General features: G+C 42.9%; 3 protein-coding genes across 11 annotated transcripts; 1 reads left to right on the forward strand and 2 right to left on the reverse strand.

The window, feature by feature from the left end:
* Window positions 1-27,987: 27,987 nt before the first annotated feature.
* Window positions 27,988-31,013, reverse strand: ANAPC13 (anaphase promoting complex subunit 13). Its single transcript, XM_081007357.1, has 2 exons — window positions 30,715-31,013; window positions 27,988-28,161 (listed from the first exon to the last, which is right to left on the reverse strand). Exons 1-2 carry the CDS (start codon window positions 30,811-30,813, stop codon window positions 28,036-28,038), a joined length of 225 nt encoding a protein of 74 aa, XP_080863483.1. The 5' UTR covers window positions 30,814-31,013; the 3' UTR covers window positions 27,988-28,035.
* A 50-nt stretch (window positions 31,014-31,063) lies between these two features.
* On the forward strand, window positions 31,064-57,636 carry CEP63 (centrosomal protein 63). Of its 8 annotated transcripts, none has more exons than XM_081007284.1 (15): window positions 31,064-31,162; window positions 33,859-33,915; window positions 35,900-36,077; window positions 37,749-37,844; window positions 41,081-41,206; window positions 44,406-44,519; window positions 46,689-46,922; window positions 47,179-47,324; window positions 49,206-49,325; window positions 49,791-49,905; window positions 50,758-50,955; window positions 52,539-52,604; window positions 54,570-54,775; window positions 55,036-55,318; window positions 57,145-57,636. In XM_081007284.1, the coding sequence occupies exons 2-15, from the start codon at window positions 33,884-33,886 to the stop codon at window positions 57,301-57,303; spliced, it is 2,073 nt and encodes a 690-aa protein (XP_080863410.1). In that variant the 5' UTR covers window positions 31,064-31,162; window positions 33,859-33,883; the 3' UTR covers window positions 57,304-57,636. The 8 variants fall into 8 exon arrangements, with proteins under 8 accessions (XP_080863410.1, XP_080863413.1, XP_080863416.1 ...); XM_081007287.1 differs by having other exon boundaries at window positions 35,903-36,077; XM_081007290.1 differs by lacking the exon at window positions 31,064-31,162 and adding an exon at window positions 31,175-31,417.
* A 123-nt stretch (window positions 57,637-57,759) lies between these two features.
* On the reverse strand, window positions 57,760-97,805 carry KY (kyphoscoliosis peptidase). 2 transcript variants are annotated; one of them, XM_081007298.1, is made up of 11 exons: window positions 97,393-97,805; window positions 92,497-92,547; window positions 90,643-90,690; window positions 88,515-88,589; window positions 87,203-87,250; window positions 77,886-77,968; window positions 75,634-75,742; window positions 74,181-74,298; window positions 67,986-68,174; window positions 65,342-65,532; window positions 57,760-64,486 (listed from the first exon to the last, which is right to left on the reverse strand). In XM_081007298.1, exons 1-11 carry the CDS (start codon window positions 97,532-97,534, stop codon window positions 63,582-63,584), a joined length of 1,959 nt encoding a protein of 652 aa, XP_080863424.1. In that variant the 5' UTR covers window positions 97,535-97,805; the 3' UTR covers window positions 57,760-63,581. The 2 variants fall into 2 exon arrangements, with proteins under 2 accessions (XP_080863424.1, XP_080863423.1); XM_081007297.1 differs by having other exon boundaries at window positions 87,203-87,259.
* Window positions 97,806-121,826: the final 24,021 nt, after the last annotated feature.

Here is a 121,826-nt window from a genome sequence, read left to right on the forward strand (position 1 = left end):
CTAATAGCAAAAATTCTTTCTGACCATTCCTCCAAGGAGGTCAAGGAAGGATACCTGAGTTAATATCATTTTATCCTCATGACAACCCTGTGAGGCATGCTAGGCTAAAAGCTTCAAAGCTCAGTCAAGCCAGGATTTTGAATCCTGGACTTTCTCGTCCAAACTGAACCTTCTATCCAGAACAACAAACTTCCGGCTTTGTTTTCTTTCTAACATCTATGCTGCACCATTTTTTCAAGTACAACTGAACTGCATCTGCATTATATGTGACTATCAGTGAAGACTCTGGTAACTACTATTAATCATATCTTGCAGGAGCTTTAGATTAGGGTCAGTTTTGGATTAGGGGAAACATCACATGGATGCAAGCAGACATAGTTCTTTTTTTTTAAAAAAAAAAATTATTTTATTTGATTAGACATTCATACAAACATTACTACACATACACATACACTTACAACCATAATAACATAATGACAACAAAAAATAACAAGGAAAAAGAAAAGAAAAAAGGATAAAAAGAAGAACGAAAGAGAAAAGTTAAGGTAAGAAAGAAGTACATAAAATAGGTGGGTGATAATACAACTTTGTGACTTCCCTCCACCAGTGCTCGTCATATTTTCATTCAAGTTCTTATTTACATTGCAAATCATGGGTCACTACATTATTTCTTTTATTTTTTTTTTTTTAAAGCAATTTATTAGGTTTTACAATAAAAATAAACATAATAAGCAATATAACATTGATCTTAACATGTTTTCACATTTTCTTTGGACTTCCTCACATCTCCCGCTCCCACTTTCATCGTTGTAACATTTTGTCAGCAATTTATCATCTTATTTAAATTCTTATATCCCTTCTATATTTCATAATCTTATAATTCTCAGAAGGAGCTAAATTTCACAGTCTTACTTATTTTCTTAAAAACTTCTAAATTTAGTGGTGCTCAGTTATTTTGATCTAGCATCTTATTTAGCATTCAGTCAAATTACAATACTTTTGTAAATAGTTCTTAAATTTCTTCCAGTCCTCCTCAATCCTCTCTTCTCCCAGGTCACGGATTCTGCCGGTCATTTCAGCCAGTTCCATGTAGTCTATCAGTTGTATCTGCCATTCTTCCAGTGTGGGTAGATCTTGAGTTTTCCAATGTTTTGCGAGAAGTATCCTTGCTGCTATTGTTGCATACATAAAAAATGTCTGGTCCTTCTTTGCCACCCCTTGGCCGACAATACCCAAAAGGAAAGCCTCTGGTTTCTTAGTGAAGGTATATTTAAATACCTTTTTCAGTTCATTATAAATCATTTCCCAGAACGCCTTCACTTTAGGGCAAGTCCACCAGAGGTGGAAGAACGTTCCCTCACACTCTTTGCATTTCCAACACTTATTATCAGACAGGTGGTAAATTTTGGCAAGTTTGACTGGGGTCATATACCATCTATAAATCATTTTCATTACATTTTCTTTCAGAGCGTTACATGCAGTAAATTTCAATCCATTACTCCACAACCTCTCCCAGTCCTCAAACATGATATTGTGCCCAATGTCCTGTGCCCACCTTATCATAGCCGATTTAACCATTTCGTCTTGTGTATTCCATTTCAACAGCAAGTTATACATCCTTGAAAGTACCTTAATCTTTGGTTCTAGCAATTCTGTTTCTAATTTCGATTTCTCCACCTGGAACCCTAGTTTCTTATCATTTTTAAAAACTTCTTTAATCTGAGCGTAATGTAACCAATCTCGCACTTTGTCTTTCATTTTCTCCAAACTCTGCAATTTCCAATTGTCTCCATCCTTTTCTAATATTTCCCAATATTTTGGCCATTTAGCCTCCATATTGGGTCTTTTTCGGGCCTTGGCTTCCAAAGGTGAAAGCCACCTTGGTGTTTTATTTTCCAGCAAGTCTTTATATTTTGTCCAGACATTAAACAATGATTTTCTGACAATATGGTTCTTAAAGGCCTTATTTGCTTTAACCTTATCATACCATAAATATGCATGCCATCCAAAGGCATTGTTAAACCCTTCCAAATCTAACACATCAGTGTCTTCAAGAAGTAGCCAATCTTTTAGCCAGCAGAACGCTGCGGCTTCATAATACAACTTTAAGTCTGGCAGGGCAAAGCCCCCTCTTTGTTTTGCATCGGTTAAAATCTTAAACTTAATTCTGGGCTTTTTGCCCTGCCAGACAAACTTAGAAATGTCTCTCTGCCACTTCTGGAAGCACTCCGTTTTGTCCAAAACCTGAAGTGTTTGAAATAAAAACAACATCCTTGGCAATACATTCATCTTGATAGCAGCAATTCGGCCTAACAAAGAAAGTTTCAATTTTGACCAACTATCTAAGTCTCTCTTAATTTCTGTCCAGCATTTTTCATAATTGTCCTTGAATAGACTTAGATTTTTTACTGTTATGTTTACCCCTAGGTATTTTACTTTTTTAACCACATTAAGTTCCGTCTCATTCTGAAACCGTTCTGACTCTGTATCAGTCAAATTTTTCCCCAAAACCTTAGTTTTCTGTTTATTTAGTTTAAATCCAGCCACCCGACCAAAGTCATTAATCAGTTGTAATACTCTTTTCGTACTGGGCTCTGGCTTCTGCAAGGTCAAAACCAGGTCATCTGCGAAAGCTTTTAATTTATATTGCACTACATTATTTCTTTTAGTATACTATTATATTATATTATATTATATTATATTATATTATATTATATTATCAAGACAACTTTATGAGCTTAGTCTAAACATATCAGCATGTTATCTTTAGATCAGTGTTTCTCATGTACTCTTCGAACCATAACCATTGTGACCTTAATTTCTGATGTGTTTGATATCTTATTGCTGCAGTTAATTTTGCCAATTCTATTAATTTATATAGCCAATCTTCTTTTGTGGGCATATATTTTTCTTTCCAGTTCTTTGCAAGGAGTAACCTGGCTGCTGCAGTTGCATAAAAGAACAATTTTTTCCTGTCTTGTGGTATCTCATCTCCTACTATACCCAGTAAGAATGACTCAGGTTTCCCCCCCCAAAGATATCCTGAGCATCTTTTTTAGTTCATCATGGATGCAGCCCCAGAATTTACAGGTATCAATCAAATTATTTTTGAAGCTCTGTCGTTTCCATATCAGAGACTATCAAACAATATTTAACTCAGTGAATCTTTCCACGGAAGCCAACTGCAAATTTCCATTTTAACACGAGCAATCTAGGCAATGTTCTCTAGTCTCGGAGAATGCCACTTTTGCAAAACCAAACCACTTACATAGCTGTAAGATGAGGCACAGGCCAACAGAGACAAGATCTTAATTGTTCCGTGTGTAAAATTACTCTGTCTCTAAGCTCCCCCCCCCTTTCACAAAAAATGCAGCCACAGTGGAATGAAGGCTTTGTGGGATACCTTAAGGTTCTCTCATACAATGAAGTGGTGTTATTCATGTCTCAGGGGATGGGCCCATAATCACAGAGGTCAGAAATGAAACTGTGGCTGGGATCTGGAAACTGAAAACCTAACCCTAACCCTTTCCAGTTCGATAGTTCTATGATTCTGTGGCCCTGCCCAGTCTCACTTTGTGGGACAGGAAGTCATCTGAATATGCATTACTTTCCCAATTTGACTGGACGAAGAATTAAAGGTTTAAAGTCATGGGCCAGGTGGAATCAGGATACAAAAATCAGCACGTAATTTATTCACAACATAAAATATTATATTTCATGTCATATAACTTTAGTTACTTAGGTCAAATATGTGATTCCTGTTAGGGGTGACCAAAGATATTTGTTTGCTTGAAGTGCAGCTGCAAGTATCTCCACTCCCAAGCAAAGAGACAGAGTACTGAAGGCCACACAAATTATTTTGTCTCCTGAGGCAGAAAATCTTGCAAGCATCTCTTCCACTCTTTGGCTGAAATAAATACAATAATAAGAAATGAAATAACACACCTAGATGCCTTGATCATTTTGTCTGGAGATTTCTTTTAGCAGAAACACACCCAGTAGCTCCATTAACCCAAAGGTCAGCTGAATCACAAGCCTATCTTTAGGTTTCCTCTCTACCATGTTTTTTTTTTTAAATTCCAGTAGTAGAAAGTTGCATGCGAATGGGAAATATACGAAGATTGGTTTTATAACAGGAGGAAGAACATAGTGGGAGGCAATGAAGGCACACAGAAAGTTTAATAAATAAGGACACATCTATAAAGTATCAACGGGAGGAAGGGATAGCCAGTTGGTTAAAATGGAACAAAGCATGTCAGGATTTGGGTGGGCACTGGAACAATCTGATGTCTGCCTGAGAACCTGGAAAACTGTTATCAGTAGATAATATTGGGCTAGATTATCATTCCACCTTTTTTCCAAGGAGTTCGTGGACTCGCAAGAACCCAGAACTGTGTGGTAGGTGATATTGAGAGACAGCCACAGGTCACAGTTTATAACTTAACAGGGATGTGAATCCAGGTATCTCTTCTTAAAGTCCAGGACTTTACATTGTTCTGCTTCTGAAACAGTCTGATTGAGTACAAAGCAGCTTTATATGCTCAACTCAATAATTTCCTAGAGGGAACAAGCTTCATATCTTTGACACGGGTGGCGCTGTGGGTTAAACCACAGAGCCTAGGGCTTGCTGATCAGAAGGTCAGCGGTTCAAATCCCCGTGCCAGGGTGAGCTCCTGTTGCTTAGTCCCTGCTCCTGCCAATCTAGCAGTTCGAAAGCACATAAAAGTGCAAGTAGATAAATAGGTACCACTCCGGCGGGAAGCTAAATGGTGTTTCCGTGTGCTGCTCTGGTTCGCCAGAAGCGGCTTAGTCATGCTGGCCCCATGTACGCCAGCTCTCTCGGCCAATAAAACGAGATGAGCGCCGCAACCCCAGAGTCGTCCGCAACTGGACCTAATGGTCAGGGGTCCCTTTACCTTTACCTAACAAGCTTCATATTTGAGACACAGGCAGCTCACAATTTTAAGTTAACTGCTCAGCTCACCAGCTTAATAACCACTTTAGGTGTGAGACGATCTTTGAAATTAGCTTTAGGTTTGCTCCCAGGAAAGACTCTTCAAAAGGTTAATCTGTAGATCCTTTATCTCACTTTTGGATTACATTTCATCCTCTTTGGTAGATTTATTTTCTTCCTACTTTTCCACTAAAATGGTATGGGGCAAATGGTGACCTGTGGGGCACATCTCCCAGACCTGAAACACAAAGGAGGAAGTTTCCTCCCCAGGAATCCAGCCAGTATATAGCTAAAGTACTGGGCCTTATCACATCCTGCAGCTGAGCACCAGTCATCTGATAAGAGCAAAGGCACCTGCAGGCAAGGAACTGGGCTGTGTGAAAAATCTCTGCTTTCACAGTTCATGCTTCTGAGATAAAGGGATTTTGCTAATTAAACTAGAGGGAAATAGTGTCCTTGATTATTTCTCAAGGGGGTATTGAAGATGTAGCCTTCAGCATTGTCTGTTCCTCTTTCCCTTCATCCCACAATGGGTCTCTATTTCTCTGAAATTGTAACACAAGGACATTCAACATACAGGAAATGCCCTTATTCAGGAATCTGTACAGTGATGGGTGATATGAGGCAGTAGCTCTACAGTCCTATCCCCCCCACATGCATCCAATGAGAATGTTCTGTCTTGGAATCTGGGCATGGTGCTTTTTCCAATGTACCTCAGAGGAAGTGGATGGCTTCCCCAAATCTGTTTGTGAAGTCCTTTCTCAAGGCACCACTTCTCACGGAATGCTTTTGCTCCACTGAAAGACAAATTGTTCCTGTGCCAAATCCATAGGGTTGCAAAAATAACTCTGGCCTTCAAGGGGCAGATCCCATGGAAACTCAGCTTGTTGTCGTTGCTGGTGCACAGAACAAGCAAGCAAGCAAACAAACAAAAACCCTGTTCTGTTTGTGGAGGGTACATCCCTCTAATCATGCTTTGCATGGAAAGTCCCGCTCCTTACTTTGTATTATTACAGGTATCAATCAAATTATTTATCAGAGACAAATGACAACCAGTCATTTATCAGAGACTATCAAGGAGAGATTCTTAATACAGGGGTGTAGCCTGAGCAGCTAGGTGGCTCAGATTTAAAGTTTTGCAAGAAAAGGCTGCATTTTCACATGTGGAAGATGTTCCAACCTTCTGATGATTTTGCTGCCTTTTTTATATAGCAGGAAGTGGAGGTCTTTGTAGGCAAGAGACAGAGAGGAAAGTAAGGAGCCCACACCACATGCAATTGTCCTATTTCTGCAGTAACAAGGAAAGTAGGAATTGTGTATCTCACCCGCAGCAAAGACCTTGCGCCCCAGGAAAGTCAGAAAGAAATAGGAGAATGAGAAAACCAAGTTACACACACTTCTGCTTCCCCTGATTCACCCTGAGTGTAATGAATCCTAATTTGCAAATCAAAGCTAATTAGCTGTAGCTACAGAGTTGTATTAGCCCCTCGCTCAAACTGACATTTCTCTTGGCTGCTCCCCCACTTCCCCACCTTAGCTGACCTTAGGGCGTTTTCTTGCCCTGTGCTTGGCTCAGTTTTAACTTTTAATCCACACCCCATTACACATTAGGATGAGAAATGGGATAAAGAGCAGGCCCTAAATATAGCCGATAACGCACAGGCCTCTGCCCTTCTTAGAGTGTCTGCCCATTTGTTCGTGGTAGTAAAGACGGAGTTTGAGAAACAGGCATGTGTCGTGATATTTGGCTGCTGTTCTCACCACCTCACTCCCTCTCAAACTCTGTCCTCTTAAAAGTGAGGCAGGAACAATGAACTGGACCAGAGGGGGCCTCACAGTCCAGGAAGACATGCCCTCTCAAGAAATATGCTACCTTGGAGGTATTTCCTGCTCCCTTCCACGACCTGCCATTCCAATCTATTTGTTTCATATCCTGCTTTTTACAAGGCAGACTCTGCATGCCACACAACAGAAGGAAACAAATACCCTTGTATAACTTACAGAATGGTAAGTGCACAACTCTTTGTAAGACTTCAGCCCAAGAGCTGCATCATATACAGTATTATACTTGGCCCCTGATCAGCACATTTAACAGGACAATGCATGGGGTACTTAAAAGGCAAGGCCACATTCTCCCAGAGGGCTTCTTATTGGCCCTGATTGATCTCCTTGCTTGTTTTGGCTGTTATCATTAATGTTTGTATTTATAGCATGTTGCTGGTTTAATTTCCCCCCAACGGCTTGTTTTATATGACACAATTTCACATGGGTTTCAAATATTTTTGCAACTAAAGTAATAATGGAGCACTATACCAGCTCACAAAAGCCAATCTTTTGTGTCGCATCAATTCCCTCCTTCCGTACCACAAGATTAGAAATAAATATTGTAATATGAATAGAAATATAATAAACCATTCTACAGTGGGGCAAACTGTGGCCAAGTGACCTGTGTGCTTGCCTGCTCAGGTGCTAACTATTGATGGGCAACATCAAGGCTCCTACTCTCCCAAGTACAACCTTCAGAGAGAGGATACATTTAAACAAAGTACTGTCCCTTGTAAAGTAGGACACATGACCAGCCTAATTCATATGAGTGATATCTAAAGCATAATGAAGCCAGAACCTCACTGACTTTAATGAGCTTTCTCTATAGGTTGGTTGAGTGGTACAGTGGTACCTCGGGTTACATACGCTTCAGGTTACATACACTTCAAGTTACAGACTCCGCTAACCCAGAAATAGTACCTCAGGTTAAGAACTTTGCTTCAGGATGAGAACGGAAATCGTGCGGCGGTGGTGTGGCAGCAGCAGGAGGCCCCATTAGCTAAAGTGGTGCTTCAGGTTAAGAACAGTTTCAGGTTAAGAATGGACCTCCGGAATGAATTAAGTACATAACCAGAGGTACCACTGTATAGTTATAAGCCCTTTTTGTCCCAGGGCAGCCCTCACACTTCACTTCATCTAGCTCTCTGCTGCAGATAGGATTTTTGCTTCATCATATTCTGTGACCATTAAACTTGTGTTTATACTGGTTTGGAAAGCCCATCCTACATTTGGAGTGATCTCAGCTTAGCGTGCTATGCAGCTTGAGGTTCACACACAAAAAAGCACGGAGCGAAAGCAGTAACACAAGGGCTTCTTCTCTCTGGTTGTGGGTAAGAATAAGATCTGCTTTGTATGCATAACATTCCGGAGCAGTAACCTGAATGCTAAAGATGCAGGGAATGTACCCAAAGAGGCTGTTTACTCCCTCTGGACATGGCCAGTCCATGTTTAGAAAATATTGACACACAAGAAATGAGCTGTGAAGACACCAGAATACTACACTGAACAAAACAGAACAGCCACTCCTCTCTGTGTGTCATTTTAATCAGATACTCATCTTTTTATTGTGGGAAAGGGCAACTTTGTGTGGCAAGCATCCAGCATTTTTGTATGCCTGCTAGGAGCAACTAGTTAAATAATTTTGCTTGCTTAATCATTTGCCTTTCAGACGAGTGCCTATACTGCATACTACCAGTGTTATGCCTTTTTGAGAAATTGGTGGAACTTGCTTTCTCTGACGATCACAGGTTGCCTTTCCAAAGATAACAAGTTTCAATGCAATTTTTTGAAGAGCATGGGAAACCTGTAGCACCTTTGTAATTTACAGGTATACAGACTGAGTGGGTGGCATTAGGGCTGAGCCCTTTTCAGTAGATAGTCTCCTTTCACCTCTGTTTCAGTAATGCTTTGGAGAGGGATATTCAAACAGGGGTAAAAATATTCACTACACTGGCAGAGTGATTCCCACCCACATATTCTGGGCAATGAGTTGGCAGGTTTGGGCTCCACATGATGTATTGCAGCAGTGGGTGATGTATCCTTGGGGGCTGGATCTGCTTACCTTGTGGATCCTGCCACCTGAGGCCGTTGCCTCACCTTGCTGCATGAGCGGACCAGCTCTGGCTAGGCAGGGGCAAAACTTGGCTTTATTTCACCTGGGTCAAAGACCCAGTTTGGCACCCTCCCATGCACATTTGTGCACATACACACACACACACACACACACACACACACACACACAGGCTGAGAGCCTCAGTGGTGCCCCTCATGAGGTTTCACCCGGGGCAAAAGCCCCAGCTAGCCCCCCGCATAGCTACCACACTGGGCTAGAGGTGGTATCTCACTAAGTCATTCTTAGAGAAACTCCACTGAAATCAATCCACTGACTTTGGATATCACCCAAAGCATGAAGTGTGCCATCACTATGCTTAGTTCACTCACGTTTGTCAATATCCAGTTACTCTTCTCCCATGTTTTCCCAGTGTGTCTTCTAGTTTCCCCCCCTTACCACAGGACTTCCAGCTTTTAAGAAGAATGGAGAAGTACAAAATCTCTCCAGGTTTAGATGCCTTACTGCTATTTTGCTATCTTTTAAAAAGAGGTGTGTTTTTGATACAGGTAGCAGCAAACAGCACACATTCTCTATAACTGTCCCAGTGAGCACCATTTAATATCCCTGTTGATTTCCCAAATGGTCACTCAGTGAGCTAGACTTTCCTTCCACTTAAAACAGCTACGTCACACCCACTGGCATGGACATAACTTAGTAGGATGTACATACAGAAAAGACAGATTATCCCCAACAGTGTGGAAAGTCAATCGCAATTCAGCTTGTAGCTCACAGTGGAAGAGAAATGATTTATTACCTCTACAAACTACTGCCTGGAAGCAGCTGTATTGTTCATAAACTACCAGACTATACAACAACCTATAAAGATGGGTCCCTCTTCCCCCACTTGGCGTGACGGAACAGCATTGTTGGAATCATTCATAATCCCTAGTTAAAAATCACACTTTTATGTTTTTCTAGATGATGAGAGAATTTCTCAAAACTCCCATTAAGTTTATGGCCCGTACTAATCCATCCTGTCTTTACATTCTTCCTTTTGTGATGGTCAGAGGCAGATATGAGCACTTCTTGGAAGAACATGGAATGTGCCAACACAAAGCCATTGAGGGAGGTTCAAGCTGGGGCAGAGAATTTAAGGCACCAGAGCAGAGCTGTAATTTTCTTAAAGTGTTTTTCTCAAAATAAGGCTGAAGAATAGAAGAAGGTGGGCAGTGAGTACATTTGGGACTTGTGTAGTGGCCAGTAGCTGCCTCTCTGTCACAATTTACTAAGAAACCCAATAGAACAAAAATTGCTCGTTGTACTTTCTTAGGTCAAATCAGAAGTGGAAGGTAGCAAGGATATGGCATGTATGTGTACCACTGCTGCTTTCAGTCTTGGGGGACCTGGACTCCTGATCCAGATTCACAATTATGTCTATTAGAAATAATTCAAACCTTCACGTTCCTACCTCCCAGATTCTAGATCCACAGACAGCATAACTGTGCTACCCAGTTCTGAAGAGCAAAACCATCACTGATAAGGCAGAAATGGAAGGAGAGAGACGTATCTGAAGCAGGCAATCTTTCCTAGTTCAGCCCATGGGGATGTTGCATTGAGACTGTGCTTGGATGAGGGAGAAGCTACCACCTCAAAAACTTGGATCACCTGATTAGATCAGGGGTGTCATTTCGGCCGTGAGATTTTCCTGTGCCCATCCCTTTTTATCATGGGCAGTTTTGCATCTGCTCAGCTTTTTTCACATTGCCTATCAGAAAGAACAATAGACGGGCAATAGGAAAGAAGGAGGGACGCGGGTGGCGCTGTGGGTTAAACCACAGAGCCTATGACTTGCTGATCAGAAGGTCAGTGGTTCGAATCCCCGTGACAGGGTGAGCTCCCGTTGCTCAGTCCCTGCTCCTGCCAACCTAGCAGTTCGAAAGCACATCAAAGTAGATAAATAGGTACCGCTCCGGCGGGAAGGTAAACGGCGTTTCCGTGCGCTGCTCTGGTTCACCAGAAGCGGCTTAGTCATGCTGGCCACATGACCCGGAAGCTGTACGCTGGCTCCCTTGGCCAGTAAAGTGAGATGAGCGCCACAACCCCAGAGTCGGTCACGACTGGACCTAATGATCAGGGTTCCCTTTACCTTAGGAAAGAAGGATCATGAGCAAGGCTCATAATTTTCAAGGGAGACATACTGGCTCTCTTCCTACAGCAATGGTTTTCAAACTGTGGTGCAGAATGCCCCTAAAAGCACCTGGAAGTAGGGGACAAAGGATCCTGAACCTGGTGAAGCCTTCCTGCCCTTACAACCAAGATCAGTTTTACACCCTCTAGGAGAGGATGGTCATTGATTCATATCCTTCTTTGGTGGGTTTTAAGCAGAGAGGTTGGATGGCCATCTCTCATGGATGCATTGCAGAGAGTTGGACCAGATGACCCTCAAAATCCCTTCTATGATTCTATGCGGAAGGCCAGCAACTCTCCCACCTACTTCAACATCCCAGCTGGATTTGGGAAGAACTACTGTTATATTCTAATTATATTTTCCCTGTTGGTATTTTCAGGAGTAGTAAGCGACACCTTGTTCTGCTCCTCTTTCTAACACAAGTGTTTGATGACTGCCCTAAGCAAAAATCTCACTGCACACAATAGCAGGTCGCACATGCATGGCCACGTGCAAAGATCTGTGCATGCTCTGCTATGAAGTAGATGGCTGGAGGTGGGCTTGAGGGTCCCAGAAGGCAGAAGAAGTTCAGAACACGGGCCCCAAGCTCAAGAATATTTTTTTTTGAAAGACTGCTCTACAGCAACACTGTACAGACCAGTTCCACCCCCTCCACATTTCAGTTCCTATCTCATTTCCCCTTTCTCACTCTGTTCTTCCTTTGATCTCTTAACACCCTCTCAAATTGTAGCCTTCCAGCTAGTTAAAGAGCCTCCCTCCGATATTCCCTTTCCTGCTTCCTGCTTCCTGCTCCCAGCATCCCTACCTTTATTTCACAACGATCAATCACTTACACTTCACTGCTTCTTTCAAACAGCCCTCAAACAGCCAACAAATCCTGTGGGGGGTGGGGAATACACCCCCTATTTCCACTTAGTCTCCAGCTATGTGGGATGGCAGCAGACCCATTTGTTTAAGTCCATGGCCATCTGCCCCAATAATCTCTAAAGCAGCAGGCGAGGATTGTGTATGATTTTTTTCAGGAGGAAAAGGGTGAAATAAATGGTACCCAGTCCATACTTCCATGTGGTTCCCCAAAGTCTCTCTTCCTGAACACTCACCCCTGGCTCATCTTTGGTTTCAGTGCTGTGCAGGGATGGTCTTTGAGCCAAGGCTGGGGGAAAAAATGACTGAACTTGTCAGGATCCATGAAATACCAGGCTCCATGCAGTCAGTTTTTCAAGGGCCCAGGAAGAACCAGCTGTTAGCACAGTTGCCCCAGGGAAAATGGTCACTCTCTGAAAACAGAAGCTGAAGATCAGAAGAGCCAGAAGCAACTTAAGGCTGGCAGGCAAGTTCTGAAGGGGGCAGCTGCTTAGCTTAACAAAATCCATTTCCCCCAGAAAAACAAGTTACTCTAAACTTTAGGGCTGGCATAGCAGAGCTTCTGCCAAACCCTGTAAGCTGTAGATAGAGGATCTCGAGTATACAACTGCACCCTACATCACATCAGGGGATTTGCAAGTGGAGAAAAGTTACAGGGAATGGTGAAAATCCCAAATATAATTTGGGGACGGTTTCAATGGCATTGATCGTTTCAAAAGCAGAGGTTGGATGACAATCTGTCATGGATGCTTTAGTTGAGATTCCTGCACCACAGGGCGTTGGACTAGATGACCCTCAAGGTCGCTTCCAACTCTGCAATTCTATGATTCTTTGATTAGAGAAGTGTAGGTCATAATCTAAGAAAAGGAAACAACACAGATGAATTTGGAGCCACACTGACAAACATAAGCAAATCAGCTATGATAAAATTAGGATAGTGGTTTTCTGAAGTAGCAAGTACCAGCCTAGCAAACAGAAATTAAGCAGATGAAGCTTTTCCAATCACTCTTCCTGGCATGAGTAGAAAGTATCACTTGCTTAGTCTTGGTTGCTGGGCTATTGGCATTGTCTCAGACTGTTCCCATGTTTTCCCTTTTCTATTCTGGTCCACTCCTCAAGATGTTGTAGGTACTGTATAATCCTCAGGTTGGTTCCATTCCAACAACAACATATTTAGGGTGGTGCAGGCTCAAAATAACAACCACAACCTACTGAGAAGATACATAGAAAAGCAACTACAGTGGTACCTCGGGTTAAGTACTTAATTTGTTCCGGAGGTCCGTTCTTAACCTGAAACTGTTCTTAACCTGAAGCACCACTTTAGCTAATGGGGCCTCCTGCTGCTGCTGCACCACCGAAGCACGATTTCTGTTTTCATCCTGAAGCAAAGTTCTTAACCCGAGGTACTATTTCTGGGTTAGCGGAGTCTGTAACCTGGAGCGTATGTAACCCGAGGTACCACTGTATACCAAAAGCAATTATTGTGAAAATGAGATTATTGTGAAAATGAGATTGGGGGGTGGGGTGGCAATTTTGTCCTCACTCAGGGTGCCATATTCCCTGATTCTGATGTTAGTTTTAGAGCCTGGCTAGGTATGACGATGATGGGCACGGGTTCCTTTTAATGTGCCTGTCCTGTTCTTGTATAAAATGGCTGATGGGTAGGTCTTGCCTTAAAATGAAAAGAATCACATGAGAGTTTAGGTGCTGCATCCTGTTTTGTGCATTATTTCCCTTCAATCTGCTACTCTAGACACTTTTCTTCTTTCCTGACTTAGCTGTGGTACTGGAGCCAGGAAGAATGAAAAGGAGAAGGGGACAATTTAGTACCCTTTCCCAAGCACTCTGTTTACTGTTAAAGTAATATATATATGCAAACCAACTTTGTATATTAATGGACTTGACATGTGAATGACAGTTTTGCCACATCTTCCCTTAGTACCTTACTACTGATTATGAAAGGGGGCATGGCCCATTAATATTTTTTTTTTACTAGGTGAGTAGGAAGCTCTTGTTTTTACAGGCTTTTGTAAAACACACACACACAGTAGGAAATGCAAACATTCCAAACATACCAAAGGATCTGTGGGATTATCATTCTCCAAACAGCCCAGAGTAAAATATTTCCAGCATATGGAAGCACTATGGGGTGAGGGAAAGAATCAAGAATTTAACTGTCTTATTCATGAACCGCATGTGAAAAGTTACCTGAGGGGGGATGGAAATGACCTGATCTCTTTGATGTCCAAGGAACTGCTGATAGTGTCATATTAAGTCTCTGCATTTTTCTGGCTAATTTGATGGGAATTTGTATTGCCTCAGTTCCTTAATGACTCAATGGGTGGTCACTGTTGTGTAAGCCTACGGCTCTTGTAAAGCCTATTGATGTCAGTGAAAACATAAATGTTTTTTGCATTAGGAGGTCATTCCAACTTTGCACAGATGGCTGAGCACTTGCGACTTACTGCATTCGCTGTCACCCTCTGGAGGTGAAATCCTAGCTGGGGTGAGGCACTAGCACAAATAATTCTTCACAAGACCTGTGCAAATGTAGACCAACAATATGGGTTATCATTTGCATTTAATACCTTCTTATTAGTCATTAGGATCATCAGCTATTTTTCTTGCACAACTCCTGTGCCTTTAACAGCTACCTAAAATATAAACATTTAGCAGGTGAAACTCTCCACCCAACTATATTTCCATGTCCACCAAATGATTGATGCCATCAACTCTATCAGAACTCTATCAGAAGCATTTTTAATAAAGATTTTCTTGGGTTACAAAAGTACGTGCATTGTCTCTATTTTCAGGTAATAGAGTCTTTTCTACAGATCAGTTACATTCGATGTAAGACAATATCGGCAGCATTTGTGATATAAGCAGAATGCTCCTAGAGTAGCTCTTTTCTTGGAGAAGAGCAATGTACCCTGCTTGCAGTTGAGAACCACCTGAGTGTTCAGCTAGGATTGGAGAATAAAATGAGGGGACACAACTTGTACACTGTCCAGAGCTCTCTTGAGGAAAAGTGGAACTAAATTATAATAGAGAAAATGGATGAAAATAAAGTAAATTTAATTATTATTGCTGATATTATTATTATTATTCCCTTACAAAAACACATTCCCCCCCCAAGTGATATATACATTCCTGAAATAGTAGGTAATTGGGGAAGTGGATAATGTTGTTCTCTTTTAGAAGACTATCTGTGTGCCCAAGCAGATAAGTGGCTATGTACAATATACTAGCTTTTATATGTCTACTCAATGGAGTTCAATGGCAACTCCCAGATAAGTAGGTATAGCAGGGGTGGCTAATATGTGGCTCTCCAGATGTTCCTGGAATATACCGTAACTCCCATCGTTCCTGACCATTGGCCATGCTGTCTGGGTCTGGTGGGAGCTGGAATGCACCAACATCAGGAGGGAGACAGGTTATACAGTCTTAACAAGGAGGGGAATAGACAGAGTGACTCACCACCTAAGACTGTTTTAGGCAATAGGTGTCTCTGAAAGTCATGCACACATCTATTGCAACAGTTAGATTTGACCTCCCCCCTCCCCCTGCTGATCATGCATAAAGTTCTACCAAAACATGCAAAACTAGTTTAAACTGAGGTGGAATGTGGCAGCGGAGGGGATGTGGACTGTGGGCAATGATGGCTCTTCAGCATCTTCTTCTGTTACAATAGCCTCCCAACCTCGCATGGATTCATGTGTAGTCTTTCTCTTTTCTCTGGGATTCCTGGTGGCTTGAATATGTGTGTACCACACTTTTACCACTGCAGTTTTTGTATGAGTGATGGCACAACAAAGGGTTATTTAACCACCCATGATTGCTTAGCACAGGTAGAGAGCAGTCTTTGCGGCTGGGTGGATAGCAACATTATTATAGTTTAATCATGAAGTGGTATTGGACTTGAATTGTCTCTGGAGGTGGAATTGGGAATTTGACGTTACTATTCTGTGCTTGTTTAGAAGAGACAATAAAGTTCTTGTCTAGCTTCCTGTATGACAACTGCAGCCCCCATCCCAACATTTGTTTCCTTCTGCATACAAGATGTATGATGTCTGTACCAACCAACTTTTTGTCCCTCCTCTCCATGTCACTTAGGCACTTCTACACAACTTGGGCTAACATCACAACTATATTTCCATATGTAAACACCTCACACCATCAGTGTAAGTCCTAATTTTCTATGAACTATTTTCCTTTTGTCTCAGCTTATGCCACAGGCTTGCTTGTTTTTAAAGCACATTTTCAAGTTAAAATGAGATAAAAGATTTCCTTGGAGCATGAGGAGAGGCAAGATTTTGATTCTAAACAGGATTCTCACTTTAATCCACCCTTTAGGCTGGTTCTGAGATCACAAGAAGAAGAAAAATCCTCACAGGGTACAGCAGTATCTGAGCTGGGGGTTTGTGGAACAGCAAGAGTGAGAACCATCCATCCTTTTTCTGTGGCTTTAGGGCCCGCAGCATTAACTGATTTTCTTAATAGTGTGCCTGCCCCCTATGTGTCTGTTGCTTTTATTTGCCTTCATTTTAAAAAGAGAACTTTTCTAGTTCCAGTGAGGCCTGGCTGGCAATACTGAAATTCCTTTGCCTCTGTTTGTTGCTCTCCTCGTGGCCAGTTTCCATGGTGACCCAGATTCCATGCAAGCTGGCGGAGAGCCTAGCAAAACCCCATACCTCAAGGTCTCCTTGGAAAAGAACCGCCCCCCCTGCTTTCCAAAGAAAGCACAGGGAAGAGAGAAGAGAATAAACACATATCCTCGCCTTCCCTTCTAGCATGCATACACACTGTGTCATCTTTTTCAGTTTGTGTGCTGGGAGTGAGAGAGTATGTTGATTGTTATTATGTTTTAGGGCAACCAGTACCAACAGCTCACTCCTCCATTCCCTGGCATACGCTCCAAAATTACCACATCGTGCTAATATTTCAACATTAGCAAATACTCCAGATGGTCCACATTAAAATTCCAGTACTGTCTCATTTGCCGACAACAGCTTGCTCCTTAAATTATTTCCCAAAATGAAAACCATATCTAAGCATTTAGCAATGTTTGGTGTGTGTGAGAGAGTGAGCATGTGCACACGCATGCATGGGGTTGATAGAAATCAGCGACAGACGAGGAAAGGGAGGAAAAAAAGAGGCCGAACCTTTCCCTCTTTGTTGCTTGAAATGGGAGTTTTCCCTGTCTGTATAATGGGCAGGAATTAAAATGCCCAAGTGCCATCGATTTTTGTGGAAATTATACTAAACGACTAAACTTTTTGCAACCATTGTATTTGCAGGAGGTGAACAAGAGGAATATTAGCACAACTGGAATTCACAATTGCCCTGGAATCAATTTTGATGAAGGGTATATAAATATTATAAATAAATGTTCCCCTTTGACCTGAACAAAGAAATTAGGGTCACAATATGACCTCTAGTTGTTGCCACCTTGAAGATTTATCCTTCCCCTTCTCCAGATTTTTGACAAACTACTGTAAGAGCAAAGTGAAAGAGAACATGGAAACACAGTTAATATAGTGCCAAATCATTGTTTGGCGTTATGTCTGAATGCATCCAGTGTTTTTATATAGACACATTTAGCATTTTGTGCGAAAAAGGCCATCGGAACTCCAAAAGTATTTACAGTGTTATTAAGGCCTCATGTGCACAATCACAAAAGTGACAAGTATTATTACGTTTCTGGGGCTATTAACACCAAGACACAACCAGAGTTGCCCTTCTGTTTGCAGAAGGGGATGCAATTCACAGGAGGTTCCTGTTGGAGGAAGATTCTTTTTGCCAATTCCCTCCAACTGCTTCCTGCAACATCTTCTACACTATTCCAGGGAGGTACCCAGACCTCTGTAGATTTGCAAGAGAGTATAGAGATATGCAGGAGAAACAGGCCACAGAGGGAATGAGAAACTGGTGAAAATAGGCTCCCAACTCCCACCAGGAGTGTCCTGTGTGAAGTTCTGTTCTCCAGCGCACCATTTTTGCATGCCTTTGTTGAAGAATATCACTATAACAAGTTTTATAAACAGGTTAAAGGAGCTCTCTGTGGATACACCAAAGTTTGATAGCCTCAGTGAGCTGGAGTCGCTTCCTTTCAACTTCTCTTTCTCTCTCTCTCACTCATGGGATGTCATAATCTATGGACCCAGAGCCAGAAAATGAAGGACAGAATCTATCTTAGGGCTACTGCACAAACAAAATAGCAGCAACTGTGTATGTCATCAAAAGTGCATGTACCAGGCAACTCCTGCTCTTTGGTACATGTACAGGTATGACTCACGCATGCGACATCTGTTTGCCCCTCACACATTTTATACATTCTTTTGTTTACTGCTTGTAAAACATTTTGTGTATCTATTAACATGTAAAATGGTTCTGTTTCAGCTGTTGGGAGATGATCAACAAGAAGATGAAGAGAATTCACAAAGAAATACTTCCCTTCTCAACCTTGGCCCCAAGCCCAGTTGCAGCTGTAAGTTATTGCCTGACCCTACTGTACTTGAAAAAGATGGAGAGAGAAGGCAGGAATATTCTCTCCAGTCATTATATACAAATACATTAGGTTTGAGGGGAACCAAAGCTAGTCGCATTAAACCAGGATAGCATGGTATCAAAAGGTGAGTTGAGAAATATATTATGTCAGAAGCAGACCTTCATTTATTAATTTATTGCACCAGGCCCCATATTATATAGAGACCTTTGCTAGTTATGCACAAAATTCTCACGTTTATATAATCAGATGGCTTTAGCCATAAATGGGCTCTTGCTTCCCAGTTCATAATTTGTTATACAGTGGTGCCTCGCAAGACGAAAAGAATCCGTTCCGCGAGTCTCTTCGTCTTGCGGATTTTTTCGTCTTGCGAAGCAAGCCCATTAGAGGTTTAGCGCTTAGCGCTACAGTATTAGCTGATAAGCGGCTTAGTATCAGCTGTTAAGCGGCTTAAAGATCAGCTGATAAGCGGCTTAGCATCAGCTGTTAAGCAGCTTAAAGATCAGCTGATAAGCGGCTTAGCCATCAGCTGATAAGCGGTTTAGCAGCTTGGGAAAAAGGGGGGGGGGAGGAAAAAAACCCTGCAGGAACTCGCAAGACATTTTCGTCTTGCGAAGCAAGCACATAGGAAATTCGTTTTGCGAAGCACCTCCAAAACGGAAAACCCTTTCGTCTAGCGGGTTTCCCGTCTTGCGAGGCATTCGTCTTGCGGGGCACCACTGTATTTCTACCTTTATTCTTTAAAGTATGACTTCTTGCGTAAGAAAAATAAATCTTTATTAACATTACTGTAGTGTGCAATTCTGAGGTGCAACATGCCAAAAAGTTGGTAAGTTTTATAATGCGGTGGCTTTTAATTTCAGTGTCAAATCACTGAGATTGCAATCCTTGTATACGAACAATGTTGTATATCCAGAATGTTAATTACATGACATAACTAATTGGGTCCTTTAGTTTAATAGATGCCAATTTACAAGCAATGTCTTGCATTCCAACAAACTCCCAACATTTTCATTCTCTGGTGTAGAAAGAGCTTGTTTGCCATTAGCAATGTTCTTAATTGTAATTAAACACCTGATTAATTAGTGCAGCTGAATTTTATTTTGCAATTCTTGCAACATATAGGTGTTAGGTAGATGGTGGTTTGGATTGCTGGGTTGTCATCACTGAAGAAATATAGTTTCACAGTAAATGTCAGGAATTCAGTGAAAGTTGATAGCTACCCATAAAACCTAAGTTTTCAGAGACCAATGGGAAATGCCAGATAATTTTTTACAATTGAGAACACACCTCAGTGACATTCAGGTCCCATTGGTCTGATCTCTCAAGGAAGACCCTCCCTCCCAAATCCCCTCAACTCACTTCAGTAAAGTCTGTGGAAAACCTACATCTGGCCTATTTTTCTTAAAGGCTTCAAACTGTTGTCCTTAACAGAAAAGGCTTCAAGAGAAACCTGCTTCCTTGCTCCACCTCCTGCATTGACACATTTAGTCCAACTTTAATCCAACCAATGCACATTAAAAATTTCCAGTATTATGTAAAGGGCAAAGTATGCTGCATACTTGGAAACCCAGAAGCCACAAATCCCGTGAGCTCCTTTAGGCATGTGGAAAGCTTGTATGTGCCCAGCAGGACTTTCAACTATTTTCCTTAACAGCTCCTCCCCAGTGGCAACATTGCAAACTATTTTTAAAGTTCTTCAGCCCTAGAAAAAACAGCCTGTAAACTAAGCTGAGAGGCTGTTGTTGGGAAGAAAATATAAACGTTTTGCAGATGGTACTGAATTAGATTGCAGTTTTATGGATTGTGGTCTTATGTGCCAGGGCTTTGCACATTGCTCTCTGTGAAACCAGGGTCCACATATTCCACACTTTTCAGTGAAACACATTTTTGTGGCTGATTAGAAAAGCTCAGTATTGCTGGAGCACATTGTGTGCTGCTGGATCTTTTCACATCACCTGACTCTACAGGAGCTCATCGCATAACTACTAATGTCTCCATAGGGTAGGTGGAAACTAGTTATCCAAGCGCAGAACTACACATCACATACAAAGATACACAATAAAACTCTGATGACAGCTTCTAATAAACAAGTGGACTTTCACTAAAAAGCAGAAAGATTTCTTGATCCTCCCATTTCCCCCTTGCAACTCCCCACCCCTTGTGTGTTCTCGCCAAAGGGGGTCCAGATGAAGATTTACCTTATAAACATGTACCTGGAGTTTCTGAGGAAACATTTGGGGTGACATGCAGTACAAAATCTGTTAAGTGCCTATTCTCCTTGCTTTTTTAGTTGCAAAACCTCTTCCTCTCAAAGCAGCAACCATCAGAATGTTATTATTATGCATGTTGATTATGTAGCACCCCCAATCTGTCTTCTAAAAGAGCATTATGGAAGATGAACTTAAAGAGTATTGATCTAGGAAGCCCCAATTCTTCATGAAACCCAGTTCAGAATGAATAGTAATTCACTGTAAGAGAAAACTACCACTTCAAGCACATAAAGAGTTTGTGCAATGTGATCAAATAAGCTGACCAAAGGCTCTTTCGCGACCTCTGCTGGATAGTAGAAGGAAAAGTTTAGCACTTGAACACCATAAGCAGCATTGCATTTTACAGGTGTATAGCACCTCCCTACTCAATTTTAAAATACTGCTCGGGTTGATCAGCACTTTAAAAAAAGGACTTATTTTTGGAGTCTGCTTTGTCAACCTGAAAAATATATATATTTGGAATCTGTGATCTGAATCAGATAATAGGTTCACCTGCAGTGGCATACCTTGGAGCCTCAAATTTCAGTGAGGCCTGTACGATGGCAAAATTCGGCACCCCACCTTCCATTCTATATTACAGTTGCGGCACCCGAGGCTCCACATCCACTTCCCTAAATCTGTCGCTGCCACATAAACCCAAAGTTGCTTAACAATTAATAACTTTAGCTGCAGAGGGCATGGCCCTGCCCTTGTAGGATTCACCAGTTCTTTTCCTGTTCAGCTTGAAGTACCGTACCTCAGCCATAAATCTAGCTTCTAAGATTAGTACGTATTGTGTTTTTGATTTACTCTGTCTCAAATTCTCATGCCGCTTAAAATATTTATGTAGCAACTAGTAAAATAGATGCAATTTTGTTGCTGTGATACTGTTTCACTCATTTGCTTTCAATGTAAGTTTCTCTATGTCTTCAGGAAAACTTGCTTGTTGAATTATCCCTGAAAGCTAGCCTATTACAATAAATATTAGGCTGCAGATTGGAGGAGTTGAAACCATGAGTAAATATTAGAGACAACATGCTGCTTACCAGAACGGGATTCCTAGGACTATGGCCTTAAACTACCTTGTATTTACCACCCCACATACCCTTACATACAGCCATGGGGAAATATGGCAAAAACCATTGGTCCATATTACCTGAAAAATTAGGTCTTAATCATGGCAATTAAAAGAACTCATGGTATGTGTGCCACTCAAAGGAAAGAAGAAAGCTAAAACAAACCTATAGTTTTATAGTCTTAACTGGACTTTCTCTCTGTATCAGTTTCTCTCTGTAGTCGTTTTATCCATCCCTCTCTCCCTCTGCCTTGTTCTTGTTGCAACTGACTCATACTGACTCTGCTGAAGTGAAATCTACACACCTTTCCTTAAAAAGCTAAAAGAGTGAAATTTACAAGACAGTTTTACCCTCTGACCAGCTGCTGCAGAACTCAGGAGACCCACTGCATATCTCACAAAGTTCATTCAAAGAACAACCACACAGTTACTAACACATTTCTTTAATATAAATACATGGAATAAATGTTAACAGGATTTCTATGGCATTGGGAAGGAGATCTGTAATAAAAATATACGGCACAGAAACGCCGTTTACCTTCCAAGATGGCGACGTGAGCGGCAGCCTTGTCTTATGCTCGGTAAAGCTATATTTTTATTATCTGCTTTGACGGGTTCTAAGGGCTCTAAGATGCCTTAAGGCGTTTATTTTAGAAGTTTTATGGTTTAGATTATTTCTACTTCTCCCATAAATCTGCAAGAAAACGCGGCAGATAAAGACTGTTAAAGGGAGTAGGGCTCATTAACAGCACAACCTGCCCTGACCCTGCTATTTTGAGAAATTTTCTCCCTATTTTCTTGCCGACATGAGAGGGAAGAAACGCCGCAGGCAGCATTCCAATGAAGCTACGAGCACTGCCAAAAAACAGACAAATATCAGGGATTTCTTGCCTGACAATGACCTAAATGAGATCTGTAGAAACTTCCCCACAGCAAACAGCTATGAGGTCCTTGCTCCCAGTACTACTCATGAGGAGCCTGCCGGCATTGTGGATGGCCCACAACTAGCCTCGAGCCTGTGTATGAAGGAACAGATGGAACAGACTCTTGAGTCCCTGCAAAAAACTTCACCTGAATTATCCCAGTCACCAGCCCAGTTAAACAAGGACCGAGAGGCACTGGAACTGCTAATCTGCCAGACTGAGTTGATAACACATACCATCACCAACTTATATAAAAGGCTGGATGGGATCGAAAAGAAGCTTGAAAAAGTCTTTGGCTTGTTCAGTTGCCCCCCCTCACTTCCTCAGCTTAACAATATTGCAAACTCCGCTCACCCCTAGCCCAAGTGTGCAGGCCAACCTTGCACAAAAACAAGTGAGATGCCTGCCCAACCAAGTACAAAACTCAAGTCTGCAACTCCAGAACAGCAAACTTGCAGTACTGGTGGGAAACCACCCCTTGAATTATAACAAATGGGCGGATAAACATTCGGTCACAAATTCCCTGACCCAACTGCTGGGGCAGACATTACGCCCCGTAGATATCGTGGACATCTCATGGCTGCCTTCTGGACCTTATATGAGACGTATGGTTATTAACTTTAGATCTGCCCATTTCGTTGCAAAGATTCTAAAATTAAGAAACCGCACAAGAAAATGGTACATCTATTTTACAAGGGTATTCACCAATCTGACCCGTACACCGCTATGCACCAGGATAGGTGCTGTCGGTGTTGATGCTGGGCCTGTGCGCCATAAAGAACAAATAGACGGGGGAATGGAGCCGGGATCTATTACCCCACAGGGAGTGGCAAGCCTGCCCGCAAATGACTTAATTGATTTCCTACACCCCCCGCTTGGTACCCTGGTCTCTACGTGCAACGAGCCTGGCATTGGACTACCCAAGCAAGACCAGTCTGAAATGCTCTCGTCCTCATATGCCTCGATGCCGGAATTGGAGGCTTCCATTATTCTAAGCCCAATACGCAATCAAGATCCACAGCTTTTGTCAAATTTTGACCCGCTAGCAGTACCGACGCAAGATGCAGCTGTCGACCTGCTACCTGTACAGCCTATATGGGTCGGCAAAACCCTTGCTCAGCGAAAACCAGCTGAACATCATGATACATCAGCTGAACAACATGATATTTGTAACGGTGTCATCGAAGATCCTCTGGGCCAAATCAACCTATTGGCCCCCCAGTTAAAGCTATCACACCTATCTAGGGACCAGCGACCTCAAACCTGGAACCACCAAGCAGGGCAGATAGAGGAGGAGCCCAGCTCAGGAGCCTCAAACCACCGGAAAAGAGATTGACTGCCACTATTTCCACCATCACCCTATTTCCACATTCTATCCTGGAATGTGGCGGGATGGCTATCTAAGCAGGGTGACGTCGACCTTCTGGATTTCCTTACAAAATTTCAGATTTTATGTCTACAGGAGACATGGTGTCTAGATCTCCATGTCCCCTCTTTACAGGGATACGAAGCCTTTGCTACCCCTGCGATAAAACCAAATTCCCGAGGCCGACCTAGTGGTGGTTTAGTCACTTTTGTTTCTACCAAGCTAAAGTGCAAGGCCCGGCAACAGCAGTGGGTGAAGAGTAACAATTTACAAATCTTACTTATTTCTAGCAGTGAAGGAGGAGATTTCCTTTGCTTTAATATATATATCCCTCCCATAGGCACCCCTCCCCAGTCGTCACAAATCTGGGAAGATTTAGAGCTATGTTTGGAGAAGGCTGAACTAGAACTCCCTGGCATGGATATCCTGCTGGCAGGTGATTTCAACGCCAGGATAGGAAATGACATTAATACGTACTGCTCTAAATCTCAGTTCCTGCCAGAGGCAGATTGGTTTATTCCCTGGTCCTCTGACGATAAGGTCTTGAATAAGGCAGGCATTACATTAATGGAGACTGCCTTCAAACATAATTTGTATAATTTGCATGGTACCCATATGGACAGGTCAGGGGGTTTCTTTTCTTTCCTTGGACCTAGAGGTGCGAGCGTTATTGATTATATCCTGGTCTCCCCAAAACTCTTGGAGAGGTCACAGGGCTTCAGGACTTTCAATAGAACTGAGAGTGATCATCTTCCTATATCAATTTCACTAATTCCCCGTGGTTTGGAGGATCCGCAATACCACAATCACTGTGCAGACCCACCTCCAACTCTGGCCCTTCGTAGGCGTAAATGGAACAGCGACCTGGAATCTAAAATCAAACTACACCTGCATTCATCAGACTTACTGGCCTTGAGAGACCAGTGTATCTCATCTATTTCTGACCCCTTTTCAACATTTCAGCAGGTCTCAGAGTCGCTCTTCCCACTACTCACGAATTCCAACCCTCCCAAAAAACAAAACAACTCGAGGGCCTGGTTCGACAAAGACTGTAGGAATCTAAGATCTTTGCTTAGGAAATTACAAAATAAGGTAAAACAGGAAGGGACCCTGTCCTCATTGGAAAACCTGCACAGGTGGCGTTCTCATTATAAAAATACTCTAAAATTTAAGAAATCCCTCTACAGAAAGGAACAATGGGAGGCACTTGACAAAGCGATCAAATTGCGGGACGACAAAAAGTTCTGGGAAATAATTGCTCAGGGAGTTTCACCCAAAGGGAAAATTGTAACCAACAGTATTTCATCTAACTTATGGTACCAACATTTTTCCCGGCTATATACAGCTCCAAACATTGCTAAACCGAGCCAGTTCCCTCCTCTTAAAAACGATCTATTAATGGGCTGGGATCCTGTTACCGAATCAGAATGTTTACAGCTAATTAAAACACTCAAGAATGGCAAAGCTCCCGGTGAGGATATGATTCCTCCTGAGGTGTTTAAACTAAATGCCCAGTGGTGGGCTGCTATTTTGGCCCAACTTTTTACGGTAATAAATGATATATGCAAAATCCCAGAAAACTGGAAACTGAGCCTGGTAGCCCCCATCTATAAGAAGGGAGACCCCCAAGACCCCTCAAACTATCGCCCCATAAGTCTCCTGGACATTGTGTATAAACTTTATACTCGCTACCTGCTAAATAAACTGGTTGACTGGGCTGACCACTCTAACCTGCTTAATCCGGAACAGGCAGGGTTTAGAAAGGGCCATAGTACAACAGGCCATTGTTTGGTACTACAGACAATGATAGATAAGTATACAAAGGTACATAAGAGCAAACTTTTTGTGGCTTTTGTAGATCTTACATCCGCTTTTGATTCAATCTGTAGGGACAAATTATGGCAAAAACTATATGAAACAGATATTGATAGACGACTTCTCAAAATACTTAGAGAGTTACATTCAGACACCACAGTTAAAATCAGAACTGGGATGTCAGGCAACTATACTGACCCACTGCCACTGGGGAAAGGGGTTAAACAGGGCTGTTTGTTAGCGCCGTTCCTCTTTAATTTCTATATAAATGACATTGTTCAACATATGGCAAAGTATAAGTCATCAGCTCCTGCCCTGGAAGGCAAACACCTGAATATATTACTATATGCTGATGACATGGCTGTCATGGCACTTACTCGAAGGGGCCTACATAGCATGCTGGAGGGGCTCGCAGCTTATTGTTCCCAAAACTCTCTAAAGATAAATTATGACAAAACAAAAATTGTGGTATTTACTAGAGCTCGCCACACATTTAGATGGTCTCTAGATGAACACAAAATTGAACAGTGTCTTTTTTTTAAATATTTTGGTATCACTTTCCAAGCTACATCTAGCTGGCTTGCCCACTTCAAGACTGTAGCCCTTCTAACACGTAGGACAATCGGTGCTCTGCTCAGCTTTTTTTATTCGAGGGGAGGGCAACTGGTGATCCCGGCACTAAAAGCTTTTGTTGGAAAAGTGATTCCCCAGATGCTATATGGAGTAGAACTCTGGGGATGGAATCAGAAGCTGTTAGAACGGCTCGAAATCTTCCAAAATTTTTACCTCAGAAGAATTCTAGGCCTCCCTCAGAGTACTCCGGCAGCTCTCCTAAGAGTGGAAGTAGGATTACCTTCTGTGTCTGCCAGGGCCCACTTAAGATTCCTGCGTTTTTTCACCAACCTCACAGATGCCCCGAACACCTTATTGGCTAAACAAGCCTTTGTATCATTACAAAATAATACTACTTGGCATAAAAACCTACTAGATATCCTATCCAGATACAATCTACCTGAGTTTAATACCCTTAAATTGTGGAGCCCTGATAAAGTTCGGGAATGGATCTTTGAAAAAGACGCCTTTTTGGACTCCACAAAGATAAAAAACTCTGGGTTTTCCTACTGGTTTCCCCGAGTAAAAGCAGTCAAAATCTGTGCCAACTACTTGGTGGAGATCACTGATCCCACCCTTCGGAGAGCTTTCACTATGGCACGGTTTCAAACACTGCCAACTGCATATCTGACCGGTAGATTCACAAAAACCCCAGTAGAACATCGTTTATGCCCTTGCCTTATGAAAATTAAAGAGGATCTTACACATTACCTCCTCTATTGCCCCATCTACTCGGGCTTTAGAGACGCATTGCTGCAAATTATACCCAACTCTATAACCAATCCTGAAGATAGAGTAAAATTTTTGTTAGTTGATGCAAACCCACGTATTACCCATGTGGTAGCGGTTTTTGTGATGAAGGCCATGAAAGCCAGGGAAAGATTTATGGATGACAATGTAAAGACCCCTTCATCGTCTGTTTAACTCGTTGCTTGTTTTCCCTCTCTTTCTATTTTGTGGGATGAAGGTTTTGTTGGCGTAGTATGTAATGAATTTTAATATTTTTTAACTATTGTTGTGTTAATGCTTGTGTACAGGCATGGTCCTCACAATAAACGGATTTGATTTGATAAAAATATACAAACTGCAAACCTTCTTTTACCCTCTTCAGAAATGCTTGTGTAAAATTCTTTTAATGCCTATTACTCAGAAGCAGTGTTTAGGACAGACTCATAGAGATCATAAAAGAAAGTTCAGATTGTTTGTCTCTTCTGCTTGATCTAAACATCCAATATGATATAGCGTGACTGGTCTGGTGAGGTCATACAATCAGCTTGCAACCAAGTACCAAACAGAGACTAACATTAACCATACACAGTTTGGCTAATGTTTATTGCCACTGGGAAGAGTTCCTTGGCTCATATCACGGACCCCAACAATGAAACATGATGTAAAAACAACAACCCTGACATGTTTTAAGGAATTATTAATTTACACACACTTATTGTGTGCAGCTTCTAAGGCTCTGATATATCTACAAAGACCTAATAATCAGTAACTCAGGATTGGAAGTTTTACAAATGTTTTCTTTCCAAATTAAAGCAGGTAGATGTGGATGAAGTGCTGGAAACATTTTAATTACTGCAAGAAGTATCACAGGCACACTAGTTTCCTGTTGGAGGAATATTTTCATGAAGGTACTGCAAAGCCAAGTCAGTCCATTTCATTTCTTGTTCTTTTACAGATTCTGTTGTGCCACCATTGTCTTGTTCTGGTTCAGGAAGCTCATTCTGAGAACAGAAACATATTAAATTATTTAAAATGTTTTAAAAAGCAATAGCATCTAGAAATATTTGACACTGATGGATTAGGGACCAATAAATGTGACTGAAAGAAAAATGTTATCTCACATATCTGTTTATGAAGTATGCCAGAAAAAAATGCAATTCCAGCTATGTCTATATTTTGGGAGAACATTTTGTATGTGTGTTTTCTGCCTGATGTGTGTGTGTGTATCCCCATTCGTGTTGACTCTCCTTGATCTCTCGGAAGCTTTCGCTACAATAAACCATTACATCCTCCCAGAGTAGTTTTGTTGGACAGGTTATTTGAGGCACCATTATGGTGAGTCTTCCCCTACTTGCACGTCCACTACCAGAGAGTGGCATTGGGGGACTTCTATGGCTTTTGTTCCATACTATCTTTTATACTGTTTAGCATCTATATGAAGCTACTTGCAGAGGCCATTCATGGATTTGGGGAATAGTGTCACCAGAAAGCTGATGACAACCAACCCTATCTCTCCTTACCATCTGAATCAAGTGAAGCTGTGAAAGCATTGAATCATTGTCCACAGGGAGTTATAGACTGGATAAGGGTCAATAAAGTGATCTGCAAAGGACTGTGCTCTTCCTGAAGGAGCAGGTATGTAGCTTGTGGGTACATTTGGAATAATATCTGTTGATAGAATCCCAAATGGCTTCAGTAGCTATTTCCGGCTCCAGTTGATATGCCAGCTTTGATTCTTACTGCTCCAAAAGAGGCTGGCCAAGTTATTCATGGATTGTTAAACTCCTGGTTTAACTATTGCATCATGCTCTGTGTAAGGCTAATCTTGAAGGTGGTCTGGAAGCTGCATCAAGTCCAGAATACAGCTGCAAGAGTGGTGAGGGGTGTGATGAAGAGATCTCGCATTATATCAATTCTGCAGCAACTGCATTGGCTGACTATCTGCTTCCAGACTAAAAATATAGCTATTGACATTAAAATACCTTAACTGCTTAGAACTCAATAAGTATACTCAATAGATATACTTGTGCAGTGTCCTGAGATAGTTTTCTATGTGATGGCTCCCAGCACATCATGAAACTCCCTTCTCTGTCTTAGTCCCTCATGCTTTTGTGTTGGCAAGTGACGATTCAACTCTTTACAACAGACATTTGAGAGCGTCAAGAGTTGAAATTTACTAGATGGGTGAAATATATATACACTGTAGTATCATTTTCCACTTCAGCTAAACATGCTCACTAGAGCCAGTTTCTTGTACTGTGTGGTATCCTAATCCAACAAATGTGCACAGATACAGATGGCACAAAATGTGGCTCTGGAAAGTACAGTTTTAAACTGTTTTTAATACATTGCATTTTAATGCTGAAGCCCACTATGGGACTTTAAAATAAATAAACAACCAAGTACTTTTAATGAGGCAATTCTGACCTGTTTCATTATTGCTACAAAAGATGTGAAGGAAGCCAGGATCCTCCACGAAGCGTGCCAACCCAGCTACAAAGTACATTTAAATATGCTTGCAGTGGGAAGTTACCCACATTAGCAATATGAGTCAAATATGAGTCAAATGGCCACAGTGATCCATGCGACGGTCATCTCCAGGCTTGACTACTGTAATTCGCTCTACGCGGGGCTGCCCTTGAAGCTGTCCCAGAAACTCCAGCGGGTGCAGAATGCTGTAGCGAGACTCCTCACGGGGTCTCTGCCATGGCAGCATATTCACCCAGTGCTTTTCAAGCTGCACTGGCTCCCGGTGGAGTACAGGATCAGATTTAAGTTGCTGCTTTTGACCTTTAAAGCCCTTCACGGCCTAGGACCCTCGTACCTACGGGACTGCCTCTCCCGGTATGCCCCATGGGAGAGCCTCAAGGTCCATAAATAGCAACACCCTTGTGGTCCCGGGCCCTAAGGAAGTTAGATTGGCTTCAACCAGAGACAGGGCCTTTTCAACTCTGGCTCCAGTCTGGTGGAACGCTCTGCCTCACAAGACCAGGGCCCTGCAGGATCTGATTTCTTTCCGCAGGGCCTGTAAGACAGAGTTGTTCCGCCTGGCCTTTGGCTTGGAGCCGATTTGATTCCCTCCCTCTCTCTCTTTTTTCTTTTCCTTCTCCTTCTGCGATGACATTTTAATATTTTAATGTTTCAATATTTTAATGTGTTTTTTTTAAAAATTTTGTTTTTAAGTTGTAATTATTTAACTTGTTTTTATTATTGCTTGTAAGCCGCTCTGAGCCTGGCCTTGGCTGGGGAGGGCGGGGTATAAATAAAAATTATTATTATTATTAAATATTGACTTGGGAACCGCGCTTGCCTCATACCGTGCAGTTTTGCCCCTGGTTGCAAAACGTCATTTATTATTATTATTATTATGTAAAGTAGGACTGTGTGCATTTGGGCGTCACCCACCTGATGAGGAGAAAGGGGGCAAATAGATCGGCCCCTTTCCCGACCCAGACTAGCACCATAAGGCAGATACTGCCCCTGCCCATGTGGTTAGAGGTCAGACCCAGGGAAACCAGTTCAGGGCCAGGCTCTTGAGCGCCCACTCAACTCACCAGCGGTATTGCCACATCTTCGTAGGGCAACTTATCTTCCCTCCACGCGTCGTCGATCAAATCGAGGATCCGCCCGTCTCTCTGCACTTCGCTGTCCATCTTCGCGCAGCCCGGGGAGAACCAGGGCTGCGTTATAAAGGAGGCGTCCACGTCACACACGGGCTTCGGACCCTGATCCTAAGCGTGCCTGCGCTTTGCTTTCATTCGGAAAAAGGCAGGCGGCTTGGGACAACCGCCGTCGCCCCGCTCCTGTCACCCGCCCGCTTCTCACCTAAGACGCGCCACTGTTTTCCGAACCTCGGCGGCAGAGGAAGTGACATCACAGGAAGCGGCTCCAGAAGCCGGAAACCCATAGAGATGGGGGAAGAAAAAGAAGAGAGCGTCGCTAGTCTTACCCAAACAACGCGGGCGGGAGTCACGAACCAGAAAGCGACTGCCAAGTTCTGAGGTAACGGGTGGGGGCGTGGCTGAGTGGCTCGCGCGGGAGACGGCGCGAGAAGAGAAGCTCGACACTCTGTTTCGCCGGCCATTACCCCTGCCGCGGCGTTGATCGGGCGGGCTCATTTCTCTTTCGCCGGGTGACTGGAGATTGGCGAGGCATCCCTTCTTTCTCCTCTCTTCACCCGGGCGCGCGCCGCCTCGTTGGCCTTTGGCGCTTCGCGGGCAGCAGAACCGCCTCTCCCTCGCGGCGCGCGCCTGTGAGGTAACTTCGTAACGTGTGCACGCGACCCACGCGCGAAACTGCCTCCTCGCTTCTGCCCTCCGCCGGCTGGGAGCGCGGAGCTCTGGCCCTCGGTGGCGACTTGGGAGTGGAGATTCGTCTCCAAGGTCGGCCCTTAGAAAGCAGCACCTTGCCAGGGGGAAACAACAGCGCCCTTTACTTCCATGCTCTGAAAAGCTTCTTCTCCTCCTCTTCCTCGAGGGACAGGAGCCACTGTCAGTCGGAGGCGGCAAATTCCAGCTCAATGGTGGCCAGAGGCCATTTGCTGCAAGCTACCCTTTTTTAACAGGGGGAAACGTTGGCGACCTTTTGCCTGCCCTGCTTGCAGCAGTTCAGCCCGTGTTTTATAGCTTTTTGCAGCCCAGTTCTGTGTTGCACTTACTTGTTTGGAAGCAAAGCGCCACCGTTCAGTTCACTCCCAAGCAGCTTGTGCTTCTGATTTTACAGATACTTGTTTTAGCAAAGCATTTCTTTGTTGTGCTTAACTCTGGATGTGTTTTTGAATTAACACTCTTTTGTTACCACCTGCCCCTTTCACCTGAGGCCTTTTAACTGCTTGCAGCTGTAAACCTTGCAGCTTAAAAGTTTTTGTCGTATTGCACCCACATCAGTTATTTGTCGAAGGCAGCGTATCCCAAACTTGGGTCTCCAGCTGGTGTTGAGTTACAACTCCCATGATCCCTAGCTGTCGGGACCAGTGGTCAGGGATGATGGGGGTTATAGTCCAAAAACAGCCGGCAAACCCAAGTTTGGGGAAACGCTGGTCTAAGGCTTTTTATACCACCTTTCACAGAAGTTTTTGGGATAGTCTTGCGATACAACCACCACCATGAAACGAGCAGTTAAAAGCAGCAGGAAAGCTAGGTTTGCTGAAAAGTGCAGTACTTTAAAATTTATTTAAAGCATGCATATTAGGCATATAGCATACATATATAGACATACATGGTCTACATGGGAAAAGGATACTCAACAGCCCATTCTTCAATATTTATACATTGCATGGGTGTGTTAAGCATCTCATTGAAACAAACCTGGATAACATAACATCTGAGGCGACATTTTTTCTTTTTTGTGTTACAATCAGGCGTAATTATTATTGCAATATAAAGTACTACTTAAGAGCTTCAAAAATAGAGACTTCAGCAACAGCCATATGTGTACATACCTAGAATTATGCCCAAATGAACAATGTCAGACTGAATAAAAAAGAATGGGGGGGGGGTGGCTTTGTAAGGAACAGCAAGATACTCAAGTTGAGTAGCACAAATCTACCGTATGTAGCTCAATAGCTATCTTGCATTTGTTTTAAAAAGATGCTGAGTTTCACAAGCAGTAATATATTGCTTACATTTATAAATTTGCTTTTAAACATGTAGCTGTCACTCAGAAAACCTTGGAGCAATACACATCTTTGTGAGAAACTTTACAAAACCTTTTATGTTTATAGCAGGGGTGGAGAATAAAATCTGTCTGGTGGCCCAGATGGGTGGGGGGACTGCCCATCTGTCAGTCACCTGGCATAATCATTGCCCGTCAGCCTGATCCTGTTTCCCACCCTTCTCCACACATTAAATTCAAGCAATCTGATGTGGAGAAGTATGCCTTGCCTCTCCAGGTGTTGAACCTTCGCCAGTGTTTACCAGTCTCTAGAAGTGGCTCAACTTTCTTATCTGAGATCTTTGCATTTCCCTCATGTGTGCTCACAAGTTGACCTTTCCAACTTAAGCTTTCTGGGGGGAAATATTAAATGAGTGAGTTTTATTTTAAAAAATAATGTAAGTATGTTTTTGGGTATATTTTTAATTGGGTTTTAGCCTACATTATTAAATCAGCCCTTGAGGCAGGCATACAGAGGATACACACATCAGAATCTTTCACCCTGGATCTTTTTTTCTCTAAAATGGCTTTCATCACTTTCAATAGTTCCACCAGAAGATTAACCCATTAGTACCTGGATGGCTAATATTTCGTAACTCTATGTTTGATGCTCTAAAAGAGAGCAGGGCACAAATACAGCAAAAAAATTGCAAACAAGCTTTTTATGTAGAAAGGCCCATATAATTGGTATGGCTTTTGGCTTTATATCAATGTAATCTGCAACAATGTAATCCCTTTGTTATCGGAAACAATCCACATACTTTACTAAAGCACTTGCAAAATCCAGATAGCAAGCGAGTAATAACTCTGGTTTGTTATCTTGCAATTTATCTTTCATTTATAAGGTGCTTAAGGTGCTTGATATGTGGCCTACAAATTTATTGAAGTGACAGCTATTCGCTGCATACTTAAAGTAAACTGTGTAAATCTTCACCTTTCCTTTTCTCAATTGTCAGACACATCTCACATTTTGCAGTCACCTAGAGACAGATTGGACATGGTGATGAATTACTGTGGTATAACCTTTATTTTGCTTACTTTTTTAGCTGCCCTAAAGGATGTGATTTCAGGATGGAGGCATTGCTAGAAAGAATACAGGGCAGGTATGTGTATACTAGTACTAGTTATTAATGGCTTTATTCAGATGCATACATTACACAAATGCATAGATTACACTGAACCTGGAAGATGGGTTTGCACATGTGCTTCACATGTCAGTTTCTTCTGAGTCCCAGATAGGATAGTTACTTCCACAATAATTGCGTTCACAGCTCCTGTTTTGCTAGCATTATGTGAAAGAATTGTGCTCTTCTCTGGTGGGTATTACCATTTTGACAGAAAAATAGCAGCTACAGCTTCCAGAATGTGCTTATGAAGCTGCTCTTCCTGAAATCCTCTAGAACAGGGGGGCCCAACCAGTCAACCGCGATCGACAGGTCGACTCCTGGGTGATCGTGGTTGATCGCAGGATCCTTACCGCTCGCGTTGTTTAGAATCATGTCTCTGCCCCCCTTGGTCTTTCACTGAGTCACGTTTAGTAACAACTTTGGTCTGTTCCCCCCCCCCCCCCGGTAGATCACTGCCAGTTTTTCCCCCTGGGAGTAGATTGCATCTCCTGGGAGCTGGACATCCCTGCTCTAGAACATATTTTCCTCTTTGATCTTGTTGTTTTCATTAAAGGGACAGTGTATCTGTGTTTCTTCAGCTTTCTTACACAGAACTTGACACCCTAAGAATCTTGGTTTTTTATTATTGAACAAACATATTTTCCTTATGTGTCAGTCATGTCTTTGGAAGGGTCAGAAACTGCAAAGATGTAACCCATGTTTTCAGGAGATCAGGCTGTTGTCCAGCAATCCCTCACAAAGCATCGGTCCTATTTTTACCTTGCTTAATTATCATTCCCATTTACCCACAGCCACCTCAGTTGTCACTAAAATAACACAAGCCTTTGATAGCCCAATTCTTAAAAACAGATTAAATTGTGCAAATGGATGTGCAGATCTCCATGATTTCCATTACATAACAAATACATTTAATATTTTTACTGTAGAGTAGTTTACAGACCTTTAACATAAACCTTGAAATTAATTAGCATATACTGGGAAATCTACTCGTAGTTAGGATGCAGTCTGTAAAATGAAAGATGTAAACATAGACATATTTGAAACAAACAAAGCAGACCTATAGTGAAACATGATTTAAAATACTCAGCACTTTCATAATGTATCAACAATGTGTGAAAACAAGTTGCCAAGTTCTAAATGTTAGTGCCACTCCTGTTTTTAACATTTGATATTTTGGGGTTTGGGGGATGGCTAGGAGGGGCTTGCATATTTGTGTGTGTGTGTGTCCAATGCTACAGCACCGTGGAGCTTCCTTTCTTGGCCAAGCTGTTATTGGCCTCATTAAGGAAAAAGCAACTTCTTACACCCTAAGGTAAAATCCCCAATTCTGAGCATCACTGTGGCTTATTCTCTGGTCTCCTGGCACAACAAAGTGAAGTTTTAAAACCACAAAGTTAGTGTCTTTAGAATTTTTGCCTCTATAGAAAAGCTGCCAAGTTGCAAAAATATTTGGACATTCTTGGGAAAATGAGGCATTTCAAACTCCACTTAACACTTCCTTGTTGTTGTGCTTAGGATTTGGAGTGGACCACAAAGTCCAAGCCTGATAAATTCAAATTAGCTGAAGCCCTTCTGGTCACTTTCATTTTTAAAAAATAATATGACCCCTGGTGTTATGCAGCTTCCCAGCTTTTATCCTTGTGAGTGTATTGTGGGCAGTCATTGTATGCTCAAGTTACATTGCATTGCCCCGTTACATGCTCTCTGTTAGTGCTTTTGGCTGGAGGAACCCATCTCTTAGCATGGCAATAAAAGGATCCAGGAGAAGAGATGTCTTTGGAAGTATTACCATTGCCTGATTATTATGGTGTGTATGAGAGAGTGAGAGAAGGAAAGAAAGCTTTGCTTACCTGGTATCTCTCTCCGGTATTTGCTCCATGATTAAAGCAACCGTGCATGGTTTAACATGGAAAAACAGCATTCAAATAAGGGATGAGGATAATGTATTTATTTTTAATAGAAGTTTCCAGACTTCATGTGAAGCAGAACTACAGGAGCTGATGAAGCAGATAGACATAATGGTGGCTCATAAGAAAGCTGAATGGGAAACTCAAACCCGGGCACTAGAATCCTGCTTGGATGTGCGAGAGCAGGAACTGTCCTCTCTCAGGAATGCATTGGATGAGAAATGTAAAGAGGTACTTTTATAGCTTTGGTGCGATGTGTACTTGTCTATGCTTTCCTTTCTGAAATTTCACTGTAGGCTGTTTCACTGCATAAAGTTGTACCCCCTCTCATCTTTCCTATATCCTTTTATCAGTTTATGAATGCTGAATCAAAAATCCTGAAAGACTAGCATTACAACTTCAGCATAAAAAAGGAGTAAAATATTCTAATTCTAAAAAAATCTGGAGTAAATAAAATGTATTCACCTGGCTCCAAAGGTGACGTTGGGCTTGGCATCAGTAAAGTCTCATTGAGGGAGAGAATTCCATAATGGCATCATCAGCCCAGGAAAGGCTATATCCATGGCCACTACCTATCTCACTTGTGGGCTGGGGCAGGCATGGGGAGACCTCACAGCAAGATCTTTGAGCTTAATGCTCAGGCAGATTCATGCTGAAGAAGATGATCCTTCAGGCATTCTGGTCCCAAGGTGTTTTGGGCTTTAAAAACTTTATATTGTGCTCAGAAGCAGACTGATAGCCAGTGTTTTTCCAGAACTAATGATTAGCCTCAGTCAATATCTTTTCCACATAATTTTGTATGAACTAGCATTTCTTCAGCCTTCAACGACAATCTTAAGTACAACTCATTACACAAGTCTAAAAGAGGCTACCAGAGTGTGAATAACTATAGCCACATTATATGCATTATATGCACATGAAGCCCTGTAGCACAGTGTAATAACACAGTTGTGGGGCAGAGCAATATTTTACTGCATCACTTTCTTGAATGAAACTACTGAAGAACAGTAACCCAAATTCCTGCTTGGGATACCTGAACCTGAAGGATACCACACTTGATGTATCTAAAGCTGCTGAATATTCCAGGAGAGTTGGAAGGCTTGCCTTGTCTTTCTCCCAGGATAGGAACCAAGCCTTCTTATTTTGTTTAACATAATATATTATATTCCAGATATTGGTTTAAATTTTACTTTCCTCTTTAGAATGTGACACGGCATCTTGGGTTTATTCTGCAATTGTTTCATTGTTACTGTGTATAACTGGCACAGACAGTGCATTCTTTTTCGAGTTCCTTATTGTGGCAGCCTATTAATCTCACTTCTGAATAGGCTAATTATAGGCTTATTAAAATGTAATGAAGGCCTCCCTTTGGGAGCACAAACAATTTCTAGGAGCAGCACAAGCTTGTTCTGACACTATTTCCAAACCTCACACTGTGTCTACCTTGGCTCAAGAGAGAAAGTATAACCTGTGTTCCATTTTCCAATCAATGTTAATGTGGGCAGATGTGCTACCTCCTCAGTTTTGTAGATTGTTGCTGCTTTGGGAGGGAAATGGAGTTGCTTTTCAGGTGTTCTTGCTCCTCTCTCCACCTTGGGAATTTAGAACATGCCAGGGGCAAAAGAGACACTTGCTCTATCCCATTTCATTGATCAGCCAAATCAGTGGTCTTCTGTTTTCCTTGTTACACTTGGGTAGACTCAACCACTTATTTGTGGTGGAGAGATCATTGTAGCAAAGTTTGAGGAAAATAACGTGTAGAGAACCCTTCCTTAATTGTGCTGTACAGGATGATTTTCACAGTTTCTTCACTTTAGTGACTTTTTCCATTGTCCCATAAAAGTTGGAAAATAAAAGGAGAGGGTTTCTGCTGTTGGTCAAATGACATTTGGTGGCTTTCAGATTGAAAGGCTGTGTCAGCGACTAGAAGGGATGGAACAACTGAATCGTGATATGACTATGGAATATGAACAGCAGTTACAAAAAGTCCAGGAAGAGGTGAGCCTCCTCAAGTCCAGCTTTTATTTTATATTGTAGGTTACTGTATGATATTGCCATGTCTATAATCTTGTCATCTCATATATATATATATATATATATATTATGATGCAGTTCACATGAAAGTGCAAAAACAAGAACCTGAATCATGCATATGTCAATTCTTCCTAAAACCTTTTAACATCCCCTTTTTAACTTGTGGAATTTGCAGTGATTGCTGTTTTGCCTATTTAATGGATGCAAACATTCAGCAGTTATGTTATTGCAATGGGCATAAAAAGTGCAGTTCATTTTCTACATAATCACTGTGGGTTTTAACATGGATGTAAACATAAAAAGGTTTTGCTTCACGAAATGTTTGTAGTCTTTCCCTCTATGGCGTACTTTTATTTCCAGGAATTTAGAGAAAGTTTAATTTAAAGTAAGTACTTGATTGTTTTTAGTTCAACGAAGTCAAGCGGTATTAATAAGAGAACAGTTCACATACAGCTGAGTATTTCCACTCATTATTGGGAAAATGTCGATGGCGTACATCAAGAGTGGGGGAACCTGGAGCTCTCCAGCTGTTGCTGGAGTCCAAATCCCATCATCCTTGGCCATTGGCAATGCTGATGGGAATTGGAATAACATCTGTAGGGCCAATGTTTTCCTATCCACATCATATGTGTACCTTGATTTGTTCCTTGTTTTACTCCACTGGGAGATCTCAAATAGCTTTACTTCTCTACTATCTATAGAACACTCGTTAAGCCCAGCATTTTCAAATATCTAGTTCATTTATATCGTGTAGACTTTTCACTTACATATATAAAAAATCTCATACCCTTCCATTCCTTTTCATAATTTGTGTTAGCCCTTTGGTTAGCTGACCCTTAAGAAAAACCACCTTATTAAATATCTTTAAGAGCTGAGTTTAACAAGCTATGTTAATTAACTCTAAAGCCTAGGCTCATTTTGGCATCTTTTCTTGCTAATAGATAAAAACATTTTGCCTTCTAAGCTCCACTTCTTTTTGCTGGTGGTAGTACAGTGGGCGCTCGGGTTGCGAACGTGATCCATGCGGGAGGCACGTTTGCAACCCGCAGCTCTGGTCTGCACACGTGCAGGTTGCGATTCGGCATTTCTGCACATGCGCAAAGCGTGATTTAGCACATGTGTGAGTGCTGAAACCCAGAAGTAACCCATTCCGGTACTTCCGGGTTTGGCGTGGTACGCAACTCAAAAACGTGCAACCTGAAGCGTCTGTAACCCGAGGTATGACTGTATATCGTTCTAATGGCTGTTGAGCTGCCTTTGCAAAGTCAGTTGGTAGCTTCAATTTGTTTGGGTGTGTTGGGGGCACCTCAGCTCAGAGTATTAAGTTCGAATCTTGCTTTCCCTGTGCTAATGGTTCCTTCAAACCACAGTTGTGTGGGGTGGACTGCTTATATTACAGCAGCTTCTCTGTGCATTATTCTCATGGGGAATTTGTGTCAGTTTTCTTCCTGGGGCCTTGTCCTATATGTTTCCTTGCTGTTTTCAGTGAAGTTTACTTCAAGTAAGTGTGTATATGGTTGCAGCCAAAATCTGATTTTAAAAAAATATTCTGTAAGAAAATAAGGAACAAAGGGCTAGCTGTACTGCAGCTATTTCACTATAAGGAGTTGGGTGCTGTGACAGCTTTTCATGTTTGGCCTTCGCTTTTGTCCTCCTTTCTTCTTTCTTGTCAGCTGCTTGAAGTTAAATGCCATATGAGACTTGTAATGCATTAACCTTTTTCTCTGGAGAGTTGGTTCAAGTGCGGCCTACTGTAGGCCATAAATAAAATTAATTTTGTGCTGTTGCTTTAGCAATCTGAAGACATCTGTCTACATTTTTAGAAGTCTTTTCATTCCAGCATGAGTAATGGTGCTTGTTTAGGAGATTCCCCCATGGGGATAGTAAGGATTCTGCCAAGCAAGATTGAGGTGCAGTGGCAGATATTTGCAAAGGTTGGAAGCTGGACTGGCAGCAGTATGGGGGCAGTCAGGAGGGCTGAAGAGTGTTAGCAATTCAGTAAGTATAGCAGAAGGCAGTCTATGTGTATACTAGCACTAGAGTGTGTAGTGTCACAATTTTTACTCTTAAGTGGTGCCCCCTTTTAAGAGTAGTGGTACTGCTATCTGGAATATCCACATTTGAATTATAAAATTACTGTAGTTTTAAGCACTTGGTCCACAACTAAAAATATCCCTCTCAATACATGCAGCTTTACTAAGAGACTGACTTGACTGACTCTTAGTGCAGATCCAAGTCATCAAACCTGAGCATCCACATCTGCCGCCTGCCATGAACCACTGTTGGCATTATTGGCAGCACCAGCAGCAGATACGCTCTGTACTTATAATAATAATTTATTATCTTGCTAATTATGCTGTTTTAAATGTGCACCTTGTATTTGACTTCCTTTAATAATGTTTTCTTTTAATGTTTAAGATAATGTTGTTAACCTTGCGGCGTTAAATGTACATTCTGTAGTTTACCTCCTTCGTAATGCTTTATTTTGAAATCTTTAAGACAATATTTTAGTTTCCTGTTACTTATGTTGCTTTGAGTTTATACATTATATTTCACTTTCTTCAGTAATGTTTTATTCTGGATTGTTTGATTTGGTGTTTTAATGTCAGTTTTAATGCGAGATTTTTTTCTAAAAAATATAAATAGGTATGGAAATGAAAATAATAATAATAGTAGTAGTTTAATCTTTACTGCAAACTGTCTGTTCTCTTTACAGCATTTCCAGAGTTGTTCTAGACTGCCTTAAATCAAGATTCCTATTTTAAATGTATACTTTTTCTGAATAAGTATGCATGCCATGGATGCTATAACAGTTAAAACACTGATATTTCATAGTTCCCTGCCAGTTCCCTCCCCACTTCTTTACAATTGCTTCATCATATTTTCTGATCTATCATAACTTCAGTCTACTTTCTGTTCTCTCTTTCCCCCTTCTTTATTTTCTGCTTTGCAGTCTTTTATTATTTTGTGAGTTGTCGGTTTGGAGGGAGTTAGAATAGGGATTTAATGGGAATATTTACTTTTGTGGGTTGTATTATTTTTATCCTTACTCCATTTGTTGTAATAATGAAGTGTCCAAATAAAAAATAGAAAATCCATAATAAAAATGTATCCTACAAAGTTGCAATATTGCTTCAGAAAACCTGTGGTCCTCTACAGCACCAATCACAATGCTGTGAATTGCCTTGCTTTTCATACAGCTAGCTAGGCTGAAGAGAAGCTATGAGAAACTGCTGAAGAAACAACTGAAAGAAGCAAGGAAATTACCCTCCAGGAGCCAAGAGGAGGACCAATCTGAAGTAAGCATCCTGACTAAGAAGTTAGAGGTAAGTGGATAAAATGCAGCCCTGGTCCAGATTTCATAAATTCAGAGCTATGGAACTCAGTGGGGCTTACTTCTGAGTAGATATGAATTGGCCTTTTGTTTCTTTTCTCTAGTGCTTTCTGAGCAAATATGTTTTCAGCTGTTTTTTATATACATTTGCATGGTCTTTTTGGAATCTGATGTACAAGCACTGGCAAGCACAATATTCATCAGATTTCTGAGAAAGTGTGGAAGAATAAGTGCTTTATTTTTGTTCAGTATGCTTTCCCCATTTGTGGTTAAAGAGCACAACTGTACATTATACAGAAGCAAGAAACCAGCCTGAACCATGACAGGTTTGATAAAAATCAGTGATTTCCTTTGAACATATTATTTTTAAACTGATAATTTAAACATTGAAATTGGATTTATTTTAAAGTAAAAATCTGATTTGAAACAAAGCTGAAGACCCTTGGACTCGAGGAATTTGTTCCATGATTCTTTGGATTCTAGCTTTAGACTTGAAGCAAGCTATTTGCTTAGTGTCTTTGTATATGTACAGGGAGCTTCAAAAGTATGTTGATTAATTTTTCAATTATTCTCTTGCCCCTATAGAAGTAAAAAAAAATATGCATCTGGACTGCATAACTAAATGCATTTGATTATACACAGGTATATTTAATTGCAAATTAAATATTTAAGGTATTAAATTAGATAATTATTTAAGGAAGTGGGTCCCAATTAGCTAAGTACTGCAGACCTGTTTTTCAAAAGCCAAGTCAGGGGCCCCCTACTTTTGAAAATTTCGATATCTCTATGGTAGTTTTTGTTATGTGAATGGTGCCATGGACCCCCTGGGTGGGTCTGTGAACCCCCAATTGCGAACCACTGATTTAAGGTATATTTAATTGTTTGAAAAGAAATATGGCCTAATTGTTCAATCAGTTAGCAGTCACACTTTGGGTAATGTATGTTGTACCCCCTGATTAGCAATGCAGACCAGGACAGTGTGGAGCATCTTGGCTGGTCTCAGGCACTCTAACCTCCCTTTCTAGATTTGGACCTGAAAGGCCAAGGAAAAGTGTGAGTGCATGGAGGGCAAGGTGTAAGGAAGCACAATTTGTAACATTGCACAGCACCATTGCTGATCACAGGGCAATGCATGGGGCAATGTCTGCTGTTAAGGCAGCTTCAGATTTCTCAGTTTTGTGGATCTTGAGCCAATATGAGAGAGTCTTAATTCTGATCTTAAGCCAGCAGGTTCTTTGATAAATGAATAGGTAATAAGTTGCAAAAATATTTAGAAACGTTTTTGTATTTGCTACCTTATTACTGTAATATTTAGCAGAGGTGTGTTTGTGTGAATATATGAGAGAAACAGGCACCTTATGTTGCATTTTATCCTTGGAATTGAACTTTGCGTATTTCCAGTATGTACAGGAATGTATCAATATAGTTCTATTGTTGGGGTCCAAGAAACTTTGCAGGGGGTCTTTGTAATTTGCATTCATGACACATACTGGTACATAATGCTTGTGCATTCAATCTCTGTGTGTCTACCTCTCTCTCTCTCTCTCTCTCTCTCTCTCTCTGTATGCACGTGCTTTTTTCAGATAGCCACATTCCAGAACTAAACCCATGCTACTGTGAGTTGAGCAGTGATGGAGTCAGAATGCTTCCTATGTCTCCCACTAGATACAGCCTTGAAAACATAAATGCTGCTTAGGGAGTTAATTATTTTAATTAAAAAATATTAAATTGGCACAGTTACAGATGTATACCATTGCCTTTATACATATGAAATCTCTGGTGTTCTGTATGAAAAGAGTGTGTGAGGATGAACCCTGAGGGCAATTAAGTAATCTCTGGTAATGGACAAGGAAAGTGCTTTTCCTGTCGTGGTTTTGAATGTGCAGGAATTAAATATACTTATGAAATCACAGAAAAATTGAGATTTCATCTGAGCTTGTACCATGGGATTTATTGCTTAATGAGAGAATTGCAATTTCTTGTGGAGTAAGTTTGTCCATCCCTACTAATTATGTCAAAAGCAGTATTTAATGTACTCATGCTACACAGCCTCATCCCACATAGTGCTTACACAAGAACAAATTTATCATTCAGGGGATGTGTAGCATTTTTTCAGATAAAATATATTTTACCTGGAACATTTGGAAAATGTTATATATTTGCAGTAGCATAATAACTCGGAGGACTGTGTGACACAGGATATGATAGAATCAGGTTTTTTTTTTAATGTTCATTATTTAGAAACCCCTTGAGAGATAATGATGTGTTCTGATAAACTTAGTTGAATGTGTAATGACAGATCATTCAAAGACCTGGGGATGCCTTCTTCCTACTGTTGGCTGGAAGCATTTTGTAGGGTCTTCCAAGACCACCTTAATTTTCCTGTCACGATAAATTCAGTATTGTTTTTCAGATGCTGTATCTTTTTCTGGACCTATCATTATTGCCACAGTATACTCCATGCTTACAACCTATATGGTCTCTGTAGCATGGTCTCTGTGGCAGACACTTTGAAAAACAAAACTCTAAAGAACTCTCAGATTTATAAAGGCATTTGTCCAACATCTATACAAGCAATAACTGGCATAAAAAAATAATGGACTGGAAACCAAAATAAAATATTGTTCTTATGAATGGTTGTATTAGATTACAGTAAGACCCCAACATACACAGCGTTACATTCTGGGGATCGCACCTAAAGCCAAACTTGTATATACAGTGGTACCTCTGGTTACGAACTTAATTCGTTCCGGAGGTCCATTCTTAAGCTGAAACTGTTCTTATCCTGAGGCGCACTTTCGCTAATGGGGTGTCCCGCTGTGTGCGTGCCTCTGGCGTGTGATTTCAGTTCGCGTCCTGGGGCAAAGTTCACAACCAGGAGCTGCTACTTCCAAATTAGCGGAGTTCGTAACCAGAGGTACCACTGCACTCAAAACACATTGGGTTCAGTGGTGGGTGGGATTTGCCAAAGTCTCCCCCCCACCCGTTGCCCACCCCCTTTTTATTTGTTTGTTTATTGCCAAGCACATAAAGCTGAATGTGCGTAAGTTATATGCATGTACGTTGCAGGCTTACAGTACTTAATGAGGTTCTTGACTTGGATAAGGATAGGGGCAAGATAGAAAATACTGGATTTGGGATAGTGGGTATTTTTCAACCACATCAACAGCGATTACCAATTGTCTTTACAGGAGTTCCGCCAGAAATCTCTAGATTGGGAGAAACAGCGCTTGCACTACCAGCAGCACGTGGCATCACTGGAAGCACAGCGGAAGGCTTTTTCTGAGCAGTCTGATCTCATTCAGGTAGAGTTAACGGATGATGAGTTTGCCTTGGAAAGGACTTACTGGCAGACTTCAGAGCCTTAGCACAATTTAGGTTACCAGTGAAATGACAATGAAACTCCTGATGGAATAACCTTGTCCTGTTCAATATGTCGACAAAGCCAGGAAATAATCTGAAAACTGTACAGTGGCTGGAAGGCAATTGCCTATCTTTGCTGTCAAGTGCCAGCTGGAGAAAGGCCATAAAATGATTCTGGTTGGGTAATTGCACAGTGTGAAAGAATTAAAATACGATGTTGTTCAAAACTGTATAGATGCCAGACAACATGCCACCAGGTGTATGCAACCTGTTTAAATAATGATTTTTAAAAATGGTGCATTTCCTATGTGGCAGGGTAACCAAGGTAGTGTTAATGCATAGCTGTGCTGTTTGTGTCTCTTGAAGCAAGCATGCAGAGCCTCTGCTGTTTCTGAAAAATTAATCTGTTCATTGAGTTAGTGCCGCTGTGGCTTAGTTTAACACCAGGTACCAGCTGTGAATAAACTTGGTCTGACACAAAACACTGGAGTTGCTGATAAGAAGCTCTTGCTGGGAGCTTTGCACTTAATGGACTCCACAGTTGCCACTGAGTGGAAGTTCTGCATGGCAGAAGTTGGCAGTGACAGGATTAAGGCTGACACTGATAGTGGCTTTGTGAAAGATGCTCACAGATGTATTTGGACAAAGTGTAAGCCTTTTGAAGACAAATACCTTGCTGTCTCTGTGCCTGTGTTTTTGATGGCTTAGTCTATTGAAAGCAGATTTGTTTGGAGCCTTAGCTAGAAGGTCATATCAGTGACAGGGCAGCAAAAAAACCCAGGTAGTAGGATTTTGATTCTCAAAGCAGTCAAAGGGCAGTATTCGGTGAAATAGTTGCAGATGCACGCAAGGATTACCACCAGTGCAACAGGACTTTCCACTCTCTCTTGCCACCTTCGCCATTCCCACATCTGTTCTTGAGGGTTGAGGGAACTTCTAGAACAGATCTAGGGGATGCAGGCGGGAGGAGAGGGGAGAACATTCCATTGGCATAGGGGAAATCCTTGCACTGACAGAACCCTAGTCTATATTTAATATAACTCAAATAATTCTTAACTGCAGGTATGCAGTAGTCCTGTTGACATTGATTTGGGAATAAGTTGTATTAAAATCCATGTGACATACACTTGAGGGTGAATAGGATTGCCTCCTTGGATGCTTATGATGTGGGTTTTCCAGGGGAAAAATATTTCATTCATTCATAGGCCACCTTTATCTTCCAAGGAGCTCAATAACATGTTAATTGTACAGGTATATGAATATCAGAAAAGTTTTTTTCTGAAAGCCAAGAATAGTTGAGAACTGAAACACTTGATGAGAGAAAGTAATTAAAGTTCACTTAGAGTGGTTTATTACATTCATAGAGATTCAGAGCTTTACTTGGAAATTATTTTGATAAGAATGCTTGTAAATATTTTAAGAAGTGAAACTCAATTACATACACTTCCCTTACATTATTTAGATTATAAAGTGGAAAAATGAAGGCACTCAAAAGCATTTTGTTAGTTTTAGCATGCTTGAAAAGCTGTGTGCATAAATATTTTTAAGGGTTTGTTGCCTAAAAAATAATTACAAATTCCATCTTAAATTTCACTAGCTTTATATTCATTCCAGTTGACCAATTTGATTTGTATTGTGAAACAATGCATTTCTAAAAGCAGAAAAATACAATACTGGAAACTTTCACACCCTACATAAGTTGGTTGGATACCTTCAGTTAAAAACAGTGCATGCCTAGGTTGCTTTAAAACTCTCAGTTTGAAAGCTTTCCTATGCAGTGGGGAAGCCATCCTGCACAAATGGTTTTGTGTATGTATATCCCTTAACTTGTATGTATGTCTTACAGGACACATTATGTCTGCAGATTCCAAACATATGTTTGTCTTTATTCCCTTTATCAGTTATAGTGACCATCTAATAAGTGAAAAAGTGATATTTCTTGGGAAACTTTTGTTGCAGTTGGAGAAGTTGGACATGTAAACCTCTTGCTGCTCTTTTCTTCCAGAAGTGGTGTCGTGATCACTGCTATAAGTAGACAAAAATAGAACCTAACCCATTTCATTTATGCCAGGAATGGGGAGTTTAACAGAACAGTGCTCTCTGTGTTACAGGCTCAACTGTCCAGCCGGAAGCAAATGTTTGAGTCTGTGGAGCTGGCGAGCCAATCTGAAATCCATCACTTAACTAGCAAGTTGGAAAGGGCCAATGACACTATCTGTGCCAATGAACTGGAAGTGGAAAGGCTGAATATGAAAGTGGATGATTTAACTTCTAGCAATCAGGAAATTTTGGAGGAACATCAAAGAGTACTAGATGAGCTGAAAGTTTCCCGGAACTCACTGGAGGTCTGTGAGTGAATTGCTTGGAAGCAGGTTAATATACAGCTTGTAATGGTAGTGGGCTGGCAAGTCACTAATTAAATAGGCTTCCTCCCAGCTTTATCCTGAGCCTAATTGAGAAGCAATGTCTGATAGGGAAGGGATTGTTCCAAGTTGTCCTCTTCTTTGGGTATATGCACAAGCACAATAGCTTGCTTATTCTAAAATCTTAATCCCATTTGTTGTATCTTTGCATCACTAATTTCCATCTTCTCCTCTGAAGGTTCTACATGAAGAAAAGATGGAACTTAGGGCCACTCTGCTCTCTCAGGAGGACTTCATTAACAACTTACAGATGCATAAAGAACAATTACAGAAGGAAGTGTCCAAACTAACGGAAACCTTGCAAAACAAAGAAGCTTTTGTCAGGTATGGGTCTTGGCATCAAAACATACCCAAATTATGCCCTTTGCCTGAAACCTAGATATTCCTAGATATCTAGGAAAAGTCTGTAGCACATTTGTTTTTTCAACCCAACTGAAGATAGATAGTGATTAGTATTCAGCATTTGCTAAAAACGTTATTTAAAAAAAGGAAAAAGACAGGGTTATATCAGTCCACAACATGATTTAAGGTGGATTTTCTAAATGTTTCTTGGAGAGAGAAAGAGAAAATAGATTTTATATTTTTAACTGACTGTCAATTAACTGTTGCCAGTTTGAGAGGCTTTCAGTGAGGCGTCAAAACATCCAGTGGAAGTTACCATAACCTACCTCTCCCTTTTGAGAACTGCTTCAGTAGGTTAACAAATACACTTGCTAAATTTAATTGTTTGTTCTTGTAATAGTAGAATAATGCCTCTGGTTATTTATTCTCTACACCACCAATCCTACTTCTCTGAATTAAAAATTGCCACCGTAGTAAATTCATGCATTTTGAATTACATTTTGTGAGGGTACACATTGGCTCCTTTTAGGATTTTGTACTAGCGTCCAGTGAAATATGTGAAATTTCAGCCAGGCCAAATGCATTTATTGAATGTCTTATTATTTGTTCCTTTTATATTTCAAGGATCCACAAATTTTGACTGGCCTTGATAAGCAAGGACACTTGTGTTTGACATAGACCCCATCTCACGTGGGGGATGGGGTCTTGTCTCTTGGCAACATACTGAACTTGAGGTAATTGGAGAACATTCAAAGCCTAGCACAAATGTGAGAATTAGCCTTCTCCCCTTCTCAGATGGTATGGAAGGAGGCAAAAGCTTATCCCTGTTGTGTATCCTAATCACTAGGATGGAGTCAGTCACCAGATCATCTCTGGCAAGCAGATATATGGACCTTTGCTTTATTGTATGACTTTAAAGTGTTTCAATTCCCCCCTCCCCCCCAAAAAACCCTCTTGTTGGATGTTGGCTTTCATAAGTTGAGCACTTTTCTTGGGCAGAAATTGTAAGGTGGATGATAATACTAGAATAGAGTCATACTTCTCATCATCCTTCCTTACCGATTAACACCTGGAACACCATTTTAAACTGTAAGATCCTTGTGACTGATAGTTACGACCTACTGAGAGTCCCTAAATTACTGCTCCAAGCTTTAAAAAGGCAGTAGTAACTAATTGACCTGCTTTTCTTGTAACACTAAGCCAAACCATTGCTGAAAACAAATGTGTGGTCTCCCGGAAAAGAGTGTGGCTGCTTCATTTGTTCTTGAGTCCTCATGCAAGGTGAACCATGATTTGGATTAGTGTATTGTCCAACCCAGGTTCTTTGTTTGTCTCCTTCAGACAAACCACAAGCTTTAACCAAGTTTTGTTTTTGAATTACAGCTTGTGGTTTGTTTTGAGGAGACAAACCATGAACCTTGATTCGGATGGCACACTAAGCCAAATCATGGCCCATATCACAACAGTAGCAGTAGCAGTACCAGTGGGGAAGCAATATTGCCACAGTCTCCCTTCTAGTTTGGTTTGGCTTAGCATTACATGTGAACTGGGCCATAGCTCTGCCTGGCCAGAGCTTAAGGTGAGTAACATGCAAGGGCTGTGCTGTTCCCTTTTTCGTTTGCAACGCTGATGGCGAACATGATTATTTCTTCCACGAATATTTCATTGAATGTTAAGTGCTTTTAATTCAGAGTTGAGGTACTACTATCTATTTTAATCATATATTTAGCACTTCAGAAACAAGCATTGCAATATCCATCTGTGTTGTGGGTCCGTTTGCACATCTACTAGAACTGGTGTGTCTGATTTAATTTGGATGTCAAAGGCTACAATCTTCAGGAACTCACATGTCTTCTTGTACAGGTCGCTGGAAGAGTGCCTGCAGAGCAGTGAAGGAGCCAATGGAATCTATCGTAGCAGGACAGAGTTGGACAACATACACTTGCAGCTACATCATCCTGAAATTATTCATCTTGAGGGCAGGTAGATGATCATTGCAGAAATTTATCCATCTTTACAAATGAGTTTGAATTTAGAAGATAAGTTCTGCATCTTTACTGTAGCAGCGGGCTCTAATGGTGACTTAGAAATGTCTAAACTTTTTAGTCATTTATTTAGGGTTATATGAATAGGACATCCTTACTTGGAGATGCCTGACTGTAATTTAAGACATTTTTATCTCATACAAAGGTCTAAGAATCATATATGCTTGCTAGGTGACTAAAATTACAACTTCTCAACAACTGTTGAATTGTTGAGTGAGCAACAAGCTACCAAGGAAAAGTTTCTGTAACTTGGATGTTGCTCAGTGGGATTTGTGCATCAGATTTTTTTGCGGGGGCTCAGATAATTGCAAAATGGCTGCCACTCTCCTCTCTGTAGTGACTTGCTACAATAGTTTACAAAGTCTTTTGTGTTTTGCTGTGCTTGTACCATTTTGGAATATAGCCTGGGTTCTGCAAATGCAAACCATGCCCCGCTGAGTGAATTGCTAACTGAGAAATGCCGGGAGCTGCAGCTGACAGAAGAACACCTCTGCCAGGCTAATGCTGAGATAAAAAAGGTGAGGGTCTTTTGTGCAGATAAAAGATGTGCAGTGATATATCATTTTAAAATAGGTTTGAGCACTGTAGGAATCAATGTTGTTACTGAAAACCCCATTATACCTAGTAAGCACCCTTGTTTTTAATGGTTGCTTCTGAGTTTTGTCTATGTATTAGATGTCATCTGTGTATTAAGAATTTTCTCTGATGTGGCTTGATGTTCATTTTAGGGATTTTTTTGTCCATAGATTGGAACAAACTATGCAACAACCAGCTTCTTCAGTTTCTGCGTCTTAAGTCCTTCCCTCAATTTTGTTTAATAGCTCAGCCTGGTCCAATGGCTAGGTCAGTGAGTATTTCATATAGAATGGAAAGCAATTTTTTTTTAGTGTTCAGTTGTGTTCAGCATTAGTTTTAAATGGTGCTTACAATTTGACTATTGGCACCTATCACCTTTTTTGATGACAAAAAGTGGGTCCTTTACTCTTCTGACCTCTGCATTTTGGTAATATTTTTAAAAATACTTGTCTTATTTGCACTTTTGTGTGCAGTAGAAGCTCAGGAACAGTCAGGGGGCATTGTTATAATGTGAATAATTCAGTTTGCCTGTCCACTTGTGGGTAATTTGCTAGTTTATCATTAATCCCCTGATTCAATGAAATACAACTGCCCTAAGAATGCAGAAGATCAATGTATACAGGCAGAACTATTACACTGTGCATTAGTACTGAATGAATTATGAAACAGTGCTGCTCACTAGGATTAAGTAGTGAGCAACTGGAGGACGTTGTGCTTCCAGAGAGCTTAGTATACTGAGATTTCTGATAATCAGTGAAATGTTAACTGCAAATTTTGTATATGTTTCTGTCTAGCTGAAGGAGCAGCTATTGCACAAAGAACAGAGTCACAACAGTGAGTTAGAAGGAATGAAGCAGGAGGTTGCTCAGCTAACACGGGAGCTTCACCAGCGTGACATCACAATTGCCACATCAAATAGTTGTACTTTAAACTTGGAGCAGCAACTAGAAATGGAGATTGAAAAAGCAGAACGGAAGGCAGTGGAGCACAGGGTAAATAGGCTGTTATCCCTCAAAATGTTTTGATGTATAGCAATTAGAGCAGGGGGTTGCCAACCTTTATGGAGCAATGGGCACATCTTGCATTTTGAAAGAATGCTGTGGGCACCAGTCACAACATGCCTGCCATGGGAGGGGTGGCATAACAAAAAATTTGTGCAGTCATGGTGAAGCTTTTTCTATAATTGTATTTCCATACTGGAAAAGGCTAAGCCTTTTCCGCACAGCTGTTAAAGGCACAAAAAGTCTGGTTTTCCCCAATGCCAACTCCAACCCATAGCCTAAAGTGCCCCATTAAACACATGTATACCATTGTACTATAAGTAGACTATGCAGTGAATTCTTAACGAGTCCCTGGTTTTTAGCTTCTCTGCAGGTAGGAGACATGCCTAAGCCTCTTTCATAAAGTTTTCACATTTGCATTTGGCAGAGGAGTAGAGATTATTTAATATTAGAAAAAATAATAATTTCTAGGGCATACCTAATCCCAGATGAACCCACTGCAGAAAAGATGTAGCTTGGTGTGGCGTTCATACACAGCCCCCAGTTGTTTCACGGACTATTGACCTGCACACCACTACTATATTCTTCCGCTGCCACCAATTTTGTGGAAAAAACGCAGGGTTCCCAGGTGAAGTATTGAGTCTCAGTCAGGTAGAGTTAACAATGAAGATTAAAGTTTATTTCAAACACAAACAAGTTTTAAAATATTTTTGAAAAGCTGTCAGTCTATTCCCTCACAATCATGTCCCTGTCTCTAACTCACTCTGACTCCTCTATCTACCCCCCAAAAAGAACCAACCAAACTAACTGTCAAAACCTTGGGCTGAGCCTCAAAATCAGGTAGGCTCCACCCCCAGGCTTTCTTATTGGTCAACCTATTAACCCTTTCTCTCCCCCAATACAAACGTATCCCCAAAGAATGGGCAAACACCACACTTGGTTACTAGGGAAAAAGAAAAGGCAAACTATGGAAAGTCTGAGGTCTCAAAAATAACACAGAAGCAGAGAGGCCACTAAAGGAGAGAAGGAAACAGCTGCTCTTTGGGACCCCAGGGAGATCTGTTGCCTGGTGTCCAAACAACTCATTTATGAACTACAGCTCTCATGTGTTCATTGGCAAAAACCACTACCAGCTGGGAGTAGCCAGGCTGGCTAATTTCAGAGAAATTGCATAGAAAGCTGCCTGTACATTTTGATTTATAACTTCCTAGGATGGCTAGAAACTTATTTTTAAAAAACAAAATATCAGAGTCTTGGGGCCCTGCCTGTGGGTTACTGATGAAGAAGGCTTTTGCAGGAATGATGGCACCCATGGGTGCCTGGTTGGTGAGCCCTGCATTAGAGGAAACCATATGTTGTGGGATGACACTTCTTTGATTGCATGTATGTTCCAGACCCTTTAGCTGTATTGGCACCACATTTTCAGAGTTAGCTAAGAGGGCTAGAAACTTGCTAAGATTAAGGTTGCAATTCTCAGATTAGCACAAGTTTATGGGCTGTATGGTTCCTCCATGTGAAATATACTAACAGGAAAAAATGGTAACTTCTCCCCATCCCCCACCCTGTCACTTCAGGCTGTTTTGTCGCAGTTGGAATCTCTTAAGCAAGACAATCACCAGCTCTCAGAAATTCTTCAGAAGGTAAGTGTCTGGTGTGATGGGATGTGCTATTTGAAGTGTTGTGCACTTGTAGTCTCTCTAGAAAACACTTGGCTTTTGTGTGTGTTGCGCAGGCAAGTGCATCTTTCATATATTTATACAAAGCTTTGAAAGGTGATTTGATATTTTTATACTGAAGCTTGCAGGTTAAGTCACAGTGGGGTTTAAGTGAAATTGGTGAGACTTACTTCTGACTAAACATCCTAAGTGTTAGGATAGAAAGATGGACAGATTGAACTATGTATATTTTATTTTCTGGGCCCACTAGGTGTCAGTGCAATGTTAGTGAAGGAGAGTATAAAATGAAACATTGCAATAAATGTTGACATTCAAAGCCTGCTCCACACAATGTTTTGATTGAACCCCTACACATAGTTATAGTAATTTGAAGCCCATCCACATTGTCACAGAAAAATTGTGCTGTCTCTTCTCAGTAATAAGAACACTGTTGCACATGATTTCCCCTGATGAATGTTGCTGAGCTGGTGGAACTTGTTTTCTGCACATGGCTGCAGCAGACAGAATTGTCTCATATTGGTGATTAAAGTGGGCATATCAGAGGGTGGTGTCTTCTTGTGCCCCTCCCCACCCCAGCCCATAATTTAAGCTCTCTGGAGAAAACAAGCATTTGAGAACAAAACATTGAAAATTGAATACTAGTGAAGATTTGTCTAGGGCATTTAATTTTAGTAGGTATTAAGAAGAATACAATTTGGTTTGTGTTTATAATCAAGTGAGATAATTTGGCTGTTCAGACATTGCACACACACACACACACACACACACACAGTCTCTTCTGTACCTTGTGAGGCAACGTGTGAGCCTTGGGCTTCCTTCCATCTCTTTTCCCACTTTTGTCATTATGGGGAGAAGTGAACCAAATTGATCCTGTGTTAGTTTGAACATGGGATCTCCCTAGACTTTGGAAAATCTCCTTGTTCATGTGTTCATTTTTAGAACAGATAGGGTGAACAGGGCAGCAGCTCATGAGTCCAATAGCCCTCCACATAGAGGGGTGGGAGTTATGTCCCTACAACCTCCATGGGGGGGTGTTCTGAGTTTGATTTTGTTCTTCAGTTTACAAATGTATTCATATTTTGAAATGAAATTAATCTAGATCACATGTTATAAAATGTGTTTCAATGTTTTGATGTGACGAGAAACAAATGGTACAGGTTTGATAATGTTCTGCATCTCCACTTGAAAATACAGAAGGAAATTTCACTTGAAAATCTTGAAGGACATCTCAGCATTTGCAGATATGTTGCAGCTCTTGCAAGCTGATTAGAATAGGGAAGTGAAGGAGACTGGGTAGAGGTTGACTGAGTTAAATAATCTTACTAAGGGAAATTACTGAGCTAAAAACTTGATATTTTAAAAATGGATGTGTTTGCTCAGTGTTTCTCAGCTGACATCAGTTACGCTCTGATCTGTGTGTGCATGCGTGGTTGGATTTCTTGGTAATGGATCGTGGACTCGTGACTCTAGAGGGGTCAGTCCCAGCTGGTTATTTAAGCTTTTCTCTGCAGTTGGCAAATACACTAATCACACAGCGGTTTCAAATGAATGGAGTGTCAGGAGATTTTTTGTATATCCAGGTACAAGCAGGCAGTCCCATTGGCTTTGGTGTTAGTGGCGAGCTATGCAGCTGGAACACATTTAATGTGACTGACGTTTAAGTGATCACAAATTGGTCTTGAAGTTCACACCCAATTGAGATGAATGAGGGAAGCTTGTACCTATGTAGGTTTGATTAGTTCGGTCTTTCTAGATGTAGACTCATTCAGACAGCTGGTGATTGATTTACGCTCTGAAGGGATTTTTTCCTAGTAGAAGACTTGGAAAATTTACTTCTTAAATTTGCAATACAAAATCAAACTTTCTAGGGAAAGCTGGGCTGGTGAACAAACACAGCAGCGCTGACTAAAGCATTTCTGTCACCTTAAGGGAAAAAGTGCCCCCCTGGCAGAATTCCAGGAAAGTTATACCAAAGCCCTAAATAAGGTGGAGTCTGAAAACCAGCGATTATTGAAAGAACTAGCAGAAACTAAAGCCAGCCTGGAAGCCTCGTCCCGCAGGTCTCAGGGCAGATATGAGAATATCATGCAGCAGATGCAGCAGCAGATGACTGAGATAAAGAATGTGGAAAGCAGGTAAGATCTATGTGTTCAACAGGTTTTTCTCTTGTTCTGATGAATTGTTTACAATGGCTGAAATCCTAGTATAGCTTGACGACTATGGAGTTCTGAAGAGTCATTCTGCTGTTACACCTTGAAGTCTCTGTGCACTGCATGTGTTTCCCCCCCTGGAATTGAAAACAGTTTGTTCCTAAACGTTCTTGCATAATATTTGCAGCTGAGAAGAGCTGGTCTGTATTGAGTGAATTTTTTTTTTTTAAATAATCCATGTTCAGGAGACTGCAAGAGCTGCAGTGTAAGCATGAAGAAGAAATGAGTATACTTCAGGATAAATATGACAAGACTGTTCAGCACTATGAAGAAGAAATTCAAAAGGTGCAGCATTTGTCAACCAGAAGAGTTTTTAGTACAGCTGATGGACTGTCACCCCAGATTAGCAGGAGCAACTCTGTTGAATCCTTGTCCTGTGATCCCCTTCTGAGATCAGATTCCTTGCCACATGGAAACAGTGAATTTACTTATATGTTAGGCAAGAATGAGAAAGAACTTCTATCTTTGGTAAGCATGAAACAAAGTGTCACACCAAGTTATATGCAGAATCCATTAGATGCCTAATGTAAAACCACTACCACAAATGTTTGATGTGTGTGTTACTGAGACTAGACAAATCTTATTTGAAAAAGTCTTCCAAATGCCAGAAAACCTCTGTTCAAATGAAGATTGCAAGGATTCTGTAGTAGGACACCAGGTGGCAGCAGCTTGTTGACAAGAGGCATAGAAAGGGGTGTCCCAAGTTCAGCTGAATTGTTCCTTGTCTCCATGCAGACCAAATCGGATTCCACTGCCCCTCTTCAGTTGACTTGCTGCTTATCAAAGCCTGGGCTTAAGATTGGATGAAAACATGGGCGAACAGGGAGGGCTTGTTCATAGGTCTTACTTCTCTATCATTTCTTCCCAATTCTCTGTGCTTTCTTTGCTAGTGGTTTGCATGCACACACATGGCACGGTGAGACTGGCCAACGCTGCGCTAGAAGTGAGTTCGTTGCTGGCATGCTGCAATCCCTTCTATGGATAAGCAGCTCTTTATCATGCCTACCTCTCTCCTAGGAAAGCTGTAAACAACATTCACACCAATACATTCAAAGTACTGCAAATCCACTTTGAACAGTCACAGCTTCCCCTAAAGAATTCTGGGAGCTATGGTCCCTTTACAGGTTTTCAGAGTGGTTTAACAACCAACCCCCTTTCACAGGGAACTCTGGAAATTGTAGGTCTGTGAAGGGATAGAGGTTTCCTAACAACTCTCATTACCCTTAACAAACTACATCTCCCAGAATTATGGGGGACATCATGTCTGTGTATAATGTTTTGACTGTGTGGTGTGATTGTGGCCTTAGACATTATAATGGTAGCTCTTGCAATGGAGAACCATGTGGAAGAGGACACACTGAAGTGGGTGGAATAGGATTTGGTGCCTGCAATGTCTAGTATTAAGAAAACTGAAACATTGATATTAAGTTGTTCCTATAATATGAGCTGTTGATACACTCAGGTGCAATGTAGGTCTTTAGTACAGTAGCTCCAGAAAAGGCAGCATATGTCCTCTTACACTTATACAGTTTCTATTGGTTGTGTATTTAGGGTTTAACTCAACTAAGGACTTCTCCTTGTGTAACAAGGCTTCCCCACCCGCAATGACCCCAAAATTGCCTTGAAGGGCATATGGGAGAAACCCCAGAACATGCGGAGGGAGGAGAGGTGGGGTTCATTCTGTCTGACAAGCTGAAATACTTGTGCAGACAGAACGATTAGAAGTGTGTGACATTGAATTCCACCCTATAATTTTATTTTTGAAAGATGTGACTCCTTGACCATAGCTTGCTGAGGTATATTGAGAATCTTGAGGGGAGCATGAAAGGCTTACAGTTCAATCCTAACCTTGTTTAATCAGAAGTCAGCCCCATTTCTGTGACTTGAAATCCTAAAAATATTTGAATTAACTTCAGTGTTTTAAAGGCAAATAATAATTACTAGAGTTTTCAGTCATGATTTCTAATGTACAACTTCATCACACCCAATTTAAGCTCAATAGATGAAAGCTTAGGGGGTGGGTGGGTGTGCTTAAAAGCAAACTATATTGAAATAATTGAGATTTAATCGCCAAGTTAACATGTTTGGATGATGGTGTAAGCCAAATACTAGTCAAATATCATATAATCCAACATTTTCACATTTTTCAGGGTTAAATATATACCAACAGTGCTGAGATGATGCTTTGCTTAGGGGATTTCTATCCATAGATGCAGTTAAATAGTAAAATGTAGCAATAGGCCAGAAATAATCTTCTGGTTGAGTCCTGTTCAACATATATGTTTTATTTTTAGAGCCCGTTGCCTACAACAAACATTGGTGCGATTGCTGTCAAGTTCTTGGAGGAGGAAGAAGAAAGATCTCAACATATCTTAGAACGCTTAGATGCACATATTGAGGAGTTGAAAAAGGAGAGTGAAATGACAATACAGCAGTTCAAACACCAAAAGTGACATTGCTTCAAGACCCAAGGATTGGAAAGCTGGCTTAATATAAGATGCATCAAGAAGGGGACCAAGGGAGCCTTCAGCAGCTAGAAAGGGGCTTCTCTTCTTTTTCCTGGTTTTAGTGGTGGTGAAACCAAGGAAATGAAGTTTGTCTGGAGAAAAGCATTTTGTCTGGGGGCAGTAATTGCACTACTTTCTAGATGCCTTATTTAGTCCTGCTGCGCAAGAGTGTGCAGTGACTTTCAGGAGGGAATGATGTAGTGCTTTTTTTTGTAAAAGAAAATAAATCTATTTTATATGTATATATCCATGTGAATAAATAAAATGACAGCTAACCCATCTTCTTATATCGTTACAACCCATGTTGCTGAACATTTTGGGAATTAGGTTACTTTTTGCTTCCAATTTTGCTTGATGTTTATTCCATGAAATATGTTATTCAAACAGTTTGAGAAACCAAGAAAAGGAGTTGTGATTTTGCTTCCTTTTTAGTTTTCCTGTAGAGTTGGAGTTTCCTGTACTTTGTGTTGCTATCACTTGCATACCAAACACTACAAAATGATGTGGCAGTGGTTCCATTGGGGGTCTGTTTTATTACTATTTATCTTTCATAGTTGAAGAGGACAAAATGCAGTGAAATAGATACTCCATGAAAAGAGAGGGTGTTTTGGTGGAAGATAAGTTGGTACAGAAGGTGAAGTTCAATGTAAGTAATAAACACCTATACATGAAATCCATTTTACTTAAACAACAGCTGCCTTATGAAGTACTAAGCAGCTGCTCACAGCCATAAGAGCAAATTTAGAAGGCTGGTCAATCTGCCAGACAGCTATTAAAAAGTTGTTTTAGCTTAAACAAGAAATGTGTATCTTTAAAAATGTGTCCTTGAGCAGAAACCAAGATCCCAAGCATTAGGCTTCCATTCCCACCCCAATTAATCCTTTCTGCCTATTGGCCCTTGATAATCCAATCTGAATTACTAAAATGAATTACTAGATTTAAAATATTTTCAGTGAAATATGAAAATGGTGGAGATATTCAGCCTTGCCCCCTGAATCCTTAGAATAATCCATGTGTTCATTTAAATTCTAAATCTCTTGCTTTTCCTTTTCAAAGGCTTCTGTTCATCTGCATGTAGTCTTTACCTTTCATTTATTGTTTCTTCTATAGGTCAGAGAAGCCCCTGTATGTGACCAATATCTCCCCTTTTCAATAACATATATTTTTAGAGGTTTCAACTTGAATTTGCTCCCGTATACATGATGGTATTAATGCTAATTATCGTTTGCTGAATGGATGATCTTGAGAAAGTGGAGAACATCTGTATTTCTAGATGCAGAAAGGTTTGTTGCCAAGCTGAGGATGTTACTGCTGCTAGAAGGCTGGCCATAATTAACAACCTTCTAGATCTTGATTCAGGAGAATTCCTACTCTGCAAGAGCATCTTTTTGATGTTTGCCTCCATCATAAATGTAATAGTCTCTGTACATCACCAACCTCTTTCCAGTGTGCTAACTCCTATGTTTTGCTTGCTGTGTTTGATTTTTATGGCTTCATGTCATTCTTCGTCAACACCTCTCACAGCAGCTTGACACTGATAGACAATATGAAATCAAATGTGGCATGAAGACAGATTTTTTAAAAAAATTATGTTGTTTTGTAGGAATGGTGAACAGTTCTTGTCAAAGCACACAGAGCAAATATTTTTTGTGAAAAAGTGGTTGGGTGGCTGCCCCAGCAAAGTGAGTATACTCTATCATTTCTTGTGTAAGAGCCCTGGTGTTAACATTTTGAGTAGAGGGACTGAAAGTACAGGAAACAGCTGCTCGAGTCAAGAAACACATGCTACAGATTTACTCCTTGCAAGAAAGAAGTCAGACAGGGAGACCTTGTAATTTTGCCCTTCATACTGAGCAAGGAACTTCTGTCATACATGAGGAACCTGACATGTACATTGGGATTGACTTTCCCTGCACATAGAGGTGACTTCTATGGGAGTGGCCAGCAAACTAAGTTTTGGATCCCTGAAAACGTGAATAGTTATGAATCCATTCCAGATGCATTTTCAGAGATGTTGTGATTTGTTTTTGTGAAACTTAAGAGTACAAAAATAATCACTTCGTAACAAATACGACAGCCTTTAAAATGGACTGCTACTGAATGAGAATAACAAAAATTCTTCAAATTCTGTGACTTGAAGATGAAATTTTTCCCACTGTGAGTGTTGGTCAGGAGAGCTCAGCAACTGTGGCTTTCTATGATCTCCTGTTTGACAGTTTGCTCTCTGAACTAGGGAGAACTCTGACTCTGACTTGCAGGTTCTGCAGTGCATAAGGCTATTGTATCATGTTTGACAGAGTTGGCGTCAAACCAGTGTTGATGTTTCCTCAAAGGCCATTCATTTCCTACTGTATGATGATCTTTAAGCCGACCTCCAGTAATGCAGAGGGTAGAAAATAAAGTGTAGTAATAGGTGCTCCAGATTGTGCAGTGCTGTGGAGGCAAACATTCCTTAGAGAACATTATCAATGGAAAGAAAAGATGATGCTTCTTTAAAATTTGAAATGCATGGTGTACCTTGGGATATAAAATATGCCTTGTTGCAGCCATATTTTTTCCTACCTTGCTAAATCTTCAAGGATGTTGTGCATGCCACCATCGAGTTCAATATAATTCCCTTTGTGACATTCATAATTGGGTAAAGACGAGAGCACCTTAATATTCTCTTGTAAATATATCTAACATCTTAACATTGCTCAGTCCCTTCTAAAAAACTGTGGGGCATCCCTATGTTGTATAGAGCAAAAGTAATATATTTGGTGAGGAGTATCTTTGGTGCCTCACCTCTCCCAGCTCCATTCTGATTCAACACAAATTGCTTTAATCAAATCAAAAACTAATTTGGGTGTATCAAATTTTTTTTCTGGAGGCCTATCTGATCCTAAAGAGGTAAAAAAAAATGTTCTGTGCCACTTCACTCGTGTTGCTTCGTGTAACAGAGTTGGTTACTGTGGTTTTTTTTAAATTCAGGGGAAACACTGGTTCATTCTTGGAAAGAGAGTTGTAATAACAGAGGTGCCAAGAACCTGAGACAGTGCTGTACTTTGGCAGGGCAAACTGTTAGTCCCAAAATGGACATCAATCTGAGACGAGCAAATTGCACAAGGAGGTTGGTATTCCTGCTTGCTTGTTGCTTCCCCGTGCATATAGAGTTCAGAAAATGCTAGAAAGGACTGATGAGTTAAGGGCAAAGAAAAAATTATATTAGGAGTTATGTGTAGTTTGTGGGCTACATCATCAAAAACTCTTGAGTGGGCTTAATATGTGTTGAGACTGTAAATATGCATGTTTTGGAGGTGGAGGAAGGTTGTTTATCCTGGAGGGTGATGACAAAGCTAGTGCAGACTTCTGAGGCACTTTTATCTGTGGCTGCAGGGTTTCCATGCATTCATCTATGCCTTGAGAATGTTGAACATCCCTTTGGAATAATCAGTTGGCCTTAACAGTTTTATAATTAATGAAGCTGGAGGGGAGTTTTTTCTTTGAACTGAGCCTTTTAATAACACCAAAGAGTTTCCTTTTTGCTTGCAAGGCTGAGCCAGATGTTCGCCTTCTACTTTACATATTTTTTTTAAAAAAAATTGAGAATCAATGTGTATTATATTAGTAGGTTTAATTGGTAATCCTCAGTAAAAGAGTTCAGAGAAAGTTTAAGGATTATGCTTTGGCTGGTGTTCAGTATTATCTGCCTTCACATCAGATATAGAAGATTGCATCCAGCAGCTGAGCTTGCTTGTCCTTTAACTTCCTTAGAGGCAGCCCTGCACCAAATACCATTTTTTTGTGCTCTGTAAGATCTAGTTTATAGCCCAGAGCAGGGCCTTTTAGTATCGGAGTCCTGTGAAATTGTTTTCCCTAGGAGGCTTAACTGAGCCCTGCAGCGTAAACCTTCAGAAACCAATGCAGGGCTTTCTCTTTTCCAAGAAATTTCTAATGATCCATTAGTGATGTGAAAGTGTAGAATAAAACAATGATAAGAGTGTTCAAAGTCTTTGTAATCCTCCTAGCTATGTTGGGTAGGCTGGTGTTGTTTCCAAATATAGAAAAAGAGAAGGGTTTGTTAAAGTCACCTAATCAGACTATGGCAGATGCAAGATTTCGATCAACTGCTTCCTGATTTACAGCACAGAATCCCAGTTACTATATGCATTTTGGGGGTAGCCAACATGGTGCCTTCCAGACATCTGGGTTAAGAGACTTTTCTTCCTCCGTTTTTAGGATCTGTAGATGAAGCTGTAGGTTCAAGAGTAGGTTCAATACGGCAGTAGGTTCAAGAGTGACAAAAGGAAGCCTTCTCAAACTTACTTACCCAGGCCATATTATAATTTTGGGGTAGCAACAGACAGGGGTAGCAGCAATTGTCACTCATCAGTTGGCAGATGTTATCTGTATGGTTGGCACAATCGTGCTCCAACTCACCTCTAAAGGAACTTTAATTCTTTGGATCCCCTAAAATAATATAGCTAACACAATGGCTGCATGCAATGTGATTGTACAATATTACAAAAATGACACAGGAGCCTATTGGAAAGTTATGAGTCATGAGAGTGCCAAAATGTTCCTCATATGTTTTTAGCTTTCCCTTTTACTTTATGATATTTTTTTTTTGCTAAATGAGTGCTCCCCTCCTTTAGAGACCCTACAAAACTCATCTTGCAATGTTCTTTTAATTATATATGTGGTCTGTCATGCTTGCACCACCTTGTGCTTCATCACTCTTCAGAGTGTCATTGTCTATTGCATCCACAGTCTTTCCCTGGCTTCTTCCAGTGGGTATTACAATTTAAAGTGTGGTGGCTTGGAAGTTGTTTGAACAGGAGCATAGCTATCTTCCCTTTTTCTTCCCCAAAGCTGAATAACGGATTGGGTAGTATTAGCACCTTCAAGCTACTGTGGGGAAGATGCAATTGGGACACATGCCACTTGACCATCTATATTAGTCCTTAAACTGTTGTCTATTGGTGCGAACCAAGTCACAGCAGGAAGAAATATTCATTTGACACAGGGGCTTGCTTCAAGTATATATATTCCTCCAAAAACTGGTAAAACAAAACTTTTAAAGGCACATGGAAAAAACGAATTGCTGATATTTTTTGGTCTAGGCAAGGAATCCATATGGTTCAATGAATATATGAAATTTGTAATAAAAAATTAATGTCACAGCACTGAAAAACCTCCAGGGCTATCCAGTCAGCTCCCTGAATTTTGATTAGATACAAGGATTTTTTAAAAAGCAAATTGCAGTCTATTGATCATATAGAAGATTAGACAGATTATAACTTGTGTTAAAATAAATTCATTTTCTGACTTAAACCACAGATCTTTGCTGTTATACTAAACTATCCATGTTTGACCAAAAGGGTTCATGTGTTTATATAGAAACTAACTTTTATCAATGATACCTTTCTGTTCGTGTTTCATTCTGTGCAGGTCATCAAGATTGTCTTTGGTTATCCCACTGTGTTTCACACTTGGTGAATTGCTATTTCCTAGAATCAGCAGCACAATCTTTTTTTATTGATAAGGTAGCAAATTAGTTAAGAATTAAATTACCCTTTTGTTCACATACATGTTCCTTACCATGTCATTTAAAAAGCACCACAGCGCAATGAGATAAAAACTAGTATTTAATTGCTTTTAAGATCTGGTGTAAAAACCTGTTTTCGCAGTATCATTTATATTTGTAAGACAATGAAGTGCACACAAGAAAGCTTCCATTTGGATTATAATCTTGCACCAATATGTGTTTTGATGAGATTCTGCAGCCACTCTCACATTGATGCTCAAAAGTGTGTGGTCCTTCTCTCTTCCTGGCCCACAATGAGTTAGAGAATGCCCCTTTGTTGTCCATAACATATTTGTTGAATGTAAGCCATTCAGAAATCAGCAGTTGCATCCTAAAATGGAGGTGGACTAGGTGGGGAAATGTGCAAAATGTACTGTGCCCGTAGCACAAGAATAATCTATAGTTGAAATTATGTATATGGGAAGTATGACGTTACACTGGTAAAGAAACTATACATTTCCTACAAATGCCACTCATTGTGTAATACCATTCAGGAAGTTTTGATCAAGTTGTATTGTTTTGTTGGTGCTTCAGAGAGGGGTGAGCACTATTCCCCAATGTTAAGGGAGCCTTAAGGAATTACTCGAGAGCGGTATGAACTGTGATATATCAGATCTCTCTGCACATGTGGACAGATGATAAGAGTAGGATTGGCCTCCTACTGTGGCTCTACTTCATATTTCAAGATGTGAGAGTAGAACTTATGATTGGCATTTTCCAGCACCATCACATAGACCTCTGTGCAGCCTGATGTGCTGCAAGATCCCTCCCAGTAGCCATCCTTGCTTAAAGACAAGGGGCAGATTTTTTCACATTGAACAAATGCCTTGGCAATGCTATGAAGCTTGAGTTTAAACTTAACGTTGCGGTCAGCAGGGAGCAACCCGGCTAGCGGCTCCACTAGCTCATAACCCTCCACCCACTTGCTATAAGTCTGGGGGAACACTGGCCATTTCACCTTGGCATTTGGGCAACAGATGAGGTAGTTGAAGACATAGTTATAATTTCCAGGATCAGACTTCTTTTTCGCAAAGATTTTAAAAGCAAAGTTCCCTGCATGAGGAAGGTGGATCTTAAAGTCTACCTGGTTTCCTTGGCAAGCTTGCAAGATGTGCCGTCTTGTTGTATCCTCGCTGAGGCTTACGTTGCCCGAATGCAGGGAAGCTAAAACACTCAAGTCCTTACTGAGGATGAAGCTGAGATCGTAGCGCCCGTCACTGGTATGAATGATTGGGCCTTTTTGCGAGGGCTTGAGGAATCCTTGCCTCTCTGAGAACCAGCTGGGCCCAACAGGTTGATGAAGTTCCTTTGGAAAGCAGACGTTCCTGTCTACAGAGCTACACTCTAATGTATATTCTATCACACAGTTGTAGACTTCATCTGAGCCCTTGGATGGTTTGGCGTAGATCTGTAGCTTATGGGTCCCTGTCTTCTGTGGGTAGAGCTCCAGGTTCATCCCATTCCTCTTCAGAGTCATCAAGCTATATTCCTTTGCCCCTTTCAGTTCAAACATGAACAGCATTGGCAAACGAGTCTCCACAGCTACTACTACTTTCCCATTTACTGTGACATGCAAATAAAGGAGGCTGGTTAGGATGTTTCTTACTATTTACTCAAAAATACAAATCAATCAAAAAAAAAAAAAAAAGCTGGAGAAAATGACCTGGAGAATGGAATTGCCTGCTGTACTGTCAATCATTTTGGCAGTGAAAGGGAGAATATTATGGTTGGCTGGTTAGAAGTTGACAAGCGTCTGTCAAGTCCAAATTCAGAATAAATAACAAGAGGGTTAAGGGTGGGAAGCCTTCATTTTCGGGTACTTGTTTGCTTCTGTTTTATTACAAATGCAGTAGAATTGCTCATCATTCTTGGAAAAGATGAAAGCACCGATGTCTTTCAGTTACAGCTCAAGCTGCCTGCATTTTTTGACTACAACCCCTTAGAAACTTGTCAGTTTCAGAGAAGTCTGAGAGAGTTCAAAAGACAGGATTTCAAAATGAAATTATTCGTTCCATGGTTAGGTTCTGAATGACACCATGGGGAGCGTCTGAAACTCAAGTGTACTGACTTGCACCCATGTAAGGCTCTGAGCCTCAGCCCAGAATTTTCTGAAACTTTCCCCTTCACTTCAGGCGGGAATATAAATATTCTTGGGGCACATGCAATCTGATGGGTAATAAATAGCACTTCGTATTTTACACCGATTGGTACCCCAAGGGTAATGGTGATGAAGATGAAAAAAGGCTGCAGAACTTTGAACCCCATGCTTTAGTCCCACAGAGCTAATCTTTTAAAAGTAATCCAGCAGCCCAAATCCTAACCTTTGCTACTTTTATCTTTTTTTTTAGCCCCCTACCAAAGCCTGGAACTGTTCCTTATAATAAGATCGGCATGGGGCAATGACATGTATCACTGTACCTGTTTGAATAATTGGTGTTTCTGGGTGGGCTGCCAGCAATCCCATCATGTAAAAGTCACTCTTATATAACATGTTGCTCTCAAACTGTTTCAATGTCACAGCTGGTTTGAGGAGCTGCCAATTGCTGTTGTCTGGGAAATGATTATTAATAAATAGGGCGGGGTGGGTGAGGAAATAAAATTCGTTGTATCTGGAACAAGAAAGGAGAGGTCAATACATCACTGGCACCGGGTTCTCTTAGCTTTCTGCCTTGTACTGAATATTAACTATGGCTGCAGTTCTAGATAGGTTTATCAATGGGAGTTTCCTTTCAACTGTACATAAATTAGGACTGGAATGATGGTAGGAAACACAGCTGAGCTCTAGGAGGCAAAATGAAGAGATGAGATGTGTAGATTTGGGGCTGGATGGATTTGGCTCAGAATACCATAGAACAGAGGGTGCAGTCAAATGAGGTTGCCTGTTATAGAGTAAGTTATCAGTGGCCCAGTTTGGTTATAATGCTCCTGGCTTTATAATGCATAGTTTATGCACTGATTTCCTCATATCAGTTACAGATAGGTAGCCGTGTTGGTCTGCCATAGTCAAAATAAAAAAATCCTTCCAGTAGCACCTTTAAGACCAACTAAGTTAGTTCTTGGTATGAGCTTTCGTGTGCAAGCACACTTCTTCAGTATCTGAAGAAGTGTGCTTGCACACGAAAACTCATACCAAGAACTAACTTAGTTGGTCTTAAAGGTGCTACTGGAAGGATTTTTTTATTTTTCCTCATATCAGTAATGGTCTGTTTAAGGTTGAGTTGCTAGTTATGTTAGTGAGGAACTAATGTTAGCATATTAACCAGGATTTTAAACCATAGTATGGTCCTGGATAGTTAAATGACATTAAATGATAAATGTGTTTTTAACTTTTTAAAATTTTGCAAATACAATAAAAAGAAACATTGTCAGCTCATCTTAACAATAAAAACAATCCTACGTGCACCTATGCAATCCATGTTTCCAAAAAGATTTCCAAATGAGATTTCATATATAACAGGGATGCTGTTTTAAAGATCAGAAAGGATGTGCTAAAGCCAAAAACTTGTTCCTAACTCAATAAACTATAGTTTGTTAAGGTAGGGAGGTTACATAAACTTCCTAAATTGCATAATTCAGTCATTCTGCTTCAGCAAGACATAGACAGGATCATGCAAAGCACTGAAATCTCCATCCTCCCCAGCTTCTTGGATTTCCCTATACAGTGGTACCTCGAGTTACAAATGCATCAGGTTACAAACGCTTCAGGTTACAAACTCCGCTAACCTGGAGGAGTTACCTTGAGTTGAGAACTTTGCCCCAGGATGAGAACAGAAATCGTATGCCAGTGGCGCAGCGGCAGCAAGAGGCCTCATTAGTGAAGGCACGCCTCTAGTTAAGAACAGTTTCAGGTTAAGAACGAACCTCTGGAACGAATTAAGTTTGTAACTATAGGTACCACTGTATGTTCTCTGCATGCACTTTCAAGCCTAGGTTTGCAGGTTTAAGGGATAAAAACTTAATTTAAATAAAGGAAGGCTGGATGGGAGTTCTAAGAATGCTGAATTCTGCTCCCCAAGCATGTGGGCAAATCAGGCATTTTGAAAGAGAGCAATAAGAAAAAAATCTCTCTCTAGCCATTAGAGAGTAAAATTTTCAAAAACGTGGAATTTAACAACTTCAGTTAAGAAATAACTCTTTACACCCAGTGTAGTCCCTCTATGTTTAAGGGACAATGCCAAATGGAAGCAGTATTCTCTCAGAATTAATTTTTAGCAGGAGCTACTGAAAATGCATTTTCAAAGTCAATGCTCATCTTCAATTGTGTTGTGCCAAAGAAGGTCTATAATAAGCTAATATGGGGATTTTCAGACTGGCTAGTAAACTCGGTTTGGCCTGTTGCTTGCCCCACGGTGTCTCTAGCCTTGGTGATCTGTGTTTCATTTCTAATTACTGTGCCCTTCTAATTATAACATGGGCTGTCCCAATACTAGGTCTTCACATGGAGGAATATCAAATCCTTCACATGGGTCATTGTCCAGACTACCAGTAACACTGGTAACTATCTGGACCAAGTGGATTTCTACCATTTGTTTCCAAGCTTTAATTTCTTTTTCATGGTTCTCATACCTTTCAGGAGTGTTTTGGTTTCAATAGTTAGTGGAAATATTAACATTCAAAGAATGGGGACTTGTTTAGCTAGATTTCTATACCTTTTTAGTTTGTAACAACCCTGTTTAAGAGCTTGACATTTCTCATAGGTGGAAGCCTGAGGAGAACTTTTAGGGGCCAATTGGTGGGAGGGGAGAAAATATATACACCCTTATTTATTTATTTTTAAAATGAAGCTTTGTCCCCTTCATGATTAGCCTTTGAGACACGTAGCTTGGAATAGTGAAGTAAATGGTCATTATGGTTAAATGATAAGCCCTACATCCTGATGATGCTTTTGTTTTTTCAAATCTGAAATTTGACACAGATTTCAATAAGTAGTTATAAATGAAGCAAGCAAATCAAATAGTATATGTTGCAGAGCCCTTGAATGTGACCAAGGAAAGCTACCTGTTTTGCTTATCCCCACCCCTGTGCCCCAGAGCTGTAAGGGAGGAGGAAAGGACAATCATACCTGAAGGTAAATTTGCTGAAGCAGTCATCAATGGAGCCACTCCCCCAGGTGCTGTCCACCAAATGCCACCTTCCATCAAGGTAAACTGCGTTCCAGGCATGGTCATACTCTCCTGTGAAAGTCTCCCCAGCCCTGTAGCCATGGCCTTTAGAATAACCAGATAAATTCATGCATTGCACTCCTGCAATACTGGGGAGAGAGAAAAAGGATAGAAAGGACTTAAAGAACAGGGTCTTGCTTCTAAGGGGCTGTCTTTATCATTCATATAAATGTTGGAAGTGTTATGATCTCTCGTGCTCACTGCAGATTAGAGTGAATCACACCTGAAATAATACTCTTTTCATGCATTACTAATATTTATGGGTGTTAAGTCAAAGGCTGTCTTTTGTTCTTCCTGACATCTCTTGCTTCGAGCAAGTGTTACTATGGGAGGAGGCAGACTTTTAACTATTTGGCAGTCGATCCAAGTGCTGTGAAATTTTTATTTAAAAAATAATAATGCTTGAATAAGTAAAGACTCCTGAAAACAAGCAGCCTCAGTTTATTTATGATAAAGAAGGAAGCCCAAGAGTAGCCCAAGATGTGTTTAAAGATGCAGGCGAGAAGGAAAAAAAGAGGTCTCACTGTTGTCTTCTATGCTGGAGCTCTGCTGCCTCCGGGGAGGGCGGGGTACAAATAAAATTTATTATTATTATTTTGGATAAATGCTCCCAGTCTCCGCAGATCAATCAGGATAATGCTGCATTCTTAAAGGCAAAATTAGCCTGTTAAGAACATAAAATGAGCCCTCCTTGATCAGGCTAAAGGCTCATCTAGCCTAGCATCCTGTTCTCACAGTGGCCAACCACATGCCAATGGGAAGCCCACAAACAGGACCTGAATTGCAATAGTGGTCTCCCCACTGTGATTTCCTGCAACTGGCATTCAGCAATGTAATGCTTCTGACAGCAGAGGTAGATTATAGCCTTCATAGTTAGTAGCTGCTGATAGGCCTGTCCTCTGTGAATGTGTCCAACTCTCTTTTAACACCAGCCAAGTTGGCCATCATTCTCTTGTGGGAGCAAATTCCATAGTTTAACCGCATTGTGTGAAGAAGTCCTTTCTTTTGTCTGTCCTGAATCTTCCAGCATTCAGCTTCTTTGGATGGCCCCAAATTCTAGTATTATATGAGACAGAGAAAAACTTCTCTATCCATTTTCTTCACAACGTGCATAATTTTATATACCTCTGTCATGTCCCCACTCACCTTTTTCCCAACCTGAAAAGCTCCAAACATTGTAACCTTTCCTGATAGGCGAGTTGCTCCAGCCCCTTGGTCATTCTGGCATCTCTTTCCTCCTCTTCATCCCCAAACCAGGCATAGGAGGATGTAGTCTGGGCTGGCTCTGCTTGTAAAGGTTCAGCCTCATAAAATCCAGCTGGCTGCTCCACCAGCAAAGCTGCAGCCCTGACTGGAGTCCTGCCTTGACCAGTTCTGAGGAACTCACACAAGTCTCATAGTACAGTGTTTTAGTTTATACTTGTTACATCCAGGTTAGATGACTGTAGTGCTGTACATGGGGTTGTTCTTGAATACAGCCTTAAAGCTTCAACTGGTCCAGTGAAGTTTCTGATAGGAACTGTCCATTCTCCAGCATCACTGGTTACCAGCTTGCTTCCCAGCTCAGTTTAAGCACTGCTTTGACCCATCATGGTTGGACCCAGAATATCTCTAAAATCACATCCATCCATCTCAGCCAGCATGGGACTGTCATTTTATTGCAGAAGCCCTCTTTGGGGTTTCATAACTGCTGTATGAAATGGCACATCAGTATCCAGGAAAGGGCCTTTTCAACTGTGGCACGCAGGATTTGGACGATTCTCCTGAGCAAAGCACATAATAGCTCACTCACTGCCTGCAGTGACAATGATCTTATATGTGAACTTTTGTTGAAGTCTGCTTTTATCATGTGACCCGCTGCTATTTTACATTGCTGTGTTTGTTTTTGCTGAAATGTGTTGTGGTTTTAGGTGGCGTTTCATCTTTCTCTTGCTTTGTATTATGTTGGTAGTTTTGTAAGTTGCATTGCATATTCTGGTTTTAAAAAGGCAGCAAACAAGCCAGTCACGTAATGATTCTGGACAATCCTATAGAGATGGCCTAACCAGGTTCCTTCCTTTTACTGTTAACAACTCATCAATTAGGAGTGAGTGGCTAGAGAGGACTGTGAAGAGCTCCCTTGACGCTTAACAAAGCCAGTAGCTTGAACAGAGTGATGGTAGATGAAATTAAATTTGTGGCAACATTGGATTGAATGAAACAATTGGAATTGATTGCAGACCGTGATACAATCCTTGCAGACAGTTCAGCGAAAGCATCTGCTCAGTGCATGGAGATGATTAAAAGCAAATAAGATGTTAGCCTGTGTTTCAAAGGGGAATAGAAGATAGCCCGGAAAACAGTGCAAATTACAATGGTGTTACGTGAATGGCATGACCTTCCCTTCAGTACTACTGCAGTAGACGGAGCTGGTCACTTCAATGTGAAGAAAAGTGGTTGAGAGAAAGAGAACAAAAATTTGAAAGGCTTTGGGGAAAGTGAATGAAGGGAGAGAGAGTTGTTTCAGCGAGGCATGTGGAGAAATGAGATAATTGCCAGTGATAAAGGGTATGGCTGGAGCAAAGGCAAGTCTATATAATCAATGAAAGGAGAAAATGGTTACTTGGTTGACGGTCGGGTTCTTCCTCATCATGTCTATAGCTGGGCCAGCACTAGAGGCAACAATGATTCCTGATTTAAACTGCTGAAATAGAAGCATTTCTGTGTGTTGCTACTTCCCTCTGCCAGAATGGTGTTTTGTTCACCCAGTTAGTTCTGCCCTTAGTCAATTAACTTTGCTGTTTCAAGCTGTGGGGCTGCCAGCCCAGACAGCTGCCCAAGTCAGCAAGGCTTTGGAGTTTTGGACGGGCTCTTCCTTGATATGCCAAGCTGGCAATCCAGCATTGCTTTAAAAAGCATTCTTGGTTAATTATATTATTTACATCAACAATGGAGATGGATGGTGTCTTGTCAACCTCATTTGTTTCCAAAGCCGTTTTTGTGGTAATGATTAGGACTGCAAGGTAGGCTTTCCCCAGCGTTTATTATCCTCCATAAAAGTCGTTCATCTCCCAAATGCAGCCAGAGCTGCGGCAGGCTTGCCAAGCAAAGCAGCTGTTGGAGGCGAGACCCTGCTGCCACCAGAATCTTCAACTCCTGATCAAACATGGAGGTTACACTGTATGTGAGACCTGAACACCGGAACGCCTAACAGGGTGCCAAAATCTCGGCATGAGAGGCGAATTCCATGGCCCGACATTGAATGCTCTTGCCCCTAAGCCTATTCAGTTAGAAATGTTATGCCCTCCATCCAGTGTCACTTAAATGTATAGCTTGAAGAAAATTGCCTACATACATAGCGAGACGGTAATGAAAGGTTGAGAGTGCACCTTGTTGCTACATGAAAAATACCACCCTGATCATTACAACAGCAATTGTGCACCATTATTATGTTGTGCTGGTCTTGCTGCAACAACTAGCTAGCTAATCTTGTAATATCACAGCCATTGCTTGGAAGTACCCTAAAGGTTTCTGCTCTAGAATAGAAATGAAAGACAAATGTGTCAGCTTTTGCCTGCTCAGCAGGCACAAACGTAGCAAAGCTGCTCCTTTTTCTTTCACCCCAAGCATTAGGTTTTTGGCTGGAGGTACACTTGACAAAGCAATGACAAACCTAGACAGCATCTTAAAAAGCAGAGACATCACCTTGCCAACAAAGGTCCGAATAGTTAAAGCTATGGTTTTCCCCGTAGTAATGTACGGAAGAGAGAGCTGGACCATAAAGAAGGCTGATCGCCGAAGAATTGATGCTTTTGAATTATGGTGCTGGAGGAGACTCTTGAGAGTCCCATGGACTGCAAGAAGATCAAACCTCTCCATTCTTAAGGAAATCAGTCCTGAGTGCTCACTGGAAGGACAGATTGTGAAGCTGAGGCTCCAATACTTTGGCCACCTCATGAGAAGAGAAGACTCCCTGGAAAAGACCCTGATGTTGGGAAAGATGGAGGGCACAAGGAGAAGGGGACGACAGAGGACGAGATGGCTGGACAGTGTTCTCGAAGCTACCAGCATGAGTTTGACCAAACTGCGGGAGGCAGTGGAAGACAGGAGTGCCTGGCGTGCTCTGGTCCATGGGGTCATGAAGAGTCAGACACGACTAAATGACTAAACAACAACAACACTTGACAGAGCAATGGTTTGGGGTAGAGAATGGAATTTGGATTCAGTTTTCTCTTCAACAGTGTTTGCTATGGAAAAACAACAACAAAGGATGGCAGGATTTTCTGTTGATTTCAATGTCTTAAGAAAGGAAAACAAATGAGGTTGGATAATTGCCTGAAGGCAGAACTTAGTGCTGCCTCAGTCTAACAGGAAGGGGCTACATGCTTTATTGAGGCACACTAGGCAATATTCAGGTTTGCGAATGGTGCAAAATACCCTATAGAGACTCCCTACCTTAATGGCTTTTTGTGGTATTTCTGCACCCGTTTTGCACCCCTCAATGGGCTATTTATGTTCCCATTTTAGGATTTCATTGTGTGATCTCAGCCATAATGAATGCAATGATGTCTGCAGCAAGTAGTCAATGTAACATCACTGAGCGCTAAGAAAAGTCTTCCACTGGCTCCAGCCCATTCAGTGAGGCAGAATGGAGAGACATGGGATACATCTCCATTGCCAAAGCAGCCACAATGCTTGTCACGCTGCTCTGGCAGACTTTGTGTTCATCAAAACATGATGTGGCAAACCTAGCCTGACCCATGTGTAGTTGCCCATGATTAGCTGTTGCAGAATGGATAAAGATTGGAATCCACAGCAGATTGGAAGACATGCAGTGAAGATGCACAGTGTCTGCATTCAAGTGGGCATGTAAATGCTGTTTTCCATACGCATTCTTCTTACAATGGGATGAACATTTCGGTGAGTGCTTCAATATCCCACAATTGCTTAATTAGCTAGATCCTGACAAGGGAACATTTGGATGAGTTGATAATTATTATTGTTAAATGATATCTGGTAATACAACATTTCATCATGTTGATGTTTACTTTTTATGGACACCAGGGGCTTGGCTTGGAAGAGCTCTCAAAGCTGCAATTAAAAATACACATAATTCCTTCCATAAGCACCTGTTTTTTCTCAATGGGTAGAGGATGTGTTGGAAGAAAACCTTGATTTATTCTCAATTCGATTAAGGTCTGGATGTAACAGAGTGGGTGGCATGGGAATCCAAGTCTTCAAGGAAGTTCTAACAACATCCTTTAAAAAAAAAAAAAAAAGCATTCTCACCAGCCTTAATTCATAAAACGAAGCTGGCAGGAAAGTTCTTGTGAAGGAATCACCTTGTATGTCTTGTAGCCATTATTTTGTGAGCAGTCAGGTGGAAATTAATCACAGTGCTTGCACAGCCAAACCCCATCCCTCTAACTCAGGGTGGGGAACTTCAAGCTGAAGGCCAAATGTGGCCCTCCAAGTCTCTCTAACTGGCCCTTAGGAATCTTCTCAGGCCATGCCCCTCACCAGCTTTGCTGTCCCCTTGAGAGGGAGGAAATGTCCTGTTGCATGAGTGCCACACACACAACTTAGATGAATCCTGCCCAGAGTCTTATTTGTTGCTCTGCCCTCTCACTCACCACTGACTTGTGGCCCCTGGGAAGTCCCCCAGAAAGGAATGTGGCCCCTGGACTGAAAAGGTTTTTGCACCAGGGTGCTCCTGCACTAGATGTATGGGGCAGTTTGCAGAGGATGTGGCCAAGTTCAGTATGGGACACAACACTCACCATTTCTTGCATGTGAGGAACTGCATGGGGTAGTCTATATTCTTCAGTCCTAATGTTCTTTTAACCTTCAGATGCTCGAGGAAAAAACAGAGAGCCTCTTCTAACTAAATTATCCCCATGTACTCATCTGCCATTATGTTAATGCAATGCGAGCCTCAGCAGATGGTACAAAGTAAATTATGGAGGGGGGGCGGAAAGCAAAATTGACCTTTCTAGGACTTGCTGCTGTTCAACAATACAGCTTCAAAACGGTGCTTCAAATCCTAGTTGGTATAAAGAGAGATAGAACTGGTGCATAGGTAACAGAGCAAGGGAACATTTCTGATCTTCATGTACCTGCACATTTGTTCAAAGAGCCCAGCGTATCCCTCGCAAATGCTCTTTCCGCTCTGGAGAACATCCTTGGGCTTGAAAGACTGCTGGTCTTTGTTAAAGAAGCCCACAATATCATATTCTGGGGAGCAAAGGTTGAAAGTTTAAACACAGGTGTAAAGCAGACAAATAGACAAAGTGAAAGAAGGGTCATTCAGACCTGTGTTAAGTAACCAGGAAGTATTCACATACAAACAGGTACAACAGATGTTTACTTAAGGTTGGATTCACCTAAGGAAGCCTGTCAGTGGAAGCCTTTGGTAATGTGCAATGGATACTTACACTCTGTTGTTAAAGAACAAGAACAAAACAACTTTCCCCATCCAAATTAGACTGCTGAAATGAAGAAACTTAACCAGGAGAAATGCATTACTGCGTAAAAGGACTGTGAATTCAGTTAACTTCTGCTGCTGAAAACAAACTCCTAGCACTAAGTTCAATGTGCTCAGAGTCACCCTGTTCTTTAATTGTAACGGGGATGTCTTTTGTGTCTGGCTCTGGTTGGTAGATACTGAGATTCTAACAGGGGTGGGAATCAAAGTAGGTCTGATAGCCTGAAGTCTGCTTTGCCCCAGGGACAGATGCACCACCAGATCTAAATTCCTGCTGGGCTCTCACCAGTAGGACAGAAAGTGAAGACAGGGCGGCTTTTTTCTTTTTTCTAGCACACCAGTCCATGGGTTGATGTACTTTCCCTCCCTGTGTTGGTGGGGTGTTGGTTGGAGAATGGGAGGATTTTGGATCTAGCAGCTTCAAATCCCACAGTAACCCACCACTGGTGCACCCCTTTCCAGTGCTTTCTCTCACTGGACCTCAGCTGGAAAGCCCCAGTGACAATTCTTCCTGCACTGCCTGGGAGGGGGTTTTCAAGGAAGGATCTTCCTCTCTGCTCAGAGACCTTAGAATTGCATCCTAAGGGAGAAGAACTGTTCAACCCTTTCTCCTTTGGCCAGTTCCCACTCCAAATTGTTACTTTTTCCTCCTTGCAGGAGAAAAGCTGTAGGCACCAATACAAACCCAATCTAGTATGACTCAACTGTCATTTGTTTCATAAATAGTACTAAGAGCCTTCTGTGGTGTCACAACACAATTTTCACAGCTGCGCCAAACTTGAATTGGGAAAGAATGGCTTAAGGGAAGACAATATTTTACATATGTGTTTTCTGGGAAGGGACAGTTCTCTGAAAGGTATATGAGTGAGAAGATTATTGACACAGAACACTTTTTACAGTGGTGGTAAAAACATTTCAAAGTTTCTTAAAATTCGGATTTTTCAGGCCTGATGCATTTTCTTGACATTCTCCCTCCCTCTATTACCAACACAACGTATAAACTGGGTTCTAGAACCACAGTGAAAGGCAAACAACTGTTCAGCATTATCCACAGGTTCCAGGAAATGACGGAATCCTCTGCTTACCTATATGATGGCATATCCATGTCCAAATGGCCCTAACCTTTTCCAGGTCGGTATGTGCTACGCGAAGCAAGGTTTTCACTAGCTCCTCCACAGTACTCTTGGCGGTCACCTGTATTATACAAAGAAAGTGGATAACTGGTGATTTCAAACCAACTGTGAAGGTTGGTTACCTTTTCTGCCTTCCTACAAAATTTAGAGGATCTCTCTTAGGGTCCATTACTTGGCAGAACCATTGACTTCATCAACAAAATCTCTGCTATGTTTCACAGAAAGCACATTAGCTTACAGGTGTGGGGAACCTGTGACCCTTTGGAGGTTGCAGAAGAAGAAGAGGAGTTTGGATTTGATATCCCGCTTTATCACTACCCGAAGGAGTCTCAAAGCGGCTACCATTCTTCTTTCCCTTTCTTCCCCACAACAAACACTCTGTGAAGTGAGTGGGGCTGAGAGACATCAAAGAAGTGTGACTAGCCCAAGGTTACCCAGCAGCTGCATGTGGAGGAGCGGAGATGTGAACCTGGTTCCCCAGATTACGAGTCTACCGCTCTTAACCACTACACCACACTGGCTCTCAGCAGAACTACAGCTCTGGTCATATGGCATATTCAACAAACAGAGTTGTAGTTCAGCAATGTCTGGGTGGCCAAAGGTTCTCTACACCTGGGTTACAGTTTGGCTCAGGACGGTTTTAGGAGCCATTTTCTGTTTGCTTGTTTAGAAGCCCTATCTATTAGTCAGCAGGCTGGCATAAGGCACTCAGAACAGGGTTTTCCTCAGCTTCATCATGCTGTTCTTGGCAGCTTGCTGTGTTTTAAGAAGCAAGTCTTTTACAAGCTTCAAATATATTATTGGGTAGAGTTACTCTCTCCTATCCCGCGTATGCCCTTCAGATACGTTTAGACACTATTCTATAACTAGATTCTATTTAAACTGTTTCCTTTCACATGGTATGATGGTTGTCAGCCAGACCTGCTCAACCCTCAGGCCAATATGAGATTCTGTTACTGTACAATTTCCTTTGCCAGCCAATGAAAGTGTGTTGTATCTGTTCTAAAAGATCTGGAAGCCACATACTCAGCCGACACCTCATCCTGGGCTGATGCTGTCTTTGTGAGAAATATTTAGCAAGTTGTTTATGGAGTTGCCAGTGAAATTTTTGTCCAAAGTGAAATTGGAAGCAAATTTTGGAGTTCCTCCTGAAGTGAAACATCTGAGGGAAGCCAAACAACATTTTGATAAGGCTTGTGGAGTTTCTCAGCAGCTTTTAAGGTTGTCCTCAGATTTTGCCTAAAGCAAAACATCTGGAAGTGCTTCCTCAGGGAAATATCATCTGAGGAATTACTAGGGAAAGGGATCATTACTCAGTAGTAGAGCACTTGCTTTGCAGGTCCAATGCCTCACATCTCCTGTTCAAAGGACCAGCCTTCTTCAGACTAGGGTCCTCCAGATGTTGTTGGACTGCAATTCCCATCACCCCTCATCATTGGCCACACTCTCTTGGGGCTGATGGTGTCCACAGCTTCTGGAAAGCACTAGTCTGAGGAAGGGTGAGGCAGCAAGTAATTTGAAATGTCTCTTTCAAATGGAGAACTACTTCCAATCAGAGCTGGCGGTACTTGGTCTAAGGCAGCTTGGGATAAGGAGGGAAGAGTTCCATTCAGATGATTGCGGAAGGGTATTCTTAATGCAGAATCTAAAAGACACCTCAGGAACACACAAATGAAATTCAAAGGACTGTTTGTGTTTTGCCCACTATTCAAGTGGAAGAGGTTGTCTGAAGGAGTTGATATGAGCAATAGACTCTGCAATCATCAGACTTCAACAAATTGTATTATAACTTCTCAAAAATGTGATGATGATTGCAGAGTATTCTGCATAGATAACTCAGTCCATAACCCAGTTCCAAGGATCATGAATTTATGTTAAAGGCCAGTTCCTGTAATCTTTTCCCCCAAAGTGGTTATTATTGTTATTTAAAATATTTAAATTAACACTCTGCTGACTGGTTTTTAATTCACCACACAATTGGCTTCGCAGCATATTTACCAGCAGCCATGTAGCTTTTTGCACACAGTGTTGTAAAAAATAATAATTGAACTGATATATCTGATCATTCAGACAACCAAATTCCACAAGGATTCCATTGTGTAATTACTAGAATATATGCAGTATATATCTGGTGCTGGAGTTTTAGAAATGACGAGAAGCAGAGTTTGAATTCATGATGTCATGACCTCCATTTATGTTTTTACCTTTGTTGCATATGCATCCAATTTCTCAAAGTCCTTTAGGTCAAAAGGTATGGATTTCAAGCATGACTTGTCCCATGGGTAAGCTAGGAGAAAAAACACATGTCATCGGTAATAATTATTCTGGAAAGGAAGAAACATTTCAGCTGGACAAACTCTCTAGCAAGCATAAACCAGATCTATACTAAAGTCGTTTTCACATGCAAGGTTTACAATATAAAAAAAATCCTTCCAGTAGCACCTTTAAGACCAACTAAGTTAGTTCTTGGTATGAGCTTTCGTGTGCAAGCACACTTCTTCAGATACACTGAAACAGAAGTCGCCAGATCCTTCTATATAGTGAGAAGGTGGGGAGGGGTATTACTCAGAAGGGTGGTGGGAATGGGAGATTGGCAGATAGCTGGGATGAGCCTGCTGACAGTAGGTTTACAATACTGTATTGTATAAAATATTGTAAATATTGTAAAAAGGTTTACAATAGTTTAAGTTTCCCTCCATTTATTATGTAAAAATAAATAAAAGTCCACTAGCAACTGAAAAGGCTAATAAATATATAGTGGCATAAGCTTTCTTTGCCCAGAGCCTGTTTCATCAGATGCATGGAGCACTGAGCAGGTAAGTTTATACATGAACTAGGAATGAGGAAACTCCAGCCTATGCGCCAATTGTGCTCTAGCAGGGGGTCCAATTGGGCCTGTGAGGCCATGTCTCCCAAACCACATCCACTTGTCAATCAACTGATACCATGCAGGAGGGCTGGGTTCGATCACACAATCCCAGGAGTCCTTGTGCCAACCATTGAGACCTCTGGAGAGCTGGAGGTTTGGAGGGTATTTGCAGGTTTTTTCAATGGTGTTCCCAATATATACAGTTTCACGTAAACACAGTGCCTCAGAACACAGCCCCCGTGTAAATGGGGAGTTGCCTGTAGTGCATTGGCTTTGCACACCTCTTCCCAATTTATAAACATTATGGCACAAAGGGGAGGCAAAAGGTTTCCTGACTAAGCAGGGACCAAAAGGCTAAGCAGTGGAGGAGATTTGCATCAGCTGCAACACATGCAGAACACAGATTATTAATGGAAGATGGAATCGGATCTGATCAGCTTTGTAAAAACATTTTCCCTGTGCAACCATGTGCATCCCTACCTACACAGGCTATTGCTTCATGTAAATAGCCTATGCCCGAAATCCTATGCACTATGTCCTGGGACTAAACCAATTTGAATAGGTATTCTATCTAAGTAGACATGCATAGGATTGTGTTCATGATGGCTACTAGCTTAGGTCAGTTTAAAAGGGGATTACACAAATTGATACAGGATAGGTCTGCCAATGGCTGTTGGCCATCATGGCTCTATGGAACTTCTAGGCAGGGGCGGCTGCTCTATTAGGCAAAATTGGGCACTGCTGCACAAACCGCAGTCTGCCCTCAGCCAGCCCCACCTAACTGCCTTATTTACAGCCAGTCCAGGGGGTGGTACTGCCTGTCAGTTTCCTCCTCCTTCGTCTCGGTGTTGCTCTCCTGGGACTCAGCAAGGTGGAGGATGGAGACAAAACTAGAAATAGCTGCCTCTGCCTCTCGTTGGTTCTGGCTCCACCTGTAATGGGCTCTGGTTCTTGTCCTCCCTGCTTTCTGCCCCATCAGCCACCACTGCCTCTTGGTAAATATGCAGAATGCCACTTAATGACAGGCCACAGTAGGACAGGCTGATTGCCTCAATTCCCTGCTTCTGAGCTTCCCAGAGGCATCTGGTGGGGCCCAAATGTTCTGACAGATCTGCAGAGGATCAGATTTGTATATAGCCATTATGTTGACTGTTCATAGATGCACAGCCAACACAAGCCACCTATGCTGTGTTGTGTGAATCAGCTATACATCAGCTGATGCACTTGGGTGCTAAATAGTCTCTACTGCAAATTGCCAGCTTCACGGGCCCAGGAACAATGTCCAGGAGTAGTCTCACTGCATCACACCTCTCCTGATTTTAAAGCCAAGTAGCACACGACTCTCTTGCTCTCTCTCCATCCCTAACACACCTTTTCTGCTGTGTCTGACCTTTGGGGAATGGGCAGGCACAGCTGAAGAAAACCTCAGTGTCAGAAGCCTGTGTGTCTCACTATTCCTCAGGCTTGGTTCAACCTCATTTCCAGACTGTGATTAGTGATGGAGCAACCACAGGCAAGAGGGTGTGTGCTGTCACCTAATGTACTGAACAGCCATCTGTCTGTCTCAAACCAGCACTCAAGCACAAGGCATCTGTCTCTTTAACAGGCTTGTTTGTTTATCTGGCCTTTCGCTGAAGAGGGCTATTACACTGACCTAAAGAGAGCTAAAGCAGATTTACGCACTTAAAAGGTTCCTGCTCTATACAGCTCAGAAAATTACTTTTTTGCCATTTGGGAGCGGGTAGTTTCTTCAAATTGGTGATCAGTTTTAGTCTTTGTCAGGCTATAACTGAAAAGGCTCCCTACAGCTGCAGAATTCACAATAACTCTTGCAGTCACACACTGTTACCATTAGCAGCCAGAATTGTGTACTAGGCCTCCGATATGCTGTGCAAACTGGAGCAAGGCAATATTTAAGCACAAATAACATTGGCAGGCACTGACTATACCAATTTCGAATGTTTAATTGGAGGCCTATCTTAAAAGCAGCATGCTCAGCTAAAACACTTGCCCATCAAACTTCCAAAAACGGCTGTGCGTGGTCAGGTTATGGTGATGAACACACCTTGCCATCAGCAAAATGAGGTTGCATCTCCACAAGGACTGGCTCCAGGCTGGAGGGGTTTCTGGCCAAAGTACCATCTAGTGTGCCCCTCTTACACTGGTGGGCTCCCTAAGCTGTACTTGGCAGTGGTGGCAATGGTGACAGAAACAACACTCCAAGAGAGGCCAGGCGCAGCCATTTTATTTCACCATAATGCTCTAGAGCACTTCATGTAGCTGTTACGTGGGTTTTGGGGGCGGGGAGTAGGCTTAATGCCTGAACCCCTTCTAATTCTTGGAATAGCCAGGCTAGCTTCTTGGTGAGGTGTCAGCTTGGGTGATGGGCCATGAAACAGAACAAAGGAAAGGGCTTTGTGTGAGACAGCAAATGGGTGGGTAGTTAGAAGGCCAAAGGCAGAGTTGAAAGCTGAGTGTTGGGTGATGTGAGCTAAACACTAGAGTAAGGTTACCAGACGTCCCGCTTTCCCGGGGACAGTCCCTGGATTTACAAATCAGTCCCCATACAAAATCAATTGAAGTTGAAAAGTGTCCCCGGATTCATTGAAAAAAAATCTAGCAACCTTACTGAAATATACTCAGAGTCGCAAAGTGATTTCATGCTCTTTATTCAGCTCATAGTGGTGAGGAGGAATGAATAAATGTCCCCTCACAGTATCTGCTTTATATACATTATTTACACAATGGGCTGCACATGATTGGCTAATTCTGGAATTCTACTGTAAGCCAATCAGGTTGTGGATTCACTTCTATCTGGAGCAGGATTGGGTGGTTCCTGCCAACCAATCATACTGCTGCATTGTTCTAGGACCAATCAGACTGCTGCATTCTGAATCCTATTGTTCTAGGACCAATCAGACTGCTGCCTTTTGGATCCTATTGTTCTAGGACCAATCAGACTGCTACAGTTTGGATCCTATTCAACTCAGTACATAACACCCCTCCCCTCTAAGTTCCAGTCCTGCCCGGGAGGTCGCATTCATAGTCCTCAAGGTATGCCGGCGGCCTACGTGTGCGTTGTGGCCTGGGGTGTTCCCTGGTCCGGGCTCCGGGTTCTGGCTCGTGTTCCAAGGATGCTGGCTGTGATGCGGCTGTTTGGTCTGGTGCAACCGGCTCGCTCAGTCGTGGTTCTGGTTCCGGTGTCCTTTCGGCCTCACGGGTCCTCTCTGTATTTACTGATTCTGCCTCTCCTGCTGGCCCCTCCTGCTCTATGGGCCTCACTGCCCCGCTGTTCCCTTGGGACTCCTCTGACCTGTCCTCCTCCTGGTTTTCTCCCGGGAATCGTCGCCGTATCTGGTCGCAGTGGCGGCGCCAGCATTGCCCCCCATCCGTTAGCACCTCGTACGACACGGGGCCAGTGACCCTGGTGATTGTGGCGGGTACCCATGCTGGGCCTGCCCCAAAATTCTTTGCGTACACTGGGTCCTGGGCCTCGAAGGTCCGGGGGTTCCTGCCTTCCCCCACCACTACCTCATCCTGAGCTCTATCGGGGTGAAGGCGGTCCAATCTGATTGCAAGGCGCCGACCCATTAGTAGTTCAGCGGGGCTCCGGCCAGTCGTTGAGCTGGGGGTGCTGTGCTGTGCTAGAAGGAATGTGGCAAGGCGGTACTCCCAGTCCCCTTGCGTCATGCGGCGAAGGGTGTCCTTGGTGGTCCGCACCATGCGTTCTGCTTGGCCATTGGTGGCAGGGTGGAACGGCGCCGAACGGATGTGGCGGATGGCGTTCTGCGCTGTGAAGGTTTGGAATTCTCCTGACGTAAATGCAGTCCCGTTGTCTGAGACAAGAGTGTCAGGGAGCCCGTGGGTTGCAAACAGCCTGCGTAGTACCCGGATGGCTGCGGACGTGGAAGTGGACGGTACCAGTGCGACTTCCAGCCATTTGGTGTAGGAGTCCACCACTATGAAGAATGTTTTCCCCTGAAAGGGGCCAGCGAAATCCACATGCAGGCGTGACCATGGTGCTCGGGCGGACTCCCAGGACTGGACTGGGGCCCTTGGGGGGTCTGGGCGGGATTCTTGGCAGGCCTGGCAGTGTTTGACCCAGGCCTCTATCTCTCCATCGATCCCCGGCCACCACACATAACTCCTGGCAAGGGCCTTCATTCTTACTACCCCTGGATGTGTCTCGTGTAGGGCTGTGAGGACCCTTTTGCAGAGGGGCTGGGGAACAACGACTCTGCTTCCCCATAACAGGCACCCCTTGTGGGCCGACAGTTCATGTTTGCGGGTTGTGTAGCCGGCGAATTCTGGCCCGGGGCTGCTGCTGGGCCATCCCCTCCACACCCAGTCCAGGACCCGGGAGATGACCCTATCTTTCTTGGAATGGTGTGCAACTTCTTGTGCCTGAATGGGGCGGTCGGGAAGCAGCTCCAGGCTCATAACCTCTTGTGCAGGTGCTGGGTCAGGGCCTGTTTCCGGTAGTGGTAGCCTGCTGAGGGCGTCCGCATGGCCCATCGCCTTCCCAGGTCGGTGAATCAGTGCATACTGGTAGCTGGCAAGGAAAATTGACCACCTGAGGACGCGAGGAGACAGCACTTGGGGGGTCTGCTTTTCGGGGGCAAACAAGCCAAGCAACGGCTTGTGGTCAGTCACCACGGTAAAGGGCCGCCCGTACAAGAAATCATGGAATTTTTTTACTCCCTTTACGATTGCCAGACCCTCCTTGTCGATTTGCGAGTAGTTCCGCTCGGTTGTGTTGAGTGTCTGGGAAAAGTACGCCACCGGTACCTCTCTTCCATCCGGGAGTTGGTGCCCCAGGACAGCTCCAATGCCATAGGGTGAGGCGTCGCATGCTAGCACCACCGGCAGCCTCTCGTCGAAGTGTGCCAAGACCGAGTTTGAGACAAGCAAGTCCTTGACTGCCTGGAATGCGGCCTCCTGGCGCTGGCCCCACACCCAAGGGGCCCGCTTGTCCAGGAGTCTGTGTAGGGGCTCCGCTACCGCCGCCTTGTGGGGAAGGAAGGAATGGTAAAAGTTCAATAGTCCCAAGAAGGCCTGAAGTTCAGTCTTGCTCTTGGGCGCTGGGGCATCACAAATGGCCCGTACCTTGTCCCCAGTCGGGTGGACCCCTTCTGCGTCCACCATAAATCCCAGAAAGTCCACCTGAGGCACTCCTAGTAGACATTTTTCCCGCTTCACCTTGAGACCCGCCGTCTGGAAACGGTGCAGAACGGTGCGGAGGCGGTCCTCAAACTCCTCTGGTGTGGGGCCGGCAATCAACACATCATCGAAGAAGGGGGTGACGCCAGGAATCCCTTTAAGGAGAGAGTCCATTATATTCTGGAATATGCCTGGTGCCACGCTGACACCGAATTGCAGCCGCTTTACCCTGAACGCTCCTCTGTGCGTCACAATCGTCTGTGCCTCTGCTGTGGCCTCATCTACTGGCAGCTGTTGATATGCTTGGGCCAAGTCCAGCTTGCCAAAAATTTTCGACCCAGCCAGGGTGGCAAGGACATGGCTGACCACTGGCACTGGGTATGCGTGGGCCGTGAGGGCCTTGTTTATGGTACATTTGTAGTCTGCGCAGATGCGGACCGAACCATTAGGCTTGACGGGTGTGACGATTGGGGTTTCCCAGGGAGCATTAGGCACCGGCTCCAGCACTCCTTGCTCTACGAGTCGGTCCAATTCCTCGTCTATACGGGGTTTCAAGGCGAACGGGACCCGGCGGGCCTTGAGCCTGACCGGTCGTACTGCGGGGTCAAGCTGTAGCGCAATGGGGGGGCCCGTATACTGTCCCAATTTCCCATCGAAAACCCCTGGAAATTCCTTGCATATGGCGTCCACGTCCACTTGTAAGCTAGTGTGGTTCACCCCGGTGACAGCTAGCCCCAGTGGTCCAAACCATGCCAATCCCAGTAAGCTAATGTAGGGGCCCTTGACCACAAGCAAGTCCAGTTGCCGCATCCGCCCTCGGTATTGCACCCTGAAGGTCCCCACCCCCATTGTGGGGACCTTACGTTTCTGGAAGTCCCGGAGGGTGAATGGGGCCGGCCTGAGTTTGGGACCCCCAGTGGGACACAGTTTCCTTAAGGTCCTTGCCGAGATTATGGATAGAGTTGAACCCGTGTCAAGCTCCATGCGGCATGGGGCCCCCTCTATCTGTACCTCTACATAAATTTTCTCTACGTTGGGGTGGGGCAACTGGTATACCTGGAAGTCCGTGAGCTCCGTCGAGTTGCCTTGGTGCGTTGGGCCCCGGGACCTGGGGCTCTTGGATTGGTCATCTGATGCCTGGTGTCGGGTGGGCCGAGCCCGACACACCCGGGCGATGTGTCCCGATTTTCTGCACTGCCTGCACTCTGCGTTGCGGAAACGGCAGGTCCTCCTCTCGTGACTCTCCCCGCAGCTTGCGCAGTTCCCTCCTTCTCGTCGAGGCAGCTGTGGTCTGTGCGCTGCTTGAGTGCGCTGCTGTACTCGGTGCACCTCCTCCCTGTCGGATCCTGAGTCGTCGGTGAGGTCTTCATGGTGGACCCTCGGTTGGGATGGCAGGCTCGGCCGTGCCTCTTGGGTCGACCTCTCGGCAGCTTCTGTTGCCAGGGCCTCCTCCAGAGCGACCTGGAACGTTAGGTCCTTCTTAGCGTAGAGGCGTCGTTGCAGCTTCTCATCCTTCAGGCCACCGACGAGGCGGTCACGAAGCATGTTCTCCAGCTCTGAGAAGTTGCAGAACCGGGCGGCTTGGCGGAGAGAGGTCACAAACCCAGTTATGGTTTCCCCAGGGGCTTGCCGCTTTGCGTAGAAGGCATTTCGACGAGCCACCACTGAGGGCTGCGGCGAAAAGTGCCCCTTCAGCTGTTCCATTATTGTTTTGTATGGAACAGTAGCGACGTCTTCAGGCGCAAGGAGAGCCCGGGCGATTTCAAACGTCTCCTCTCCGCAGACGCTGAAGAATATCGCCCTCTTCTTGGCGTCTTCTTCGTCGGTGACCCCTTTGGCTTCTAGGAGGAAGGTGAAACGGGAGGCGTACGCTTCCCAGTCTCCAGATGCTGGGTTGAATGGCGAGAAGCTGCTGTTGGCTGCCATTCTGAGTTCCTTGTGCCCCGGAGCTGAAGCCTGGATACACGGTGCGAGGCAGCGGTGTGGCAGTTGGCGGTGCTGCGGTGCTGTGTGTGGCAGTCAGCTCAGCGGGATCCCACCTTCGTCGCCAGTGAAATATACTCAGAGTCGCAAAGTGATTTCATGCTCTTTATTCAGCTCATAGTGGTGAGGAGGAATGAATAAATGTCCCCTCACAGTATCTGCTTTATATACATTATTTACACAATGGGCTGCACATGATTGGCTAATTCTGGAATTCTACTGTAAGCCAATCAGGTTGTGGATTCACTTCTATCTGGAGCAGGATTGGGTGGTTCCTGCCAACCAATCATACTGCTGCATTGTTCTAGGACCAATCAGACTGCTGCATTCTGAATCCTATTGTTCTAGGACCAATCAGACTGCTGCCTTTTGGATCCTATTGTTCTAGGACCAATCAGACTGCTACAGTTTGGATCCTATTCAACTCAGTACATAACACTTACACTAGAGGCAAAGCAGAGAAAGATGTTTGGTTTCTGGAGGAATCAAAGGCTGTGGCTAAAGGTGAAGCAAGGCCCTCTTGGGGTGTTAATGCTGTGAAGCCTCCCTATCATAGGCTCAGGTTGCTTATATATGTGTATATAAACCACGTATCATAAAGACACCACAGTCTCTGCTGTGCCTCATTCCAAAGCACCTGGACTCAGACCACTTGGGGACTGGGGTGGCATGCAACGGAGTGTTCACTTCAGGGTGCTGTGGGACATTACAATGGAGGCTCACAGGCCCAGATGCTCAAGGTGGAGGGTCCAACAGAGGCGTAAGTGCGGGTGGACCCCGCTGGAACACTGGGGCAGTGGCCTAGGATGCCAGATGCTGATCTCCACCATGGCTGCTGTGCTTTATATGTTCACTCCCTAATAATCAGCTGTATTTGTAACTAAGAAATGCGGAGGTGTAATCTGAGAGCAGGGTTTCCTTCTCAGCCAAATTGCCAATGCATTGATGGCATTTTCAAAAGCTTAGTAAGTTTAGCCTCCTGGAACTCATCGGCACCAGCATCCTTGCTTTGAGTCATCAGAGAGGACTCACCCCTTGATCCATGCTGCATACACAAATCTTTTAAAGCACATTACTTCCCCCAAAGAATCCTGTGGTTTGTTAAGGTTTATGGGAGCTGTAGCTCTGGGAAAGATAAACTACAGTTCCCAGGGTCCTTTGGGGAAAGCCATGTGATTTAAATGTGGGCGGCAACAATGCTGCTTCTGCTGCTCCTCATGAGGATTGCCATCTAAACAGATGGAAAGTGCTGTCAGGTCAGTTCCCAAACCGCTTCAAAGATAACAGAGCTGGCAGCACAGAAAAACTGTCCAATGGCGAACATGTGGCAAGGAGCACCACATGGGCAGCCTTGGGTGCTGAATGCAAACTTGGTTCTGAACTCCATTTGTTTTGTGTGTGCATTTTTTTTTCTTAAAAGGATGCTTCCCATTTTGTATATTGTTGTTTCCTCTGTGAAATCTGTACTGTAGGAGTAGGAACGATGGTATAATACAACTCTATAGTTACCATGCTGGTCTTTCAAACCCGGTGGACGGGGTCTGCGTTTTCTGTTCTCTGGAAAACCTATGAAATTGTGAAAAGCATGTGAGATAGGTGAACGGATGTAAAATGAATTGAAGTAGAAAGACGAAAGAGAAGTGAGAAAGGAGAGTAGGCCTACAGAACAAGCACTTAATTAATTGACACAGATTTGTTCAAGAGGTCATCACACTAAAACCCCACATGGCATTTTCCTAGTCTCAGTGTGGTGTGGCAGCCATGAACATATGAGCATGTGAAAAGCATGCTGAAAGTGTTTCTTTGGCCATGAGTTGAGGACACATGTTGCACTCTCAACTATTTGTGTTCCCATCATCTCTGGGATATCAGCTCACTAATATGCCCAAACCTTCATTTTAAAGGGCTTGAGTAGAGTCTCATATGTGGAAGATTTTACTTATTTACTTCTCACTCTCTTTCCCCCTCTCTCTTACTAAATATAGTAAGAGGAAAGGTTGGGAAATTGGCCCTACAAAGATGGAACAATTCGCCAATAATCAAAGTGCAAAAGTGACTGCAGCTTTTTGTATGAGAAAATAAACAAGTGTATCCTTTTCTGCCATTAGCGGAGCTGGGTTGGTGGAATCCAGATTGGAAGGGTATGGAATAGGTAGGTCAATTTTGGAAGGGTGATCATTTTGATCATGGCTATTTTATCTGACAGAGTGAAGATAATATGGTTCCATCTCCTCAGGTCATTGTTAATTTGTCGCCACAGGGCTTTGTAGTTGTGGAGGTATAGTTTGTTGAGGTTTCTGGTTATTTGTACTGCTAAGTATCTGAATTTGGTACGGCAGATTTTTATCTTTGTGATGTTGGAAAATTCTTTTTGTATATGAGGTGGGGTGTTGAAACACATAGCCTCGGACTTGGCAAAGTTTACTTGTAAGCCCAACACCACTGCGAATGTGTTGAGTTCCTTGGTTAGTGTGATTGCTGTATTTGTGGGGTCTGGTGTCGTGACCATCAGACCATCTGCGAAGGTAGGCCACTATTAATATCCCACATATCACAGTGGAGGAATTGTGGATAAGAGAAAATGTCTTTTCTAAGGCTACCTAGCGAGTCTGCAGAAGATTTGAGGATTCCCTCTTTCATAGCTCAGTTTCTTTACTACAGCGCAACATGAGCTCCTGCATATAATTTAATATGAGATATTTTGCCTTTATCAAGGAACCAGTCAATTTATTTTTACTGTTGCGAGAACAAGGGAACAAAAAATAAATAAATGTGTAAGAATTGTTCCAAAACAAAATATTGATTTTTAAAAGCGGCATACCTTTCCCAAAGGAGAGTTTTTTGAACAACTGTGGGGTAGAATTTCTAGCATGTACTTCTACTGTCACATGGGTTCCTGAAACAAGCAAGAATTTTTGAAGCTGGTCAGTACCGGGAAACGTAATTCAGCATGTAAGCATCATGCCTTGCATCCAAGGCAGTGAGAGCCCAAGGATGAAAGTGTTAGGATAATCCTGCATTCCTCCTTCCTACTGAAACCCCAAAATGCTAAGAGCTGCAGTGATAGTGGGAATGAAAGTAGTTTTGGGTAATTCTCTCCTCCCGCTACCACTCCCTGTGCCACATTCCAGGCCTTCAAGGGGCAAAGGGGTTGCAGTGGGGAGAAGGACAGCCGGAAAGCCCTCTTAAACAAGCAGGTGTCCGTTTGTGCAACACTGGTTACATTCCCATACAAAACAAAATGGCAGAAAAGGCCATTTTTTCCAAGTCACAACCAGGACAATCCAAGTCACAATCCAGAACAATCAGGAACTGAAAGGAATTGTTCCTTTGCAAGTGGGAGGATTGGTACACTAGAGAGTTTGCTGTCAGGAGCTGTCTGGTGCAGACAAGGCAGCTGGAGGAAGCTGTGTGGATTCAAAGTCCTTCCTCCAGTGCTTTGAATCCACACAGCTTCCTCTGCAGAGGGGGCAACACTCTGTTTAGAAAGTTTATGAGCTGGCTACCCACATAAATATGCTTCCTTTATGCTTGCTTTCAGTATAAGCTATTCAAAAGTTCAGATGTATAACTACCTCAAGCCAATTCTCATTTCTCAGCCTCTCTTAGAAGGGAACCATGAGGGACTTTCTTCAATCAAGACATATTTTGACAGTTGTATACCCCTTTGTGTTTGATATTTCCTCATCAAACAGAGAAATTTGACTGTGAGCCTCTGGGCACTTAACAGATGTTCTGTAGTTTCTTTGCAGACAATGAAGTCAAGTAATTGCCCTGTCAGTCCTTCATTCTTACTTCTTCCAGTTCTCTTTTAGTTTAGTAGAATCTTTTCTACTCTTTCTCCACAAGGTATGGCTTACAATTGGGCTTGCAATATTTTTTTTTTTTTTTTGAGGAGCAGATTTGCAGCAAAAAGTCGTGGGATGGGGGTAGCCTCTAAGAAGATCATAGGAAGCTGCCTAATGACAAGTCAAATCACTGGTCTATCTAGTGCAAGGGAATTTTGAGAAAAAGCAGTGGACACTCACAAAATGGCTGCCATGGAAAGCAGCCCATTCATAAAATGGCTGCTTTGGTGGGCATAGCTATAGGAGTTTTCTGAGGGACCTACTGGGGATTGCAGGAATTGAACCTGTGAACATTGCATGCAAAGAATGTGATATATCACTTCATGATGGCCATTCTCTTTTGGAGGATTAGAAAACTATCTGTATAATGTTCTTCTTCCAAGGGTAGGGTTGTCACAAAGCAAAAACCAGGACACCCTGAAAGTTGAGTTGTTGTTTTTTGTTTTGTTTTACAAAAACCCCAAAAAACATGATTTTTTGACTTGCCTAAGATCCAGGACAAAACACTGCCCTTCTGACATCAATTCTGCTTTTGAAATCCTGGTAATGTCCAGGAAAATCCAGACATATGACAGCCCTATCCTAGGGGCATCCGACAGACTACTTATGAAGACAGAATGCTAGATTATTGAAATATGTCTGTTTTTCTTCATTTTATAATGCAAACTTTTTAAAAAATGAATAGAAGTTCTATAATTTTGGATCTTTAAGTATTTATTGTTATAATGAGAAATCATCAGGAAAAAAGTAGTTTGAAATGCTTTTGAGATTGCATTACATACTCCTTTAGCAACTACATTTTGCCTCCCTCAGGCATATTTAGATTGATCAGGCATGCAGGATTTTTTTTTTTTAAGTAGGCCTTCCCTCATCTTAATCCTGCTTTCAGAGATTAATTTTATTGGGGTTTTTTTTCTTCTTTCAACCTCTGTAATTTTGTAACATCTGGTCATGGTGATTTTCCAAAATAGTATGCCATTTTTTGCTCTGTTCAAACATCTCTAAATGCTCTACTATTTTATGATATTCTAAGGTAAAAGCTTATTCCCAGTAACTTGTAGCAAAGGGCACTATCAGACAGTTCATTGGTTTATCACATACCTTGGGCAGAGCAGGAAGTAATGACTTGCTGCATCTGAGCTGCATGGCCTGGTGATGGAAGGAAAGCTTTAGTGACAAGAAAACAACCTATGAAACAGGGGCAAAGTGATAAGTCCATGCAAAAGCAGGGAAAATGCAAGTTGGACTAGTGGCAAAAGATTGAAGAGTATCATTATTAGCAGGGTGTTCATGTTTAAAGTCCCAGCCAGCCAACCATACCCTCCTCCAGGATAGGTCATTCCATTTCCCCTCCCAAACACCAGTTGCCTGTTCTTCTCCAACTGAAATTGAACATCACCTCCTTATGTCCAACCCATGGTCTGAATAGAGCCAACACATGTACATGGTACAAGTAAGATAACTGTGAAAAGTAGCTTTTGCCATCTGTCATGGATGCTTTAGCTGAGATTCCTGCATTGCAAGGGGTTGGACTAGATGACCCTTGATGTACCGCCCAACTCTATAATCCTATGATTTGTGTAGTTGTATATATGTAGACTCTGCTCCGACTTTTGATGAATGCAACTTGGCAGCAAGGATAATGGATTCAATCCCCACTCTGTGCATTCACAGAACACACACACACACTCATATTTTAACAGGTCCATGGTTTTATATAATTTTGATCTAAAATACTAGCCCCCTCCCCCCCCCAAGCATGGAAGATAGACAAGTCTACATCAATAGACACACTGAGTTGCATCCCTTTTCTTTCAAAGATCAGTATATTGGCAGTCCCCAGAGAGAAGCTGGAGCATTTCAGCAATGTGTTTGCCATTCTGGGTACCACGTATCTTATGGCTGGCATGGCTCAGACCCATGAAAGATGATGAGATATCACTGCAATGTGTGTGATGACGGCCCATGTGTTTGTTTTAATATGGCTCAATCTGCAGTTGCATCATAGCATTCAGAAATACTGTAGGAGCACCGGCTGCTTCACGGTGTCAGACTTCATAAGTACAGTAATCTTGCTACACTGCCTGAAATTGATTTGTTGACACCTCCATGCTTGGTGCATGAAGATTTCTGGCAATACAACTGGAGATCTTCAGTGAATACCTATGAGTTGGTGGAAGCCGCTGTAAAGTCTTGTTAGATCCGGTTGTAAAGCTAAAGAGCCTATTTCCCTCTGATCTGAAAATTTCATGCCCAGATTCTTGGTAGTTCCTTTGCTAGGACTCCTGCTCTGGGGCAGCTTTTATAGAATGAGGAGCAGAATGACTCTGCCTCTTGTACTGTGGTTTGAGATGAGCAAAATGGAATTATCTCACAATGTTTCCCAAACTTGGTCTCCAGCTGCTTTTCAACTTCATTTCCCATCATCCCTGACTACTGGTCTTGCTAGCTAGGGAGGATGGGAGTTGTAGTCCAAAAACAGCTGGAGAACAAAGTTTGGAAAATACTGAAGAGTTATGCACAAGGCCTAATATTTGTGTTTCTTAATTCAGGTTGCTAATATCTGTACTTGGCCGTTTCTGTAATTCGGGAGTTGGGAAGCTCTTTTCCCCAGACTGCCTTCAGCACGGAAATTGCTAGCTCTCCAAATGCCACCATGTGGCTATGGGCATCAGGACCGGCTCTACTATTAGGTTGAGTGAGATTTTGCAATGCCATTAAATGGCAGCAGATTGCCAGTTGTTTACAATATCTGAGCAGCCTCTGTGAGTGGTGACAGCATTTGGACCTTATATTTCAGGCAGCAAAATATACGGAGCTAATGATTAAACCTCCAAGAGACCCACCCCAGCCTCTCTCAACATGGTATGGCTGCATTTAATGGGTATTAGAATACACTGATCTGGACTGCATTTCTCACATGGAAACTCAAAGGGTTTAGAGATAATGACATACCATGAAGTTCATTTCCTAGTTTGTTGTTTCCATTGCCATCCCCTCGAAAGCCTAAAAAACAACAACCAGTAAACTGTGTTATTTATTTATTTAACAAAAAATATGTACTGTTGGATTGTAACAAAACCTTTAAGTGGATTACAAGAAATATTAAAATTATCAATAAAGAAGTTAAGAACAATGAATTAAAAACTTTAAAAAAACAATTAAAATAAGTAGTGAACTAAAAATTGATTAAAACATGTCAACATTTTCATGCCTGGAAAACAAAAAATGTTTTAAAGCAGGCACTGAAATGAATACTGCAATCGCACCTACTGATTTCAATAGGCAGGGAGTTTCAATCAATGGAGTTAAGTTACCCAAGTCAATGGGTCTACTTTGAGCGTGATTAACACCAGATATTGCTCATAGCATTTTGGATTCGTCCAACTAGCAAATGAATTCACCATCCCCTAGATGAGTATTTAATCATGGACAGCTACAACAACAGAGCACTAGTAGCCTTTGTGTATATGATCTACTACTAAGGACTGCTCTTAAGGCATACCTGCAAAAGCTCACTGTTCTCCCAAAGGTATGAATAGTTGGATGAAGTCAAAGACAAATTCTCAGCTGGGTGGTTGTTGTTTTTAAAAAGGCTGAGCTAAGGAAATTAGAATTGTTTCCCTTCATAAATTAAAGAAATGTGCATATGTATGCTTATTTTTCATCTTTTACAGTGCAATCTTCTAGATGTCTCCTCTGAAGTTAAGTCCCACTGGCTTCCATGGGATTTGTTCCCAGGTAGCTGGGTACAGAGTTACAGTCTTATTGTCCTCCTGCAAATCCTGAGAAGCTGGAGGCACTGAAGTCCTGCTCAGCTCTCCCTTTGATCTCTGAGGTTTCACTAAGAATTGAAAGCCTTGCTCTGGCACCATAAAGGTGTGATCACAGGATCATGACACAGCCTGTCTTGCAGAACTAGTGACAAAAGAGAAGTCAATGCTTTGGAGCGCTTGGAGATTTTGCCTAGAACTGGGCGGGGTTTTTTGGTGTGTGCACGCATGCAAAATTAGGCTGGATGCCCGAGTCCCTTCTAATTCCTGGATCCAGCAAGGGTTAAAATCTCATGGAGGATTCAGTTGTTGGAATAGCCAGGCTAGCTTCTTGGTAATGGCCCTAGGTCTTTAGTATAAGGAAGGAACCTCCTCTGCGCATGAGGGCAAATTGGCTGGTAGTGGCTGATAGTGAGAAGGTCAAAGGCCAGAGTGGGGAGAGTGGACTTGGCTACAAGCAAGTAGATGCCTGAGAGTGATAGTCATGTCAAGGGTTGTGGCTATGGGAGAAGCAAGTCCTTCTGGGGTGTTAATGCTATGAGCCCTTTCATCATAGCCTCAGTCTGTGTATATGTGTAAATAAACCATATGGCAAACAGACACCACAAAATTCCCTGCCCCTCATTCCAAGGAAACCAAACTGTGGGTAAATGATTTGAAGCCCTGAAATCTTACACTGCTCAGAGATTGGGATGTTGTGCAACAATATATTCCTTTTCAAACTCTTTCTATGCTAGGGTGTGTGTATGCAGCTGTTAGTTTAAATTAAATGTACAGCATTTTCCCAAAGGAAGGAATGAACAAATGGGCTGGCTAGAACAAAAACACTCCCACCCCTCTCCAAACCTCCCCAGGGTAACTTCTGAAATGTGTTGGCTCATTCTCAAGGCCAAAATCTCCTTCTGTGTTTGTTCCGTGACCATATCCCTGCTACTCTTCCTTGTTTGGAAACAAACATACAACCCTGAGTGCTTTGACTGATCCACCTCACTGCAGCTGACCAGGGCACCACGGCGGAGTGATGAGTGAACAGCCTGCCTAAGGGAATTTGGAATGGCTTGATATTGCAGACAGACAGTTTTTGTTATAAATAATGGCCGCAACACATCAGGTTTATGAAACACGTAAACACCTAATGCATCAGCACAAATTGGGATGTTACATTTATATTTCTGCTCTGAACTTTGTCCTTGGATATCTCAATCTCTTCTGGCCACTGAAAATAGTGACATTATTCTGACATTGCACTCTGCAGGAACAACACAAAATGAATGCAACATTAACTGTACCTAAGAATAAAAACGATGACTTGCCTACCTATTGGAGTGGAGTGTATGTGTGTTGTTTTAGTATTTCTTTTTATATTCAATTTCTATTTTGTGACTTTATACCATATGTATATTATTGAAAGACCAATAAAAAATAAACAAATAATGGCGACAATCTAGCACAGAATTTGCATTTGCTTTAACATGTCATTGTTTTTCTTTAACACAACTCCTACATCTGCTCCACTCACAAAGAAAGCAGGAGTTAAGAAATACAATTTAATGAGCAAGAGAGGTGGCTGGGTAGGGTGGGAGAAGCTGGATCTTCCTTGCATCCTCTGCTTACCCTACTTGAGCTTCTCTCCTCAAGCCCTCTACTCATTCCAGCTAGACATGGAGCTCCCAAAATAATCTTGCTCTTTTTTCCCTAAAAACACTTGCAGGTCTCCCCTATTTTGAATGGAGACATGATGCATGGCAGGGAGAAGGGGGTGGGGACAGGGAACCTAATATTTCCACCCCCCTTATTTATTTGATGATTTATAATCCACACTTTCATAAAAAATATCAAGAGAGTGTGCAACATAGGAGAATCAAATCAACAAAAGTATCCATAATAACAGTATAAAAACATCAACAAAAATATCAATAAATACTGGTGGGTCAGAAAAGAAACTTCCTATTGTAAAGGCCTGAACAAACAATACAATTTTCAAAAGACGTCTCAAAAAAGGGAGGCATGATTCCTGCTGAACCTTTATTAGTGGGGAGGGCCACAGGGCAGGGTCTGCCACAAGATAGGCTTGGTCCTTGGTGAAGGCCAAATGAACTTCAGGGATGTGGGCAATCAAGAGAAGTGCCCCATCTCTGTGAAGTTCTCAGTGGTCAAGGCGGAATTTTAGGAATCAGTCACATACAACTCCCTTCCCCAGAGCTACTATTAGAATGAAAATGTGTTTGAAAGGCTGCCTGGCTTAAGTCCAGCTGAAAGGTAAAGAACCCCAAGAAGGGAGAGTAGAGGCCCTGACATTGTCCATCACTTGGACAGCAGATTGAGCAGGCACAAGGGCCACAGCCTTCACAACAATTCTGTTCTCTCCTAATAATTCCACAGTGATGCATCACCATTAGAATCTTGAGCATTTCATTTCCCAATAGGCTGCTCTTTGTTGTGGCAGTCTAGGATGTTCTGGGAATGTTGCGCATTGTACTCACGTTTACAGTATACGGTATGTAGGCATTGTACCTATGTGTACAGTATGTAGGCACTTTCGCTTCCCTAGCAACTGGGCTGCCTCAGTGTAGCTGAAGTTGTGCAAAATTCTAGTGTTGTATGTCGCTTCTGAGTTTCTTGGAGAAAGGGGTCAAAATTAGTAGTAGTGGGTAAGATGGTGGTTCAAATTTTACCAATTTTTACCTCAGTCATGAACTCACAAAGTGGCCTTAAGCAAGCCACTATTCACTCACTCTCCATTTGTAATAAAGGGACAATAACTTTGATCTACCGTATTAGAGTGTTGAATGCTATACAGCACATTTCAGCATTAAATATGTGTGATGTATACAGACATACCTCGGGATAAATACGCTTCAGGTTGAGCGCTTCGGGTTGCGCTCCGCAGCGACCCAGAAGTAACAGTGTGCTTCTGGGTTTCACTGCTTGCACATGTGCAGTCAAAATGATGTCATGCGCATGCGCGGAAGTGGTGAAATGTGACCCAAGCACACACAGACGTGCTATCGTGTCTTATGTTCTGTTTGGGATGCGAACGGGGCTCAGGAATGGATCCTGTTCGCATCCCGAGGTACCACTGTATTATCAATGGGTGATCTTGGACCAGTCTCACTCTTAGCCTAATCTACCTCACAGTGTTGTGGTGAGGGAAGAAATATTGTGGGGAGAATGATATACACTGAGTAACAAATGAATTCCCCTCATACCCTAAGCAACTGGAAATGCCTGTTCTTCCCAGTTGCAATATCCTATTATTATCATATTTTATTACTACAGCGGCTGCTATTATTTTTCTGAGGTCACCCATTTCACTGGTTTCTGTACTGTGAAAGGAGAGTACTTAGGTCACCATTACAATTACGTCCCCTGCAAAAGGTGCATCAGGCTATATACTAAAGTTCCTTGTATTACACACATGCATGCTAGCACACACAGACACACACTGCAAGCATTTGTTCTCTTTGTTTATGATGGCAACAGACAGGAGATTGAATTACAGAATCACTGTCTGTTTCAGCAGCCCCCGTCACTGGTTCTGTCTGCAGACGGGGAGCATTTTCTGAATGACAACTTTGGAGGTTTCTCACACTGTAAAACTTCTCACATTGAGAAGGGACAGTGTGAAGACATTGCCTTCACAGTAACTATGCACAATGCTGTGTTTATGCCCTATGTGCTGCTGCAGAGGTTTCTTCCCAGATGGAGATGCAACAGGAACAGTGTTTCCCGTTGTTTATTTTTATTATTATTTATTATTATTATTATTATTATTATTATTATTATTATTATTATTATCTCATCCACCATCCAAAGTTCACAGGGTGGTTCACAACAATTTTCACAGGAAGGTTGGTAGGAGGGAGCTAAGCTGAAAGTTTGCAAAAGCAGCTCAGACAAAGGGAATACCCATGTTTTGTTAAAACTTGTTTGTGGGAGTGCATGTGCAAAGATAGCTCCCTCCTTCCCTTTATTCCCCCCTCCTACCACTTTCATCCTGCAAAGTTAAACCCTTGCCACCGAGTTTGTTTGCACTTCCCATCCTTGCAAGCTAACCAGCCAACACAGATTTCTTTACCTTCGCTTTGATGTGAAGCGTGGCTCTCCGTCTGTCTGTCCATCTGCAGCCTCTGCACCATCTTCCTCTTCTCGGGCTGGACTATCAAGAGCATTTCTAGGGCTACTGCACTGGGGTCTTTCTGAAACTCCATAGTCCCCATCAGAGCATTGCCTCTCCTGCCTTCCTCTTAGAAGTCCTAATGCTACTGCTGCTACAGCCGCCAAGTGCCCTGGGTATTTTCTACCCCTCACCCAAATTGCACACCCGTACAGACATGCACGCAAAACACACGCACGACTTTTGGCTGACCCTGCCAAAGGCACTGTTTGTGGGTACCCGGCAGAAATCTACCCTAATGAGTAGGTTACAAGTCACCTTTGAAAGGAAATCCCAGCAGGGATCCATTTCCTAAACCTGAGGAAGGAGACACATTTTGGAGAGAGAGGGAGGGAGGGAGGGAGAGAGGGAGAGACAGAGATAGGGGTCTAGTTTCAGAACATGTTCTTTTCGAACCCCCTCCCTTCTGGCTGCCCTTTCAGCATTAAGCCCTCGCTCACATGTAAATCCCGCTAACACCACTGTTGCTCTCGGAGAATTTGCTTTGTGAAGCCTGCATACCCCCTAAAAGGACTTCTGCTGGATTGCCAAACCCAATGTGGAAACTTAAAACGAGACTGCGGGGAGGGGGGTGGTGGTCAATTATTTAAAAGCAGCAAAAAATAAAACAATAGGGATGCTTTTGGTGAATGGAAGTTTTTGATGTCACATCCTGGGGTACTTGTTTCAGATAAAATGAGCAATCCCAATTATTTTCAGAAGCAACCTGGTTTCTAAAATATCGTATTAACAGCAGCAGCAGTAATAGCAATTGCCCATCAAAAACACCCATTCAGTTTCTCAAGCAATTCACTTTTTCTGCAGCAACTTGTGTGCTTTGCCATTCAGTCTCATTGCAACTGCAGGCAGAGAACATGGAAAGGTGGAAATGTCAACAATTTTTACCAGCTCCCAGTCCAGCAAATAGAAGCACTGGCAGTATGGTATAGCAATTATGAGCGACCTAGTTTAGCCGGCTGCCGTAATGGGGAGAGTGTGCTGGCATAAGAGTTCTTTCTAAATATATCCCGGACCTCCATCCTGTCACAGTCCGAGCTGGCAGCTGAGCAATGTTTGGCTCATCATCTTGGGGGTGGCAGGGGTTTGGATGGGAACACCTGTGGGCTAGAGGACAGTGCAACACAGCTAGATAGTTTTTGAACTTCTGCAGCCCTCATTCAATGTATGAATGCAAACCCATGAAACTGATTGCAAGCCATCCTGGGCTTAAATGCTACCACCCCATGGTCCTCAAGTGACAGTTGGTGCTAGAATCAGGTGCAATAATTGTTCACATGTATAATTTCTGTGTGTTTCTTGGAAGACTCCTGCAGGGCATAAAGGCAAGACGTTTTCAGCAATCTGCTCATCTCCCATTATCATCCACCAGCAACTGATACTTGGAGATATACTACCTTTAAAACAGGAGACTGTAGCCATCATGGCTGGCAGAAAAGAGGTTCTGTGAGAAAGAGTCAAAATCATAAAAGAATATGAAACCAATAAAAGCAACTCCCTTTATGGAGATAAGACTGTTTCGTCCAGTAGCAATATAGGGCTTATTCACACTTACCTTTCCTCCACTCCATGTTGTTGTTGTTGTTGTTGTTGTTGTTGTTGCTGCTGCTGCTGCTTGCCCCAGAGCTTTACCTGTGAAAACCTGCTCTTTAGCGCTCAATCTGAGCAAATGTCAATTCGGGTTTTAAGCAGATTGTCATTTGCTTGGGTTGAGCTCTAAAGAGCAGGTTTTCGTGGAAAACGTCTGGAGCAAAGAAAAGAAAGGACACTTGGACACAGAACTGTAAACTGTGGTCCATGCCTGGAAAGTGTAGGGCAAAATATAAGAGTGGATAAGCCCACACACTCCATTTCTGATGTCAGTAGTCTATGTGGCTATTCAAAAATTGATTTTTGGAGTTGAGGCAACAACTTCACACTTACGAAGACTGGACAAAAAACTGGACATGGTGACTTGCTAATTTGTAATTTAAATAGCTCTAGAACTCCATATTTTCTTCCCTAGGCCAATATAAAAAATTCATTAAGCTTTTCTGCAATTTCCCTGTCTTCCTTTAGCAATGCTCTCATTTGCTACCAAATTGCTCAACTTTCTGCTCTCAACTTTTTAAAGGAAGTCTTTCCTTTTATAGCTTCCCTGATTCTACTTGTTAACAGGGCTGGCATCCACTTTGATGGTATCTTTCCTAATTTGTGGTGGCATACATTCTGTCTGAGCTTCTATTATTATGTTTTAAAGAATCTCCAAGCATCCCAGAGAGATTTGACGCTCCTGACTCTCCCATTTGACTTCCTTTCAACTAATCCCCTCATTGAAGTGGATCCACTTTCTTTCCTGCTTAGACCCAACATTGCTTCCCTTGATGGAATACTTGCTCTTAACATCTATTGACACCATTATTTTTGTAGGGATGGCAACTGGTATCCCAAGAGGGTACCAACTTACTTCCTCAAGGTGGTACTTTCTGTTTTCCTTTGTAGATGGAACAAATCAGAGAAACATGAGATTCCAGTAAAACTAAGAGTGTTGGTCAACTGTTGAAATCAACCCCATCTATTAATTTATATACTCTCTCTCTCTCTCTCTCTCTCTCTCTCTCTCTCTCTCTCTCTCTCTCTTTGATTGTAATAGTTAATATAGTAAGCATATTATATAAACTGTTAAATCTTCTATAATAATGTTGTTTATGAATTGGGGGAGTGGGCAGATTCCCCTGAAAGTCCTGCGTACCAGATTCCCCCTCCCTCATAATTTCTAGAGTTAATAAATGTAGACAATTACTAAATGCTTGAAGTCTTCACCTGGGTGCGAGGCAACTTAGCAGTGTACAAATCACAGAATCTTAGAGTTGGAAGGGACCCAAGAATCATTGAGTCTAGCCCCCTGCAATGCAGGAATATCAGCTAAAGCATCCATTACAGATGACCATCCAACCTCTGCTTAAAAAAACTCATGAAACAAGAGTCCACCATCTCTTGTGGTAGTTTGTTATACTGCCGAACAGCTCTTACTGTCAGAAAGTTTCTCCAAATGTTTAGTTGGAATCTCCTTTCTTGTAAGTTGAAGCCATTGCCTCGAGTCTTACCCTCCAGAGCTGGAGAAATAAAGCATGCTCCCTCTTCCATGTAAATGGAATGCAGGCTGAATCAGTTTCTTGGCCTGGAAATGCTTAGAGAGAGAAGAACCATCATGCAGTACAAAGGAAGAAAATGGGCAATTAACCCAGTTACCCTGTGCTGGGCAGCAGAGGAGTGTGAGCCCTTCTTCATGAGGGGATGATGAGCAGAGACAAAGGTGAGGTTTAGGATTTCATTGTCTGATGATGTAAGCTGGGAGCGGGGAGGTTGCCAGAGTAACAGGGTGGTATCAAAACAGGAAAAAAATGTGTCCTTTTAAAACAGAGGAAGAAGGGGAGAACTCTATGTTCGTTGGCTGGAAGAAGGGGGCTTTGAGAGAGTAGGGAGTATGGTGGCCTTCTGTTCTGGACCTAAGCTTGCTGGAGCTATGAAAGCAGCAATAAAGAGATACTCTTGGGGTGTAATGTTCTGCACTCCCTCCACCTAAACTCAGAGGCAAATATGTGTAAATAAACCAAATCTCTTAAAGATACCACAATCTCTACAATGTGTCATTCCAATGGAACACAAACCCTAGTTAAGCACCGAGAGCTGCTTGGCTGAGATTGGGGTGGGTGGTAACAATACTGATGTTTATGTTTTGTATTAATTTAAAAGTTTAAATGCAAACAAGCCAAACAACAACAACAACAACAACATCCTGGCCACACAATGCGCTTCACTGCATCCACCCTTTGATTTTATGTTGGATTTCTCTCTCCCACACCTGACTGCATTATCCACAGATCAGGAAAATCTTAATTTGGGGTGGGGTGGGGGAGTGTGGGCTGCCACTTGGTTGACATCCATGTCATGTGGACAACGTGAAAGACAGGCACAAATGGGAAACATCAAATCCACTTTATACTCCAGAGTATATTTGTTGGATTGATTTCCATTCTAGATATGGGACAAATAAATGAACAGCAGCAATTTCTGCTCCCATTTCTGTTGTCAGATTTCTCAAACATCGCTAATTAAGCTAGCTGTAGCAAGCCCACTCTCTGCCCCTCACAAGTTCCTCTGGGTGTATCTTTCCCTCACTGACTTCACCATGTTTCAGGCTCGTGGTTGGATTGAAGGACGATTAATTTCTCGTTCTGTGGATAGATTTTCAGAGAGCAGAACTACATGCATATGCATGGATAGACCTCTCCATTAAGATACGTCATGCTCCAAAACTATGTTTTCTGTTTCATCTTTCGATCTTTTTGGGAGAGGTGCACAGAAGGTGCAGACAAATGAATCTGTCAATTTCAATTTCTCATTTTTCTAGTCTTGAGTTCAGACCTCTGTACTTCTATAGCAGCCTACAATCTTTTCTGCAAAGTCCTCTTGAAAATTCACCAGCATTTCAGTGTGAATGTCTGCCTAATGTATTTTTTAATATGTTCACTCTCATATTCATTTTTATGCACATCTAGCCAGTCTATCTATCTGTTTGTACAGATTTCTTGATTAGCAAACTGCATTGTAAAATTTGGAGAATTGTGAACTTTGAAGCTTAGCTGTGCTTCAGTTCACATATTGTTCCAGAAAGGACAAACTAGGTAGGATGGCTTTGAATACTAACTGAAACAAATTTCGGCCCCATCCCTAACCTTGCCTCACTGGCTGCATGCTGATATTGTCTTGACAAAATGAGGGAGGGAATGAAAACCATGTAACATATAGTTTGAGTTTTAACACAATCTTTAGCATATTTACTTGGAAATAGTAATTTCCAGCAAGTTTAAGGGGACTTGCATTCCAGTAATTGCATTTAGGATTGGAGCTATGGGCCTCCACTGTCATGACAAATTAATCTGTATGTATTAGAAGTTGATTTGATACTGAATTCTGCTCTTCTGGGGTTCAGACTGAAAATTTGCAGTCGAAGGGGGAGGAAGAGATTTTTTAAGTTGCTTGGGGGCTTGATGTGCCAAGTAATAAGTCCCAGGGAGATGGATTAGTGAGTAGGGGAAGCTATTAGGGCACATGATAAATAAATTTATCACATAGGTATCATATTTATATCTTGAGGTCTGTGGGTAAGAAGGAGGGAAACTAAATTATTTAAATTACAGAAGGAGTGGAAGAAAACTTTGTGGAACTACATGGAGTAGAAAAAAAGTCTAATTGAATAGGCCTTAATTGTCAAACAATCTCACCTGATTTGTAATAGTATCATTCTGATGCATGGTGTGAAGAACTAGTGCAGAAAAGCAAGGTTGCTCATCAGTTATGAACCAGGATGTCTCTGGTTCAAATCTCTCATTGGGCTGGTTAGGATGTAACACTGAACAATGGTTTATTTAGCCCAAACTATGGTTGTTTTCTATGGATGAATGTCCAGTGTCCAAGTGCACCAGGAAGTAAGTCTCGATACTGCACACAGCCCTAAGGGCAACATTAGAGACTCATCAGACAGCCCAAATGGTCAAATACCAGTCCAGGTCCAATACAAGAAGCAATACAACCTGGGGTCAGTCCTGAAGTCACAGTCCAGTGGCTTTCCCAAAGCAGCCAAGCCATAGTTCATCAATGGAGAAAGTTGAGCAGACACAGAGTCTCTGCCTTGCTTCCCTTTTATCCTTCCCAATCTTGATTGCTGCTCCTGAGCAGCTGTGCCTCTCCACTTGATGAAGCATGTGATCCTCACCTGCTCTGAGCTTACTCCAGCTGAGTGACCACCACCCTCTTCCCAGACCGAATGAGCCCCATGATCTCCACCTGGTCCACTAGTGAGCTGGGCTGTGTTCCCTTGCTTGCCTCAGTCTCTTAGAATGCCCTTCCTACTGTTTCTGCTTCCTCAGAGCCTGTTGTGTCTGTGGAGACGGGGGCATCTATGGTTCTGGTGATATGCCCCCCTCCCCTGGCTCCCCTGAACTGTCAGCTGCCCCTGCAACATCCTCTGATGTCCTGTGAGTACCTCCTAAGTCCCCAACCTCCCCTCCCCCCTCTTCAGCTTGTCCCGGTGTGTACCAGTTGTGGCTACACCCCTCACCATGATCTCTTCCCCCTTCCTCTGTGTCCTGCGAGTTCATGACAGTGAACCTGACCTGGTTCTCTAGCTATGATTTGGGAACCTTAAACCACAATTTGAAGCTAGCTTGTGACTCTCAGCTTGCTCTAATTGTAGTTTGTCATTACATCCAAATGTGGACATTGTATGTTCTTAGGCACACAACCGTCCCTCAGTCTTTCATCTGAAATGTGGGTACATTGGTACCTCTGTTTAAGAACAGTTCGGTTTAAGAACAATTTGGTTTACAAACTCCGCAAAACCGGAAATAGTGTCTTGGTTTGAGAACTTTACCTCAGCCTAAGAATGGAATCCGAATGATGGAAGGGCACTGGCGGCAGGAGGCCTCATTAGGGAAAGCACGCCTCGATTTAAGAACGGTTTTGGTTTAAGAACGGACTTCCAGAACGGATTAAGTTCGTAAACCGAGGTACCACTGTATACATTTTTTGACCTGTTTCCTAGGGCTGAGGTAAAGAATATTGATGGGAAGCACTTTGAACACCCTGAAGCAATATATAAACATTAAGGATTTTAAAGAAATGGTGCCATGGGTTGGGGCACTGATAGGAGAATACTTGTATTCTGAGCTGCATTTTTCAAACGCAGCCAAGGCTTAAATCTAAGTCCACATTGACACACCTTAAAGGAGCACAGCTATGTAAAAGAGGTGAACACTCTCTGGGGCTCCGGTGCATATGCAAACTAAAATGTATTCATGAAGGCAAAATATATCCCTGAACCACTGTAAAAAAAACCCAGGCCATTTGTTGAAAGCTAAAACCAGTAACAATACATGTGTTCATACATTATATTGTACCTGTGTACAAGCTGTCTATAGCTGTGTTCAGCTGGTGAGACCGTGTCTACACATTTTTAAAAATAAGTTTTTATTCAAGCTTTTTGTGTTACAAACCAAACAGATAAATAGAAATTATCTCCAATTTAAATTCATAGTCTCTTTCACAGTTTGTTTACATATATCAAGAGACACTTTTGCCATAGACATTTTGCAGTTGGAGGAAAAGGGGGGAGGGGGGTATTGTTCTTTCTTACTATTGCCTATTATTAGTATAATGGTTTGTGTCAAGGTTTGTGTGGCTAGGTCCTGTATTGATTGATAGATAATGCGAGGTGCTAGGGGGTCCCAAGCTTGGTTGGCTGCATTCAGTTGATTGCAGTGTGTCTTGTTTGTATGTGTGTTGAGGGTGGGAGTAGGTTGTTGGGTCAGGTTAACCATATTGATTTGTATGCACTTGGGGGATAGGTCATTGTCCTCTTGTGCTGTGTATGGTATCTACAAATGTTGATGTTTTACTCACCTGTTGACCAGTCCTGTGTCCTCTCCATATGGCTTTGACCATGTGTAGTTTTCTAATGCCATGGCAGAAAATGCAGCAGGGCAGTAGAGTGTTCTGTCTACCCAAATCTCTTATTTTCTCCTTTTAATTCAAACGTACTGAAGGAAAGGAGAAAGAGAACCCACATCTAATTACCCAGGAAGATCATTTTTCATAACTTTGGGAATATTGAATCTATTATTGATAGTGTGGTAGGTTTTAACTACACAGCTTGTAGTGGGAGCCGGCAAGGAGAATCTGGGCTAGAGATAGCTTGTTTCTCTTGGGGCTAGGATCACACTCTCATGTAGTTTGTAATGTTCTTCCCATCCTATTCCACCCCATACCACTGCACTTATTGATTTCTTTCTTTCTCAATCATCAGCCAGTCAGCAGGAGGTGCACAAAAGGTTGAGGAAGCTGAGAGAGAATTCCCTTACAAATCTTGTTCAACATACCTGCCCTGAATTCTCTGTGGCTCAGCTTGTGGTTTTATGAATATGAATGCTGCCCTATACAAGTTGGCTTCTCCAGTGTGTATCAGATTTAGTTCTTGGAAAAGAAACATTTCTCACCTTCCCACCACCCCTCAGTTACTAACCAGGAAGAAAAACAGAGATATGCCGATTCCTACATTGCAGGAGTGGGGAACCTGTGGCCCTGCAGGTGCTGTTGGACTTCAATTCCCATCAGCCCCAGCCAGCATGGCTAATGGCCAGGGATGATGATAAGTGTAGCTCACAAGATTTGGAAGCCCAGAAGTTCCCTACTCCTGCTGTACTGGGTAAACAGCTCAACCTAATGCTGTAAAACTTTCATTTGGTCATCCATACGTTACCTTCACAGTTTCATTTTGCTACCTGCGATGAGTTTACTAGAATCCTCCAACTTCTTTGACCATATAGCTTGTCCTTTGCTCATCCTCATACTGAACAGTGAACAAATGGACTTGACTGGTGTGTACACATCACTGCTTCCATCGGTTCTGACACCTCTGGTGTTTGAAGCCAAGTACGCATGATGGTAGCCACATTCCATAGGTATCCGGTAGCTCAGGCATAGGCAAACTCGGCCCTCCAGATGTTTTGGGACTACAGCTCCCATCATCCCTGACCACTGGTCCTGTTAGCTAGGGATGATGGGAGTTGTAGTCCCAAAACATCTGGAGGGCAGAAGTTGCCTATGCCTGCTGTAGCTTATTTAAGAAATGTGATGTGTTTTCCCTCAAACCAGCTTCCATCTGATACCCACAGAAAGTAAAGAAATGAAAGACACCAGTTCTGGACTGAACTGCTAGCGTGGACCTGGCCAACAATATGATCACCAACACTTGAGGCAACTTTCTAATTTGTCACAACTGGCTTTTCTTTTGCTAGGCATGTGTTACAGCATGGGAAAAGAAATGTTTCTCTAGAAACGTATCCTGTTCAATTTCACCTCTTGTCTGTTCACATCTTTGTGTATGCCTATCAGCAAGCGCCAGCTGGTAGCATCTTCCTGTGTCCCCCCCCAGGGCCAATATCTATGTGTGCAGCAATTAGGAGGTACACTCTTGAACCCTTGTGCAGCAGTGATTTGTTCGGACCTTGGAAAATCAAGAGCAAAGCCAAAGCTTGTTCTAATTGAATCTGTTGCTGTGTTACCTAGAAATAGTAACAAAGATCATTTGCCAGAACAGTTTTTACTTTGGGGCATTGCCACTTTAGGGCTTAACCACACTTACCTTTTGCCCCGCTTTTTCCAGGCACATGTCCATGTTTAAAAGCTCCATTCTGAGTGGTTTGTTGTTGTTGTTTTCTTGCCCTGGAGCTTCCCCCATGAAAACCTGTTCTTTAGCACTCAATTGGAGCAAACGTCAACTCAGGTTTTCTGCATCACCACCAACCCGGAGGTGGCAGGCTTCTGTTTACATACTGTAATCTATATTTATATTATATGTAAATGCGCTGTAAAGATGTTTTATGTTGCTGTTATGGTTTTAGACTATTCTAAAAATGATACTGGGTGTTTTTTAAATTGTACATCACTTAGATCTTTTAAATTTTTATCATGTTAAGCGGTTAATAAATGCTTTGAAATAAATAAATCTTCTGACTGGGGTCTAATGCAATCCATGAGTTTGTGCTAACATAGGACTGTTGTCAACTAACTTTTAATCAGAGTAGTCCCATTGAAATTAATGGCTAAGTTAACCATGACTGTTAATTTCAGTGGATCTACTCTGAGTAAAATTTAGTTGAATACCGCCCATAGACTCTCAAATCTTTGAAGAGATGACTGTTACTCTATATTCCTTGTTTCAAACCCTCTGATGACCTTCTACCACTTTGTGAAAACATTCATTTTCTAGCAGCCGTTTGGCTTCCCAAGCTGTTAATTTTAGCCCGCCTAATTTGATAATGAAAAAGTTTTTATGTGTTGCATCTGCTCTCCTTTCTGGTTGTGTATTTTATATTTTATTGTTGGTTTAAACCTGTTGATTAGATTGTAAGGAGGGATGAAAACTGCCTCCCAATATTCTTCATGCTATTTCTGAGCAGGGAAAGGGAAAAGAGACATTTTGCCTGAATTTATTCAAAAGCTTTTAATGAGAAATTTTGACTCAACCCAAAATGTACGGCACCTTGAGCTTTTTAATGGAGACGTGTGTTGAAAATGCTTTTAATGAAATAATAACTGAAAAGAGGGGTGTTACCAGTAAGGAAGAATCAGATGCCCTCAGCTTGCCTGCATTCAGCACAACATGTCCTGCTGTCATATGCATTCACACTCTTTCAGCCCAATTACGAACCATGCAAAAGCCCAGATTTCTGATTATGTGCAGTGCTTAGGACCATGCAGTGGTGCACATTAACAGAGCTACCCTAACTATAGAAAGCAGCCAAACAGACTGAATGTGTGAGCAGACAAATTTGTTGCTCATAAGCTGCTTATGGATGTCAGGTTAACCTTGAAGCAAAGCAGTGATAGGTGTGTCGTGTTCCAGTGACATTGCCCATCAATTTGTGGTTGTTTGGTTACTTCTTTTAACCATGAAGCACATAATCTGAATGCTCTGTGTTTATCGGATCAAAAGTGAAATACATGCCGTAAAACTCTGTAGATATACATCCCACCCATGATGACTGCAAGCTAGAAGGCCACATAATTTCCATAGATAGTATAGGTCATCACACTTCCATCACCATCCCATATCTTTTTGTTGCTATAGGCTTAAGTAATGGCAGGTCATTTGTCCCAAGCATAAACCATGCACTTTGTATTTTCGTGCAGAAAAAGAGTGCCCAGTTCCTGGCGACTCTTCCAGGGAGCAATTTTCAGTACGATGCTCATTATGCACCCCCTCCTGTGGTGACGGACAGGCCAATCAAACCCTAAAGCACTTCCACAAGGCAGACAGTTCAAGTAAAATTGTCCTGTTAAGTCGGCAGGTCACCAATTAAATGTGCCAGGAAGGGAGTCTATTTCCCCCCTCTGTTTAAAGATGCTGTCTGAATTAACTGCAGCTCGCCCGCTATGCTTCAACTGTACAAAGACTAGTCGAGGGCAGAGGAGTGTAACATGAGCTTGGAAGAGTCAATTAATGCAAGCTGTAACTCCCATCTTCTCACTGGCTGCGTTTTCTCTCCTCGTTATCGATGCAAAGGCAGTTTCTAGCCAGCTCCCTTGACTTCCTGTTGAAGACTTCTGACATCCCTAAGATCTTTGCTGGTGTTTGCCTTCAGTCTCTTGGGCATCCACTGTGACTAGTCTGACTTTCCCAAGGCCTTGTCCACTTGTAGAAATGGATGGAATTTATGGGGAGGGCAAGAGGACACCACCACTGAAGAGGGCCCATGGGGAAGATGAGGCCCCATGAGCTTACTAGAGAGATATGCAAGGCTGGGCTGGAATCAGAGCATTTCTGCCTTCAGGACCTACAGGTGCATGAATGTGGACTGGCTAGGATAGGGACGGGAAACCTGCGGCCCTCTAGAATTTGTTGGACACCACTTCCCATTGGTACTAACCATTGGCCATGCTGGCCTGGCTGATGGGAGTTGAAGCCCACCACTGGAAGGCCACAGACCTCCCATCCCTGAGCCAGGTGTATCTAGCAGCCTCTTCCTCATTCTTCCTACCACCTGTAACACTGCCTCACAGGTTGCCACTGTTCACTCCTCCTGTTAAACTTAGCATGATTACAAACAGATGAAACCTTGACATTCTGTTTGCAGAACATGCTTTGTTACTGCTTGAAGAGCTGCACTATGCTTTGCTACTGAGCAGAAGGAAAACAAAAGTTCAGTGCCCAAAGGCATATTTATACTAAAGAGCTGATGATGCAGCTGGTGCTCTTAACTTTGCAAATTGTTTACATGGATTTTTCTGGTGTTTGTAGGTTCACTTAGGGACTGCTTGAAGTATGAGATGACAGAGTAATGCTATTAGAAACAGTCATTAATTCTAGACAGCTTATTATACTTGCCCTGTTCAAGCTACAGAGCCTTTGGTCACTTACTGATGACTTTGTTATTGAGCATTTATTCTGATTAAGTTGCAGAAACTTTGTGGAGAGATTAGATAATGTTGACTGTTTATTCAGCCTTCATTCTGACTGGTTTGCAGTGAAGTTATATGATATCACAGAAAGCAATTGTTTCCCCACCATTTTCAGCATATTTTCACATTACCTTCCTTACTGCAAAATTACTGACTGGGAGTGGGGGACCAGGTTTGTTGCATAAGAGTGCCAAATCCACTTCATTTGTACAACCTGAATTTGGCAGTGTGCAATTGAATCCCACCTGCAAAATAACAACAATCTGAAAGATGTATTTGTTCTGAGCAGAGAATGAAGAAAGTTCAACAAAATGGCCATAGGAATGAACCAGAGATCTTCTGCATGCAAAGCAAACACTCTTCCATTGAGTGATGGAAAAAAATAAGAGGAAAAGATTAGATGCTGAAGAAAAGTAAACTTAAGTAGAACATAAACCTTTTAGAAGACATCTGAAGGCAGCCCTGTTTAGGGAAGCTTTTAATGTTTGATGGACTATAGTATTTTAATATTTTGTTGGAAGCTGCCCAGAGTGGCTGGGGAAACCCAGCCAGGTGGGCAGGGTATAAATTATTATTATTATTATTATTATTATTATTATTATTAATCAATCTGGAAAAAAAACAATGTAGAGAAATGGCAAAGGCAAAAAAATACACAGCCAACAGAGTATAGCATATTAACCCCAGTTAACGATGGCCCTGCATGACCTTCATCCTGAAACTTTAAGGAAATGCAGGGAACTCCATCCATTCACACATCAGCTGCAAGAAGTAAACTTAAGGTACCAGTGGGGTTTTTCTTTTAAATTGATAGTTAACAGAGGCACCTTCAGCATGAAACATTAGAGAGTCAGTGAGGCTGCTGACAGTGTTAGAGGCGCAATTGCCAGAAGGCACTCTCAATACAGATATGCCCTCAGATGAGGGAGACGATGATGAAGATGACAGATTTTCTGAAGGAGGAAGGAAGCAAGTTCATAACCCAAACAAGCGAAAGAGGAAGAAAAATCTAAAACCAAATACCTCAATCATCCCCAAACACCACACACAGCTCTGCACTCCACATCAGCTAGATACCTTTAAAGGACTCATTGAAGACTCATAGGACATCACTACCCTATCAGATTATTTTGTGGGCAATAACATTTGGACAACTTCTACATGGATTTCCCCATTCTCAAGGAAGAGTACATATGAAACAATTTGTGGTTAAGACACTATCCTTTTCACAGTTGTATATAATATTTAAGTGTTAAAATGTAACTTAGTTGTAATCTTTCTCATGCAATAACAGGTGAAAATTATTTTTGAAATACGTGATGGAAAAGCAAGTCTGTCTTTGTGACAGAAACATCCATGTTATTCTACCCCCAGGGCCAGAAACCTGGCCCCTTTAGTTTGTTTTTTCCTGCACAACTCTGAGTTGAAGTTCAGGGAATGTCTTTCTATTCAGAAGACACCTTAATTCCTTTGATGTTTCATCCAGACTTTTTTTTAAAAAGTTAGTTTAGGATACAGCGGTACCTCGGGTTACAGACGCTTCAGGTTACAGACTCCGCTAACTCAGAAATAGTACCTTGGGTTAAGAACTTTGCTTCAGGATGAGAACAGAAATTGTGCTCCAGCGGCGTGGCAGCAGCAGGAGGCCCCATTAGCTAAAGTGGTGCTTCAGGTTAAGAACAGTTTCAGGTTAAGAACAGACCTCTGGAACAAATTAAGTACTTAACCCCGAGGTTTTGTTCTTGTTGTTTAGTCGTTTAGTTGTGTCCGACTCTTCGTGACCCCATGGACCAGAGCACGCCAGGCACTTCTGTCTTCCACTGCCTCTCGCAGTTTAGTTAAACTCATGCTGGTAGCTTTGAGAACACTATCCAACCATCTCATCCTCTGTCGTCCCCTTCTCCTTGTGCCCTCCAACTTTCCCAACATCAGGGTCTTTTCCAGGGAGTCTTCTCTTCTCATGAGGTGGCCAAAGTATTGGAGCCTCAGCTTCATGATCTGTCCTTCCAGTGAGCACTCAGGGCTGATTTCCTTAAGAATGGATAGGTTTGATCTTCTTGCAGTCCATGGGACTCTCAAGAGTCTCCTCCAGCACCATAATTCAAAAAACCCCTAGGTACCACTGTGTATAATTTGATGGTATGGAAACAAAGGAAGCTGGACAAACTAAAGAGTTTCTATAAGGACAGCAAACCATTGTAAGAGCCGAAACTCACATGACACCCCAATACATTGGCTGTTATGGAGACAGTTGCCTTCTTTTCTAAGTAAGAGAGACATTCAAAAATTGGTCCTTCAGTAATTGACAACTTGGGAAAATAGCTTTATGTTGAAGAGGCTGGATAACAAGGCACAAGTCTTATATGAAATTTTGCTGGACATAGATACAGGTACTGCTGATCTCTTAAGATCTTTGTGGGGAAAGAATTGTGGAAACGTGATAGAGGAATCTCTACGAACAGCTGTGTGGGAGAAACCACTGATTAAAACAATTTCCACACACATTAGGTATCAAAACCTGAAACTGGTCCACTGCTAGTACATGACTCCACAGAATCTCACATTAACATCACATTGTGTGGCCTTTGTTGGAGGTGCTTTGGTGAAGTAGGAATATACATATGTGGTGGATGCGCCAAAAAGTACAGGCGTTTTAGATGTTTTCTTCCTGGGAAATACAAACTATAGTGAATAAAAAAATTTAAATGGCACAACATTGGCTCTTCTTAATCCATTTATGGATGCAAATATACCTTTGCAAAACAAGGATCCCATCTGTCACTTTTTAACTGCTGTGAAGGCAAGGATAGTAAGACCCTAGAAAATCCTTGAGGGACTGAACTTAGACATGTGGGATAATTAGACATGTGGCCTTATTAGAAAAAACTAATGGAGAGATGCAGATTGGCAACTACACAAAAGAAATCAGACACATTTTATCCGGTTTGGTATTATTTTATTGTTTCTACAAGTCAAGAACAAGCCTTGGATTATGCACATTTGTTACTGGTATATGAGAGTTATGACTGAAGCTCTGTTTTTTTTTTTGTTTTTTTTTAAAGCAATTTATTGGGTTTTACAATAAAAATAAACATAATAAACAATATAACATTTATCTTAACATATTTTCACATTTTCTTTGGACTTCCTCCCATCTCCCGCTCCCACTTTCATCGTTGTAACATTTTGTCAGCAATTTATCATCTTATTTAAATTCTTATATCCCTTCTATATTTCATAATCTTATAATTCTCGGAAGGAGCTAAATTTTCACAGTCTTACTTATTTTCTTAAAAACTTCTACATTTAGTGGTGCTCAGTTATTTTGATCTAGCATCTTATTTAGCATTCACTCAAATTACAATACTTTTGTAAATAGTTCTTAAATTTCTTCCAGTCCTCCTCAATCCTCTCTTCTCCCAGGTCACGGATTCTGCCGGTCATTTCAGCCAGTTCCATGTAGTCTATCAGTTGTATCTGCCATTCTTCCAGTGTGGGTAAATCTTGAGTTTTCCAATGTTTGGCGAGAAGTATCCTTGCTGCTGTTGTTGCATACATAAAAAATGTCTGGTCCTTCTTTGCCACCCCTTGGCCGACAATACCCAAAAGGAAAGCCTCTGGTTTCTTAGTGAAGGTATATTTAAATACCTTTTTCAATTCATTATAAATCATTTCCCAGAACGCCTTCACTTTAGGGCAAGTCCACCAGAGGTGGAAGAACGTTCCCTCACACTCTCTACATTTCCAACACTTATTATCAGACAGGTGGTAAATTTTGGCAAGTTTGACTGGGGTCATATACCATCTATAAATCATTTTCATTACATTTTCTTTCAGAGCGTTACATGCAGTAAATTTCAATCCATTACTCCACAACCTCTCCCAGTCCTCAAACATGATATTATGCCCAATGTCCTGTGCCCACCTTATCATAGCCGATTTAACCATTTCATCTTGTGTATTCCATTTCAACAGCAAGTTATACATCCTTGAGAGTACCTTAATCTTTGGTTCTAGCAATTCTGTTTCCAATTTCGACTTCTCCACCTGGAACCCTAGTTTCTTATCATTTTTAAAAACTTCTTTAATCTGAGCGTAATTGTCAGGGAACTGCCATCGGAAGGAAGGGAAGTGAAAGGGCTCACACAGGTTGGGAGAGACTCAGCAGCTGAAGAGGGAACCAGTAGGGGGAGAGGAGCTGAGCTGAGGGAAAGGGAGCTGGAGGGATGGCTCAGAGACACTTCCAGCGAAAACAGTGGGGAGGTTTCAGGACCTCCTGTAGGGACACCCACTCCTCGCCGGAAACTGTCACGCAGAGAGTCCAGAAGACGTGTTTCCGTTAAGGAGCTTTTATGTTGGAAGCGATTCCGAAAGCAACCACTGTCGGAATCTGCCAGCGACTGACGGAGCCATGTTTAAGGGGCTCCGTTACAGACAGAGGTTTGCAAACTTGACCAAACTCTGAGGGACTAGGATTTTACACACAAGCAGCTCATCGTCCCATCACAGCATTCCGACAGTCTTCGTGAGCAGCTTGTGCAGGAGAAGGCATCATGAGCAACCCAGCCGGAACCGGAGAAGCAGGAGCTGGAGCGGGTCCAAGCCTGGAAGAAAGGTACCGGGTGTTGGAGGTCCAGCTAGCGCTGCAGACGGCGAGGCTTGAGGAGAGGAGGGCTCAGGATGCAGACAAAAAGGGGAAAGACACCCAGCTCGTCAGAAAGGTACCAGGATTGGTGCAGAAGTTTGGGGGGGAGCCCAAAGACTATCATGGCTTTCGGACAGAGATGCAATATGCCCTCAATCTGCAGTTTGATGAATTCCCTGACGAGGAATCACGAGTGGCTTTCGTGATTGGGCATCTTGAAAAGGGGGCGAGAGACTGGGTTAGACCCCTGATGGCAGCGAATAGTGACGTCCTAAAGGACACGATGAAGTTCTTTCGCGCCATGGATCTGATGTTTTCCAGCGATATTGAACAGGGAGTGGTCCGCAGACAGTTAATGGCTTGCAAACAGGGGAGCCGATCTGTCCGTGAGTACTGGACTGAGTTCACCATGTTGATCCATAAATTGGGGTGGGATCTATCGGCGGAACCCATTCAAATGCTCTTTGAAGAAGGGCTTTCTTCGGCTGTGAAAGACGAACTTTCCCGGGCGCCCAGGGCGGAGTCTATGGACCAGCTGACCAAATCAGCGCTGACCATAGGAGCGCGCCAGGAGGCGAGAGCATTGGAGAGGCGGGAAGGGAAGGGGGAACGTTGGAAGGAGTTCCGCATTCCAGACATTCCAGAGCCAACTTTCCCGCCGGCAGAGCCGATGGAAATCGGAACAGCGCGCGCGCGCGCGCAGTTTCAAAGCCCAGTGAGGGGGGAAAGAAGGAGGGAAAAGGCGCCCGGAAATGCTATCTCTGCCAACAGCCAGGTCACTTTGCCAGAGTCTGCCCCCAGAGGAAGGAATGGCAAGGGATGGTAGGAGCTGTGGAGGGAAGAGAGGAAGAAATACCGAAGCAAGTAAAAGCCAACGCCTGGCTGCCACCGTCGGGGCACAGCAGCCAGGCCAAAGAGCAGTGAAAGTGCCCACGCCAGAACCTCCTAAACCCGCCCTAGTGATAGAAGTGGCGCTAGAGCTGCCAAACGGACACCCTCTAAAGATAAAGGCGCTGTTGGACTCAGGCAGCTCCTGCAATTTCATGAGCAAAGAGTTTGCAGCTGAACACCAGATACAGACGATCCCTTTAAGCAACCCCCTGCAGGTGACCACGATCGATGGCAGGGAGCTGTTGGGAGGAGAAGTCAGCTTGCAGACCGTCCCAATGATAATGAAGGTGGCAAGGCACACCGAACTGATAGCGTTTAATGTGGCCACCTTGGGAGGAGCTCCCATTATATTGGGGATGAGCTGGCTAGCGTTACATGATCCGCTGGTGGGCTGGCATCAGAGAGTGGTTTCTTTTGGTTCAGCACATTGCTTAGAACACTGCAAAGAGGGAAAGGGTTTGGCAGGGGCCCAAGCCACCCTAGCAGGGACTGAAGTAACGGAGAACGTGAAGGTACCACGACAATACGCAGATCTCCGCGACGTCTTCAGCGAAAGGGAAGCTGACCAACTACCCCCGCATAGACCCTTTGACTGTCAAATAAATTTACTCCCTGGGGCACAGCTCCCTGTAGGCAAGCTGTACGCCATGTCAGACAGAGAGATGCAGGAGCTAAGAGAGTTCATTGACAAGAACCTGAAGAGAGGGTTCATCAGAGAGTCCAGGGCGGTGGGGGGCAGCCCAGTGTTTTTTGTGGATAAAAAAAACACGAACAAGCCGAGGCTTGTGTGTGACTTCAGGGCCTTAAATGCAGTGTCAGAACCAGTGGCTTTCCCTATGCCCAGGATTGACGACATTTTGACAAGGGTCAGGAAGGGAAAGATTTTTACTAAACTGGACCTAAGGGGGGCGTACAACCTGATACGAATAAGGAAGGGGGATGAATGGAAAACCACCATGTTCACCCCTTTGGGGGCATTTGAATATTTAGTTATGCCCTTCGGCCTACAAGGAGGCTCCGCGTGCTTTCAATCGTTTATGAACCATGTCCTGGGGCCTTTGCTTTACAAGAATTGTGTGGCCTTCTTAGACGACGTGTTGGTGTATTCTGAGAATGAGGAGCAGCATGTGAGAGACGTCAGAGAAGTGTTGAGCAGGCTGCAAGCCAACCAGCTGTGGGTGAAACTGGAGAAGTGTCAGTTTCATACCAAGGAGGTGGAATTCCTGGGGTATCGCCTGTCAGACAAGGGATTGGCCATGGATCCCGGCAAGGTCCAGGCGGTGCTGGAATGGAAAACACCCAAAACAAGGAAGGATGTGCAGAGGTTCCTAGGATTTGGGAACTTCTATCGTAAGTTCATCCGAAACTTTGCCCACCTGACGGCGCCCATTACGGACTGTCTCAGCAGTAAGAAGAAGTTCGTTTGGACTGAGGAGGCGGAGCGAGCATTTGAGGAACTAAAAAGGGCCTTCGCCTCGGAACAACAACTCCTGCATGTGGATTTACAAAAACCGATGAGAGTGGAAACTGACGCATCAGACAGAGCTATTGGGGCGGTGCTTCTGCAGCCAGGGAAGGAGGAGTCAGAGTGGAGACCGTGTGCTTTTTTTTCGCGAAAGCTGAACAAATCCGAGAGGAACTACACGGTGTATGACCGAGAACTACTAGCCATTCATGAGGCGTTCCGGAGATGGAGGCACCTGCTAATTGGCGCACAACATAAGGTGCAAGTGTGCACTGACCACAAGAACCTAGAGTATTGGAGGACGGCACGAGTGCTCAACCAACGGCAAGTGAGATGGGCCCAGGAGTTCTCCAAATTTAACTTTGAGATTTGTTACGTGCCAGGCCCAGAGAACATTAGGGCGGATGCTCTCTCACGCAAACCTGAATATTTGGAGGGGGAGGGAGCACCCGAAGAGAGACATGTCATTCCAGAGGACCGCTGGGTGTGTGGGGCGGCATTGGTGGGACAAAGAGAACTGGTAGAGGAAACAGAGAATGATGAATACGCCCAGAATAAGCTCAGAGGTCTTAGGGGTGAGGGAGAGGAACCAGGGGGTTTTGAGGAAAGAAATGGAGCTTTGTATTACAAAGGGGCACTGTATATCCCTGAAGGAGACTTAAGGGGGAGGGTACTCAAGCAGTTGCACGACAGCCCCACGGCGGGGCATTTTGGACAACACAAAACCATGTGGTTGGTCACCAGGGAATTTTGGTGGCCTAAGGTGAGGGAAGATGTACGGGAGTATGTAAGAGGGTGTGAGCAATGCCAGCGAGCCAAAGGGGAGAGGCGGGCACCGGCGGGGCTATTAGAACCCTTACCAACCCCAGAACGACCTTGGGAGGCAGTGTCGATAGATTTTATGACTGATCTGCCGAAGTCCAAGGGGAAAACAGCCATCATGGTGGTGGTAGACCTACTAACAAAGATGTGCCACTTTGTAGCCTGCTCGCATGCAGTCACGGCGGAAGAGACAGCGAAGTTATTTGTAGAACACATTTTTAGGTTGCACGGGCTGCCATTGAGGGTGGTCTCAGACCGAGGAAAACAATTTACTTCCAGGTTCTGGAGGAAGCTCATGAGCTTACTGCAGGTGGAGGTCAACTTTTCGACTGCCCGGCACCCTGAAACCAACGGGCAGGCGGAAAGAGCAAACGGGGTCCTCCAGCAATACCTGAGGTGTTATGTCAATGACAGAGAGAATGACTGGGTAGAAAAGTTGGCGCTGGCGGAATTTGCCTACAACAATGCCGAGAATGTGTCCACAGGGATGAGCCCCTTCTTGGCTAATTATGGGTGTCATCCCAGGGCTTTCCCAGGGGGAGAAGGGGAGAGATGGGGTGTCCCGGCAGCCGAGCATTTTGTAGAAGAAATGGAAGCAATCCATCGTCAGCTCCAACTCAACTTAGAAAGGGCGAAGGAAGAATACAAGAGGCAGGCAGACAAGAACCGAAGGGAAGGTGAAACCATAAGGGTGGGAGATAGGGTGTGGCTGTCAACCCAAGGGTTGCCGTTCAAAGGAGGTTGTAAGAAATTAAGACCCAGGAGATTGGGTCCCTTTGAGGTCATTCAACAGGTCAACCCAGTGGCTTTCAGGCTCCGGTTACCCAACCACATGAAACTGCACCCAGTATTTCACAGGTCGTTACTGTCACCGTATGAGGGGGGACGAGAAGGGATGGCCACTCGGGGACCGGTCATAGAAGAAAGGGAATGCAGCAGCCATGTGGCAGAAATCCTCGACGCCAGATGGAAGGGGGATCAGGTGGAGTATTTGGTAGCGTGGGAAGGAGAACCGGAGTCAGAAAACACTTGGGTAATGGCAGAAGATATCAATGACGAGGTATTGATAGAAACGTTCCATCAAAGGTTCCCAAGGAAACCTCAGCCTGTGGAGAGGTTCCGGAGGGAATACTTTGGGACCACCGATGAGGAGGAGGAGTTGGAAGGATTCTCGGAATCGGAAGGGGAAGGGGAGATGGACTCTGAGGAGGAGGAGTACTTCGAGACCAGGAACCGCAACAGGTGGAGAGAAGTGTTCGGGACATCGGAAGATGAAGGAAGTTCATTCCGGGGTTTTGCCTCCTCACCGCCCGTAGAGGAGGGGGCGAGAGGGGATGAAGGGGGCCCTGGAGGGGAGGTGGATGTCAGGGAACTGCCATCGGAAGGAAGGGAAGTGAAAGGGCTCACACAGGTTGGGAGAGACTCAGCAGCTGAAGAGGGAACCAGTAGGGGGAGAGGAGCTGAGCTGAGGGAAAGGGAGCTGGAGGGATGGCTCAGAGACACTTCCAGCGAAAAACAGTGGGGAGGTTTCAGGACCTCCTGTAGGGACACCCACTCCTCGCCGGAAACTGTCACGCAGAGAGTCCAGAAGACGTGTTTCCGTTAAGGAGCTTTTATGTTGGAAGCGATTCCGAAAGCAACCACTGTCGGAATCTGCCAGCGACTGACGGAGCCATGTTTAAGGGGCTCCGTTACAGACAGAGGTTTGCAAACTTGACCAAACTCTGAGGGACTAGGATTTTACACACAAGCAGCTCATCGTCCCATCACAGTAATGTAACCAATCTCGCACTTTGTCTTTCATTTTCTCCAAACTCTGCAATTTCCAATTGTCTCCATCCTTTTCTAGTATTTCCCAATATTTTGGCCATTTAGCCTCCATATTGGGTCTTTTTCGGGCCCTGAAGCTCTGTTATCAAGAAAACAACACCAGTAAAGGAAGCAGAGAAATTATAAAGTTAGTAATCTGTTGTGAGGATCTGGATAACTTACTAATATGATATACCTCAAAGGGATTTGGAAACTAACAAATGTTACAGATAGGTAGCCGTGTTGGTCTGCCATAGTCAAAATAAAAAATATTCCTTCTAGTAGCACCTGAAAGACCAACTAAGTTAGTTCTTGGTATGAGCTTTCGTGTGCATGCACACTTCTTCAGATACACACTTCTTCAGGTGTATCTGAAGAAGTGTGCATGCACACGAAAGCTCATACCAAGAACTAACTTAGTTGGTCTTTAAGGTGCTACTAGAAGGAATATTTTTTATTTTAACAAATGTTAAGCATCCCCCAAATGAAACAAGAATAACTTGAAACCTTTAATTTTATCTGATTTCTTTGCCCCCACCTATACAGTGGTACCTCAGGTTACATACGCTTCGGGTTACAGACGCTTCAGGTTACAGACTCTGCTAACCCAGAAATATTACCTCGGGTTAAGAACTTTGCTTCAGGATGAGAACAGAAATCGTGCTCCGGCGGCGCGGCAGCAGTGGGAGGCCCCATTAGCTAAATTGGTGCTTTAGGTTAAGAACAGTTTCAGGTTAAGAACGGACCTCAGGAACGAATTAAGTACTTAACCCGAGGTACCACTGTATCTTAGACAACACACCAGAGGTTATTTTTTTCAATTTACGATATAATACCTTGAGCTGAAAGGGAAAACTGATAGGATATATTTTATCATAGTTCTGGAATTACCGTATTTTTCGTTCTATAGGGCGCACCGGCCCATAGGACGCACCTCGTTTTTTGGGGGGGGAAATGGATAAAAAAAATTATTCCCCCCCCCCGCCGCGGCTGCCGCCCCAAGCCTCGCGTGCTTCGGGCTGCAGGCTACCGCCCCAAGCCTCGCGCGCTCGGCGGGACCTCCTGCCGGGCGCGCAAGGCTTGCAGACACTTGCCCGAAGCACGGGGAGCCCTCCGGAGGGCTCCCCGTGCTTCGGGCGACAGGCTGCCGCCCGAAGCCTCGCGCGCTCGGCGGGACCTCCTGCCGGGTGCGCAAGGCTTGCAGACACTCGCCCGAAGCACGGGGAGCCCTCCGGAGGGCTCCCCGTGCTTCGGGCGACAAGCTGCCACCCGAAGCCTCGCGCACTCGGCGGGACCTCCTGCCGGGCGCGCAAGGCTTGCAGACACTCGCCCGAAGCACGGGGAGCCCTCCGGAGGGCTCCCCGTGCTTCGGGCGACAGGCTGCCGCCCGAAGCCTCGCGCGCTCGGCGGGACCTCCTGCCGGGCGCGCAAGGCTTGCAGACACTCGCCCGAAGCCTCGCGCGCTCGGCGGGACCTCCTGCCGGGCGCGCAAGGCTTGCAGACACTCCCCCGAAGCATGGGGAGCCCTCCGGAGGGCTCCCCGTGCTTCGGGCGACAGGCTGCTGCCCCAAGCCTCGCGCGCTCGGCGGGACCTCCTGCCGGGCGCGCAAGGCTTGCGGACACTCGCCGGGGCTGCAGGCTGCTGCCTGCAAGCCTTGTGAGCCCGCGGGAACTCCCACCGGGCTTGCAAGGCTTGCGGATAGTTTCCTGAAGCCTGGAGAGCGAGAGGGGTCGGTGCGCACCCATGCCTCTCACTCTCCAGGCTTCAGCGAAAGCCTGCATTCGCTCCATAGGACGCACACACATTTCCCCTTCATTTTTGGAGGGGAAAAAGTGCGTCCTATGGAGCGAAAAATACGGTATTTATCTCAGTTGTAAAATTTTGTTGGATTACTTTTTCTCAGTTTTTGTTGTAATCAGGACAATCTCATTGTCACTATTTCTGTATGCAATATCTGTAATTTTTGTGTTTAGGTTTGAAGAAGTAAAGTACTTTAAAGTCAAACATACAAAAGAAACAGAACAGACAAAGTCTAACTTCTTTGTAAACAAATGAATGTGAATGCTCAATAAATAGGTTTATCTGGATGAGCCCATAATTCAGGAATAGGTGAAAAAAAGGTAAAGGTAAAGGACCCCTGGATGGTTAAGTCCATCAAAGGCAACTATGGGGTTGCGGTGCTCATCTCGCTTTCAGGCCGAGGGAGCTGGCGTTTGTCCACAGACAGTTTTCCGGGTCATGTGGCCAGCATGACTAAACTGCTTCTAGTGCAATGGAACACTGTGACGGAAACCTGAGCACATGGAAATGCTGTTTACCTTCCCGCCACAGTGGTACCTATTTATCTACTCACACTGATGTGCTTTCAAAACTGCTAGGTTGGCAGGAGCTGGGACAAAACAATGGGAGTTCACCCCATCACGGGGATTTGAACCACCGACTTTCTGATTGGCAAGCCCAAGAGGCTCAGTGGTTTTGACCACAGCGCCAGCTGCGTCCCTAATTCAGGAATAGTGAAAATGAGTAAAAAAAATCCAGAATGATCATTAAATGCATGCAGAATTCAGCCCAAACCCCCACCAAGCATGTGTGCATATCCTTCACCTACAGAAATGCATAAAACCCATGTGGGCTTGGGGAGACCCAGTACCATCTTTCTGATGTGGAAAATCTCTTCCATCCATCACACAACCTACGGTAGA

The sequence above is a fragment of the Podarcis pityusensis genome (assembly GCF_964106645.2).
Source record: "Podarcis pityusensis genome assembly, chromosome: 5".
NCBI lineage: Eukaryota > Metazoa > Chordata > Lepidosauria > Squamata > Lacertidae > Podarcis > Podarcis pityusensis.

Bases quoted from the DNA above. Each gene is read 5' to 3' on its own strand.
- ANAPC13 (XM_081007357.1), bottom strand. From the start codon at position 30,813: ATGGACAGCGAAGTGCAGAGAGACGGGCGGATCCTCGATTTGATCGAC. The intron at 28,162-30,714 runs GTGAGTTGAGTG...TTCTGTTCTCAG, and splicing joins AAGATGTGGCAATACCGCTG to AATGAGCTTCCTGAACCAGA.
- CEP63 (XM_081007284.1), top strand. From the start codon at position 33,884: ATGGAGGCATTGCTAGAAAGAATACAGGGCAG. The intron at 49,326-49,790 runs GTAGATGATCAT...TTTGGAATATAG, and splicing joins ATTATTCATCTTGAGGGCAG to CCTGGGTTCTGCAAATGCAA. The intron at 49,906-50,757 runs GTGAGGGTCTTT...GTTTCTGTCTAG, and splicing joins CTAATGCTGAGATAAAAAAG to CTGAAGGAGCAGCTATTGCA.
- KY (XM_081007297.1), bottom strand. From the start codon at position 97,534: ATGGGGACTATGGAGTTTCAGAAAGACCCCAGTGCAGTAGCCCTAGAA. The intron at 92,548-97,392 runs GTAAAGAAATCT...GTTGTTTTTTAG, and splicing joins CGCTTCACATCAAAGCGAAG to GCTTTCGAGGGGATGGCAAT. The intron at 88,590-90,642 runs GTATGTGATAAA...TGCTTGTTTCAG, and splicing joins TACTTCCTGCTCTGCCCAAG to GAACCCATGTGACAGTAGAA.